This window comes from Epinephelus lanceolatus, chromosome 9, assembly GCF_041903045.1.
Source record: "Epinephelus lanceolatus isolate andai-2023 chromosome 9, ASM4190304v1, whole genome shotgun sequence".
Taxonomy (NCBI): Eukaryota; Metazoa; Chordata; class Actinopteri; order Perciformes; family Serranidae; genus Epinephelus; species Epinephelus lanceolatus.
The window spans coordinates 25946786-26068681 of record NC_135742.1 but is presented as its reverse complement, the minus strand read 5'-3'; the positions used below and the strand labels follow the sequence as shown (position 1 = coordinate 26068681).

Below are 121896 nucleotides of genomic sequence, written 5' to 3'. Positions count from 1 at the left end.
TCTGCTGTGTCCTCGGTCACCACATTATAAAGTTTGCAGATGACACGACTTTGGTCAGCCTGTTAGAGGAGTAAGATTAAGAACATGGCTCAGTCCTGAGTTTATTGACTGGTGTGAGGCATCACATCTTAATCTGAACACATGGAAGATGATCTTTGATTTTAGGGGCCATCCACCAGCCACTGCAGCTACGATTAGAGGAGAGGAGATTCAGGCGGTGCTGAAGTATAAGTACCTGGGATATTTCGTAGACCACAAGCTTTCCTGGGATCAATGTGCCGATGATGTTTATAGAAAGGGCCAACAGCGCATCTATTTTCTCAAAAAAAACTGAACTTTTTAAATACTGATTATAAAACTTTTATTCTATTTTACAAATCTTCAGTGAGAGCTTCTATATTATATTGCCAAACACAGAGATGCACAACAAGCATCTTATTAATTATTGAAAGGTTGTGATCATGGATTTTCGTGGTGTCTTGTTGTTCTGTGTATTAATTGTGCATACACCATGTTTATTATTTACTGTGCTGTACCACAAAGTGCCCCCTTGGGGACATTAAAGTTTTCTAAATCAAAGTCAGTTGTGTAATAAATCACAGTGAACACCATGTCTGCATTATTATTTACTGTCATTGTGACACTGTTGTTATATGTCAGTGCTGTTTTGCATTTGTGCAGGATGATTTGAAAATCTAAGAATGCTAATGTAACTTTGACAAACATACAGAGTTGATGTTCGCCGTGCTGGACTGACAAACTGCACACAAAGATCAACAGAAATCAGTGGCTGCCAAGGGAGAAGAACTTAAGCTTTGCATTAGTTCATGCAGGACAGGAAGTCATACTCCCCAGCTGTAACCAGCTGACAGCCAGCTGATTGGATCATCGCTTCTAATGAGTCACACACCAATCATAGCCCATTCTCACAACAAAACGGTCCATTTAAATATGGCCTCCTACTCACTGATACCTGCTACACCAGTGCTGTCACACACTGCTGCTGCTGCTGCTGCTGGCAAAGCTTTGCCTCTTCCACCCCACCCTCCACCTTCCTAATTCCTAAGATGGCTTAAAGGTGAAAAAGATATTTCATGTCTTGCTTTGGGCCTTTGCTTGTACACCCAGGGAGGTTTTCTGCATTGCGCTCCCTGTTTTTGGTTCAGCATGCTGTTTGTCTGATTCAGGGAGCATCTTAAGAGTGGAGCCGTCAGCACCAAGCATAACTGTATTTCCATTTGTTGCAATAAATGGTTACATCTATGGCGAGTGAAATACAGTATACTGGGATTTCTAAAACTATTTGGAAATGTTCAACATAAATGTAATCATCAATGTACGACCAGTCAGAGCTGAGGAGCCTCTGAAGCAGCTGTCAATCGTGTAAATCACTGCTTATAAACTGCGGGCAAACTGTCTAACTAGGCAGCGCTGATCAAATATAAATCAAAAATACTCTTACTGCCTATTTCAAATGTTTTCAGGAACAAATTAAAGTCTATAGATTTTGAGTGACTCACCAACTGGTGGCATTATTACATGAGGTCATAATATGTTACAAAATATGAAGGATAAATAATGTTTTTTGTTCAGGTGATTAGGGTTTATACTGTAGACATGCTAAAACTGTCCCTTGCATGTGTGTGTTGATTAAGAAAATGCAATTTGATAAAAGAGGTGTTTTACAGCATTAAAATAAAAACAGTTTGTTCTGTTGAAAATAGTTGAAATTACAAAGGCAGCATAAGGGTGTAATAAAGTACAGCAGACGTCTATCCTCTCTCCAGTGTCAGTGTCTTTTAATAAATTAGCTACATGATGGATTTTATGTTGACGCTTCTGAGGAGAAAAAAAGGAGCTGAAATATTTGACCATTTTTGGCCATTTATGTCGACTTTTACAAAGTGCAAAAATGCAGAGAATGCAGAAAGTGCTGAGAAAAGGTTGTCATTGGCGCACCTGCGCGCACGCACACACACACACACACACACACACACACACACACACACACACACACAGATATTTCCTGGGAGGTGACACTATTTTTTCCCCATCCTGAATTTTCAGGTTTCCTTTAAGGGAAAGAATTGGATATCACATTAACTGGCCTCTACTTCATGTTTTTTATACAGAACAATTCTTAATGCCGTTAATTTTAGAACAGAAAGAATGCTGTATTCTATTTAAAATGTTAAAGCCAATATTAAAGACAGGTATTGTTCACATTTATTTTCTTCAGCTAAAGCATTTTCCTTTCAGACAAGCAATCTTGATTTAATAACCAGGAAACATAACCAGTAGTTAATTGTGCCCCTGCAGTATTGTGGTGTTGTTATCCTACGTCTGTGAAGGTTTCCTCAGTTCGCGCCCAGACATAGCTGTAGGTTTTGGGGGGATGCAGGGAACACGTTCCCCTAAATATGTGGAATATGTGCATTTATCCCCCACAATAAAAACATTAAAGTAGCAGAGGTTTTTTATTTCGACAACATTACAGGCATTTACATGAACTGATGCAGAAAATGCACAAATTGGTGCACAAAAATTCAACAGAATTCAGGAAATTGTGTGTTTTATGCTCAAAATTTTGGGGTGGAGGACCCCCAGACCCTTCGTTTCATATCTGTACCCCTGCCCAACAATATCGACATGAAACCTACGCAGATGATCCCAGGAAAGGAAGTTAAAGAAGAACTTACCAGGTTGAAAGGGAGCACCTCACTGCCCTCTCTGGTCAACAGTTTCCAGTCTGTTGCTCTCAGCAGTGATGTCACACAGCACTAAGCAAGCGGTAACCTTCGTAACTGAGAAATGAAGCCAACACAGAAGAGCCAAAAACTGCAGTTCTTTGAATCGCCATTTGAAGCCAGCTCCAAAAGCCAGTTCAATCCCCATAGACACCCATGCTAAATTATATAAACATGTTGGTACAAAAACAGCATTGGTCTCTAAAACTAACTTCCCGCTTCATGACAGCTGTACAGGGGGTGCATTTTTATAATTCATCTACATTTTATTAAGGCTTAATGTTACACATAATTAGCAATAAGGGCAGGCTGCTTTGAGTGACAGGCTGTCTGCCTATAGTGCCCTCAGCCTCTTAGTCAGATCCACCCTTGTTTCTCCACAGCTCCACCCTCTTGCCCGAATATGGTCACTTCTGACTCCAAAAATACAAGATGGCGATGGCTGAAATGCCGAACTGGAGGCTTTTAAATGGGAGTCCACAAACCAATGGTTGACATTACTGTTGTAACGTCCATTATTTTTACAGTCTGAGGTGCTGAGACACCCTGAGGTAAACTTTTACATGTAGCAAGATGAGGAGTTAAAACCACTGGAGGGCAGCAGAAACATGATATTCATATTGTGAGTGTGACTGTTAATGTGTTACCCTCTGCCCAGGGAATTTCCTGTTACAATGAAGAAGCATAAAATGCCTCTGTCCATTAAATAACATCTGGGTGGGCTGGTTAGTAACACCACTTATTTTCAGGTTATTCGAATCCTAATAAATCTTCATGTAATCTGAAAATCTGCGAGAAACAAACACTTGAAATCTGATTTTCATTTTTAATTTCTGTCCCCTGTAATGAGACCCCTGTGGCTCAAAGCCTGGACGAGTGACCTTTTTTCCCTGACAGAAAGTCACAAATGAAAGTGACAGCACGTTAGCAAGAGGACTAAGAAAACAAATCAGACAAACCATCATAGAAAGAATGTCTCACTGCGCTGAAAGAGGCCACTCATTCTGAAAAAGGGGCAAATAGTAACAAGTAACACACTCTCACACACATACACACAAACACACAGATGGAGATGTGGCCGGGCGTCGGGCCAGATGCTCCGAGAGAAGGAAACTCACATTCTTGTGATGGGGAGTCATCAAGTATCAAGTTCCATAGACTCTGGCAGAGGCTGGAGAGCCCCCTCACCACCCACCACCCCATCACACACACACACACACACACACACACACACACACACACACACACACACACACACACACAGAGAGAAACAAACACATACATAGCCCTGTACTTTTTGTGTGTGCATGAGGGCAAGCTGGCTGCATGAAAACATTGAATTGCTGCCTTTTCTAATCTCGTCAGATCTGTTTCTGTAAAAATAAGGGCAGGAGTGTCTGATCCTGCGTGCAGCTTGGTCTTATTAGTTTGAATTTGTGCGAGTTTGTGTATCATCTATGAGAAAACCTCCTCAGTCTGTAGTGAAGAGGCTCTGTAGGTTTAATCCAGCGTGAGGTCAACAGGCCAAGTGATCATGGAGGAGAGGACAGACCTGTGCCAACCTGTTCTGACTTCTCCCCTCTGGGAGGCGCTGGAACACTGAACACCAACACAACCAGACACAAGAACAGTTTCTTTTCGCAGGCTGCCGCTCTGATTATCAGTTAAATCAGTGTGTCAGTAATCCTGTCATACCAAAAACCCACTGCTCCCATTATAGTTTATAATTTTATTGTACATATCATCTGTCACTGTCTTACCTTTATTTTTCCAGCCTTTTCCTCATTCCTGGCTGTGATGTCTATTTATGTGTTCATACACTGAAAGAAATGTACTTACACTTTGCATATGTAAACATACTTGGCGAATAAAGGTGATTCTAATAAGACACAGTTGTGTAATTTCTTATCTCTCCACTAGATGTCACTGCCAACCTACTCGTCTTTATCCCTTTGTCGTTCAAGTGGCTGTTTCATGTTAATAGGTCAGTGCTCTGGTTTTTCAAAACCTCTGTGCACAGTTAGATAACTCCAGTCATGTTAGTCCAATGACAGTTACATAACTAACATGTAAAGCTACTTTAACCATATCATTTGTGTCACAGAAACTTGGCATGCCATAAATAAATAAATACAGTTTAAACTGTTAGGTTTCAAGTTGCAAGTTCCTTTTTGTCATATGGAATCACAGAGGAACAGCTGTTGGCAATGAAAGCCTGAGAGCTCAGGTTCCCTCCAGTATTACATATGTATAAAAAGAAAATCATGCAAGTGAAAAACGGGACTCTAAACATGAGATAGTGCAGAAGTTCAGACACTGGAATAAAATATAGTATATATATATATGTAATATATTAAACAAAATAATGGTAATGCTCTATGAAACAGCATGATTTAAAGTGTAGTTTCCAGACATTTACCATAATTTGTCTTAACTTACATATAAAATATCAGTTCCTTCTGGTAATTAAATGCAGATACAGCAGAACAAGGCCGACATAAAAAGCAAGAGCAATAAGGCTAGGGTGGTGTTTAACATGCTCAGGAAGATCTGGAGTTCAAAACAGTAGGTGTTGCTGTATTGATCACAAAACACACAACTATCAGGCTGCAAACATTCATGAACACCTGCCTCAGGAAAATACATTTTAAGCAATGCAGACCTGTGGAAAAGAACAAACCAGGTTCCCGCTGACTGACAAATTCTAAGGAGAGAGTGGAGTTGGATTGGACACACCCTCAGAAAAACTGCCACAAACATCACCCGACAAGCCCTGAAATAGAAACCACAAGGAGCTAGGAAAAAAGGTCGACCCAAGAACAGCTGGAGAAGAGGTGTTCAGACCAAAATTTCTAGGAGTGGGCTCAGTTGGGGAGATCTAGTGAAATGGAGGACATTTGTCAGTGGCCTATCCTCCCCAGAGGAGCAAAGGGCTTAAGCCAAGAAGTCACAGCAGAACAAGAGAGTAACAATTGTTAATGTTAAAGGAAAATAGAAATCACTTACTGCAAGTATTTTAGTAAATACTGGGTTTATAAGGGATGTTTTAGAGGAAAGGAGAAAGAATATAAGTGCTCTCATATTAAGAGTCGGGATGGGGAATGTGGTGGTGTCTATCAGCTCAGCCTGGTGTCTGCCTGTCAGGAAGTTTGGGATCCAATCCCAGAGTGCGGTGTTAAGTCCAAGGTCTCTGAGCTTGATGACATGCTTGGAGGGCACAATATTTCAATTTGCCTGTATGCAAATTGAAGTGAGTTCAGCTAGGGTGGAAGGAGGTGATGAAGGACTTGACTAACTGCTCAAAGCGCTTCATGATGGTGGAGGTAAGTGCTACTGGGCTGTAGTTGGTAGACCACCTTTTTGAAAAAGTCTTTGGAGACATCTGCCAGTTGATCTGCACACACCTTAAGAGCTCAATCAGGGATGCAATCAGGTCCAGGCACCTTGCGTGGGATTTAATCTTTCTGAAGGATATGCACACATCTGCCCTAGATATTATCAGTGAGCAGGGGTCCCGGGCCTTTTGTTCTGTCTCAGCTGGGAGGTTGTTCTCAGAGTGTGCATAGACAGAGTTCAGTTCATCTGGGACAGATGCAGACATTACCTCAGCGGTGCTGCTTTTCCTTTTGTAGTCTGTGATAGCTCTCAGTCCAGACCACATGTTTCTGGTACTGGAGTCCTGGTAGTTTCATGTTGTCTCTGTATTGACTCTTAACACTGCTAACAAAGGGCATACCTGGTAATGTATTTGTAAGCATGGACCTCATTTATGGGCTACTGTAGAAACATGTTGCACCAGCATGTTTCTACAGTCCTGAGCTGAGGGGTAGGGGGTTAGGGGTTAGGGTTGGGGGGGTAGGGTTAGGGGGTTAACCCCTAGCTGACCCTGAGCTGAGAGAACTGTGAGAGAGTGAAGCAGATTTATGTGGCAGCTATGTAGGCTTTCATACTCATCAGCCCAGGTGAGTCTGCTCACTAATGACCTGCACTGCCAACCCACTACCTGAGAGGGGAGGAGAAAACACATGCAGGCCAATCAGAGCAGACGCACGGGAGGGGTCGTCACAGGTAAGCCAGACTTGTGATTTAGAAGAAGCTAACTGGAACTTCAGTGGGGAACAGTAAAGATTTAGAAGCTACAGAAATCTCCATGTCCACTCATTGGGATTTAGGATCAATCCCATCTATTGCTCACTACTAACTCATTTGTTTTGTACACATTGAACCAACAGTATTTCAGACAAAAGAGCGGTGCTCTGCCTGTTATAATTTACTTAATCTGTAACATCTCTATGAGCCTCAGGAAATAGGGGAGGGTATAATCTATACAATAAAATCCAATCTTCTTTCCTCTGAAGAAATACTGTAATGCATATGTAGCCCACTGCCAAGTACAGGATTCAATGTTAAAGATCAAGTATACAGCATTGTACATGGTTGCTTAGACATTTGCTGTCATTCCTCTTAAATCATTGATGGCACAAACGTGAATGTTCCAGAGGAAGGACTGGTAATATTACAAGCAGACGCAGATTTGGAAATGATTGTTATCGATATTGAAACTGAAATTGAATGAGATAATTGTTGCTATGTGTACCAGGGTTGGCTAGCATTTTCAAAGTCTATCTTGCACCAGAATGGAGATCAAAAACTTGCTTAAATACTACAACACTGCAAACTATACAGAATCACAGTTTACTCACAGCTCGTATCTTACACTTAATTCACATCACATAACCCGCATTTTATCTTACATCATGCGTTTAAAAATGACTTTATGTGCAACACCTTGCTGGCGTCACTCTCAGTCCCTCAGCCCAAATGCTGCTTGTGCCCATTCCAATGTGCAACAGGTGACGTCACATTTAAGATGCTGAACAAATTGGATTTAAAACAGTGTGGCTTATACTGACCACATTAACCTTTATAGTGAATACAGTATAAGTGCCCTTTGTCCAAAGTGCTATATCGTAGGCAACTGGACTTGCTTGAGGATGTTGCCTATGATACAGTACTTAGGATTACCATGACATGGATGACTGAGAGTCTTCACCAACAAGTGCCCTTTGTATTGTCACCATTATATGGAAAAGCAAACATTAAAGAATGATCAATATACTCTGTTCTTTCACTTCTTTCATCTCCCTCTAGCATATCTCACCTTGGCTTAAACTTACCTTGTTAGCACAGGGGCGTATCTTTTGTAGAAGTGTTAATCCACCACAATATTATCACTATTACATAAACAGTTTATCGTCATGATAACTACAAGCAACTCTAGATGAGCCATAGCTTAGCCTAATATTGGTTTGTGTGTCCTATGAACTGTCCAACACATGTGTAGAACAACCCTTTGGCTGTGACAGGTTTTGTGTTAACATGCCAAAATGACACATCTTAAGGTGTAGAAAATCTACCTGAAGTGTTGAAGCGTCAAATATTGTTGCATTGAAGTGTAAAAATATGGTGTGTTAATTTGACCAAATGCACTATAACACATTTAATGATGTCGAAACACAAAGTCTCACATACCATGCAGCAGTGCTAAAGCAGTGCTATATGACCGGTGTGACACCTTTGAATTTATGCCTTTAAGACAGAAGGACCGGTAAAACATGAGGGTTGAAGACCTTGTCCATTCAGTCACTGCCTCAAGCAAGAGGACTGACAGGTTGAACTTGCTGATGAACACGATGACATGATATGGTGACTCAACAGCTGCCATAAATGCCATGACCTACTTAAAGATTTAACTTCACCATATTTCTTTTAAGTGAAAGTGAAAAATGAAAGAGCTCACAGTATAAAGAGCTACATTTACGTGAAGTAATAGAAGTTGCACTGATATGATTGATTTGTTTTGTGCATGTAAAAAAAAATACAAGAATAACTTGAATATTACTATGAAATATTTTACACAATTGCAGGATCTGTTGAAAAGCAAACAACATTCTTCATTCCCCTTTTGAGTAGTTTGAAGAAATTGTTGTAAATCTCAGGCTACTCCGCTTCCTTCTTCAGTGATGAAGAGATGTCTGTGGTAGCAATCAATGTTGCTCATCTTCTCTCTAACTCTACTTTAATTGTGCTTAACGACTAAATAAATGCCAGAGGAACAAACATTCTCCTCTGTGCTCGCATTATCCATCTGTAAGTGTATGTGTGCGCATGTGTGTGTCTGCTGTTTATGATAATGTGACTTTGATATCATGTGATGATGGTAAAGTTTTTAGCGGAGCCACCTACGAGACATTTCCCTTTTAAACTCCTTATATGGGTTTATTTCAATAACTGTTGGAGGCTTACAGGGGTGAAATTATTTATTTATCTTGTGAGCCTTTCTGACCCCCAAAAGCTGAAACAATTCAATTCAAATCACAAATTTATTCACAATAACAGATGAAGAAATGGAACACCCCGATAAGCTTGAGAATAGGGGCCCAGACTTAAAGCAAATTGTATTTTAAAGAGTATTTTTTGGGGCTTTTGCCTTTATAATGGACAGGAGAGAGTGAAATGGGGGGGGATGACATGCAGCAAATGGTTGCGAGCAGGACTTACTCTTCCAAAGGCAAAGACATGTGTTGCTTTTTTTTACTGCTGTTATTTTTCACTGTTTTTCTTTTCGGCGCGCTAATGTTGTTTTTCTTGTAGGCACCTTGGACAGCTTAAGAAGACAAAGCAGCAGTGGTTTCCAGTGGATCTTCGTGCCAGTTCTGGTGAGGGTTTGTATAGCAGATTAGGCTGTTGTGGTGCTGTTGCACCATAGTAAGTAACTACTTTTGGTGTAGTGAGTTTCGTTGTAGCTATGGAGAAGAACTACAGGGGCACGGCCTACATATCAGTGGTTAATTGTAGACCGCAGTGACCCAAACTACGCCCTAAGTGCCAGTACTACCTGACATAGCTCGTCAATGGCTCGACCTACTGGAGCATCAACGTCTCTGGCTGTTCCTCCAGTCAGTTGTCTAGGTCCCAGCCTCTCCTTGTGCATATTAGACTCTACAAACAGGTATGCTGTTTTTTATTGTAGCTCTCGAAAGCCTAATTTTTACCTTTTAGCTTAGCAATGCTAATTTTACATTTACCTTAGGAAATGCTCATCAGCTGGCCAAGTCCACCTGACGTCACCACCAGCTGATTGGAGCTGCTGCTGCTTTGTCTCCTGCTTTTTCTCTTGCTTTGTCTCCAGCTGTGTCCAAGCTCTGTATTACTGTGTGCTTGCTTTGTGGCTCGGGCAGTAGTTAGTCTGCCTTGCAGTTTTGGCTACAGCCGGCTTGGCTGCGCAGTGGACTGCAGATGCCTGGATTTAATTCCCTTATTTAAATTGCGTGATTGTGTTGAGTTACTCCCTTATCTTTGTTTATTTTGTTAATAAATTTAGATCAGCCCCTTTAACTTTCCATTTAATTTCAATAGTTGGTTTTGATTAATTTGATTTCTTTGTGTAAATTAGATATGTGTTTGGGGCAAGTGTTTTTGTTACTTTACTTTGTTTATTCATCTCTTTGTTTCTGGGCGGTTTATTTGTTTAGATTGTTGTTGTCACCTGCCCATTTTTCCTCAGTTTGTATATTTTGTCTTATCAATCAATCAATCAATCAATCAATCAATTTTATTTATAAAGCCCAATATCACAAATCACAATTTGCCTCAGAGGGCTTTACAGCATATGACATCCCTCGGTCCTTAGGACCCTCACAGCGGATAAGGAAAAACTCCCCCCCAAAAAAACCTTTAACCTTAGGAAACCTTAGGAAGAGCAAGTGAGGAGGGATCCCTCTTCTAGGACGGACAGACATGCAATAGATGTCGTACAAAACAGATCAACATGATAAATTAACAGTAATCCGTATGACACAATAAGACAGAAAGAGAGACAGAGACAGAGAGAGATGCAGGACAGACGGTAATGACAATAGCTTACAACAACATTAATTAAAGTAATAATAGAATTCTAATTATGGCTATTGTGGTACAATATGTTGAAAGTATATATTAATATCTGATAGTGTACATGTGTGACAATAACCATATATGTATAATAACAGTAGAAGTATGACTTCTCCTCCGAGAACCGTCACCTTATCATGGTGGAGGAGTTTGAGTGCCCTAATGACCCTAGGAGCTGTGTTGTCGGGGGCATTTCACCCCTGGTAGGGTTTCCCATGGCAGATTGGTTCTGGGCGAAGGGTCAGACGAAGAATGGTTCAAAAGACCCTTCATGATGGAAAATAACAAGAGCTGGTGTACCTGGCCCGGAGGGTTACCGGGGCCCCGCCCTGAAGCCAGGCCTGGGGCTGGGGCCCATGGGTGAGCGCCTGGTGGCCGGGCCTTCACCCATCCCGAACCGGCTACAAAGGCTCGTCCCTCTGCAGGCCCACCCCCCGCAGAGGGATCCAGAAGGGTTCGGTGCAGTGTGGATCGGGCAGCAGACCAAGGCGGGGGCCTTGGCGGTCCGATCCTCGGCTACGGAAGTTGGCTCTTGGGACATGGAATGTCACCTCTCTGGCGGGGAAGGAGCCGGAGCTTGTGGAAGAAGTTGAGTGCTACCGGCTAGATATAGTCGGCCTCACCTCGACACATAGTTCAGGCTCTGGAACCCAAGTCCTTGAGAGGGGTTGGACTCTCTCCTTTGCTGGAGTTGCTCCGGGTGAGAGGCAGAGGGCTGGGGTGGGCTTTCTGATAGCCCCCAGACTCTCTGCCTGTACGTTGGGGTTCACCCCAGTAGACGAAAGGGTTGCGTCCCTGCGCCTTCGGGTCGGGTAATGGGTCCTGACTGTTGTCTGCGCTTATGCGCCGAACAGCAGTTCAGAGTACCCGCCCTTTTTGTTCTGCTGGGGGACTTCAACGCTCACGTGGGCAATGACAGCAGGACCTGGAGGGGCGTGATTGGGAGGAACGGCCTGCCCGATCTGAACCCGAGTAGTGTTCAGTTATTGAACTTCTGTGCGGATCGCAGTTTGGCCATAACTAACACCATGTTCAAGCATAAGGATGTCCATCGGTGCACGTGGCACCAGGACAGCCTAGGTCGCAGGTCAATGATTGACTTCGTAGTTGTATCATTTGACCTGCGACCATATGTCCTGGACACTCAGGTGAAGAGAGGAGCAGAGCTGTCAACTGATCACCACCTGGTGGTGAGTTGGATCAGGTGGCAGGGGAGGACGCTGCGCAGACCTGGCAGGCCCAAACGAGCAGTGAGGGTCTGCCGGGAACGCCTGGCGGAAGAACCTGTCAAGATGATCTTCAACTCCCACCTCTGGGAGAGCTTTGACCGCGTCCTGAGGGCGGAGGGGGACATTGACTCCGAATGGGCCTTGTTCCGCTCTGCCATTGTCGAGGTGGCTGTTGTGAGCTGTGGCCGCAAGGCCGCGGGGGCCAGTCGCGGCGGTAACCCCCAAACCCACTGGTGGACACCAGAGGTGAGGGGAGCCGTCAGGCTGAAGAAGGAGGCCTACAGGGCATTGTTGGTTTGTGGGTCTCCAGAAGCAGCTGACGGGTACCGGCGGACCAAGCAGAGCACAGCAGCGGCAGTCGCAGAAGCAAAAACTCAGGCATGGGAGGAGTTCGGTGAAGCCATGGAGAAAGACTATCAATCGGCTCCAAAGAGGTTCTGGCAAACCGTCCGGGACCTCAGGGGGGGAATGCGGAATGGATTGAGGAGGAGCAATGTGGTTTTCGTCCGGGACCCGGAACCGCGGACCAGATCTTTACCCTCGACAGGGTGCTGGAGGGGGCATGGGAGTTCACCCAACCAGTCCACATGTGTTTTGTGGATTTGGAGAAGGCTTACGACCGTGTCCCCAGGGGCATCCTGTGGGGGGTGCTCCGGGAGTATGGGGTTGGTGGCCTTTTGCTAAGGGCCATCCAGTCCCTGTACCGAAGGAGCACGAGTCTGGTTCGTGTGGCAGGCAGTAAGTCGGACCTGTTCCTGGTGAGGGTTGGACTCTGCCAGGGCTGCCCTTTGTCACCGGTTCTGTTCATAACTTTCATGGACAGAATTTCTTGGCGCAGCCGAGTGGTGGAGGGTGTCAGGTTCGGTGACGGGAGGATCTTGTCTCTGCTCTTTGTGGATGACGTGGTCCTCCTAGCTCCATCAAACAGTGACCTCCAGCTCTCGCTGGGACGGTTCGCAGCCGAGTGTGAAGCGGCTGGAATGAGAATCAGCACCTCCAAGTCTGAGGCCATAGTCCTCAGCCGGAAAAGGGTGGATTGCCCACTCCAGGTCGGGGGGGAGGTCCTGCCTCAGGTGGAGGAGTTTAAGTATCTCGGGATTTTGTTCACGAGTGGGGGTAGGATGGAGCGCCCGCATCACTGCTGATGCGGGCGCTTAACCGGTCCATTGTGGTGAAGAGGGAGCTTAGCCAGAAAGCAAAGCTCTCAATTTACCGGTAGATCTACGTTCCAACCCTCACCTACGGTCACGAGCTCTGGGTAGTGACCAAAAGAATGAGATCGCAAGTACAAGTGGCCGAAATGAGTTTGGCTGGCTGGGCTCAGCCTTAGAGATAGGGTGAGGAGCTCGGACATCCGGGAGGGACTCGGAGTAGAGCCGCTGCTCCTCCACATCGAGAGGAGCCAGGGCATGTCCAACTGGGAGGAGACCTTGGGGCCGCCCCAGGACACGCTGGAGGAATTACATCGCCCAGCTGGCCTGGGAACGCCTCGGGGTTCCCTCGGAAGAGCTGATGAAAGTGGCTGGGGAGAGGACTGTCTGGGCTTCTTTGCTGAGGCTGCTACCCCCACGACCCGGACCCGGATAAGCGGAGGACAATGAAGACGAAGACGAAGATGAAGTATGACTAATGATAACAGCAGGAGCAGGAGGCATCGGGCAGGACCACGGCAGCAGCAAAAGCACACACGTCACACTATCTAGGCGCCGCTGTGATATAAGTTAACCTGCGAGACAGTGGAGCACAAAGGCTACAGAAAAGAAGCTGAGATAGTGACATGCAGTACAGCCGAGTTAGCGAGATGCAGTAACAGGACATGAGTGTCAGCAAAAGAGAGAGAGAGAGAGAGAGAGAGAGAGAGAGAGAGAAGGAGAGAAGGTGCCTGGTGTATTATAGGAGGTCCCCCGGCAGACTAGGCCTAAGTCAGCCTAACTAGGGGCTGGTACAAGGCAAGCCTGAACTGGCCCTAACTATAAGCTTTATCAAAAAGGAAAGTCTTAAAGGGATAGTATGACATTTTGGCAAATTCGCCTATTGCCGTAATCCCTATAGTCATATGGGTAGGTATATTACCTTTAATTGTCAGTGCCTGCAGTTCTGAGATTGGTGGAGCAGAGCTGCCCGCTGAAATGGAGGTGAATGGTACAGCCCCTTCTCTCCCTCAAAACTTATCAAATACACCATCAAATGACTCCAAAACGCTCTTGTGGACAACTTGTAGCTTAGACATTCACCACACTATGAAATAATAATGTAAGTGAGTGAGTAAGAGTAAGAGTGATTTCAAACAGCGTATGTTTAGTGCAGTTACTCCCGTCATCAAAACAACAAGTTTGTTGAGAAGAAGCCAGAATTTACAGAGGAAGACTTACAGGTTTTGGAAGAAGAGAGAGCAAGAAGAGAGGTTGAGGCTGCCGAGCAACCAGGGGCTGAGGTGAGACCCAGAGCCAGTAGTGTAAATGTGGTGCTTACTGGCCACTTTATTAGGTACACCTGTGCAATATAAATATATAGTACGCCTCAAAATAATCACTGGAACACGGGGAGAACATGCTAACTCCACAGTCATAAATCACCACAACTCCTGAAGAAACATAAACATAAAATGCTCCCTAGCAGTCTGTTTATTCCCAACAATGAGAAGTAATGCCAGTCACTTCACTATATGCTCTGGGCAAGCACTTATCCATAACATAACCACAACAACATTTGCATTTTAGCCTTATTTACCATGCTTGGGTTGTAGGCTAATGTTACTCAACATGGAGGTAACGTTACAGCAGACAGATTGCTGAGCAAAATACACAACAATCACTTACCACGTCTGCTCGTTTAGTGATGCTGACAGATGGTATGGCAGTGTCTCTCAAGAAAGGAGTTTGAACTATTCCTGAGCTTCTGCGCTCCATCCTTTCAGCGTAGTCCTCCAGTAAAAAATGGCAGGAGCACACAAACATTTTCCGGACCATTTCCACAGGCGTGTTGGGGTCGATGTCCAGCACAAATAGCCATTGTTTCATCCTGTCCGTATTACTGGTTGGAACTACGTGAAACTTCACTTTGCTCCATGTCTTCGGCTTGTTACTGCAACCTTTTACAATGCATGTGTAAACCATGATTTACGAAAACACTTGTAAACTTTCCTCAAACCTTCTGGTGTGTCCAGCTGACGATACCGCAAATGGCTACAAGCAATAACTACGGCACTGTCTCAGCTGCGCACTGTGTCAGTCTGCCCAGTGGTTTACTCAAGAAAGTAGTTCCAAATATTTGCTTCATGTGTCGTAATGTTACTTAATTATACATTATTATTTCATAGCGTGGGGAATGCGCAAGCCATGTGTTTTCCACTAGAGCGTTTTGGAGTCATTTGATGGTGTATTTGATTAGTTTTGAGAGAGAGAAGGGGCTGTACCATTCACCTCCATTTCAGCAGGCAGCTCTGCTCCACTGATCTCAGAACTGCAGGCACTGACAATTAAAGGTAATGTACCTACCCATATGACTATAGGGATTATGGCAATAGGCGAATTTGCCAAAATGTCAAACTGTCCCTTTAAGTCTAGTCTTAAACGTGGAGACGGTGTCTGTCTCCCGGACCACAACAGGAAGATGATTCCACAGGAGAGGAGCCTGATAGCTGAAGGATCTGGCTCCTGATCTACTTTTGGAGACTTTTGGGACCACAAGTAACCCTGCATTCTCAGAGCGCAGTGTTCTGGTGGGATGATATGGCACTATGAGCTCTCTAAGATATGACAGAGCCTGACCATTTAAAGCTTTGTAAGTTAGGAGAAGGATTTTAAATTCAGTTCTGGATTTTACAGGGAGCCAGTGCAGAGAAGCTAAAACAGGAGAAATATTATCTTGTTTCTTAGTTCCTGTCAGTACACGTGCCGCTGCGTTCTGGATTAGCTGGGGAGTTTTCGAAGACTTATTAGAGCTACCTGATAATAGGGAGTTACAGTAATCCAGCCTAGAGATAACAAAAGTGTGGACCAATTTTTCTGCATCTTTTTGGGTCAGGATAGGCCTAATTCTCACAATATTACGCAGATGAAAAACACAGTCCGTGAGGTTTGTTTTCAATGGGAATTAAAAGACAAATCTTGGTCAAATATTACTCCGAGGTTTCTTACGGTAGTGCTAGAGGCCAGAGCAATGCCATCCAGAGAAAACTATATCATCAGATAAAGAGTCTCTGAGTTGTTTGGGGCCAAGAACAATAACTTCAGTTTTGTCTGAATTTAACATAAGGAAATTGGTGCTCATACAGTTTTTTATGTCTTTAAGGCATTTTTGAAGTTTAGTTAATTGATTAGTTTCTTCTGGCTTTGTCGATAAATACAATTGTGTATCATCCGCATAGCAATGGAAATTTACAGAATGATTTCTAATGATGTTACCTAAGGGAAGCATATATAGAGTGAATAGGATTGGTCCGAGCACAGAACCTTGTGGAACTCCAAAACAAACTTTAGTACGTAGAGATGTATCTCTGTAGCAGAATTTGATGGTCAATTGTGTCAAATGCCGCACTAAGATCTAATAAAACAAATACAGAGATGAGTCCTTTGTCTGAAGCAATCAGAAAATCATTTGTAATTTTAACTAGTGCTGTCTCAGTGCTATAATGCACTCTAAATCCTGACTGAAATTCCTCAGATAAATTATTATCATGGAGAAAATCACACAGCTGGTCTGCGACTACTTTCTCAAGGATCTTTGAAAGAAAGGGAAGATTAGATATTGGTCTATAATTGGCTAACACCTCTGGATCCAAGGTGGACTTTTTTAGAGGAGGTTTAATTATAGCTACCTTAAAGGACTGTGGTACATAGCCGGTTAATAAAGATATATTGATCATGTCTAATATGTGAGTGTTAACTCAAGGTAAGACTTCCTTAAGTAGCCTAGTTGGGATGGGGTCTAAGAGACACGTTGATGATTTAGATGAAGAAATCATTGGGGTCAATTCTTAAAGAGAAATTGGGGAGAAGCAATCTAAATATATATTAGGTCTTACAGCTGTGTTTGAGGGCAGATTGGTTCCGTTTGAGGGCAGGAGGTCATGAATTTTGCCTCTAATAGTTAGAATAATGTCATTAACAAAGCTCATAAAACCATTACTGCTAAGGGCTAAAGGAATGCAAAGCTCAATAGAGCTGTGACTCTCAGTCAGCCTGGCTACAGACCTGAAAAGAAACCTGGGGTTGTTCTTATTTTCTTCTATTAAAGCTGAGTAATAGTTTGCTCTGGCATTGCAGAGGTCTCTCTTATATGTTTTGAGACTTTGTTCCCAGACTAAGCGATATTCTTCCAGTTTGGTTAATCGCCAATTCCTTTCAAATTTCTGCGATATTTGTTATAATTTTCGGGTTTGAGAGTTGTACCAAGGAGCGAACTTTCTTTGCTTTGTTAACTTCTTTTTAAGAGGTGCTACAGAGTTGAGTGTTGTTCGCAGCAAGCCTGCGGCGCTATCAACAAGATAATCAGTTCGGGAGAGTTTAAAGTCGGTACGGGAAACCTCTGTTACTGAAGGACATGGTATTAAATTCAATGTCGATGGAATCTTTGCCTTAAATTTTGCGACAGCACTATCTGATAAACATCTAGTACAGTAACTGTTGCTGAGTGGCGTGTAATCAAGTAGAAAGAAATCAAAAGTTATTAAATAATGATCTGATAGTGTGGAAAGACTGTAAGGTTATGAATTTCAATTCCATACGTCAGAACTAGATTGAGGGTATGGTTAAAACAGTGAGTGGGTTTATGTACACCCTGACTGAAGCCAATGGAATCTAATAATGAGATAAACGCAGTAGCCAGGGAGTCATTATCAACGTCAACATGAATGTTAAAATCACCTACAATAATAACTTTATCTGATTTAAGAACTAAACTGGATAAAAACTCTGAGAATACAGATACAAATTCAGAATACGGGCCAGGAGCATGGTACACTATAACAAATAAAAATGGCTGCAAGGTTTTCCGGGTCGGATATAAAAGACTAAGAACAAGGCTTTCAAATGAATTATAATCTAGTTTAGGTTTAGGGCTGATTAACAGCCACTGCCTTGAGGAATGTGGGTATTATTATGACTGGGAGGAGTGGATTAATTTAGACTGACATATTCATCTTGACACAGCCAGGTTTCAGTGAGGCTGAGTAAATCAATATGATTATCTGATATTAATTTGTTTACTAACAATGCTTTAGATGTTAGAGAGCTGATATTTAACAGTCCACATTTAATTCTCCTGTTTTGTCTTTCTGTCACATAAGAGGTTTTAATTTTTATTAAGTTGTTATGCACAACTCCTCTTCGTTTAATTTTAGACTAGGTGGTTGGGGGACAGACACCGTTTGTAAAAAACTATGGGCGGGTAACTGCACTAGAAGCTCAGAGAAGCGTGTAAGACTGCGACTCTGATTCCTGGTCTCAACTCTGGTTTGTCAGGGTTTTGAATTACTACTACACATGGCCAGGTTTCTAGATATGTTCCATCCATAGTGGGATGAATGCCGTCTCTCCTAATCAGACCAGGTTTTCCCCAGAAAGTTTGCCAAAAAATTATTTTGGTAAAATAATTTCCGTTGTAACTCTGTTTAGTTTTATTCCCATTTTGGTTGCTGCAGGCCAGTGGTGGTGGTACTGGTGACCTGGGTAGTGGTATCCCTCCCTTCTGTGTGCTGTGTTTCCCCTGGGATCATAGGTGATTTCACAAATTATGTGTGTGTGACTGTCACATGTGCCTGGGTGATTTATATATACATATACGTATATATATATATATATATATATATATATAGTTTTTTCAAATATTTTTGTTTGTTGGATCCCCATCCCCTCACTAGCTCCTGTCCCACCAGTAGGCCTCAGCTCCTGACTAGGTTCCCTTCCCCCCTTCTGGTATGAATGGTGTTTTGTAGTTTTTAAAAAGAACATATATAACAGATCATTGTATTTGTAGACCCCCTACGCTCGCCACATTTTGTGTTGTTTTGTTTTGTTTTTCAAGAATAAGTCAAAATGTTGAGAATAAAAGCAAATGTTAAGCATAAAGTCGAATTGTTTAGAATAAACTACTAGCGTTAGCGCATATAGCTGCCTCTGCAAAATGCCAAAATGTGTATATGAACTGGTGATGTTATACTTTCCAATCAGTGTCATCATCAAGGAAATTATTTGTCTTTTAGCGCATTAACACAGTGTGGTAATAAGTACTAAGACTTTGAAGAGATTGTGCTGAAATTACATCTGTTCAGAAGTAAAACCACACAAACTTGGAAGAGGTGGCTGCATGAGTGCAAACTAAAATAGTTGGTGATGGACAGATGCTAGGATATCGATGGTTACAGCTGTGTGCAGTTGGAGAGGATAGGCTATGTTGTATCATTTCAAGTTGAAATGCAAAAAAACCAACCCTTCCTTAGAAATAAGTCTCAACTGACTTAACTGACTTAAACAGATCACCGTATTTGTGTAAAGCAAGAAGTTGCAGATTAAGCATGCTGTATGTTTGTTGTCATTTTAATTGTGTGTGAAGATCTGAGATGACACCCTTCATTATAGAATGATTTCACTGTGGTTTAGGAGAAACATTTGCTTCTTAGTGCTTCTCTCTGAGTACTGAAACAGTGATGACACAAAATCTACAGGACAGCTACATTGCTCTGGGTGTCAAAAGAGTTACATGTGACCAGCCCCAACATCACTGTGGCCTTAAAACATGTGCAGGTGTCATTCTTGACATACAGTACGCGTGTGTGTGTGTGTGTGTGTGTGTGTGTGTGTGTGTGTGTGTGTGTGTGTGTGTGTGTGTGCTTTAACCGTGTTGTTGTATCTATTTTTCAAGCATGATTGTCTTGATTTTGTCTTTCTGTTGTTGATCTGAACTTGAACAATCAGAAAATCTTTTTAGTAATTTATCATGATTTTGGTTTCTAATAACTACTTTTCAGATTAGTAGTTGTGCTTTTATGTTATGTTTGAGATAAATGTAAGGTAAAATGACATTTATTGAATAAATAAAAAGGCAAACAGATATTTTCCTTGATAAATATCGACAAACTAGCCTCTTTCACAGTAGACATATTGTGTAAGGTTGGTATAATGCCCCTTTAGAACTTAATTTCACCTGACCAAATTTTGACATCATTTCATCAGTGTAGGAGAAAGGGCAGAAATTTTGTTTGTGCCAAGAGACTTGGGTGTGTCAAAGATTATCACAGTGGTGTGTCAGTGATTCCTGTCAAGACTGAGAAGAGGAGGTGGGGTTTTCTCTGTAGTCTGCCACTATAAAGCCTTCCTCGTGGAAGTTTCTGTAGTTGGCAAGGGCTCGAGAGAAGCTGGCAACCCATGTAGCCGGTCTCTATTCTGGGACATATGCCTGGATCACCGTGCACAAAGGTAGGAGCACTTACTGCAGGTCAAAGTCTCTAAAGTTCAGTAGGACAGTAAAATGTGACTTAACTGAATGTTTGCCAGTTGATCGAATGAACTTATATTTAAAGAAGATTATAGGTGTGAGGTTATGTTAGGTATATCATTACCTATTCTGAGTGCATTGATTGTAATGGATGATTTATTAAAATTAAATCAAATCATTGACCATAGGTATCACCATAATATGCAGCAAATTAAACAACAATTAAAATTTCTTTGATACACAATAACATATTTTTATGACTCATAATAAGCAGTGATTAAGCCTTGACGTGTTGCAGAGAGACACCTTTTCTTCTTTCCCCTCAGGATATTCAGAAGAATATCAACGGCTCCACCTCTGCTGCTTCTCCTGTCACCTTCACAGTAAGTCAGTGCTCACAGTTTAGATGCACAGTGTGGGTTAGATGCCGTGTGCATTTTGACATTTGAATAGAATTCTTTCATTAATTTTTAACCATAACCGTGGCTGCAGGAGCTCCAACTCCTGATGGCGCACCCTGAGCTGCCGTCTGAGCAGGACAGCTCCCATGAGGAAAAGAAGGAGAAGGACCCTGTGCAGCCAGGGCCCACAAAGCTGAGGAGGGCCAGGGTTCGCTTCCTCAAGATAGTCTCCTACTTTGCTGGAGACATGGAAGTGTTTGCAAAATGGATGGAAAGTAAGTCAACTCTAATTGCTCACACCACGCAGCAGTTTACTGAAGATTACATTACTATAAAATAGCAGTATACCATACTAATGTTATTCTGATAACCACTGTACCCTTGGCCAATATATATTGAATCCCTACACCCTTTGTGGAAAAAACATAGGTAGATTAGAGTTTGTTTAACAGTGAGAGTGGGTCTTACAATGTCGCTGTCAAATTACTGACGTTGTGTACATCAGTTACTCCACCCTCTGTTACGTGACTGGTATAGATAGTTACTCAAGAGTGGATTTAAATGACAGACAAGCATGTAATGTATGGTATCTGTCAAAACAATTATGTTTCACTTACACACTCATGATAGGAACTTGAAAGTGTGCCTTATGCTACAGACTACAGAGTGTTTACTCAACTATTATGTATACTAGTATACTATGTTCCCAGTGAAGTACAGTTACTTTGTTCCAGTAGAAGAACCTGTTGTACATATAAGATAAAACGTCTGTGATGTCATTATTTTATACCTGAGAAAATTCACTTGGCATATGAAGCAGCTGTCAATGCTCTCTGTCTGCTCTCTCTCTCTCTCCGCTCTCCAGAGCAGTTTTTCTTGCTGCAGTTGCTGGACTGGGTTTTACGCGGAGCTGCTCAGGTGATGTTTGTCAACAACCCCCTGAGTGGCCTCATCATTTTTGCCGGCCTCATCCTGCAGAACTATTGGTGGGCTCTCAACGGCTTTGTGGGCACACTCTTTGCCACCATTTCTGCCCTCATCCTTCAACAGAGCAGGTTTGAGCAAAGTTATGCTGCAGATAATAATACACTAAATTAGATATTACTATATATAAAGAGGGTTGGATGTGAATTGAACACTCATTTACAGTACAACATACCTTCACACTAACACTAAATGTCTTTCAGGGGTGCAATAGCTGCAGGGCTGTATGGTTACAATGGCATCCTGGTGGGTCTGCTGATGGCTGTGTTCTCCAATGCAGGAAACTGGTACTGGTATCTCCTGCTGCCCAACATCTTCATGTCCATGATGTGGTAAGAAACTAAAATGACTAATGATAAAATGATACAGTAGATTCATATCAAATAGATGATTTAACCAAAACACGACATAAAAAGGCCAATAACAGATCAGTTTACTACAGTATGACCATATAAATGCCATGAGGTCTTAGCTCTGTATTTTCCTTTGTGCTTCTGTATCCAGAATTCATTAGCCTGAATCTCAGTTAATCATTGCTTAGACACTCAGCCATAAAGCAAATCAGTGATTTAATTATGTAAGTTAAAGTAATACTTCACCCTCCAAATGACCATTTATATATCAAATATTTAACTCCTGTTACCTTGAGTTCATAAAAACATTGGACAAAGACTCCAAAAACTGAAAATTCATAAAGTCATGAAGGATCACATTTACATGAGAACATCCATGAACAAACTCTCACAGAGCTCACGCAGTATAATCCAAGTCTCATTTACTCAGCTGTTTGCTCAGTACTTCCTAAACACATACTATTTAAAACACACTACACTACAAACAAGCAGCATGTGCGGGAAAATGTGTGCGTTTAAACACATGTGCTTGCCTAGGGGTAGCACTCATCATTGTATGAGACTGTTTAAGTGACAGTCTTTTTCAAATAGTAAGGAATTTTGTCAGTCTTTGGATTCTTTGTTCACCATTGAGGCATTTGAGAAATTTTCTTCATGAATTTAACAAGACACAGGATGAATAATTGATGTTCCAAAAAATGATTTTATGGTTGAAGTATTACTTTAGGTGAAGAAAACGTGTAGACAGTGGCACAGTCCTGCTCAAAATATGCAGAAGCAACTAGACTGTGATGGGGATTGAGATACAAACACTTATACTTCAGTAACTGTGCAAGTTAAATGTGGATTAAAGCTCATCCTGGTGATGTTGCATCCTTTGTTTCAGTCCAATTGTGTCCAGCGCCCTGGCATCTATCAACAGTCGCTGGGATCTGCCGGTGTTCACTCTGCCCTTCAACATCCTGGTGTGTCTCCACATGGTTGCCACCGGACACTTTAACCACCACTTCCCTCAAGTCCTCATTCAGCCTCGCTCAGAGCTGCCCAACATCACCTGGGCTGAAATCGACGTCGCCAAGGTCAGTGACAGACTAGTATTTGTTAATGTATGTTATATAATAAACTTCTCTGTGGGCTGGTACATTCTCTGTGAACACAGTGCATGTTAGGATCAGATGCTTTTACCTATCTTCTGTTGACATTTCAAAGTTATGTAATTTAGACGTCACAGATTCATCAGCTCATTAACAAAGGTTCCTTGCGCGGTATCTGATCGTCAATATTTGTAGGAGCAATGTGCAGTTACAAGGTTACACTACATCAGTGCCTACATAAGTTTACGTTTTACAGGTGCATCAAAGCTTCCAGGACTGTAAAATGACAATCAGTCACAGCCTCTACACACTCCCACAAGAGTTCAGCAAAGGAAGCACCTGACGGTTATAAATCAGGTTGTGGATCTACAGCTATGTAACCTTCCTCTCTCTGCCTCTTTAGCTGTTCATGTCGGTGCCTGTGGGAGTTGGTCAAGTCTACGGCTGTGACAACCCTTGGACAGGAGGAATCTTCATCATCTCACTCTTCATCTCCTCCCCTATCACCTGCGCTCATGCTGTCCTGGGATCTGCTGTGGGCATGGTTTCAGGTGAGAGGACCAGACCATACCTCTGCAGGGAGCCGGATGTAAAAGTCTGGCTGCCGCAATAAACAGCGCAACTTATTTTTGCTTCCTTGCATGCTTACAGAATGAATTCAAGCCACAGTCAATTTGTTCCAACTCCATAGATGGCCCCCAAAAATCCATTAAAGGTGTAAAATAACCAAGAGGGTCATTATTTATGAGGACAATCCAAACTTAAACTGACTGTGATGATGACTGTGATGTACTATTTTGTAGGCTTGGCTCTGGCAGCGCCTTTTGGAGACATTTACTTCGGCCTCTGGGGATACAATTGCGTGTTAGCCTGCATTGCCATCGGAGGAATGTTTTACGCTCTTACCTGGCAGGTGCACCTGCTGGCCATCACATGTGGTGAGTAGATGCCCAGGAGAACACTATCTACAAAAAGGAATCTAATCCAGACAGGACAATGGCATGACATGTAACATGTGCACCACTGGCATAGAGCGTCTAGAGATTTGTAATCTGTGGTCACACTTATCACAGCACTGGCATAAGAAGTCTCATGGTAGGCTATCTCTCTTCTTCTCCTCTGCAGCTTTTTTCTGTGCATACCTCGGCTCAGCCATTGCCAATATCATGTCTGCAGTAAGTATATATTTTCTATCACTCCAATAATTAAATCAACCCATAATGAACAAAAGTTATGAACAGCAACATGATGTCTTTTTCATCTGCAGTTTGGTCTGCCAGCTTGCACTTGGCCTTTCTGTCTCTCCGCCCTCACTTTCCTCCTCTTAACCACGGGGACCAAGAGGATCTTCAAGCTGCCGCTGGCCAAAGTCACCTACCCCGAGAAGAACCTGTGCTTCTACTGGAAGATGAAGAAGCAGGAGAAAAAGGACAAGGCTGAGAAAGAGAGGAAAGAGAAAGAGGAGCAGCAGAAAGCCATTGAAGAAGAGGTGATACTGAATGAGAAAGAGCAACTGAGGCTAGAGCTTGAGAGGATGGAGGAGGGGAGAGCAGCGAGTGAAGCATCAGAGGCTGGAAACAACAAAACTCGCGCTGAAGATGAGGCACCTGGTGTAGAACAGCAGGGAACTGAAGAAGAAATCAGACAAAATGAAATAATCCAAGTCACTATTGGTGAGAATGAGAGTTAGAATGTCTAATACTGCATTTCTGCAGAAAGAGAGAAAGAGAGAGGAAACATTAGTGGAACACAAATGTATGAAAATGTAAATAAGTGTATCTGTAAATAATCTTTCAGGGTATTTGTTGTGAAAAATATATAAGTGCAGCTGATGGTTTTTACTGGATACATTTGATGATATGTAGCATTTGTTTTCTCTATGGCATCTTGTTTATATATCAAATGAATATATTTTCAAATAAATTATTTTCTAATAATAAGTCTGGTCTATGTTTGTTTGTTCATTGTTCTCTAAAAGAACTTAATAAGTAGAATATAAAATATTCTTGCATCATCTGTTGGTGTGATCAGCTACCCCACTTGTCTGAAAAACACTTGTTATTCATCATTTAGTTATAGGGCACAGTCTTTTCTCCAACATGCAAAAGAAAGAAGAATTAAAAGCAAGAAATCAAAAAATCTTCAGACAATATACATACAACTTATTTTTTTCCGGTGCTATTATTATAGTGGAGTGTGTGTTTGGACCTAAGGAGGAATGGCTGGCTTTTAAATTAAATCAAATGTAGCCCAATGCAATTCAATGTGCTGACTAATTTCTGGAGAAATATTGTTTGTTGGCTGTAAACCAACCCCACAAGCTTCAGCACAGCAAGAAATGCAAAAACTGATCTATTTTAAGTACAGAGACCATTCTTAGGTGCTTCCAGACTCAAAAAGACTACTAAGGACCTAAAGCTAATTTGGGCTTTATAATATAAATGAGATTGGTTTCAGTCACATCGGTCCTGCATACCATCAATTTACTGTCACTTACTGCTAATGAACCCTACCCAAATTTGAACCAACCGAGTTATTGAAAAATGTGAATTGCTTACATGAAATTAAACTGCTTCTTAGCATTTTCCTGGTTCCACTGTTTCCTGCTTCCTGCAGGCGACTGACATCCATTTTTCTCTCCCGTAATTCTAGACAAGCTGTTTGTGTCAAAATCTTACTCTGAGCAGCAGAGGTCCCCTCTGGCTTTATTCAATTTGGTTTATTAGTCTGAAAATTCAGGAAATGCACTCATATGCTTTCTTGCTGATAGAGGGTTATGGGCCACGCTATTTTTAACTCAAGATGACGTGCACCTCCAGTAATCGCGCTTGCTGTTACCCTGTTACCAGTCTTTATGCTAAGCTAACTGGCTCTTAGCTCTAGCTCGATGTATTCTCACACAGTGGTTTGTAGGATATCTTACAAAAAGGTACATAAAGCGGTTTGTATAATATTCATTCACTCATTTCCCATAACCACTTAACCTGTTGGGCCATGGGGGGGCTGGAGCCTATCCAAGCTGACATTGGGCGAGAAAATAACCCAAAGTTGGTTTCACATGGGACATGAATACCGGTCTTCTTGGGCAAAGTCTTGTGTTTGCTTGACCTGTCCTCCAGCCCAACCTCCTTACACTGATATTTGCTTTTTATATAGCTTCCTTCTACACTCCCGTCAGTGCACTGGTTATGTGACCGCAGCCCTCCTGCTTACGTACTTAGATAGGACCCCTAATATTGGCCAGAACATTTGCATGACGGGGGCCAGGCTGTGGTGTGTCCTTAGTCACATATAGAGCTGTTCAGTTGTAATGCAGGTTTTTTTCTCAAGTGATTTCAATCAAGCTGTTCTGATGAAAAGAGGGAACCAGCAGAGCCTGTTCTTGGCATGTTTTATACAGTGGTTTTCTGTCAAGCTGCAACGTCTGGGGCTGAAAAACGAACTAAGTGTCAAAAACTGCAGTTCCTCAAATGGTCACCTGAGGCTGGCTCCAGGGGTGAGTGACTCCCCATAGACACCCTTGTTAAAATGCCCAACTTTACAGCAGTAACAAACACGTTTACAACCCGGTACTAATAAACACTTTTGTTCTCTATTGTTACCTTCAACATCCTTGAAACCTGTCCGTGGGTGATTTTCATAACTCACCTGCTTGCTATTATTAGACTTTTATTAGACAAAAAAAAAAAAAAAATCACAAAAAGATGGCAATGGCCATTATTTTATACAGTCTATGTTTTTAGTGCATGAAGGAACTCCCATAGGTGATGGTAGCATAAAGACTGGGTTTGAGTTGAGTTTGTATTTTAGATTGTGTTTTAGGCTGCTGTAGGTTTGGAGAGGTTCAATTTTGGGTTTGCTGTGCCACAGTTTTAGCCAATGAAATAAATAACACCCTCTAATGTGCAAGAATTTGTTGGTTGTCCTTCTTTAAACTTGTTGGAGCAGCAGGCTAAGGAACAGTTACTGTATGTTGTGATAATAACATTCAAATGTGGAGGTACAGTATATGTTGGACAACTCAACTTTCCAGTTTAAAGTGTTCTCCACCTTGTCTGGTAGTAAGAAAATCAAACAATGCTTGGAGTATGACCTTTTACTGATTTTAAAAGTCATGAAGTGAATAACATCCGTTTGGTTGAGTAAAATCAGGTCAGTAAATGTGACCTTAACTATACTGCTATGCTCTATTGAATGTACAGTGCATCTGTGCATTTATGCATTTTTGCGCAACGTGCCTGCAGCATTCCAGTGCTCAATGAAGCAAGTGGTTGCTGGTACATAGTTGCGTAGTTTACTCGGCCGATGTAATCTACAGTGATGTACATGCACCAGTGATCCTCAGATCACACGTGTTGTTCAGCATATTCAAGCTTTGATTGACAGACGGCAGAGGAACCACTGGCTGTTGATTCATCAGGCTAATGCAGGTATTGTGGGCTATTGTTGCCCCAAAATAAAATTGTTCTCAGTTGTGGCTCCTTTGAAAAGCAAAGGTTAGTATATCTAGTCAAACAAACATGAAAATGCATTTGCCTGCCTTTTTCTATGCTTCTTTGGCTTCTGTGTGTGTGAGTGTGTAAAGGTCACTATGAAGAAGATGTTGATTTATACATTGTGTTGACTCCTGAGCAATAGCACCAAAAGGCTACATGTCACTAAGAGTGAAACAAATAAACTGGTTTTTGCCAGATGGGAAAAGGCACTCCATAATTTGGCACACTTAGATCATATAGAAAACTGACCTTTTAGGAGGATGAAGATCTGAAAATTGATGAGTTAGATAAGAATGAACTTTTGAATTGGCTTTAGAGTAAGTCTTGAGATGCTCATGAATATTGCCCTCACTTAAATATATCATAAATAAAAACACAAATTTGAGAAATCTGTAGGTCATAAATAGCAAGAATCTAAAGTTTCTGAAATGGAGGACCAAATGAGGTGGATGGCTCTGATTGGGTTGCTATCCGAACAAAACTTTTCTGAAGGACCAAAATTTACAATATGAAAGACAGGGATAAATTACACTGTGATTTAAAGCAAGGAAACTATTTGTGGTACTTGAGGAAAGCCCAATCAGTGCGGCAAAATGCCGCCTACTTACTTTTGTTTATACAGAATGCGCCTTTTTCGGGGCAATGGTGGGTGTGAGCAAGTAACAAAACGTGTAGCTCAGCATGTGACGTAAACAGTGACGTGGGAGGGAAGCCGCTGCAATTGTCAACTGCAGAGGCATCAAAGGGCTGAAAGACCTGGCCTTCAAAGTCACATTTGTTGTAAGCAATGGCGTGTGTAGAGAATAATGTGCTGTAGATGTGTGGTTAAGTAATCAATCACCTCTTTCTCGAGCAGCCGTCATCGCTACAATTAGTTCCTTTCATCTTTGTTGGACGGCTTCAAGGAAGTCCTCATTGATAAGGATGTCTGAGCCCTTCAGGTTTCTATCTTTATCCAGAACAGAAGGTTTGTCCTTTAACCACAGAAACCTGACCACAGTGGGTCATGGCTTTTCTGACTATGAGTGCACTCCAGCACTCTTTTCAAATTACCCAGCTATAGTTTCCTCCTGACACCTTCAATTTACTCTGAACGGTGCAGAGTTCGTGAGGTGAGATTGGCGGAGAATGTCTGAAGGATTTGACACAAGTACTTTTATTTCTTTATATCTTATTATAAAAGTAATTTAAGACCATAATGATAATTGCATCAGGTTTAGTGGTTTAATACAAAAGTGCTTTCTGAAGCTGAATGGAAGACTGTCAAGCTTTAAAGAGTGTATATGTTATTCAGGGACCAATAAGCAGGTGAGACATAAAGTCAGAAAATTTTCTACAGCTGAATAGTTTGGACCTCAGGCCCATTAAATGGCTTTCACATTGACATCTCTCTATTCTCTATCCAGGCCACCATCAGCTAGTTTTGAGTTCGGGCTTTGTTTCTTGTTTCCACACATAACTCTTATAGTATCCGTTCACTGCAATCATTAACGATAACATTGATTAACACTTTTATGTTATTTCAGATCTTAGCTCATTTGAACTGGAGGGCAGCTAGAGCACAAATACAATTCTGCCCTTGTCATAGGTGCAAGCAGGGAGGGCTGGTCATCTCCAGCATTGCACTTCAGTTAACTCACACAGTTTGGAGTCACGAGACACTTTCAGTGGTGAAAATATGTAATCTTAACATTTCTAAAATCTCGCAGGGCCCTCTTCCTCCATCCAGGAATGTGAGGTATGAAGATAGGTTTAAGAGAAGATCAGATAACCAGGTGCAGCAGAACTACCCAGAAGCTTCCAGAAATCTGCCCAATGAATCGTTTTACAAAACCGCAAAGTCTTCCCTCTACCAACCTTCAGCCAACTTTTGCCAAGTTGCCGAAAACTGCAATTCTCTAAATAGCCACTTGAGGCTGACTCCAGAAGCCAGTCAGTCCCCATGTATAAATGCCGAACTTTACAGCAGGAATAAACATGTTTACAGCCTGGTACAAAAAAATGATTTTGGTCTGTATAGCTAATTTTCCCCTTCATGACAACGGTACAGGGTGAGTTTTTATATAACTCAACCATTTACATGTTATTAAGACTTAAAGTTACGCATAATTAAGGGTGGGCTGCTTTGAATGACAGGTTGTCTCCTGATAGTGTCCTCAGCCTCAGTCAGAGCCATCCCTTGCTTCTCCACAGTGCCAGCCTCTCACCCAAAATGGTCACTTCCGGCTCCAAAAAAAATGTAATGCCGACATCAAGGCTTCCAAACAGAAGTCCATAAAACCAATGGGTGATGTCACAGTAGCTGCTTCCGTTATTTATAAAGTCTATGGTGGGGCACTAGTGCTGGAGGGGGCGCCAAAACCGCCCAATATCATCATCATCGATCATAAGTATATCTATTGTATTACCTCTCCCAGTTTAGGCCCTCTCAGTAACTTAGGGCACCCAAATGGCCCCCAGCGGCCCTAAAGGTCAGCAAGTGCAACCACCATGAGGTGAACAAACAGTGACTAGGGACAGTTTTCTGTTGAATGTGTATCATGTCAATTCCATGATAACATCGTGATTTATAGCAGCATGGCATATTTTTAACCTCATGCAGCCTTACTGGGTCAGGGTTTTGTCTTCTCAGATGAATAGTAACTTAAGATAAGACCTATTGAGCAAGAGTTAATTCTAAAACACAAGTTTCAATATATTTTATATAGAGATGATGTGCAAATTGGATTCAAAGATGGTGAGAGAATAATATGATAATTAATTTGTGGTCTCGAGGCCTGTTTAAGTCTTTAAACCAAATTCTTTTATAACCAGATTGAGATATCATCTCCACCTCTAGGTGCATTTTTAGTGCCTAGACAGTCATATGACCACCAGCTATCATAACTTTATCATGATGTGGCACCTTTTCAACAAATAATATCCAGCCACTACCGTGACAGTGTTATAACAGTTGGTATTTTTTCACCTTATGAGTCTGTGTACGTGCATGCCCTCATGGCAAATGTGGTCATGGTGACCCCCATTGTAGCGGTAACTGCCTCAAGTATTTTTGCCATGTATTTAACTATTTGTCAGTGCGATAACATTGCAACTGTGCAGTCACGAAACTTTACAGCTTTGTAGTTGAGATCACAGTGAAGACGGCCACGTGCAAGGATAGGTGTGGTCCGAACAAGGGCACCGCAAATGGGAGTGTGAGGAGGGACTAGGAAGTAGGGAAGAGGCTGCACGTGCCTGGCCCAGATTTGCTTTGAGACGTGGATCGCTGTATCACAGCTGGGGTGATCCCATTGCAAGACGGTCTCTAGTTCAGTTTGCTTTGTGCAGCCTCACAAGAAAGTTCCCTGTTTTTTCACATGTACAGTATGAACTGAAGTGCCCACTGTTTAACCCTGTTTTAAACCACCTCGCTGTCTTTATTGGGAAACGCCGAGCTCCAGAGAGTCGGGGACAAGAACAGGTGGGCGGGCTGACAGGTGTCAGATCTGTACAGAGCACCAGAACAAAAACTCCTACACACCATGGAAATTATGATAATATCATCTGAAACACAAATTGCACTCTCAGTGGTTTCTGTGACATGAGAAATACTTTATAAACTACCAGGCCTCAAGTTACCCGAGGCCACTATTTCAACACAGACTGGTTGTTCACAGTCAGTCCCTTGCATCTACATCTGGTCATTTAGGGCAGAAGAGCTCCTTCGGATTGGCCAAATATATAGACGTGCAGTTCAAGCAGTCTTTTGCAATACCTTTATTGCACCAAAGCTAAGCCTATTTTATAGGCCTCTGCTTGAAAATTGCATACCCATAATGAAATGAATATATCTCTGTGTTATATATGAAGAGTAAATGAAGATGGCACACAGCACAAATAAAACATTTTGAGGTTCGCCTAAAAAAGAAAAGAAGCATTTTTAGGATGAGTATCCCTTTGGAATGATGCAGCTGCAGCTCTAAACCTCTATCAAATCATAGTACAATATGTGAACATTAACTCTGCGAAGGTTGATTCTGATAAAGTGAAGCAGAACAATATTAGAGAGGTTTTAGTACAGAAAATTCAGGCGAGCTCTCCAAAATTACATCATGTTTGCATGTGATTTTTGTCATGTACAATCCTATATCTTTCATTTTTTGTTTCTGTAAATCCCTACTGATGTTTAGGATATACACATACAACTGTGCGTTTAGTTTTTTCCCTCTATATCCCACTCCAAACTGACCAATACACACCTACTACATTTGAAACTGAGTTTCTATCCAGAGCTTTGGAGGCCCGTATCTCCCTGACAGCTTGGCCGATTTGAGTGATTGACACCTCGTTTGATTCCATAGAGCCAATAGAATGACGCTATACCCACCAAAATGAGATTGACAGCACTGTAAGCCAATCAGAGTCAGCAGAACACGTTGTGGGGCGATGTCAGCTGCTGTGAGTGGTCATTGTTATGCTTCCCCCCGGAACCTCCGGCCGTCAAGTTTTCCGCCCAGATTCATTTGAATAACGGACAACATCCGGTAAACGGGAATGAAGTGTGATTTAATGGCAGAATGTGCTTTTCTCATCAAAACAACAAGGTAAGAGAGATATTACAAATATATTTTGGCAAAAAGATTTCTTTTGTTGTTGTTCTTTGGCCTGTAGCTCTCTGATGCTTTGGGGTAGAGTGCTTTGGCGCATATGTGTGGAAACAGCGGAGTCTCAGCTTTCATTTGAGATGAACGGCGTGTGTTTTGAATCATGTGTGGTCGAGTTAGAGCCCGAAATATACCAAGTGGGTCGGGATATCGGTTCTGTATGCAGTTGGATTTGTTGTTGTTTATTTAGTTGTTGTTTGAGCTGTGTTTGGGGCATGTAAAAATGTTTTTTACAGCCTTGTAGCCCAGGTTCTGCTGTTTAATTTGATATGCAGCATTACTCAGTGCATTGTCACACTGTGTTTGCAAAGTCGCTCTCAAAGTCCCCCAGTTGGGGGACTTTTGGGCTTAATTAAACTGACGGTAAATTTTGTGCAGCCCTAGCTCATGCTGAACTGTAACAATATCATTCATACGAGTCCAGAGCCCACAGACGTACTGTAGACAGAGAGATGTGTGGTGGTGCAGCACAGTAACTATGCAGTGTCTGGTCAAATAGGTTACGTAGGTGAGGTTATGTAATGTGAGCCATGTTTGTCTAACATGTCAGTAACATGCAGGCTATTACAAAACCAAAGAGACTTAGCCAGTCTTATCAGACGACTGGCTGAAGGGCTGCCTTTGTAAAAGTGGTTAGACGGCCAGAGGGAAAAAACCTTTGCCTCCTGGGATCAGGAATGCAGTATCATTTCATAATGAGATGTCATCCTGTTACATAAGTGTAATGACAAAACCAGCAACTCTGAAATGGCACAAACAGCCAAACTCAGCTCTTTACCAATAAAGATAACCTAATCCCATCATAAAGCTTCACACCTAAGTACTTTAAACAAAACAACATCATTACTGAGGAGAATTCTTGACTGTTACACCCAAAATTGTACAGTGGTTTTAATCACAAGGGTCAAGGCTGTACCTCCAGTCACCAGAGTGGAACATACTCACTGAACATATCCTAACATCTCCAGCTGACTCTGCTGGCTTAAAACACTAAACACCTACAGACTAGTTCTCAACAAACGTAGAAACTGAAGCAGCCACATTTCTTTTCATGTTGCTGATATATAGCCACTATTTCACAGCAAAGGAGAAAAAAAAATGCTGAAAGAGAAAAATAGAGAAAAAGTCTGAAGAGTTGAGGATGAAGGAATGTGTTGTTGTGAACCCTAAACCCAAACACTTTGAATGGTGTGAAGACAAAACCAAAGTCTATGAAGAGGACACAAGGGAGTCCAGGTGATTAATAATACCTTTAGAAATACCACCTCAATGTAACTGTTTAAAATGCAAACATGTTTTCTCGGACAGGAAGCCTTCAGCAAATTCCAGCGAGTCACCCAGCTAACCTGCTGTTCACACTTCCTCATTCAAAACACAACAGCAGTGGATCACACAGATCAATCTGAGGCTGCAGAGGCAGATGATTGTGATCGTAACCAGCTCGGCTGATAATGTCAACTTGACATTTCCATTTTGCAGGGCTGCATAGTTTAAATGGTTGTTGTGCTTTTAACAAAGAATGTGACTGAATGTGGCCAACAGTGATTTGCAGATTGTTTGATTAATTGATAGAATAGGTGTGCAACTCTTGGCCCACTGCCCTATATGTATTTAGCATCTTCTTGGTGATCAGCAGTGTGTACGTGTCCAGACCAAGTTGGACTGATATGGCCTGATAGAACAACCTAATCTGCTTTGTAACATTTCTGTCCTTTATTCTCCTGTCCTAGAATATGGATGTGTGCATAAACATGAGCTCCAGCCCTCATGATGTTCTCTGCTACCTTTTCTTCATTATCATTTCCTGTTAGCCTAAACCTTGGGCCATCACAAGTTGATAACGAGCACCCCTAACTCGGGCTGTTTTGCCTCAGGGGGCCCAAAACCCCTTTTTGGGACATGCCATGCCATGCAAAATGATGTAAATGCAAATATTAGGGCAGTACGATGGCATGAATAGTCATACAAGTATGAAATTTGGGAAGGAGTATCCTGACACAAAGGGGAGAGAAGCAAATAAGATTCAGGAGGCATGCTGCCATTTCATTTCAAAATATCACACACAACATCCCCAAAAATACAAAAAGAAGGACTGTCCGTTTGACAAATTCTCATAAAAAATTCTCATTTTTTATCACTTTGTGTTTAATATCACTGCTTCACTTGTACATAGAAAAATTCCCAAGTTGATAAGCTTTAATTTGAGCCCAAGCTGACCTCTCTGTCTTGGAAATTACACTTGCTTCGGCCTAAATTTGTCACTATACCCCAAATCAGAAAAAACAGAAATCAGCATAATTAGCATTGATTAGCATAATCACCTTTATAAACTATATTTCAGCAATAATATGTACGGTATTGGAGTGGTTTGGGGGAGTTACTAAGGATGCTGAATCCATTTCTAACATTTTCAAAATTCAAAATAGCTGTTTAAACTAGATGTTTAGCCATATTTCAACTACCCAGGGGGCTGATTTTGATTAATGTGAAGTGGATTTAGTAGTATAGTTTATTCATTGTATAGTTTAGTATACTTTATTATACTTTCACTGATGTCCCAAAACCCCACATAACCCTACATGTTTTGCTGATCTCAATGTACACATGAAGATTGTACTTTGCAGATCACCTCATGTGTGATTGTTCTGATAATGTTGTTTACTGGTGTCTGCATTCTGTAACAAAAAAGATTTATATCAGCTGACAGACGTCAACACCGCCCAGATGTAAAAATATTGAGCAAAACGTAACTAAGTGCGTATGCACAAGTACTGCACTCAACTTCAGTTTCAAAATACTGGTAGTAGAGTTTTCATTTTTGGTGAGACTTTAAACTTTTAATCCAATGAATGTCAGACGGGACATTCTATATTTAATGTGTCTTGAGTTTTGGTTCAATGAATGTGTACAGAACTCTGCTTTTTATTACATAATATTTATCTGACATCCACAGTTGCGAGTTGCTTGGGATTTTTGTGCAGAAGATATGAAGCCTGGCTATAAGTTTGTTGAGTATTTTGATCTGATTTTAATGTTAAACAGACTTACACCAACATTATGACACCTCACAAGGCTTACAGACTTGAGGATATAAATAAAACAACAGAGCTCAATCCCTCTATACAAACCACTAACTGTATATTAAGTGTGTGTTAAGGGATTACATACAAATTTAAGATTGCAAATAGTTGGGACACTCAAACAAAAGTGGTTACTCGATTTAATCCATTTTTAATCTGATAATCATTCATTAAAATAAAATAAAATGAAATGAAAAAATATTTAGATATGATATTTTTTTTTCAAAAATAGCTCCAAAAAAGGTAATTAAAAAAAAAGAAAAAAAAAAACAGTGTCTCATCATGGCTCTGTACCCCAATGCTACAATGTGCTATGAATCCTAACAAATAAAAAATAATGTTGGGTCAAAAGTCCACAAAAAATACGGTTCATGGCCCCCATTCAGGGTAAAGTAACAGAAACCATTCAGTGCATGGATGGCATCTTCCTGCTCCAAACAAACAAAGACAATATATTGGGCCAGGTGTCTGTCAGAGCTCACACAGCATAGAGCTTATTCATTTATCATGGTTTGGACTTCTTTTATTTCAATACAAAGCCCACAATTGTCTTTATACCTTGTGCACTTCAGTTAACTGGCTAAGAAAGAAAGTATGAGGGTAAAAATACTGACGCTATGATGTCTTCCAGCTGTGTGGCCCTCGGCCAAAACAAGTCTGCAAGGCACAAAACAGATTTTCTAAAACATACAAATACACGCACATAGAGGGAACAGTTTGCCACAATGAACTTTGTTCAAATACACAAATACCTGCAATTGTTTAGCATGAAACTTCCCCTTTTATAACTACACTGAATGATTTATTGTCTTTTACAGACGTGAACTTAAGTGATGGTTTCAATTATGGCTTTGAGTCACTTAAAAAGATCATTCCCACAACACACACAAAGCAATCTACATCCACATTTTATGTCATATAACATCCAAACAAATGAAAACATGAATGGGAACCAGTGAGTTTTCGGAAGAGCTTGAAAGACCTCTGGTGGTAAAACTGAGAAGCATCATGTAAAAGGCGTTCCACTGTGCAAGCATCCTCGCAGTGGGTGTGATTTAAAGGTTTTGTAGTGTAGGAAATGTTGATGAAGAGTAGTGAATGATGAAGGAGATCATAGTAATGACAAAGCAGTTAACTGCACCTGTTGCTTAAAATATAAGATGTTTGCATTGCAAGAAGTGTACTTAAGAAGAACTGTAAGGTTAAAAGTAGAGGTGTGCTTTCATCAGATTTAACAGCTATCACATTTTTCATATCATTTGTATTAGTATGTGTATGTAGTGTTCTGACGGTGACTGTCTCCTAGCAGTAAGCAAGAGAAGATAAAATTGGAAAAATTGAAAATTGAAGTGTGAGTCTATGTGCTGTTTCATTTCCTCATTTTGGAGATCATCTATAGGTCACCTGTTAGTGTGTATGTGACAGACAAGACCAGTTCTTGACCGAAAGACACATGAGGAAGTGCAAGAGTTGATGTAATGGAAGATTTGTTTGTTGAAAGCACTCAGCTATACTGTAAAAATAGCTAACACTCCCTTGTTAGTTAGAAACTCTCCTGTACTGCTGTGTGCAGGCCAGAATACTCTCTCCAAGCCTGCTCAATGAAGAGGCGCTTGATTGAAGCTCAATGAGGAGGAAGAGTTATCAATCCTCTGCTTAGATTTTTCATTTTTAGTTCTAGGTTTTGCTCCAGAGGAAATTTGGGGGTCAATTAGTGACCCTGCTGGAGGTTTTACAGGCTCTTTTGTGCAACTTTATCTAAAGCACCTCCTTTTATTGCTGCAGGCTCACCAGCATGTAGAATCTGCCACACATTGTTTTGCATCATCTTTAGTTGTCTGTCATAGACACTTTTTTTACTGTTGTATTTTTAAAGTTTTATATTGCTTTAATGGGTTTGATTGAGGTGTGTATGGTGAACGCTGCAGCAGAAAGTGAGAATATTCATATTTAATATTAAGGTTAATGATAAAATAAATGAGTCAAAAAGAGGGCAGGATTTGATAAGTATTCAGTTCTTCCTGCTCCTTTTCAGACATGAAATACTTATATTGTTTACCAGATATGTTTGCTGGGTATTCTTGTTTTGTTTTGATACTTAAATATTTTTATCTCCATTTTTATTTCTATTTATTTTCACATTTGAAATAAAAACTAACGTATTCTCTTTGCATTTCAATAAAAGAAAAAAAGAAAATCCAACATCTTCATAAAACAACTTTTATTTATATCTTATTCACATAAAGAGCAACACAGTTTTAAAAGCATCTGCAGCATTTCATCCCAGTGCATAAACAAAAAAACATCTGATTGGGTTTTTACTGCACATGTGGTACTATCCTCTCACCACATCACTGACTCAACGACTTCATCTGAACCTGGTACCTGAATGACATCAGCAATTCTCATCTCTTAAAGCTTATTGCAACTGACTTCACATGAAACAGTTACTCTCTAACTAAAATATGTTGGAACATCAAAGTCCCAGAGTCTCAATAAAGCTGAATAATTCATCTCACTGCTGGCAGCTGGAAAAAGTTTTTCACCGTAAAATGGTACGATCCACAATTAGCCAGGGCGTAAAGCATTAGATGTGTATTTAAAGGCATAATCTCAAATGCCAAATTCTTGATGAATATTTGCACTGTCTGACTGAGTGGAACAAGTCAATGGCAATACTCCTGCTACCCTTAGACAGATTCAGACTCCCAGTTTGGAATACACAAGTCTCTGTGCTGGGATCCTTTACACTGCAACAATAATCCCTAACATTCACTGGTCTCCTTGCTCCCACTCCTCCTGGCAGTTACTTCAACCAACCAGTAGGGGTCGCCATTGCAGCAACAAACACATGAGCCTTTTAAAGGTTTCCCACCTGTGCACAGGGAAGAGGTAACAGTACCAGGGATTTAACCAATGTGTGTTGCATTTGAGACACTTTTGAGGACATAAATGAGACAAATAGACTTCCAAAGATGATAAAAAGCAAAGATGAAAGTCTCATGAAGATGCAAGGGATAAAAAGGAAATAAAATCTCCCATATTTACTCAATTCTCCTGAATATTTACGACAGTGATGGAGTGGATAAGTACGCAGTACCACATAAAATAAAGCTCGGGATGAGTGTACAACTGTATTCAAATAAAATCTTGGAAACATGTTTAGACACACTCAATAAATAGATGAGCTACCCCTCATTCTCAGGAGCAACATGACCGGGTAACATTGGAGTAACTTCTAAACCTTATGTGTTTTTATTTGGCTGACGAGCAGCTTACTGGACAGATTAGTCATGCCCAATATAAATGTTCTTCTTTACACTTTGTATCTTCAATATGCACATTAGCCCTTAAAACACAAACATTCGTCAGCAAACAACCTCCCTGGGGTGGTCTCAATCAAGAAATACAGTGAAAGTATTTGACCAAGACTCTCGGTCAATTCTACGTATACATTTCCTCTTTACATTCTATATACATGACACAAAGCAAATACTAAAATATTAAAAGTCAAGATGTTTAAAACAGTACATCCAAACTCGCAGGGGTAAATGCTGTAGGGTTGAGCATATTTACATTATAATTACAAGTTTACAAGCACACCGTGTTAAAGAATGAGCGTGTGCGGCGACTGCACTGCAGGCAGAAAGCTATCAGAAAGAAACCTGGTGATCGGAGCTAAACTGGGCTTATGGAGAAAGAAACATTTGGCTCCAGCGTGCACTGTCTGCTCTCAACTAAGACACATTGGTTGATTTAAACCTGCGCTGTTGTACAGTACGCCATCTACTGTACACAGTGGGAAGGTTTTTCAGTACATTCAATTGATGGCAACACAAGTTTGGTATTTTAAGCTATCCATCAATTACCCAACCCATCTTCTAGCCAAATCATGACAAACATAGCAAAGCTTCAGGTTGCATGAGTGTCTAAGTTTCATTACACGGCAATACAAGGTTAATTTAAAGAATAGTTCCTTTCTAGGATACCTGTGATTTCAAATTCTCATCACTGAGAAATCCCTGACAGCTGCATCAACATATATCCAAAGATTTGAGATAAAGTCCGGGACTGACTGACGAAACATACAAACACAGTAATGTTGACATTCTTCGTACTTGCTCTTGTTGAAGTGGCCGTTACACAGCTCGTACAGTTGACTGCTTGAGAGCAGGCTGAGCGAAAGGAGTGTGGGTGAAGAATGACTGTCTGCTCAGGCATGAGGTTTAGATGAGAGCCACAAAGGAGAGGTTTGGTCAACAGCATAAAGTGTGAGGAGTGTGTGTTTGCATCCGACTGCTTCCTGTCAGACACATGATCAGAGCCACCCTGAGCTAGCAAATACAACTCACAGGACCAATCTCAGAAGATCTAACGCCTTGTCCACCCAGGTAGAGCACAACCTCTGGCTGTGATTAGTACTCTGGCCTGGATAAAGGGAGTTAAGAGACACTGTCTTACTATAGTGCAAACGCTGCTGTTGTCTTGACGACACACCCCTGTTGCCTGTCAGTGGGGCAGAGACTGGATGGAGCGCCTGTATTACAGCCATTTTTGGAGTACGGCCAGGTTCCTGTCCATCCAGCGCTGGTTGAGCCTGATGGTTTCCAACGCTTCCTGCACGCTCCTCATCTGAGAGCCACGTTCATTCAGACTGGAGAAGAAACTCTGAACCTGCACAACACACACACATGCTGAGGTGTTAGCCAGGTCATTCGGCATAGGACATTAAAAGAATTCTGTAAACAGTCACCATCTCCCCACAAACAAGCGCACAGACCATCAAATACGCAGCAGAATTACATGTTATTCTATTAGAAAAAAAAAAGTCCTTTTGTATACCTCTGCCAACCAGTCAGGTTGCACTTAACGTCCACGTCTGTCCACACTCATATGTGGCCATGACAGTAGACAATGCTTCAAATGCGGATGTTGCTGCAAAGGAGCTACAAATTCTATAACATGGATGCCTCACACACATCCTCGACTTGAGCACAGAGGACCTAAACAATCAGCACAGTAATGTGTCACCAATTCAGTATCTGACCAAATGTCTCCCCTTCTGTTCCTGAGTTATGATGCTGAATAATGACCAAAAAAAAGTGTTTTTGCAGGACATTATGATATCACCGTGAAGGTAGCCTTTGACCTTTCAGATATAAAATGTCATCCCTTCATCATTTTATTGCATTAGACATGTCTTTGAAATCTCCTCAGAATTAGCGATTAGGGTATGAATATTAGAGTTATGGTCAAAAAGTTGTTTTTTTGAGGTCACAGTGACCTTGACCTTTGACGACCAAAACCTAATGAGGTTATTCTTGAGTTCAAGTGGACATTTGTGCCAAATTTGAGGAAGGCATAAAAACAAACATTAAAAAACCTACTTGATTGAGGTGTGCCTGTGTGGAGAACTGAGAGGTGGCAGACTTGATGATTGTCTGGATGGCAAAGGAGCCCACAGGGAACCTACAGCCAAAAACACAGATGTTGTTTCATTTTATCATTGTATGTGAAATAATTCTGAAATTCAATCTCAGCGATAACTTGTATTGAGCCGACAGGGACTACTTACTTCTCTATGAGGCGGTCCCAGTTCTCTTGTATGAAATCCCAGGCAAACAAGTAGCCGGTGAAGCCCTTACACACAGTGCTGATGACCAAAGGCAACTCCTGCGTCTGGATCATATACCCCCTCAGACCTGCATTCAGAATCCTAGAAGGATTGTAAAAGTGTTAAATGCTCACTTTCATACAGCATCAGAATAAACTGCCTCTCAGGCCATCTGTTCATCAGTGGTACATTACAAACATGTCTCAGGACGAACAAATTAAGAAAACAAAAAACTCAATACAGACAGAGTTATGACAAGGAAAAAATGTTTTTGTTTGTTGTCTGAAATACTGGTGATTTAGTAGCTGGAGCTCTCAACTGTAATCAAAGTAACTAAGATGAGTGTAACAATTTCTGCTGACTACTTACGAATATGTACAATACAATATTATCACGATAACGATGGCACCAAAGTACTGTAAATTAAATCCTACTACAAATATCAAATATTGGAGCCAAAGAAAACTTCTAAATTATGGTGGTATCTGTGTCTTTGTTTTCTGACTTAATTTTAGAAGCATTTCCTTTTTTACACACTGCCACATTTTGGTGCTAATTTAGAGGTCACTGAAAAACTTGATTCTGCACGACATGATTTGATACTTGACCCAAACCGGCAGGTTCAAGGGAAGGTATTGGGTTTTGGTCCGGAGCTTAAAGCAACACACACACACACACACACACACACACACACAAGCACTTACCATACTATACTGCGTGCATTCTGAGTGGATGCTAGGCCCCGCAGCATTTTACGCTTCTCTGCATCATAGGTGACACGCTGGTACCAGTCGAACAATGTCTCCCAGCCCTCTTGTGATTGAGCAGCCACGTTAAATACAACTTGCTGCAGATCGCCTGGGATCCTACCGAGAACATAAAAAGATACAAATCTATTTCAGGCTAAAAGTGCACCAAAATTAAGTTTACTGCCAATGGCTCAAATGTCATTTCAATTCAATCAAGTGCCATTCTCCCGTCCCTGTCTCTAAAGAGATGTTTGGGTTGCTCCTCTCACCTTGCTGTTGTTGTCAATGTGACCCAGAAAAGAAACTCAAAAATAAACTGTGTGCTATACGTACCGAAAGGTCCCATTGGACTCGACATACTGTTTGAACAGGGCCTTGGCATGCTGAATGCATTCTTTCTGATCCAGACTACAGGCTGTCTCTAGCAGGGCTGAGCGCAGCTCCTGTTTAGACACGCTCTCCTCCTCTGTCCATGTTTGGTTTTCAATCAGAGAACCAAACAGATGCAGAATATAGGTCTGTCATATGTAAGAAAAAACATGGATACATTAGCACACAGAAACTCTACACTCATTTAAACAGTTCACAAGAATTAATGAATTTTCACAGACTTTTGATGTCAGCTTGTATTGTAGAGATGCAACTAGGGCTGGACAACGTATTGATAATATATCGATACCATGACATGAGACTAGATAGCTTCTAAGATTATTGATATTGTGAATGTGTTGTCTTTTCCTGGTTTTAAAGGCTGAATTACAGTCAAGTGATATAATTTCCTGAACGTACCAGACTGTTCTAGCTGCTCTATTATTTACCTTTACCCACTTGGTCATTATTTCCACATGACTGATGATTATTTATCAAAACTGTTGCTGTATAAATATTTTGTCTAACAATAGTCAACCCTACAATATCATCACAATAATGATATTGAGGTACTCTGTAATGAAATAATGGCGGGCGCTTTAAATTTAAGGGCTTTTGAGTAAAGTTCAAGGTTGTGTTGGAAAATTTAAGAACTTAAAAGTTGCTTATTTTGTTGTAAGACATGTTTTTTATTATCAAAGGTTAATATTTACTGCTTAAAATCTATAGTCTTTATGTTACTGTTAAACACCTTAATTCCATATCCAAAGCATAGTGACAAATTTCAACTATATAAATTTAACACTTCATACTCCACACACTCATTAAAAAAACAAATCTTACAAACAGTTGAAGATTTTCAAGGCTTAATCTGAATGAGTTTCACAAGCATGGCTCAGGACATCTTTATTCACAAAACTTGTCATTTAGATGTCTGAAAGTGTGTATGTGTGTGTGTGTGTGTGTGTGTGTGTGTGCGTGTTTGCCTACTTTCATGCGGGGCAAAAGAAGGTGCTCTTGTCTCTTCTCGAGCAGCCGGTAGATACCATTGAGCTGTAACAAGGCCTCTGTCACAGGAGAAGTCTCAGTTTCTCTGGACATGTACTTCAACAGGTTGAGGACTTCATGGAAGGTCACACGTCCCAGTCTATTTCAAGAGTTTAGACAGTGAAGGAGCAAAAAGAAAGGTGGAGAATGAAAGCTTTTTAAAAGTTGAATACAGGAATTGGAAAACACTCCTCTACCTCAGTCTCTCCTGTCCCTGAATGCAACTCAAAGAACAACTATTTATATTGTCAGCTATACCTGGAGAGAGCAAAGATGTTGTGTATGAGCGAGGCACGGTCCTCGTGTGTGAGAACACTGACATCGTTGGACAAAGCATCTATGAGAGCAGCCCAGCCCTCATCTCCGTAGTGGACGACATAGAAGCCTGTGTTTCTGTAGTTCAACTTCAGCCACTTTACACTTTCTGGAACCTTAAGAGTGCCTGAAAACACACAGAATTTCACCATCTGACACAGTACTCCAGATTCGAGACTCCTGACTTGCTGAAAGTTACTGTTTTGTGTTTTACCTGACTTGGTCTTCAGAGTGAACATTTGTCTGCACTCAGGAGCCGAACTACAGCTGTCATTAACATACGTCACTGGAATATTCCACAAGCTAAAGAGAGTGCAGATTAAAGTTAGAGTGATGGGGTTGTATGACCTGTTTGTGTGTCTGTGTGTGTGTGGTAATGTAACCCACCTGGAAGTACGCATGGCGCTGTCAGATGTGAGCAGGAAGTGCTCCTGTGTGAGGGTCACCTCATCTCCATATCGGCTTACAGTGACCAATGGGAAGCCTTTCTGCGATGTCCATGAGCTCATCATCTCTGACACATTCTGGTGCTGCGTTGAGACTTTGACCTGACAATAGGAAGAGAAATCTGTTCAGTCAAATGCATGTTCAATGGTTTTTGTTTTTTTTTTTTAGATTTTTTTCTTCTGTGAAATATATGAAAATAATTGTGGCAGTGGTCTGAAATTCAGGTGAAACAGGTTTACCTTCAAGATTACAATTTCTATAAAACCAAACTCAAAGGGGAAACTAACAGAGGCAAAAATAAACAGGACATTTAGTTTTTATACCTTTATGATAGTAATTTTCTACCATCTGTATCTACAGTATTCTGTGCTTTGACTTCCCTTCAAAGGGGAGTGAGCAAAGAGATGGGATCAATAAGTTAGAACATAATCAACTGTTATCACAAGTCATTTGCTGCCTTTTATGTTGTTAATGCAGCTCCTGAGCCAGTTCTGAGTGATCACCCATTATAGAGTGCAATGCATCACACTCTGAAAACTACACCCATCAGAGGGGAAAACAACCTGCGCTACAATATGTAACTAAGGGCTAAAATTCAAACAAAAGGCCTGTACCTCACTGAAAACTTTAGACTCCAGCATGTCAAAGGATTATTTTAGCACCCTATGTCTACCAGAGAGCAAAAGGTACATAGATAAACCCAATATTGTCAGTCTATCTTGGAGAAATTATGCCACTGAAAGTCTAGAAGTGAAATGCTTTGTTATTTTAAACAATTTGATCAAATCATCAGGTAGTTTTCATTTAACCCAACAAATATAAAAAAAACAGGCATTCCACAGCTCATAATCATAGGCTGTAAAAATAATGGACGTAGCTACTGTGACATCATCTACTGCTTTGTGGACAGAAATGACAAAGAGGAACCTTCACAAAGTCAACAAAGAGCGTTTTCCCCTCCGTTGTGGACAGGACTTAATTGCACTCTGTCTCTATATGATAACAATGAAACCAGCAAAATGCATTTGATATATCAGGGAGAGTATATTTTAGCCACATGGCTGGCTGACAGATTACAAAGGAAGTTAAACGTTAACTGTAGCCTGAGTGATAAACTACTGTACTACTCTACTGTGCTGTCAATTGAGCCAAAAAACGAAAAAAGGCGCGCACACCTGTGTCAGGCTGTTCCAGAGGTCGTCAGTGTCTGTGTTTAATCCACTGAACTGTTTCAGGTACTGAATGATGCCCTTTCTAAACTGTTGTTCCCCTGGCAGAGAGGCGTTCAGCATCAGGAGAATGGACGCACCCTGGAAGACAGAGATACAAAGCATCAGTGATCATGTCCAGATCAAAAACAGAGCACTAACTGCAGTTACAACTGAGGTTCAGGTCCAGTAGAGGAATTTCTCACAGAGATGTAAGTCCAGTGAATTAGTGAACTCTGCAACTATGTATCTATGTATATATAAATTAGAAAAGTGTACCTTCTCGTAGGAGACAGAGTCAAACATCTCTTCCACCTGTTCTGGCTTATTAACCTCAGTCGACACAGCGTGGGAGGAGTTTAGTGCGTCTTTGTCCAAGGCTCTGAAGCGTACTGCTAGGTACAAATTACCCTGCAAACAAACACAAGATTTACTGCAAAAGGTACACAGTGAGGCACACAGCTTTATCTGCTGTAAAATATATGAGGCAGATGTGAACTTACAATGTCCAGCTTGGGCAACACTGTCTGCAGCGACATGTACTGCATGTAAGTGGCAAAGCCTTCGTTGAGCCACAGGTCATTCCACCAGCTCATTGTTACCAAGTTTCCAAACCACTACAACACAACATCAGAAACAGATCAGAAACTAGCTGTAGCAGATTCACTACATCTGCTGCTTTCACAATCACACAGGCAAACACAACTACCTGATGAGCGAGCTCATGCGCTATGACAGAGGCAACAACTTGTTTTTCCAGAGGAGAGGACTGTTTGCCCACCAGCAGGCTGGTCTCTCTGAAAGTGATGAGTCCCCAGTTCTCCATGGCTCCTGCCAGGAAGTCTGGGATGGCTACCAAGTCTAAGAAAAGAGAAAGGGAGCATATGCAGGTGTGTAAAGAAAGGAGCAAAGACAAAAATTCAGAGGTGGGAATAGTGTGCAAGTGTCTGTGTATACTCACCTAGTTTTTTGAGGGGGTAGTTAATTTCAAAGAAGTCGTTGTAGAACTCCAGCAGTTTGGAGGCTGTGTCCAACGCATAGTCTGTGTATTCCTTCTTCTCCGGCACAGAATACACAGACACCTAAAACACACAGATACAGGTAGTTTATCAACAAAAACACAAACTCAAAGAATATTAAATCAAAAACTTAATTGTACCACCTGCACTGAAAGCAAAAAGGAGTCAAAAGTTGGGTGAAACCTACCAGAGTTCCTGAGACATTTCTGCTGATTGGGGTGAAATCAGCCACAATGAAGGCCACCAAGTAAGTGCTCATGTTGACACTGGTCTTTTCAAACTCATCTTGTATGAGGCCATTGGTAAGTGGTATGCTTGTAGCCTGAAACACAAACCATAATGACAAGATTACAACCAACTAATAAATACGGCACCTCAAGCAAACACACAATACATGGTCTGTTAGCTTAATTGTACCCACGCTAAGACTTTACGAGTCACAGTAGGGACAGGAATGACCCACTGCTTCCTCAAGACAAGAAGTGATATAAAATACAGAGCGAGTGACATCACATACAGAAGTGTTGTACTATATATTGTGTCTATGACACACACGACGTAATTGTTCAGCTGTAGTTGATCTTGGGGTGCAGAGAATGAATTCTGTGCACATGACAAAGACAAAACAATTTTAGGTCATAAACCCAACATTTTGCCGGTGTCGTCACAATATTGGAATTAACAAGAACTTCAATACAATACCTACAAAAACATCAATATTTGATACCTATTTCAATACCACAGGGAAAACTGACATTGAGGGCATACAATTTAAAGTTTTTATTAAAAAATCAATATAACAAGGCTATAACTTGATGATGACATTTCTTTTCTTAAACTTTCATTGGATAAATAACACACCACCATATACATAAAAAAAAGTTTACTACATAAAAAAGTTAACTTTTTTTTAATCAGAACAGTGGGCTCTGTATTTGTATTTAGTCCCTCTAACATCCAACATCATGGCACTACTTTTTGTGCAGTCTGAACAAAGGAATTAAAGTTTCCCTCACATTTAAAAATAAAAATGCTTGCAGGATTCATTAAGTGAACAAATTAGGAAAATTAAAAAATCGTAAACAAATAAAAATCAGTAGTGTTTTTGAGAACTGATTCAGTATCACAGAGCATAACATCACAGTACCCAAGCGTATCAATATTTTCTTACACCCCTACATACTAAGCCCCTGGCACTGAGTGAATGTTTAGGAAGGAGGAAACAGTGACACAGACGTGCCATGGGACTTTCAAAATAAAGGTGTGTCACTTTGCATCGATTATACTGGATACTTTAAAGCTGAAACGGTTTAGCAATCCAAATCAATGTGTCATTGCATCCCTACTGTCCATTTACATTTTTGGTATTTTCAGAAAGAATCTTTTGTTTGTGCTAAAGCCATTTAGCACACTATGTGGTGTCTTTCATGCCATGTTGTAAAAATAACCAGGACTTAATCAATGTTACAGTACCTTAGGCATGTTGGAGAGAGTCATATAGTCTGGTTTTCTGTTGATTTTAATCAGGAAGGTGGCTTTGAAAGCTGGTTCATCAAAGCAAGGAAAGGCCTTCCTAGCTGATAGTGGCTCAAACTGGGTTGCAGCTAAGACCCTGGTGACAAGAGAGAGACGAGCATAATCATGCTGAAATAACAAATTAGATAAATGCTGTGAAATCCATAAAACAGCCTCCGATACCCGTTTTTAACTGTTCCGTTATTCTTAAAGCACTGTTCTGTTAGTGTCTGGTCATGAGTTGAGCCAAAGGTCATAAGATTAGCTGCGAAAGACACATGATCGTCTCTATAAAGGCTTTATATAAAGTCCTTATACTGCAGCACATCTTTCAGCTGTTGGGAAGCACTTACAGAACAGTAAGTTAGTCAAGTGTACCTTTTGTTTCCATTTTTATCAGTGTAAGAGCTGTTGTAGAAACCATCATAGGTGTGTGAGAGGTCAGCAAAGTAATCCAGGGTCAAAACACAGTGTTGGCCTGCCTTCAAATCCTTGGGGAACTGAACAGCTATCTGCTGTCTGGGTTTGTACTCCAGTACAGTAACGTCACTGTCCTTCCCATCACCCAGCTGGAAGAGAGGAAGTTTCAGTTAACAATGGCTATGGCTCAGGTTGGTGGTTCGATCTCCTGCCACTGCAATCCACATGCTGAAGCATCCTTGGCAATACACTATGTGCAATGACTAGAAAGGTGCTATATAATTGTTGTCTATTTACCATTAAAATAGCAGATAACAATTATTTTGTTCAGGCACAAAAGACATCTTTGCATAAAGTAATGTACATCTAGGTCATGACACAGAGCCATCTGCACACAAACCCCTTCCAATCCCACCTTGAAGGTAGCTTTGGTAATGTTGAGATTGTCACTGTGCAGGACAATGCGTGTGGTGTTGTGAAGCACAGACATGGTGATGACAGTGCGGCCGGTGAAGGTCATCTTGTCGAGGTCAGGATTCAGGGTGAGGTCATAATTAAGAGGGCGTATACTGCGAGGCAGCCGGAGCTGTGCCCATGGAAATGGTTCACCGTTTGTGGAGAGAGGGTAGACTGGCTCCATTGGAGCGGTCTTGTTGGTTTTAGGACAACCCGTCTGCAGAAGGACGGAAAGTTGGGGTCAGCCAGGGAAATGGATATGAGAGAAAACTTAAAGAGGGAAATAATCTGACAAAGATATCAACAGAAAGTCATGTTTAGTTTATTTACTTTATTATTTACTTTATTAATCCCCTGAGGGGAAATTCAATGTTTTTCACTCTTGCTTGTCATTAACACACAGGTCTGAAAGACACACATGCACAAACAGGACCTATACATGCACAAAGTGGAGAGATCTCAGAGTGAGGGGGCTGCCCTTTGGTCAGGCGCACCGAGCGGTTGGGGGGTTCGGTGCCTTGCTCAAGGGCACCTCGGCAGTGAACTGGCACCTCTCCAGCCACCAGTCCACGCTCCATATTTTGGTCCGGACGGGGACTCGAACAGGCGACCCTCCGGTTCCCAACCCAAGTCCCTATGGACTGAGCTACTGCCGCCCCAATCTAGCTATCAACACATTGTCACAAAACCTACCTAAACAGAACTTCTGAATGCTTTTCTTACCTTGGTGAAGGTGCATCCAGGTAAGAAGTACAGTACCATGGTCATAGAGGCCACTATCACCAGGAATAACACACATACAACCATGGTGCGGGCAGAGGGTCGTGAACATGACCTGAGACCAAAAAGAGTTTAACATTACTTACTCTAACTGTGAAAGAGATTTGAAATTTGAACACACCTTATAATAATCATTCTGTGCACTCAGTTATTATGCAGTGAGGCAAGGCTGCACAATTTGTACAAAAAAATATTCTGTCTAATAATGGGATGGCATTTCCTGCTTACTTTTACTGCTCTGGGGATTTCCTAAACAGTATGGTTGTTTCAGATGTTTTCTCCTTACATATTTATATTGTGATTAAAACTATATTTCATATTACACTGAGGTACACCAACTCTAAATTTTCGCATCTTACTTAACATGGCTTTGCTTCTTTACTCTGCAACTTTAACCACAATGTTTCCCACAGCACTTTGAAGGTAGCTGCAGTTTCAGGAAATATTTCTCTAAAAAATCTAAGAGAAAGCTGTTCACCTAAACCACCACAGCTTCTTTTATGATTCTATGTAAATCTGTCAGAGGTGAGGTCATAGAAGAAAAAGATTTTATTGGGTCCACAGAAATTACCCATGGTGCTGTGTTTGCTAGTGTGAGTTTATTGTTTCCATCTATAGTTACTGGCTCAGTGAGGCTTTACCATCTCAAAATAGTTTTTCCAAAAATAACACAAGTTCTTCAGTGTCTATTTCATATGGAAATTTTAGAAACGTAGCTAAACATATTCACCTAAATCCAACATTTGTACATGACCAGAGGCTTTGCATATGATAACACATTATTACTTATGCAGCACTGCTTTGAGACAAAGATGCCACAAGGCATACCTTGATTTTTTATGTCAACATACCGCACAGCTTCCCAAATGACGACCTCTTTTTTTGTGCGTTACCTGGGTGGAGCCTGCCTGGTGTACGGGGAAGAGCTGGATCTGTGAGCAGAGCTACGGTTCATGAAGGACATGCCCAGCAGACGAGCTGAAGACTCGCAATCCTCCTCATCCTCGTCCATGTCGTTCTCTCCAAGGCCTCGTACAAGCAGCCGTGAGCTACGAGGCTCATACACCACCTCATCTGGGTCAAGAGCAGGAAACGTCTGCAGAGAGCAAGTACAGTACACTCTGTTATCCTGAAGTTAAGCTGTGCAGTGTTTCCCATATAATGGTAATAACTGGATTGCCTTCTAAAATAAATTAATTAGCACAGGATAACATGTCATATGTGGAGGCTGCAAGGAGACTGAGAGCAGAGACAGCAATAATGGAAAATGATGACAGAGGGGGGCTGTCAACAAAGGGCACAGATGAAAGGTAAATCATAATGACTGTAGAGTGTTAGGGGTATTTTTTTTATTAGGATCACAGCTGATGCAGAAATAAAGATCTTAACCATAAGAGATGTGAATGGGCATTGAAATTAGCAGAGGGTTTGCTGGGTATCAAACAGTGAAGGAGGAAGGGGCTTGGGTTAAACAGGAAGCCATACACATGCCTTCTTATCCAAGACACATGTTGCCTTTTTATTTTTGAGCTTCTTTTCTAAAAGGTGTGGGTGTTTCTTTACTGCTCTGAACATGTCTTGAGCGTGCATCAAACATTTGTTTTTGATTTCTAAAAGCCTAAATATTTGAACACCATGTTAATCTCTTACTTAGGTTTGTCTGTTTTCTATGTAAAGCTTTTGTTTTGTGAGGAAAAAAGCACTGTAATTAAAGCGACTGGATAAAAAAATGTCAGTCCCCAGTCCCCATAAACTAAAGGTCTGTAAGACTTTGTTTATGGGGCTTTATGATACAGTATGTCTGTACCTGACAGAAGCTAAATGGGGAAAATGGGTCACTGTAGCTCTGAAGAGCAAGATACAGCGTCGTTCTCATGCTAAAATGAAGTTCCTATTTGTAATTCTCACAATTTTGACCACAGATAGCTGCGGTAGCTGCTGCTGACAGATCTAAAATAATATAGCAACCAAAGATGTATTGAGCTGAAAGCATGCAAATGATCATCACTGGCTACCCACAAGTGTCATCCTTTCTCAAATCAACTGATCGTTATTTATACCGCTGTGATCTGTTCACACTACCAAATTTACAGATGAAAGCACTTGTGCAGGGTGGTGCAAACATGCATTCAGAGATATGCAAATTACTGAGCAGGGCTGGTCCTTAAAATGAAGGTGTGCATTGCATGCATTTTGCAAGGTGACAGAAGAATACCGGAAATGCAGTGGAGTCTTTGGCCAAATCCACAACATCAGGCTCCTCTTCAAACATGCTGTTCTCAATCATGTTCCTCGGCAGGTTGGCTCGGTCTGCAACACACGAAGGAAGAGAAATCAGATAGAGGGTTCTCAAATAGAGGAAATGAGAGAGGTGCGACAGAGAGAGAAAGCAGAATAAGAACATTTATACATTGACACACACACACAGTACTTTATGTTAACATAAATGTTATTGTGGTATTTGGAGTTTCAGAGTTTTCTGCAGGAGAGTTACGGCAACAAGCCATTTTTTAAAACAAAGGTTTGTTGTTGTCACCTTGTGTGCAGGCATCATGAAACCTTGTATAATAAAGCTCTAACTGAGTTTCCTTAGCTTCCTGTTGGTAAACCTCCTACCGCATTTCCTTCCTGGTACTCTGACCTACACAGAATTGGTTCATCACTCTGGTGAGACAGACACTTTAAAGTACTGGTGTAGTGTTGTCACGATACCAAAATCTTTGTTTCGGTATCAATACCAATATGAATTTCGATACTTTTCGATACTCTTCAGTACTTTTCCTAAGGAAAAGTCCTTTTGGATACAAACCTTTAGAACAATAAATACTAGGGGTGTAACGGTACCAAAAAAAATCATGGTTCGGTGAGTACCTCGGTATGGACGTCACGGTTTGGTAACTTAAATGTTCCACCAAGTTTGTGTTGTCTCATTTTGTCTCCCTTTGCGAGGCAGACTTTCTCTTGTCTTTTTTCACGTGCGCCAGCTGCAGATGTTGATACAGGTGTTGTCATACACACCACTTGCGCAATCTGTGCTCCAATAGGAACAAGAAAGGTGTTTGTGTGCATAAATGAGTAAAATAAATTAACTAAATTAATGAATTGAATCAATTTCAAAGTACCGGTATTTTCCAAATGCAGTATAGTACCGTTTGGAATACTCTAGTACCGCGTACTATTTTAGTACCGGTATACCATGCAACACTATACTGGTGTATTGAAATCTGTTCAGACAGAAACTTCTGCATTTCCTTCACAGTTCATTCATTCAATTGAAAAAAAGAGAAAAAGTTTGCTCAAAAACAGAGGAAAGCAAATACATTGAATATTCATCATCTGGCCTTATCACATACTACTGCCGTTTCCACATTCTAACCTGCATATTCAGCACCATGACAAGAGTTATGCCTTGTCTCACAAAATCCATGTGATTTTGTGGCAGCTGGATTCTCCCCTCAGTAATTCTCAGTAATTCTTGAAACAATCAGAGGCATGTTCAACGTCCTTAACTTAATAATAACAAAAAACACTAAGCAATGCAAGTTTCCCGTTTTGCGTCACGTTCCATTCATGCTTTTACAGGCTTGGACAATGCATTTTCAGTCTCAGTTGGTGATGGATTGGACTGGAAAGCACAGACAGTAAACACTTAGTGAATAAGCAGTGTTCACACAGAAACAATGGCACCAAACAAAGGTGAGCTTCAGCTCCCCAAAAAGAAGACAAGAGTCCAGGAAATGCACAAGGTGAATTTAGTTCCTTGTCTGTCCTGTACAGTGTTTCTGATAACAACACTGTACGGGCTGTCACTGTGTCCCTGTCTCAACCACATTGCTGTGGTATGAATTTCTATTTATAGGCTAAGCACTAAGTAGTAGGTAATGTGTAATGTGCAGAGAAGGATATGATAAAAATATGACCCATGCAAAACCTATCAACCTATAATTGTTGTAATCTAATTGTTTTACGGTTAAATGTATTTCATATAAGCACAATGACATGTTCAGATGAGAGAGGTAGTTGATGTGATGATCATCATCTAGACTACAATAAGAACACACGGCAGGCAAATGCGAACAACCAACACCTCCTGTACTTTCATCAAGCTTGTTCAGGCTATGTAAATACAGCAGCAGAGCATGTACGTTGCTGACTGCGCTCTTCCTGTTTACTCAAAACATTTCTCAACCCTACCTTGGAGTGGCAAAAATACAGTTAAATATATGCGTGCAAGGTGGCAGGTTTGACAACTAATTCAAACAGACACACTACATAGATGCAAAGTACAGAGTCACAATACCATTGCAGTTTGCTTAAAAACATACAGAAAGGAAGCATCTGCTTCATAGATATCTGATCAAAGTGTGATTATGACATGTGACTTTGGGCATTTACTACAAAGACAGAAAAAACAGGAAGTCTAACTGTGATTTGGTGATTGACTCTTCCAGGCTGAGACCTACCTCGAATAAAATAACATCCACTGAGGTGAATATAGTGTGTGCACTGGGCCCTTTGTTTGTTTTAATAAAGCCATGGACACCCTGGGACCATAGCTGAGGTTATAAAGCAGCTGGCTGCTTGAGCTGAGCTGAGCTGAGGATGACTTATCAGCTCTGCACACCAAGACAAAACATAGCTATTATCAAACCACCAGGCTTCAACTGGGCAAACAGTGCTGCTGTGTTTTAACAGACAAGTGGCACACTATGTTTGAGGCAAGACAGACATTGTTTAAGCTGTTAGAAAGTTGTTATTGGCTTTGATCAGTTAAAATAATATCATATTATTACATGAATAAACAACAAGGTTTACAAACAGCCCATCCTGCGTTGTGCTTACAGTCATGTGCAGTAAAATGTTATCATGCCTCTGCAGGACCATCAACAGACTGACACTGATTAAGTTAGCTTCTGAGAATCCCCAACTGTAAAAAAGAAACCGGTCACGTAGAAAACACAAAGGCTTGTCTTGTGTAAAGTCAGACCCACCCCTCTAAACATGTGTCCTCGGGTGAATGTCACTCCTAGTGAGCTTTCTGCTAATGTCCCGTTAGTTATTAGCTGGCCTGCTGCTGTTAGCTTGCTGTTACTGAATATACCATCTCCCTTCCTTACCTGTACTGTTACTGTCAAATGGATCCATGGTGGGATATCTCAGACAGCTCCCCGCGTCCAAAACAAGGAAACACGTTCACGGCAGCTCAACAGACGTGATGTTTTTTTTAGCTGGCCACAACCCACCGCAGGCTATCAGACGCTCACAATAAATAGCAGCCTATCCTCACTGTTGTAACGTTAGCTACGTAGTAGCTAGCTTGGAACTAGCCAACTTCTGACAAATGTAACTGACTGAAAGACATTCAGTTAGCTAGCGTTAGCTAATTTCCATAACTTTATCGCCCATAGCTTTTCAGTTGACAAAAACATTAATGCGTCGGGGTTGTTTAAAAAATCAAACCGTGCACTAAAAATACGTAAAATCTTTCAAAAATTAAATCTTACTCTAACATGCTCGGTAAACTAACGAACGAGCAAATGCCACTTTCCTTCCTCCCCGACCAGTTGTTGACAACCTCCCATCAACCTACAATACAGGCATCCTATTGGATGTTACAGACAGGGGGCGGGGCCAGGACGTATGACGCGCACACTGACACACACACACACACACACACACACACACTCGTATAATATTTACTGTACTTGTGAGAACATTGTTTTTCCCTTGCATCATAAAATGGAGGTTAATCCTAACCCCAGCCGTAAAATACTTAACCTCAAACCTTACCCTAGCCTTAAACCATTTACTTTGAATCTACAACCACGTCTGAATCCTTATAGAAATGAGTTTAATGACGAAAACCAAGCAGATAATCGCACACTTTTAACTGCACTTGTGAGGACATTTCATTGTTTTATTTTCATTCTCAGGATGCCAACCCCAATGTTGCACGTCTAACTTCAAAACTAACCTATTCATAGTTCTTACCATACAGGTTTTACAATAACACCTAGTGTTAGCCCTAAACTAAAATGTTCATGTGATGAATACCAGGCACACACAATGATTGTACATAACACAAGGATATGTTTCAGTTACAACACACACAAAGGTGCCAAGAGGTACAATGAACACTTTTATTGTCTTTTTGGTAAAGCATCCAGTTACACAGCATTTAATCTCTCTTTCAATCTCTCTCTCACTCTCTCTCTTACACACACACACACCCACACACAAACACACACACACACACACAGCGCTTCTAACACACCACTACTGCTCAGCTGGCATTTCTACCAGTAACATTATTTAGTCTAACAAAAAGATTCCCTGAAAATTTACAAAACACACTTATTCATAAAAAAACAGTCAACTCTTTAATGGTGTCAAGCGCATTACAGTTAGACACATTAAACACACATACAACTTTAAAAACTGTCTTCCTCTGCTGTCTTTCACTTCATTTGCTCAATCAGCCAGTTTCTAAGAGGCTCTCGGTTCCTCTGAAACCAGCGCACATTTTTCTGCATGTTGTCCAGGGCAACCTGAGTAGCTCTCAGCTGAGATGCCTGCTCTTTGATGGACTCAAAGAACAACTGCACCTGAGAATCAAACACACATTTACAGAAACACAAAACCACATAAGTGAAAGACAACAATTAGAATTTCTGTTCGACTACAAATGCAGCTGCGAAACAGATTACGTTTCTCAGACACAGCCATCACCCTATTACCATCACTATCACTAATATAGGCAATGCCAGCCAAAACACCAATAGCATGTTGAAATATTGGTAATTTCTAAACTGCCTTATATATTACTTAAAGATATAAGAGGGCATTTACTTCAGTGAGTTCCTCTGGAGATGAAAACTGGCCCGTGGTGCCAATGATGATGTTTCGAATGCAAGATGAGCCCAACTGGAACCTGCAAAGCAGAAGGACAACAGCGAGGACAGTCACAGATTGATAATCTGCTGTCATAATTGTAGAGTCAACTACCCATTTTGTTGCTTGTGGTATAATCAGGTCATCACTAAATCGAAAACCTGTTCCACTTGTTATTAAATGGCATGGACGCCATTAAAAAGGCAGGTCTTACTGGTTTACACAGTGCTTTTGCATCCAGCTCACACCAGCTCCATGAGTACAAAACACTTTTACAGAGGCTATATATTGGGTAGGATATTATTGTTATGTTTTACAAGAGTAAGGAAAACTGCATTTTCATAGCATTTCATAGTTCACATGGGTTGACTTATTTTACTTATTTTGTCATTCACATTATCTCCATTGTGATGCACTTACTTTTGAACCAGTGTGTCCCAGTTCTTTTTGACAAAGTTCCAGGCAAGGTGATGTCCCCGCGGGTTCCTGGCCACCATCATTATGAGACTGGAGAGGTCCTGGGATCGAATCACCTTCCCTTCAAGACCTAAGTCCAGCAGTCTGCAGCATAAACACAAAATATAACCTGAAGACAACAGCAGATGAAGTGCTCATGTGGGTTGCAGTATCATGGTATCCAGGAAGGTGCTCTTTGGTCAGGAAGTGTAGTGCATCTTGAAAAAAACAAAATCCAAGGCAACTCTTCTCTGGCGCAAAAGTTAAAACGCCTTTATTAAATGGCTAGTTCATGATGAACATTAAAATCACCAACATGTTTCGGCCATGCTCACTGGCCTTCACTGGCCTGAAGAGTTGCCTTGGATTTTGTTTTTTCCAAGATACAAAATATAACCTGCTGTATTAATGCTACATTATCTGCCATCACTTTAAGAGCCTTCACTGACAGTTATTTAGCACATTTGGAACATAGAGAAAACGTTGGCTGCAGTACAGTGACACAATACCCAATATTTGCCACATGGTGGCAGCATTAACTCTGTGTAAAATGTAAGCGGGAGCTGATGTACCTGTGTAGTTTGTCTGTGTCTTTGCTGCAGGTCAAAGCAAACAGGATTTTGCTTTTTTGTGCCGCAGACATGGAGATGTTATATGCGCGTAAGAGTGAAGCCCAGCCATGGTCATCCTGAGCTCCGACTGAAAACACCGTCTCCACCACGTCAGTTGGCAAGCTAGAGGTGCACACAAGCAGAGACATGCACATTAAGACATGACAAAATATCAAATTGTATGGTCCAGCCAAGCTCAGGGAATAGCATGCTGTTTATGTGTTTGTTGACTGATCGTGATGTGTGTTTAAATATAATTTAGACGGACGTACTTGAGTGTGCCATTGGACTGAAGCCAGTCTTTGAAGCTCTGACGTGCCCTCTCCAGACAGGGAGGGTCATCCAGGTGACAAGCCAGTGACAGGAGCTCTGACCTCAGCCGTCGCTCCGACACAGAGCCGCTGTCACTCCACGTCTGCTGGTCAATGACCGCACGGAAGAATCGCAGGATGTACGTCTGCACACAGAGAAACGTCATCTCACATGAACTTAACTGCATGTCATACCGACATTGGCATCATCATCATACTAAATGAGCACTCTTGTCTTCTTACCCCCAGATTAGTGGTTATGTCAAATTCATTCCTTTTCTCAACCATCTGATAAAAGGCCTCCAGATAGCCCAGTCCTTGGAGGAGAGGCACAGTGTGTGTCTCCAGTTGCAGGTAACCAATCAGGTCCAAGGCTTTATTGAGCGGCAGATGACCTGCCCTTTAGAGACATACAAGAATATCTAAAAGGTTAGGTGCTATTTCAGGTGGGATTAATTATTAATTAATTAAAGCTGCTTTGTGTAACTACAGAAAAAAACTACCACTGCCTGTCTTCTTGTCTCACAGAAACACACAGAGATGCTTACGTGACCAATTGAAATGCGTTGTGTATCAAGTGAGTCCTGTCTTTGTAGCTCAGAGTAGTGTGGTTTTCCCTCAGTAGTTTTACCATCTCATCCCAACCACCGTCCTCGTAATGAACCACATAATAGCCCGTCATGTCAGTGTTTACTTTCACCCAGCTGACGTCCTCTCCAATATGTATGCTGTCTACATTAGACATAAAAAGAGGATGATAAACAATATAATGGCAAAGCAAAGGTGAAGATATGCATGAATTATACTTGACACAGTCTCTCTTCCCTGTTACCTGTTTGTGTTGTCATCAGGTGTCTGTGGATAGTGCTGGAAGCATCTGTCTTGTATGTCAGAGGGATATGCCAAAGGAAACTATACAAGAAAAGAGAGCATAATTTACAAAAAAAACCTCAAGTAACTTCAAATTAAAGGTAATAGTGGGTGTGTGTATGCAAAAGCAAAAGACAGAGTTCTGTTTTTTTCATTTGCTTAAACATATTTATCCATTCAGAAGTTAAACAGTTCACACACAGGCCTGAACTGAAAGTGGCTGGCCAAAATGGCACATTTTGTTCGCACAAAACATTAAAAACATGCAAACAAGCAAATATTTCCATCAAACAAAAGAACTTAATAGTAAAACAAAAAAATGCACAGGTGTATGCTCACCCCTGTTGCAGTGTGGACCAGAGAGGGTCAGAGGGCATCACTGTCCTCAGGAACCTGTCCTGTCTCAGCAGCAGATGGGGCCCTTTCCTTCTCACAGTTACCAGTGGAATACCTTTTTGCAGAGTCCAAGTGTTCATCATGGCTGTCAGATCCAGGTGTTCCCCTGCATACAGGTACTGTAGGAGAAAACACATGCAACCACACCACATCATGAAGTCAGAAAAAAATCTTAACACAATGTAAAATGTATGCAGTAAGAGGAAATGCATGACAAGAGGTCAGTTAGTGGATGTTTATATGTTTACTCACTGCATTCTTGGCGGCCTGGCCACTACTGTAACAGTGTTTTCCAGAGATGAAGTCCTCCTCAGAGCATGTCTGGAATACAACACAAACATTTTGCAAATCACATGTACCTTACATCACAAAGGCAGCTGTTCAATTAAATTCCTATTCAGTACAGATCAACTAACTTTGAGAGACTTTAACTTGCTTGAGATTGGTAATCCATCACAATGGGCACCACGTCTGCTTTAATTTTTGTCAGTGTTTTGTTATTGATGCATGGCAGGGCAGTGTATTCTTTTGAAATCACTTACAATTGAATTACTGACCAAAGATAACATAACTTTGATGTCAATAAAAGCAGACATGATGTTCATTTTGATTAATTACCTACTTTATGGAACCTTCAAGTCTCAGCAAATTGATTTATGCAAACTGATTTATCCAAAATTAAATAAATGGTAAGCTATGACTGTTTGGATTTAAAAAACAAAATCTAAAACACTACAGTATGCATTATGAAATGCTTAGCATAAATGGAATAAATACCAGATTTCTAATATATGGACTAAAACTTAAAGACATAAAATAATTATTAATTGATGCCACAGTGAATTTAAAATTGAATGTAATTTGTGTTTGTACATTGGCTAGGCTGTCCCACAGGTCCTGATTGTGTGCATTTCTGTAGCTGTATTTGCGGAGGTATCGTACTATCCCCTGCTGGAACACATCATCTGTCAGAAAGTGTCGCAGCATGTGCAGAACACATGCTCCCTGGTGGGAGAGAAAGAAAAGCTTTATTCAGTCAGTGAGCCATGACAAGTTTTGCTGCAGGTTGGTTTCAAAGCAGTTTTAACAGTGTTAGTCATAAAAGTGAAAAAGATATATTTTCCGTTACAATATTGTTATAGAGATCCATAGTTATGCAGTCACCAGTGTGTTTAGAGGCTGTTTTCCAATAATTTCAAACATGACCAGGCCAATCAGAAGAGGGTAACATAACTACCTTTTTTTTAAATTGACTATATTTGTTTTACATATCTCTGATTATGTAGGTAATACATTTCCACAGATAACATACTCATAATGAATTTCCATTTATAGTTAAGTAACCACTTGTGACTTATGCACAACATGTGTATGAGACTGAAAGCATACTTTATCGTAGGAGATTGTGTCAAACATCTGTTTGATCTGAGTGGGGTTCTCTGCTGGGTTGGATATTGGCCGAGAGGAGTTCAGTGAATCGTAACTGACTGCTGCAAAGCAGGTGTGCAGTAGATATTCCTCCTGCAGGATTGTGCACAGAACGGAATCAGAACAGTACTCTCTCCAAGGCTTCATATTAATATATGACTATCAATCAATGATGTTGATTCTCAGATTAAACAGAACACACACCACTTTGAGGTCAGGGTAGGTGGCCTCCACTGAAATGTACTCCATGTATCTAGCAAAGCCTTCATTCAGCCAGATGTCGTTCCACCACTCCATGGTTACCAAGTTACCAAACCACTGCAGGTAAGACACATATTGAATTTTAGCATTCTGCATTTACTATCTATGTAATGATTTTATAAATGAGCATCTGAGCTATTGAAACCAAACACACACTTAGACTCCTGCAGATAAAAAGTGACACTCACCTGATGGGCAAGCTCATGGCCAATCACCATAGTTACCCAGAGTTCATCAGAAATGGAGGATGTGAGGGGATCAAAGAGAAGGCTGGTCTCTCTATAAGTGGTCAGACCCCAGTTCTCCATCGCACCAGATTCAAAGTCTGGGATGGCTATCAGATCTGAGAGAGGGAAAATACAGGTCAGAGGACAGAATGTGACGGGGTAAAGAGGGGGAAATACCAGACAATATAAAGTAGTTACAGGAAAACGAACAAACCCTGTTTAGGTAGAGGATAGTGGATGTTGAAATACTCTTCGTAGAAGTCCAGCATTTTGACAGCAACCTCCAGGGCATAGTGGGTTTGCAGCCACTTCTCAGGGGCGGCATAAATGGACACCTACAGACACACAACAGTGCATGAAAAAACAACATGTCCTTGACACACACATACACACACACACACACACACACATTCAAATATTGCCATCGAGAAAACACTAACCTGCACCCCAGATGATGTTGTTGCACTGACAGATTTGAAGTCACAGATGACAAAAGCGAAAAGGTACGTGCTCATCTTGACACTTGTGTCAAACTGGTCCTCAAGCAGGCCGTCGTTTACTTCAACCGTCTTGACCTGATGTACACAAAAGGTTAATTGTAGCCATTTTTCACACACATCTAAATATGTGTGATAACTAGCATACATGCCGCACTCACTATAGGCATGTTGGACAGAGAAATGTACTCTGGCCTCCTCCTGATCCGTACAGAGAAGTTGGCTTTGAAGCTCGGCTCATCAAAACAGGGGAACGCCATCCGAGCACTCGTGGGCTCAAAGTGAGTTGAAGCTAAAGTTCTGAAAAGAGACGTCAGCAGATACTTTTTGTTTTGTAAAGAAATTAGAAATGTAGTTGGAACCACCCTGTGTGTTTAAGATATTTTACCAAGCTTAAAGTGAAACAGTCTATCCGGTCTAACCTGGTCTCTCCGGTGCTGGTTCTGTAGGTGCTCTTATAGAAGCCATAGAAACTGTCTGCAAGTTCTGCCCCAAACTCAATGTACAGAAAATACTTTTGCCCACTGCTGAGCACCCTTGGAGAGAAGATGCCAATCTGCTCATGAGAGGGATTATGAAGAACTGGAAGAACCTGGAACAGAAGAGATGGAAAGAAGTTGGTCCCACTGTTGACACTGACCAATTTTCTAATCTGTAATAATAACTGCTTAACATTATACAACTACCCGATCAGATAGATGAGCAAAGTTCTCATCCAATATCGTGGCTTGGGAAATCTGCAAATTTTTGCTGTGTAACACAACCCAGTTTGTATTGTTCTGGACGTCAATCTGGATCTGCACTGAGCCGGTGAAACTGAGACTTGTGAGGTTTGGGTGCAGGAGGAGACGGTAGTGCAGAGGAATGATGTACCTGAGATAAAGGAACACTTATTAAATCAATGAATTGAAGACAGGGGACGGCAATTTTCTTGTTAATTTCCTGAATGTTTAAAAACAACTGTGAAGGGCACCTTGGCAGGCGAAGACGACTCCAAGGAAAAGACAGATTGTCAGAACCCAAAGGAGACTGTTCTCCTGGGGGGTGAGGAGGGCTTGATGCCTGTTGTGACCTCTCGGTGGGCTGAGAACTCACCAGAGACACATGGAACAGAGACAGCACTAACAGCCTGAACAAGCCCATTGTAGAGGAAATGTCCTTCAACCACTGATTAAAAGTAAAACAAAGCCAACCGTGTGTCAGGCTGGCAGCTAGTATTGGAATTGGTCACATCTGAAACATGAGGAGCGATGAAGGACCACCTGATGTGAGTGCTGAATGCCTGCCGGGATGATCTGTTTAGATGTCACGCAACCATAACATGGCTAGATCAAAAATGCCAGGACCTTAAACCTGAAAGACAAGAAAGCAGAATTAAGAACACAAGACATGCATCTCTAAATGGAACATTTACATAGATATGTACTGGGAATGCAAGGATGTTGCAAGGATGCTCACGTTTGAATAGATGTATTCTCCTAACGGACATCACTACTGCCAAAAAGATGCTGGCTCTACGCTTGAAACCTCCTCATGCAGTTACAAACCTCAGTGGATTAACACATACATTGCTGTAATTAATACGGAGTCATAAGTGGCGAAAGTGCTATGGCAGACAAAATCAAGGAGTTGCTGTACACTTAAGCTGACCTTTGACCTTTTGGATACAAAATGCCATCACTTTATCATTATTTCCTATCAGATATTTGTATGATGTTTTGTCATAATTAGCATAATAATTCTTGAGTTATGGGTAAAAACACAAGGTCACAGCGCCCTTGATGTTTGACCCCCAAATTCTAATAAGTTCATCGTTGAGTCCACAGAGACGTTTGCTTTGAAGAAATTCCCTCAAGGCCTTTTTGAGATATCGTGGACACGAATATTGGATGGACACATGGATGTACAAACCAAAAACGTAAAGCTTCTGGCTACAGCTATCATCGGCATGGAGGCATAAAAAAGAAGTTTAAAAATGATTTGATGGCACTAAACACCAGCCCCTCTCCAAACAGGACATGCTTTGTCACATGACAACTGCCTACATGACCATTAATGAGGAACTCTCTTTGTTATTTTATTTTCTTAGTCACTGTGTATGATGTTTATTTAGATATAGTATGAGTACTTGTCATTGTTAAAGTACTGTCATTATTTGTTATATACATTATTTGTTTTACTGTTATTACATATTTGTTCTACATTATGTTGTGTGGGCTTCAGGAAGTGTAGTTGCTACCTTGGTAGTGGCTAATGGAGATCCAAATAACTAACAAAAGTAATACCACTGTTCTCTCTATGTTGTAGTAGAGTCTTATCCAAAATGTTCACATTTATTTTTGCCTCACCACTGATGTCTTCCTTCCTCTTGCCAGGTTTATGGTTGTGGTAATACTTTCAAAGGTCACTATATTCACTATGAAACCTGGACGTAACATTTACTACCACTGTTAAATTGTTATCCTACAAATAATTATTCTGCCACAAACCTATGAAGCTACAGCTTGCAGTGTAACAAACCTGTTTCTACATACAGGGTAAAGTGTTCATGTTTGGACATTGCAGGCATCCCATACTATTGTGCTCACAATTCTGTCGAGTGGTCAGTTCAATGTGGAACACGGAGCTTTAGTTTCAGGCCCCAACAACAACACACATCAGGCTGAAGGAGACTCAAACACGTGACAAACAGCCCACATGATTTTCCATATGGACAAAGCAGGATGAGGACACAGCTATAACTGTGAGGTGACAACAGCTGCAGAAGCATAACTGCAGTTCAAATCAGGCTGCACAGGCTGTAGTTGTGCTGTAACATACTGATAATGATCAATTATAATAGTTACAACTGACTCCTTGTAACTGAATGTGAAAGATGAAGTTATAGTTAATAAATGAATGCTCATCCTGCTATAGAGGTCATGTTTTAACAGAAATCAAATAGAAATTGTCAAAAAGGTTTACCTCGGTCATTTTAGCTTCATCATCCTTCCCTCCTGTTCCTGCTGTTTAGTTTCACTTTCTCTTTTCAGCTCCCGCCCACTGCTGAAGCATAAAGTATTACTGTGTGTGTGTGTGTGTGTGTGTGTGTGTGTGTGTGTGTGTGTGTGTGTGTGTACACGCAGGTGTACCCTACAACAGTACTGTCTACTGTTCTAGGTGTGTTGATATGATCAGTTTCTTACCTCAGAGCTAACAGCCATGTGCAGGTGTTCTCCAGTTATTCAAATGACTCCTCAGTTTTTGTCCTCTTTATAAATGCAAATAAAGTTCACACGCACACACACAGACAATATGTATGTGAGAGCTAAGAGCTAATACTGTCTCCCTACCTTTCTCTCTCTCTGCTTGTGTGCGTTTGGGGTTGTTTGTTTGTATGTGTGTGGTGTGGAGGGGCTGTGGGGGGGCTCATTGTTAGTATAAGGTCACAACAATGTGACATGTCAATCTCCCATAATGCAATGCTCCTGGCAAAGCCAAACAGCATGCCCCCATTCCACATGCTCACAAATACACAAAGTGCACAAACACACACACACACACACACACATACACACACACACACACAGTCGAGGCACTGAAGCTACTCCAACAAAGCAGACATGACTGAGCCAACCAGGGGACTATTTTACCTGCCTATCATCTATTTATGGACAGGTAAGAGCTTTAAATTTAGAATGTATGATTACCATAGGATTTATATTTATTTATTATATTTATATATTTATTTACAGTCAGAAATGAATCAATAGGCAAGAAAACTTAATATTTGATGCATGACTGCTGTATTTAAGTTTAATCAGTGGCTGTTGGAAGTCATGTGAATATAAAACTATTTATATTTTTATAGCCTAAAATTAAAAATTAGCCCCAAAGAGCTTGGAAATCTATAGAACATATAATAACCTCTATCCTATAGCAGCCAACAGAGAGGAGCACTGACTCCTCATGGATTTAAAACATCCAGATCAGAGGGATTAAACAAATGACTGACAGATTTGGAGTATTATCTGACAGTAATGTTAAATGCATGTAGGATTCAATTATTAAGTGTTACACACTAATATGTAACAGTGATATTTCAATGCCCATGTTTGAAATTTTGTCCTTATAAGCAGCAGCAAACATGCCATTTTTAAACAAAAAGCCTCATATCTACATCTATTATATACATTTTCTGTGCAACATTGCATTATTTCTTCTGTTGGATCGAGCTCTCTCTGCATCTTAATTTCTGTCTTCATGTTGACCTCCATCATCCTTCAGGAGGGGTGGAGGGTGATGTGCTGGCATCTCTGGCCCCTCCGGTCCACCTGTCAGGGGAGAGGCTGGGCTTGACCCTGCTGGTCTGTATGGTGAGTGACTTCAGGAGAGGACACCTAGAGGTCAGCTGGAGGTCAGCATCAGAAGGCCACGTGTCCAGATCGCCATACAGCATCGCTGTAAACAGGAAGCATCGTGGCAGCAGCGCAGTGGCGATCATCACGGTGGCGACCGGTGACTGGCCATCGTACAGCTGCTCTGTGAGTCACAGACGACGCCACAAAGTCACCAGGAGACACCACATCAGCTCATCAGGAGGTAGGACTTCAGCTGATCATAAATTTGGTTTCTGAACATTCTACTCAAAAATATGTTATGTTTTATTGTAGACTTTTATTGTATTTTCTGTCATTTCAGATCATAAAGACGAGATCTGTGATGAATATGAACAAACAGACGGTGCGTTGTAACTATTTGCAGACAATAAAAATAAAATCCCTCTCTGATTTATAAATGTTCCTTATGTTGGTCTGTGTGGTTTGGTCCCCAGATGTTGCTGTGTGGACAAACACAGTGGTTGTCCTGGTTATGAGGCTGCTGCTCATAAAGATTATCGTCTTCAACACTTTAATGACCACTTATGCTGTTATTAAGTGGTGAGTCTATGAGTCTGTGTGGCATCAGTGAGAAAATACCCAGGTTTTTGCTTCATGGTGTAGTACAACAGTGTGATGTTTTATCTAACATAAAATATATTGTATTTCATGCTGTCTATCCTCTCAGATGGCTGGAAATGGAGAGCTTGTGATGCACCGTGACCTTGAAAAGAAAACTAACCCAGAGATGGGAACTCTTTCTTGTCTGAAGTCTGCAAAGTGAGGATTTCTGCACTGCAAGAAGTTGAGTGTCCTTGAGGTTGGCTTTATGATAATGGTTTTACACTGATCTTAAGACTGGAATCTCATGCATTAAATGGGAAATTATCCACTGTCTTGATCATGGGAGCAGCAGGTTTCAAATGCTTGTCGCGCCTTTTCTCATTGACATCCCAGGTGTTGCCGACTGTGGCAGTTGAAAGCAGATTGTGTTTGTGAGGTCAAACCCAGTATCTGATCAAAACCAAACCTCAGACAGATGGGTTATTGCACATATCGTTACACGTGTGTGTGTGTGTGTGTGTGTGTGTGTGTGTTTGGAAGATATGTGTGTATTCTGACTCTAATCTTTAATCTTGAATTGCATGTTTTATTAAAATAAGTGTGGCGAAAACTTGGTTCAAGTTACAAATAATCATAATTTTACATTTTTACTTTCTTGCTTTTTTATATTCCTGTTAAATGTGACATGAATAAACGGGAAGTAAGCGTGGACTGTTTTGACTTTATTGTTTTTTTTTTTTTAAATAAAACACTTGCACAGTTTTTTCCTCCATGTTCTTTTTTTTTTTGAGCGCCTTGAGTAACACACTGACATAGCAACGGAGCACCACTAAGTGGCAGTACAATCACATCTGACATTTTTTTAAATTATTATCCAACAGCAAGAATATGGAGCTTAACTTCCTCTACAGGACACTACGTTCATAAATAAGTTAAGTATTTCAACACTGACCAGTCACTCTTCACCAAACTGACACTCACACATGATGTAAGGGATCACATTAACAAAAACTGAGATAAAGCTGATATGGCCAACTAAAAGGGGCATAATTATACACAATGTTACATCTGAAAAAGGCTCATAGTCTTGAGGGTTGACATGTCTCACACACTGCTGAAGCATATGTCTCAGCAGACAGCGTGGTAGGGTTTGCAGTGTTTTGTTTACACCCCAGTATCTTACACGTATCCCAGTAATGAACAGCTCGTCAACTCTGGCAGTAGGAGTAAAACAGTCTACAGTAGCAACTTTAAAAACAGGAGAGAGTGTGAGGAGGAGGAGGAGGAGGAGGAGGGTGCTGGTTTGGTGGTGAGTTATGATCTCCTTTGTACATTAAAACAATACATTATCTGTCTTAGGCTCAAATTAACACAACAAAGAATACAGAGAGCAACATACATGAGCCGGTATCGTCACAGCCTCTTGGCAAAAAGGTGGGAATACCTCTGACGTGATTCCCAAGGTGTGTTCACACCAAACACGAAGCAATTTTTTTGCGCAACATGATTTCATACTAGTTGATCCTTAAACTGTAACAGATGCCACTATGCATCCACACAAACTGAAATGTTTCAACTTGAGCAAAAAATGTGCATAAAATCACTAATCATGAAAGCCATAGGTGGATTATAACACAATGGGGCCCTTGGGCTGGATGCGTAAAAAGCCCACCCACCCCCATAAAAAAAATAAAAAGGACAGGGGTTGGAGAAAAGTGAGCAAAGCCATAGGACTACATGGTAAGTTCTGAAAATATGTATTTGTTACTTGATTACAGCAATCAGTTGTGTTTTTCTAAGACCTAAGTCAGCACCAATCTAAATGTTAGCGGCCTTCCCCAGTTAGTTAGCACAGCTGTTAGCATAGCTGGCACTCCAGTGGCTGTGTTTCCGCAAGTAATCTCAGGCACAAATTCACTTTGCGTTTGTTCTGAACACAACTTTAGAGGAAATAAAACAAATCCTAGCTTGTCAACAACTGTTAAAAAAAAAGAACTGACACACACACTCGCACATATTTGAAATCAGGATTGAGGAAAAACAACAAATTCATACAGCAACAAAACAGTGCTGATGGCATTTGCTGTGACAATATTAATAATACATTCAAAAGAGAACAACTCACATTGACTGACTTAAAATGAGACGCTGAGTCAAATCAGCTACTGGAAGAATGATGCATTTTAACACAAATGGCAGCTCCTTGTATTCAACAGACTTTTACTTTAAAAGAATTAAAAAAAAACAAATTGTAGATGATCCCCAAAACTTGAGCCATTGGAGATTTTGGTGGAGAACAGTAAGTGAGAGGAAGAAACACTGATGTGGATTTGTTGGAAAAAAAAACAAAAAAAAACCAACTAAATAAAGTGCTTCTGTTCAAACAAACATCCTCTGTCTGAGGTATTAAAGAAAAATCACATCAAATGACACAAAAAAACAAACTCTACGCCATTACACTGTGCACTGAAGACAAGCTATTTACAGTTTGGAGTGTATATCCACACACTCTATTTACCCACACAGGTACATTTGTGTCATTGTCAAATGTCTTATCCAAAGATGAAGACAGATTGTGAAAGCCATCATCACATCTCCTGTGTTATTCCCCAGAGGGCTGATTCTGCCAGGTCAGATGCAGTTAGTGTTGCCAGTATCTCCTGTGCCAAAAACGCTTGTTCCCAGTAACTATCCAACCTGCTGTTCCCTCTCTACATGAGAGAAATCAGTGCTCAGTATCAGTGCTCAGCAAAAAAACTCCACAAACTCTCTCTCTAGTGCACACACACACACAAGCCTCCCAGTCCCGCTCTCACATCAACGCCATGCTCAGAGCACATAACAGGAGCACAATCAGCCGTTTGATAGGCTGACAATCAGAGTGTGAGGTGGAGATGGCAGAGCTACGGGGGTAGATCCTCCATCTATCTCTGTGTGGGTGGAGACTCTCCATGTCTTTTTGGGCGCTGTACGCTGCCACTGTGAAGTTAGCATCCCCGGTGGTCAGGAGATCAAACACACATGAGTGGAAGTAAATGTCTTGCACCTCCAGCTGCTCCCTACAGCGGTCCTTCGCCCCCTCCACACTGAAAACCTGTGTGACACCGTAGGGGGATGCTTGTGTCTGTGAGGAGTAGCTGGGCCGTCGCAGCTGCTGCAGCTGTAGGCCAAGCGCGGGAGGGGAGAGGGGCAGGGGAAGGTGCCCCGCCTGGTCGATGCGTTCTCCTCCGGGGCAACCATTCAGACAGAGCTGCAGGTCCTGGGTGGCATCGTAGGCCTGAGCCAGCTCTTCCGGGATCCGCACTGCCAGGGTCAGGTAGCGGCCCAGCTGGCGAACAATTACAGTTACACCAATGTAGCCAGCGTGCAGCTCCACATGGCGCCCCGGGCTGCGCTCAGAGATCCACAGAGCCCGGACCTTCCCAGTTGCACCTTCTGCACCAGAGGAAATGTGGATGGGGTCTCCGCTGCTCACGGTTCCATCATCAAAGGCAGCAGGGAGGTTGTCTGTGACGGCCTGGTAGACCCTCTGGTCGGTACAACCCTCATAGGGCTTGAAGATGATTGTGATCTACAGAGAGGGAGAGAGTTTGGTAACATCAGGAAAGTTCAAGACATTTAAGTTTAAGTTCAAAGAAAAACAATGACTATTATACAGTTCACAGTCACAAAGTCAACTCACGAGATACAAAACAAACACAATTTTCATCAAGCAGATGAGTAGAGCTGAAACAATGAGTCAATATACTGCAGAGCCGCAACAATTAGTTGATTAATCGATTCATTAATTAAGAGAAACAGTCGAGGGTTTGAACAAAACACAAAATGAACCACTGCCACAAATTTTTGCATGTAAACTATTGATAAAAAATGTATGCAGTGTTTTTATGAATTGATACAGTAAAACATAATATTGTGATACTTAAGTGTATTGATATTTTCCTACACCCACATCAATTAATGGAGAAAAAATGACCGGATAAATTGAAATTGAAAATGATCAATGGTTGCAGGCCTGGAGATCAGGTAAATGGTCTTTCTCTCGCTCACACACACACACACACACTCACACAAACATACACATACAAATATTAACATTCACCCATTACACAGGTTGCTGACTCTCATCACGCTACATTTGAAAATGACTAAATGACTTTTTAACAAGTTGTAATTTGACACAGCTATGCAAACATGCTGACACACGCACACACGCACACACACACACACACACACACACACACACACACACACAAAAACACACAGGGCTCAGTGGTGAGTGGAAGCAGTGGTGGATACAGGGTGTGGTGTGAGCATTACGGTTAGCACTAGCATCATAGTTCCGGTGAATGGCTGCTTTGTTCACATGACAGCCGTGAGGAATGAGGCCTGGCAGGCCATTAAGCCTGGAGGACTGTTAATGTGCGTGTGGGAGTGTGTGCGTGTGAGAGTGAGAGAGAGAGTGTGTCCCTAATAATCGTGACTAATAACTTGCCCCACCTCTGACACAAGGTCAAACCTTCAGCTCCACGGTGTAGCAACACCACTATTTGCTTAATGTGTGTGTGTTTCTGTCAGCGTGTGCATGACTAAGTGTATGCATGGGTGTGTATGTGTTTTAATAATTAAAGCTATCGACTAAGCTAGAGAGGGCAGATCATCGGGGAAATATCAACAAAGCTTCTTTAACACCACAAAGATCACCTTGTGTGGCTCGCCATCCATTTGGTGCTGCGTGTTTGTGAGTGTGTCTTTTTGTCATAAAAGGGATAAGGACCCTTAACACACACAGTGCCTCAAGCTGAGTGCAAGGAGTGCCACTTATGAGACACACACACAAGTACTTGCAAACACATGCAAGTAAACAGTGGGTCCTTTCACACGTCTCACTCCATGTTATTAGAGGTCAGACTACACGCAGCCATTAACCAAGTTAGGTTTCCAGCACTGCTACAGTCACAAGAGATAGTCACAAGATCAGGCTGCTTGTCTGAGACTCACAGGTGTGAGTCTACGGGAGCGAGAGACACACAAAACGACATAGAAAGAGGCAGAGAAGTAGAGCAACTTCGAGGTCATTACAGAACATGCTTCTCTCACACACACACACATACACACACACAAATAAATTGGATTACACCAGCTGCTCTCACTTAAGGAACTCTTCCAGCCTTAACAGCAACAAATTAGACCCCAAAAGCCCATTTCCAGTGGCGGGGAAGATACTTAGATCCTTTACTTAAGTAAAAGTACCAGTAAAAGACCTGCATTGAAAATGTTACTTAAGTAACATATTAGTAGCATATAAGAATAGCAAGGAAAATGTATTAATGTATTAAAAATTAAAGTACTTAAAAAGGACTTAAACGACTCTCAGAATAGTTACCAGTTCCTATTCAAATCAATCGACTAATCGATTCATCTGCACTCTGTCCAAAAATCTGAATTTGTAATGTAACTAGTAACTCAAGTTATCAAATAACTGTAATCAAGTACTCAAGTAAAGTAAAAGTACCTGAAATGTGTCCTTAAGTACAGTATTTGATTAAATGTTAGTTACACCACTGCTCATTTCCCTCTGCTTCCCCTTTTATGAAAATTCTCTTCTCACCTTATTGGTTGCCGTGGCACTGGAGCCAGGTACCACCGGAACATTAGTGACCTGCACCGACAGATAGTCATTATCGATGAGAGGCCACGCCCCCTCCACCTTGCAAGTCTGGAAGCTGTCCTTAAACGTCCTCAGGTGTGGGTCCCCGAACAGCCCGCAAAACAGGTAGACAGGGTGAGAGTGGCCGTGGCCGTGAGTGTGGGAGTGCGTGTGTGCATGCGCGTGGGGGTGCGTGTGGGCGTGTTGGGTGCGACTGTGGTAGTTGCAGGGCTCATGCTGGACCTCGGGGCGCGTGGGGGACGTGGGCCCATCTCTGGAGCAATTCCTCTGGCTCATGAGATCGGAGATGCCCAACACGGCTGAATGGAAGACCAGGTTCCCCCGGCAGGACTTGGCTGTCCTCTGGGTGCAGGCCGAGTATGCGCGTAAAGCCTTGCAAAACTCAGTGTGAAAGCCATCCACCGCCGGCGTCAGGTGGGAGGTCAGGGAGACGAAGTCAGTGGTGCACTTCTGGATACGGCACTGAGGGGTGGCCACCTGGCACTGACCTTGAGAGAGATGCAGAAATATTGTTAGCAAAGTGATATCATTAAAAGAAGAGTTACAGTGACCAGCTCAAACAGCCTTAGAGATTATCACACATCTGTAAATGTGGGTTTGTGCTACACTGAGAGCTGAATTTAACTGGAGGCAAGATGTGCACACAGAACTGAGGTCACTTTGAAGTTAAATCCATAATGATACCAGTCAGTTACAATCCAACCTAATAAAACTGGACAAAGAACCACCTGCTGGTTAAAGTCTTGATTAATCAGTAGTGCCGCTTTGTGAGTTTAACACACCTGAAGGGTAATAAACCAAAGAGCAGCCAGATAGGAAAGATAAAATACTTCTTTCCCACAAGGAGTGAGATAATGCAGGGAGCACATAACACATACAGTGTTAAAGAGCAAGACAACACAAGGTTCTCTATGTAGACTAACACACCACCATTTTTGCTATGACTGTGTCAGAAAAGATTAAACTCTGTGGTCATTTTTAAAGGTTTTGTATTTGTGATCCAGTGTAACTTTAGCAGAGAAAATACACAAACCAAACTGTACCTTTATCGGCAGAGGTGTGTAGGCAAGTCACATGACTTGGACTTGAGCCAGACTGGAGTCACAAATTTGATGACTTAAGAGTCAACTCCACAAAATCAAAACAAGACTTGCAACTTAAGTTGGACTTTCACACACAGACTGTAACAATAATGGACGTGGCTACTGTGACGTCACCCACTGGTTTATGGACTTCTGTTCTGAAGCCATGAGTCTGGCATTATGGCCGTCGCCATCTTGTTTTTTTGGAACCAGAAGGGACCATATCTGGGCAAGAGGCCGGCACTGTGGAGGAGCGAGGAGTGGATCTGACTGAGAAGCAGAGTACACTATCGGCAGACAGCCTGTCACTTGACGCAGCCAATGCTTAATTATGCGTAAGTTTTAACCTTAATAAAGTATAAATGGGTGAGTTATCGAAATATTCACCCCCTTTACAGCTGTCGTGAAGGGGATATTAGCTATAGAGACCAAAACCTTTTTTTGTACCAGGCTGTAAACATGTTATTTCTGCTGTAAAGTTGGCCATTTTAACACGGGGGTTAATGGGGATTTACTGGTTTCTGGAGCCAGCCTCAAGTGGACATTAGAAGAACTGCAGTTTTTGGTACTTAATGTTGGCTTCATTTTTCATTGCTTACACACCAATGACTCGTGACTTTACTTGGACTTGAGCCTTTTGACTTGAAAACACTTGATACCTTCGAATGAGTCCAAAGATTACGAAGTATGTGATTTAAAAAGTGTGCCACGAAAGAATTAATTTCCCTTCATGTTTTGAATCAGCTAATTTTTTTGCTATTCATTCCCCGCAAGTCATCACTTAATTCCTCAGATCCACTTTGTTTGAACCAATCTGACAGCATCCAATCAAGTCACAGGAGAGAACCATGAAGAACCTATGTTATGTTACAGAGCGCCAGTTGGAAAACATCAAAGATAATTCATTCATGTACAAAAACTGTGTAGTGGTCAACAAAAAATGAACTGCAGTATGCAAAATGTGCGTGTTGAAAATTATAGATGGAGATGCAACAACTTCCAATTTTGTACGACATTTGAGGTTGCACGAAGAACTGTAAGTCTAATATTAACATAGTTAGCGAGCTAATGCTGAGCTAATATTAGCTTAACAGCTAGAGAACTTTTTAACAAATTTTCTTTAACAAATAAATATAAATTTTAAAAAGCAGTCATGATTTTTGTAAATTTAATGTATAATTACTCTGTTTATAAATGTCATTACATTTGGTGGAGAGCACACTGTGACTTGTTCAGGACTCGAAACTCTAAGTGTAAGACCTGGGACTTGCCCGTCTTGACTTGGGACTTGAGAGGAAAGATTTGACTTACTTGGGACTTAAAATATAAAAGTAATGCACACCATGAATTATGATGAGGTGATCACTGGCAGTAGACTCTATAGTAGAAAACAAGTGTCACACACTTCAAGAAGGCCCAAAGGCTGACATGTCATCAAAATAAAAGACACGCACATGGAGCCAGAGTGTGTGACGCTTACTTGAGACTTGTAAAAGAACGACTTGCTCCCACCGCTGTTCATTACATATAACTTTTATACTTACTGTCACTTTAATGTTTGTTTACAGCCATGAGCAAGCTGAAATAAGGAAATGCATCCAAAAGACTGATCATTCTGTCCCTGTATACCCGTCAGGAACAAATTTCTTGGTCGGAAATTGTCCCTGATGTTTTATCAGTTGCTATATTTCTGAATGTAACAAGGGTCAAACCAGCCTTTTATATCATAGATCATCAGAGAGAGAGAGAGAGAGAGAGAGGGAGTTAGAGCCAGAGAGAGATTAGAGACCAGACCTAATGCATCAGTCACAGCGTGCTCCTATTAGATTAGACCAGAGAGGCTCTGCAGTGTATGGGCAGCTGCACACACACACACACACACACACACACACACACACACACATGCACACAAACAGCTATCTCAGAAAGAATGCTTCTGTTAAACGCACACAGTCAGTGATCATCAGATGGTGGTATGATCTCCTAATGGCCAAGCAGAGAGCAGGGAGACCGTGGTGTGCACTGAAATCAGCAGATTCCCTTAATGTCACACCATCACTTCACAACCACTGACACACACAAGCAAACAGCACATTCCAGCTCTTCTTTGCACATTTATTTGATTTTGGGGCATGACGGAGTCGGGCACCACCATTTGGGGGCAGTAGTGCTCTGAGTTTTAGTAAACCAAGGTGCAGGTACGGACCCCCACTCACACCACGCTTCAGAATCTCTCTCCTGCCTGTTAAATACTGACACCAACCCACAGACACACACACACACATACACACACACACACACACACACACACACACACACACACACATACACAGGCTGCCTTCCGTGCCAACCACCACTGTACAGACGGTCTGAGTACTGAGGACACATTGTGTCTTTGACTGGCGCACCAACAGCCTCCCTCTTTCCCTCCTATCTGCCCTGCAGTACCTAAATACCCAATCTAATCAGAGTGGGTTTATTCTCTTTCGGAGGGGTATCAGAATCATGAGCTGCTCTAAAAACACACAAAAGCACTCATTCACTGACATTTTCCCAGCAGGGTGACGTAAAAGAGAAGAGAGACGACGCTGTAACTGAAGGACTCGGGTTCAAACCACTGACTTTTATAAAAGGTTAAAACCTCTCTGATGACAAGCATCTGCTGAAGTTTCACGCCCCTGCTGCAAAGAAAGTGGATTTTCATGTGCTAATTAACAATATTAAAGCACAATTTTCCATATTCTTGCTCCTCAAGGCTTCCAGTGATCTCCCTCTTTGTGAAGCTGTCCTCCTAAGCGTCCTTTCTAAGCACGCGCAGCTGTACTTTCAAAAGAAAATCCAATCTATGCATATAAATAAGCAATTTGTGGTACGTCGAGTCGATGTGATGAATACTGAATTGACTTGAAAATATAGTTAAGAAGAGAATAAAGAACTCCTCGTGTAAGGAGCTGAAGCCGTTCAACACGTCCAGAGCTTGGTTTGTTTCATCCCCTGGGGTGAGTATCTAATATAGACACAATAAAACAACCAGCAATGCCCACAGCACTCCTTCCATGTCCTACCACAATATTAACCACTCTTTTTCACTCCCAACCCCCCTCCCAGGTCTCATCTCGTCTTTTCTCTCAAGCCTCATCTGTTGTTAGATTTTTTTTTCCAGCTCAAATCATTTCCCTCCATCAGCACTCCTCTGATATTATATTCTGTTTTCAGCCCTCAGCCCTCTCAGTCTGATTCCCTGGCCGGCCTCTTTCCCCCGCATCCTGAGGCACCCTCTCCACCATCAGACAGAGGTCAAAAGATCCCCCAGCTGAATCTCTCCGGCTCAGTTTAGCGATTCTTTGTCTCCCCATCCAACAGCCTCCAACTTCTCTGATCTCCGGAGATCAGAAAAGGATCTACTGGGATCATCTCTCAGCCGAGGGAATGGCTTGTGAAGTGCTTATTGATCACCTTGTTGTGTGCACTCTCTCTCACACACACACACACACACACACACACACACACACACACACACACACACACTGAGCTCAAATCACACAAACAGCTCCTCCAAGCTTAGAGATACAAAGCTTTACAGGAGCTCACTACAGCGTGCACTCCTTCTCTCTCTCGACCAGACACTCAGGAGTGCGAGCAACAACTCAGACATTCCTGCCTCAACGTCTAAACAGACACACGAGGCTGACGGCCGAGGCGACAAAGAAATATGTCTAAATGCCTTCAAATGTACAAGTTATAATAAACAAAACAACAACACACTAAAATAATACACATTCTTTCCAGGTGACGCACGTGTAGCAGAAGGTGCCAAGAGGGTCTTTAATGTGAAGTGGGTCTTTCTGTTCCCACCAGGCTGCGTGCAGAGGCGGTTTTGTCCCGCTGCCTGAGCTGTGTTAAACTAATTACTGGAGGTGTGACTGCTCAACAGACAGCCGCCACAACAGCCGACCCCCTGCACACACAGCAACACACACAGACTCTGCCCCCCAAAAAAGCTGGTTCCTGGAAAGAGGACATTATACAGCTTTTTGCAGCATATGAATAATGCATCTGTGATGATGAATTTAAAACCAACAAGCAATGTTAGAAGATCATGACCTCCGCAGAGAAGGGATCATGCTATGTTTCAGTCTTGTTAACCTTTGGCTTTCAGTGAACAGACTTTTCTTTTGTTTAATTCTTTAGTTTTCCTCTTCTGTCCAGCATGCGGCACAGACTGTGAGGTTTAAGTTTTTAAGCATTTGGTGATTATTACAGGATGAACAAGCACAAATTCTGACACACTGATGTTCAGAGAAGCTTTTTCCTTTACATTGTGCAACTTTAATCACTTTAATACTATCTATTAGGATTCATTTTACTAATTTGCACCATGCAACTGAGCATTAACTGTGCTCCCCAATATGTTTAGTCAGATTTACAACACAGGACAGCCCTGATCTTAACTTTTCATGATCAGATTTACACTCGGATAGACTGTTTCAGGATTGCTCTGAGTAAAGGAGAGATAGTCACCCTCTCTTCCCTTCTCTTCCCCTCCTCCACGAGCTATTAAGGGGCAGACAGGAGAATGACGGCCCAGGAGAGAGGAGGAGAAACTCGATCCGTGCTCAGACTGCTGCACTGCCGCTGGAGAGAGAGCCATTGTCAGGCAACACTGCGCCCTACACAAGGATCGGCCACGCAATGATTACAAACAATTAATAACTAATAATTAACTATCTGATCGCGATGAACTGCAAATGACTGAAAATAAATGTTGTCACTGTGGTTGTAGTTTGTGCAGCGCGCAGCAATTAGTGCGAAATTGGATAACAAAGTGCGTGAAATCACAGATTAGTTGGGAGCGTGACCGAGAGGCACACTAGTTGTTGCAGTGTTGGAGTGTAGTTAGTTACCTATGTGAGCACCGCAGCAGAGAGCGATGATCAGCAGCAGCAGTGGCCGGAAGCGGCGCACCAGAGACGGGGAGGCGAGGCGCTCAGCCCCGCGGCAACAGCATCCGGCTCTGCCCATCCCCGTCCATGCAGGGCCAGGAGGGGAGAGTGGACAGACCTCCAGAGGGCGAGGAGGGGTGGTGTCCAGGCCTTCTCACTTCTTCTTTTTCTTCTTCTTCTTCTTCCTCTTCTTCCTCACTCTTCTCTCCTTCCTCTCCTCCTCGGGTGCGCAGGGGCATTAAAACACAGCTGCTCCGCGGAATGCAGGGCGGAGGGGGGTTGAAAGGCAAAGAGAGGAGGAAAACAAAGTGCAAGGAGAAGTCACTCCAACGACACTTTTACTTTCCCCCCTGTATAAATCCACACCCCCCACGTGATTTTAAGTGCGCTCCCTCCGCGGTTGGACTTTCGCCTTGATTGTGATCACTCTGTGCTCTCCGCTCTCGTCCCCAAACACGCACAATCACATCTCTCCTTTCCCCACCAGGCCGGGGTTTCTCCTCCACTCCTCCCCTTTCACTTTCTCCTCCTCCTCCTCTGCTCCTCCAACAAATCAATAGAGAATCAACCAAACCCTGCTGGCGGAAAACCCGCCTCCCACAACCCTCTCTCTCTCCCTCTCTCCCAGTCCACAAAATAATGAAGAGGTCGGAGATAAAAGTTGTAAAACGCTGGTAAGATGCCATTAAATCACTGTGTATACCGAGGAGAATAATGGGTTTCCGATGTAGTGCTGCCAAGGTAATTTATTTGGCAGAGTGAAAGCTGATCAAAACAAACCACAGCTTCCTAGAGATCACCAGATTTCTGAGTGCTCCTTTTTTTCTTTCCTATTCAGTAATAATTGTAGGCCTACCAATAATAATAATAATAATAATAATAATAATAATAATAATAATAATAATTCCTTTACCCGAACTACAGAAGGAAACATATCTAGCTGCCTGAGAAAGCAGCTGTGATAAACAAAAGGTTGCGGTGAGAACCAGCGGTTGATATGTAAATTCATTTTACGACCTGCAACAGTTTTTTTTTACAGTGGCATTAATTCAAAGACAGATACACACACACTGTCACGAATCATTTTCTTGGGAACTTGTTTGTCAGAGAGAAATAAATTACAGAATATCTACATCATCCAAAATACAGAACAATATAATCATGTTTTAAGAGAGTGAGTAGGTCAAAAACAAAGCGGAAAAAATATTTAAAAAGCAAAAAAAAAAAAAAAAAAAAAAAAATGGTACTGAAAACAAAGATGAATATTTAATATTAATCCCATACTCTTTACATATTTTAGCACCCATGATACTGTGTTGAATAAACATTAAATGCTTGACTTAACGAAATGAATGAATAGAATGAATTAGATATTATTCTATAATCTGCTTGATAATCTGAGAGTATTCTAAACAATAATAAAACTTAATATTTTGAAAATGGCTACCACTTATAAATAGTAAAAATCCTATATTGTAGTAGGCTATTTACTTACCAAGGCCTTCTTGTTTGTTCTTCTTGTTGGTTCTATATTTCTCTATATTCTCTCTATATGCAAAGGCAAGTCAGCACAACTTTATAGATTCAAGTTGAGCCAACTTTAACCTTTGTAAATAGTTGTCTCAACATGAATCCATGTGTTCATTCAGTAAGTATATTGCAAGGTTTTAACTGCACAATGCAATGTGTTGTCTCAACTTATTCTGATATAAAAAGTTGGTCCAACACTACAAAATGTATCAGCTCAACATTATTCAAGTTGCCTTTTTTCCAAAATCATATATCAAATATTATAAGGTCATCATTCTACCACCTGAGATATGTATCGAAAGTAAAAAAAAAAGATTCAGATCACAAACCGCTTCAGATACTGCGGTGCTCTATTCACTGGATTATCAAAATATTTAATAGAAATGCTTCAACTCAGCTCCTCTGTATATTACTGACCTGTTCATTGACTAAACCCCCCATCAGACCACTCAGATCTTCAGGCAGTATGTAATATTTTTTTCGGTTGTGACCAGAATAAGATCAGGAGCTTGTAAAGGTGCTTTAGATTACTGTGGACCTGCTTGCTGGAGTGCTTTAACTGATGAGCTGTAATCATCTATAAGAACTGTATCTACACTTAAAGCTTGTTTAAAAACCTTCCTGTTTTCTCAGACCTATGAACAGTTTTTAAACAGTGTGGGCGTGTATTAAGGTTATGGGAGTGTATTCATAGATGTTTCATTGTTATGTCATTGCATGGCATATACTTGATGATTTATATGTTCCTTTTTTAAAAATGTAAAGCATATTGGATTTCTGTTAAATGAAATGTGCTCTACAAATAAAGCTGTCATGCCTGTTATTCCAGAGCTGATCAGAAAACATGATTTATGATTGGCTGTATGGTGAGGAAGACTTTAAGCTTTTTTCTGTAATGCAATCCAGCATTATATGTACATATAAAACAGTTCTTACACTGTTTTCTGCAAAACAAACCAACACAACTATAAGAACTGCATTATTTTAGTGAAAATTAAACACATTTCTGTATTTATTTTAGAAGTCATAATGCAAATTTTGAGCTTGAAAAAAAAACTACAACCTGAGGAGTTTCTCTTGGCACTCGTCATAGCTTTTAATGCAGGACGAGTTCTTCTCACCGCTGTGATTTTAATCTGCTTCACGGAGCCTTTGATTTCTTTGATCCACTGACCAAATGAGCTGCAAATACTTTGTGGGAGAAATGTTATTAATTGGCTGGTATGTTCTCTATTGCACGGCTAACTCCATGTTTGATTTCTCGTTTTATGTTTTCTGATGAAACCCTGTAGGACATATAAACATCACACTTTTAACTTAATTCCAAATAATTATGTTGCACTTGGAAGGAGCTGCATACCAACTTTCCCTCTGTGGATTTCATAAGATAAGTTTGTTTCTCCGCTTACTTTATTGGGAAAAAAAAAAAGCCCACAATAGAGAACAGAAACAGAACACAATGTGAAAGGAGCAACTCTGTGACAGGAAGCAGTCCAAACATAACACACATGCAGTTCAAACTATAACAGCAGTATATCTGTACAGTTAAAAGAACAAAACTGCAGAAGGCACAAGGTGAGCCAACAATGTAAACACCCTCAAGAGATAATGACAAGACACTGCCAATAATGTAAAACAGCCTGTACCCTTGCTATCGCTATTGTTCCCTCCACCTACAGCTATAATTCATAAATGAATAACTTCACACCCACTTTCTGGAAGCTGTTGAAATGCATTTAAACTTTTTATTGCAAAGAAGTTGAACCTAATTCCAAACTGCCTTTTCTCCTCTCAAGGTTATATAGTTGGGCAGGCTTCAAAGAAAGCACCAACGCATCTACAATTGTAGATAATTTTTAATGTGCATATTTACAGTGTCTCTGCTCTTTTAATGCTCAGTTTGTATCCTGTCAAGAAAGTGTGTTGAAAGTGTGCATGTGTGTGTGCAGAGCTATAATCCTCTTCTGCAGTCTGCCAGAGTGTGCCACCCTGGCTTAACTTGTTTGCAAGTGTACAGTATGTGCATACTATATGTGTGTGTGAGTGTGTGTCTCCTTAACCGTGACTGCTATGCAGCAAACAGAGCTTCTCTGTGGCTTATATTTTATGTGCTGTGTGTCATAGCCGGATAGTTTCACCCTAACATGACTCAACCACAGTATGTACACTCACATCACTGCTGGCCATAAGTTTAGTCATGGCCACTCGTTCCCAGCTGATTGTGTCAGTAAAATAAACACACACAGTCACTATAAAGCTCATGAGGATTTGACAGTAAGTGTGGCCAGAGGAGATGATGTGTGCAACTCAAACAGGCTCTGATATTAGATTATATTAGCTTCCTGTTTGTGCCAGAAGCCTCTGATCTCACCACTGAGGAAGTCTGTGTGTGCCTGTGTGTCCGTGAGTCAGGAAATCTGGTCAGATGTTGAATTGTAGTGTATATATGTGTATTTGTACAGTGTGAATAAAGTTTGTACCTTAAGAGTAGGCCTTAAGGAAGTAAACAAACAGACAGGTGACATATTAAAGGAAAGTTTTGAAGGAAGTTTTACAGGGACAGTTCAACCAAAGTCAAAACCGAAGTCAAAAATACATATTTTTCCTCTTACTTGTAGTGTTATTTATCTGTCTAAATTGTTTTGGTGTGAGCTGCTGAGTGTTGGAGATATCAGCCAGATGTCTACCTCTCTAATGTAATGAAACTAGGTGGCACCCGGCTTGTGGTGTTCAAATCACCAAAAAATACAGCCATTCTTCAGGGCGCAATGTGTTTCAGATCTTTCGCCTTCACATCGCTGTAACACTCAGAGGGGGCATGACAATTCGTCAGTATTGACCTGGGATAAGAATGTGTTGTCAGAATTAAACAGTAATGTCTCTTTCTAGAAATTATGCCTCGCTCACTCAAGATAATCCAAAGATCTTGTTGTGAGCAGTTTCATGGATTAACTATTTGCTATATACCGAACTACACCATCACTGCGCAAAAAGGTGCATTTACTCATGGACGAGAGGCTCATGCTTGTGACAGCACAAGATGTCAACATCAAACATTGTAAAATACAATAAATTTGATCTCTCAATTGTAATGGAGTAAAAGTTACAATAAGGGAGATTTTGGACCAATGTGCTAAAATGGGGGCGACTGTGGCTCAATCGGAAGATCAGGAGTTTGATCCCCGGCTCCTCCAGTCCACATGTCGAAGTATCCTTGGCCAAGATACTGAATCCCAAATTGCTCCCGATGGCTGTTCCATAGGTTTGTGAGTGTGTGTGAATGGTTACTGAGTAGCAAGTGGCACCATGTATGGTAACCTCCACCACCAGTGTGTGACTGTGTGTGAATGAGTGAAAAAGCGCTACACAAGTGCAGTTCATTTACCATTTAAACAGCGCTTCCATGACTACATGATTTACAGTGATGGTCCGTAAATATCGAAGGATAGTTTTCAGGCCTCCAACCGAGGTCCAGAAATGTTGAAAATTTTGTCATCAAGGTGGCCCAACACCTTTCTAAGACATTTTATGCTTGTGTCTCCCTAATTTTCCACGTAGCTGTGTATCCTGTGCATCAAATAATGGGACAGAAATTAAACAACAATCAAAAAAAGTGTACTGATAGTTAAAACTAGCTCTCTGATTGACCTGCTGCCACGCCTCTGCAGGATGAAGCACACTAGGTGAACATTTCATTTATGCCAGCACCCCGAACACAGGTTGGGTAATTCAATTACATGCACGCATATGGTGCTATTCATCATGACTAATTTCATATTTCATTCCAATCACACATCTGCTTACACAGACACACACACAATGCTGGATAACGTATGACCCTATTCATGGAGTTTAATTCTACATTTCATACTAATTCATCTAATCAATTACACCGCAGCTGAGACCTGGGAGCAGAGGATACTGTAGCTAACTCACCCGCCCTCCACACACACACACACACACACACAAATCTCTGTGGAGCTGCTCTGCCTAGTCACACACGCATCCACACACCGTGCCTCGGGCACAAAGACAGTCTGTCTCTGAACATCCAGCTTGTCTTCACCTCCACACCTCTGCCTCCCCTCTCCACTTGTGCCTCTCTCCACCTCACCCTCACCCCATCTCCAAACAGCCTGTCACTCAACAAATGGCTCTAGCAGCACCATGTACACCTGTGTATGCATGTGTGAGTGTGTGTGTGCGCCAGAGTGTGTAAGTGTTGAGAGTTTTGCACTGTGGCAAACATGTCTGTCAGAAAGTTAAGGTGTTGCAATGAATGTCTACTTACCTGTCTAATACACACACACACACACACACACACACACACACACACAACACACACACACACACATACAAATACACACAGTAGTGGAAAAGGTACAAAATCTACTTCAGTAAATGAATATTAAAATACTTTGTGACATGTTAAAGTTCTGCAAGAAAACTTGCAGAACTTTGAGCAAAATTTAGTTAATATTAAAAAAGGTATTGTAGAATTAAGATTGTATTGTTTGATTATTGTAACTGATGCATTTCAGTGCAAGTAGCATTACACAAAAAAATAATTATGTACAAAATTGAGTCCTAAAAACTTTATTTTCTTACACCAACAATCAAAAAAGCTATTAGTGCAGTAAGACTGTTTCAAATTAACTTGTCAAAAGAACGGACTGTATCTTGGAACAAATGAGGAAAAGAAAATACTTGAAACAAATTGTTTTGCATTGAAAATAGGCTGAAAAATTCTTACTTAACTCCTGAGAAAATAAGTGCAGCTATTAAAAAGGGAGGAAAAAGTGCACTATATCCCTCTGAAGTTGTACTGGAGTAGAACTATAAAGTAGCATGAAATGGAAAATGAAGTACAAGTACCTACAAATTGTTCTTGCGTAAATGTACTTAGTTTCATTCCAACACTGCACACACACACTGTATCCAGTTCTTCTCTCTCACCTGCTCTCAGTGCCAGCCACCACAACAACACACACAAAAAATCCCACACACCCCATTCCTCACAAATGGCTGGAAAAGGTAAGCGAGGACTGCAGGTGTGTGTATGTGTGTGAGTGTGTTTATATTCCTGATGTGAGACGATAACATAAAAGATAAAATCCAGGTATCAAAGCCTCTTGTAATGCGAGTGGAAACCCAATCCCATAATAGCCTGTTTGATAGCTGTTTCTCTCCCCGGCCAAACTCATGTTGTGTTTCACTTGAGTTGCCCTTATCAGACCTCCTGTGTCTGCACATTCACTTCTCTGTTACAAAGACAGGAGGGAGACTGAGGCTGGTTTCAGGTGCAAGAAGTGTCAGAGTGGGAGAGCAAGACAGCGCTCATCTTGGGGTCAGTGAAGAGAAATGTAGCGTCATCACACATCAGTGGGAGAGGATCCAGAGAGGGAGATTATCACATTGATCCTTCTCTCCTTACACGCTTAGCCCCAGTCTTCTTTCCCCAGACCAGCCCGCTGATGTGCACTGATTGACTACTGACGTAAAACCAAAATACTATCATGATAATACAGTTAAAAATAGAAACAGAGAAGAGAAAATAGAACACATAATTATATAATGCTTTCTCTCCTTCCGCTTTTTTTCTGGAATCCATAGACTATGTAAAAATAACAGATGTCGCTGTAAACCACTGGTTTATGGACTCACAGTTTTGATAGTGGCATTTTTGGATGCACTATCTTGGATTTTTGGAGCCAGTAGTGACCAGATTTGGACAAGAGGGTGGAGCTGTGGGTTGGATCTGATAAAATGCAGTGACGCCTCGCAGCCCAGTCGCCAGAAGAAAATGTTGGCACTGTACGTTCCTGCAAATCACGAAAACGTTAGGAGGTGGACGGGATGATGGACGGTGAGACATCTAGGCAAGACGCCTGCCAGGCCACAGACCACTGTTCGAGACCAAGCAAGTCATCCCTGCCTTTTCAGCCACCAAACTTGGGTGTTTTTTAGAGACCAGTCACTATGTTTCCACCAGGGATAGTGGCAGGAAAAGTGGTTGTTTACTACAGAGACATTACTGTGTTACCAGCTGAGATCGTGCCACCAAACCCAAGTATTTTAAGCCAAACGTAATGTATCCCCAGTTTGCATGCTAACATTTTTTCTAGCAAATGGTCCTGTCACTAAAAGAGCCCACACCCTTAATTATGCATACCTTTAAACTAACTGGGTGAGTTATACAAAAATGTACCCTCCATACAAGTTGTCATGAAAGGGGAGATTAACTATAGATATCAAAACTGTTTTTTGTATCAAGCTGTAAAATTTTTCATTTCTGTTCTAAAGTTGGTCATTATAACATGGGCGCCTATGGACACCATATGATGAAGATGGTGAAATGGTGAAACCGGAATGAAATCTTCAGAGCGATCGTCAGAACTTCCGTCGCCGCAGTGGGCCCTTGGTCCTGGTGGTGCAGGATAATGCCTGGCCTCTTGTGGCCAGAATGTGTAGGTAGTTTCTGGATGACCAAGGCATTGATGCCATTGACTGCCCATTTGTTTCACTGACCTAAATCCAATTAAGTACCTATGGGATGTTATGTATAGCTGCATTTGCCAAGTACCACTACAGACTGTCCAGGAGCTCCAGGTCTGGGAGAAGACCCCCCAGGACACCATCCACCAACTCATCAGGAGCGTGCTTAGACATTGACGGGAGTGCATACAGGTACGCAGGGATCATACAAACTACTGTGTCACATTATAAGTTGCCATAATAAAATTCACACAAGTTGGAGCAGCCTGTGATTTCAGTTCTTTACTTTGATTTTCAGTGTGATTTTGAATCCAGCCCTCAGTGGGTTGATAATTTTGGTTTCCACTGACCGTTGTTACATCATTTTGGTCTCAACAAATTGTACAATGTACATCTGTAAAGATTTTCAACTTGACTAATTCGTTCATCAAGATCTGATGTGTGATTTAAATGTTCTGTATTTCATAAATTAAATAGACACATTACATACCTGTGTAGGAGGAAGAGGGCCAAGTCAGGGTCGGTTTTGAATCCTTTCAAATCCTGCAGTCATCTTGATTGTTGAATAACCAACCAAGGTTGACTCGTGTTTTCACCTGTGCTCTATCACTGTCTCTTTTATTATTTTTTCTCCTCCAGCCTATTTCTTTCCTTTTCTTTATCAGTATAACATAAACAATAAAATTCTCTACCAATAAAATCTCATCCGGCTTCCTTTTAACTGGCTAATGTGCTACTCATTGGGAAACTTTGCAGAGAAAATGTAAACATAGGCTCTTCTGGTCTGTGTTGATATAGAAATAGCCAGTCTTCTTGCTGATTGGTTTCAGAGACATCAGTATTAAACTGACATTGTTTCATGACCTGTTAAAAAAACTCCTAGCTCCTTTTAGACTCAACTTGTACAGAAGTATTGTTAAATTGTGGTATTACTACTTGTACTTGAGAAAAGGATATGAATGTCACCTGCTCCACAGGGACACTTTCCTGTTTTAGTGTGACAATGTATCAATCTTTGGGAGAGAGAGAACACATCGTGGTGTTGTAAAGTGAATTATTTGTCACAAAGGGTGTAACGAGTTGGGTATAAATAAATCTGAAACAAACAAACAAACATGACACATTTTGACAAATTTATACATTATTTTTCTACCAGCTCCTCATCGTCTTTGTCTTTACCCTCTCTTCTCTCCCTCTTCATTTCCCTCATCTATAATTTCATCCTTTGTAAAAACATCTGAAGCGCACACAGCTGCATCAGACAGCATGGTGACAACGAAGCTTCTGTTTTCTCCGGGCAAACACACACACACACGCACGCACACACACACAGCAGTAAGAAGGAAACAGCTGAAGGATGTAATAGGGCAGATGAGGATCATGGGGTTGCCGTTTGGTTTGGGTCAGGGTGAATGTTTGGCAGCTGTGAGACAAAGACGCGCTATTAAAACAGCTCCCTTTCCGCCTCCAGCTCGCTCTGCACTGAAACTTGTTTTGTCAGTCAATTTGCCAGCTCACAACGAGTCAAATAAGCAGCAGCCTTGTGATTCTTCCAATGCTCCTTTTGGGATAAAAGGCATCTTTTTGTTTATACATGAGTGCGTAACTTCCAAAAACTGGGACATTTTCAAGCCTGCACATCTGATCATGAAGGCAGCGGCGGTGATAATTGTTCATCTACTGTGACGCTGATTTCTATGCATTACTTTGATCACATTATACACACACACACACACACATACACATCTCCCTTTCATTTTTTTCTCTGTCTTACACACACACACACACAGATTTTACTTTGGTAATGTGCTGTGTATTCCACACATGCAAACACATGTACACACACACAGATATTTTGAGTCTTGCGGATACAGATGGTCAGCTTCCATCTCCTGCTGGGCCATCCACATCCTCCAGTGGTAAACACAAATCCTCTCAGCACACACACACACACACGCGCGGAAAGAAAAGGTATGGGCATCTATAAATCACTCACACTCCAGAGCCATATGCTCATACCTGTCTGTGAGAAGGAAGCCCAACACAGGTGAGCCGCTCACATTCCAGCAGCCCTAAACCTTGAAACCTGACAAGTACACAGATGGAGAGAGAGAGAGAGAGAGAGAGAGAGAAAGACAGAGAGAGAGAGAGAGAGCGCTCACTTTCTCTCTCTAGATCTTCCTCGAACTCACCAAGCGTAAAAATGTTTTTGTGAAATTTTGAGAGGGTTTTGTAGAAGTTACGGTACCACTCAGGTTTCTAATGCCCAAATTGAAAATGTGCATAAAAACAGGTGGATTGAAACACACGTATTGAGAGAGAGAGAGAGAGAGAGAGAGAGAGGGAGAGAGAGCTCACTGCCCCTCTATCTCTCTCTCTCTCCGACATCCAGCTGTGAGTGCCTCCCTCTCTTCTCCTCCCCCTCTCCTCCCCTCTCTTCCCCTTGGGATAGAGTGCTCACAGAGTGGCAGATGGGTGGAATGCATAATACATAGACTATTTGGGGGGCTGGGAGTGTGTGTGTGTGTGTGCGTGTGTGTAGTCAGTCCACGGGGAGTAGGCTGTGGAGTCATTATAGATCTAATGGTTGTGTTTTAGACGCTGCGCCGTGCCAATCTCATTTGAAGTGCAAAAGCCAAATGAGTGTGAAGCGTTTCATTACTCATGCTCTGTGTGTGCACGCTCCCCCTCGGTTCATGCGAGGCAACAGATCAGTGATGCAGTCACAACTTTCTAACTGACATGTGAGATGTATATGTATATATATGTGTGTGTGTGTGTGTGTGTGTGTGTGTGTGTTTTGAAGGGCGTTTAAGGTGGATGCCAGACTGAGGAGTGAATTTGAATCTTTTGTTCTCCACAGTCGTGGTTCTTCTGCCTCCCTGCTCATGTAGATGGACTTTATTTCCCTAATTACTGTGATTACAGCAAGATGAGGCCTATGTATCATAATGTTGTGTAATTAGCACTCAATTGTGAACTAACAAGGCCTCCTCAGGCATAGGTAATGGATTTTGGATAGACAAGCTGAGCTGAGGCATGACTAATACAGCATGGGCAGGTCTAATTAAAACCTCCTCTGTGGAAGAAGGTTCCTCCTCACACACGGCACAAGTTGGAGAAACAAAGCATCAGTCTCTCACAACAGTCGCTGTTGTGAGAGAAGTTTATCTAATCCACATCTTGAATAACAGCAAGGTCTCTCACGGACTATTTACTTCCTTGGGAGTTAATGGGGATATGTAAGATGTGTACCCAGAACAGATAAAGGAGGCTTGTTAGCTGATAGAGGCGAAATCCACCGCACTGAGAGAGGCAACGTCGGTTTAGGCAGACAAACAGCGAGGGGGGGGGGGGGGGGGGGGGGCGAAGAAAACAAGAAGGAGAAAACAGAGTGAGAGAACAATGAAGACAAGACAGAACAAGAGAGAGCTGGCAGGTAGCGGTTCTCTGGAGATTCATTAGGCTTGTCAGAAATGCTGGCTGTGAATATGCTTGCACAGCAAGCTCCTCGGTGGGCACACACAAACGCACACAAACATACACACACCAACACAGGTTGCCGCAGGTGTATAGAGCTCTCATCTGCTGACAGGTAGGGATGAAAGCGCGATAGGGACGGTGGGATTTGGAGTCACACTGTGAAAACAGCAGGCCGCGTCTCTCCAAATGGCTGCTGCGGGAATTAACATATCCTGACTGGCATTAAGTCCCGTGCTCTGTGGCACACAGCGTCTCAAGTGATGTGTGAAAAATTCATTTTGTGTAAATTTGAACTCGGTTTGATTCAGTTTTAAAATTCAATGAGTTATGGGGGGCTGTAAACACAGCAGCCTAGTTTTCCAGTGCTGTAAAACACTGTCACTCTGCCCTGTGACAGTTTGTGCAGGCATCTCTACAAGTACACTGGTTTAACTGGTCAACTACAAGGGTACATCATGATACAATATTATATTGATTCTGTGAATGATGACACAATATTTGCTGATATCACAAAGTCTGCAATGATACGATTTCCATTCAGTTCAGGGGCCTGTGATCAATAAAAGACAATATCAGTAAATATCCTCATTGTCTTTTTCTTGGCTTCTTCCCATTATCTGCATGGTGCTAGGCCATTAACACCATTTGAATGAATGGAAACTTCTAAACAAAGACATATCTGAAAGATGACAATGGTATCAATGTTTTCCCTTTGCATCGATGATACTGGCTCATTAATCACTAAATCAATACATCGATCTAGACTGATGCATTGTTACACCCCTAACAATTACCAGTGTAAATGTGCTCAACATCTTGTACTCAATATCGGTGCTTATTTTGTCATTTGTCCTGGTAAATAGGGCTTAAAATGCTGCAGAGTGAGTGTGTAATGAACTGAAACAGTAAGTAGCATATTATATCAAAAGTAAGCTGCTTGAACAGGAACCAACAAGAGACTCTCTCTGTCGTTCCATCACCCTGAATAAATCAGTGAGTGTATTATCATTGTTTGTTTAAGGTGAAATGCTTTAGGATGAAAAATGACTACCAGATGATGAAACGACCTGAAATGTATGATGCAATCTGTGCAAGTGGAAAAGCCCTTTGTGTGTATGCGTGCATGATTGCATGCATATGCATGTTCGTCTTGGCACGGGAGCACGGTGTGTCTGTGCTTTGGGCAATGTGTAAATCCCAGCGTTTAGGTGGGAGAGAGAATCACCGTCTGACTCCCCAGCTGTTCCTGCAGCCGTTTCTCGCCCACAAAGAAATGTTTACAGTACACACACACACACAAACATACGCACACACATGTAGACTTCCAGGCATGCAGACAAATGCTTACTGACAATGAATAGAGGTTTTTCTTTGCAGACAAGTGTCCAGTGAGTGAAGTGCCAGCCCCCAGATGCAGCCTCTCATCACACATAGGACCTCAGTGAGAGATGGAGAGAAACTCCACACCAGCAGCTGGAAGCTAGATGACTGTTCCATGTGTTCATGTCTCACTGGAGATCCATAAAGCCTGACCGACACAGCCTGGGACCCATCCTGTGTGTGTGTGTGTGTGTGTGTGTGTGTGTGTGTGTGTGTGTTTGAAAGAGAGAGACAGAGAGAGAGAGAAAGACAAAGCCAGAGAACCGCCTGTATGTATTCATCAATTCCAGGAAAGTATTATATTTCATCTACACCACACTGGCAGTATACACTACATAACATTTTATATCATTTGTGGCCCCTGTGTAAAGTCTCACCGCTAGTGGACACATAAAAATAGTCCCTCTCTCTTGGAAGACATTTTTTTCTCATACACATTTTGACTCGGTGTGACCGTATTTATTTTCATCTAATTTCTGTGGAAATGATCTGGCTGGTATACACTGCATCTCTTTCTCTTTCCGGGGGTCTCAGCTGCGGGCTCGGGATCATGGGACTATGTTTCCGTGACAACCAGACATCAACACCCAATGCTGACACTAAAAAAACAGACTGAATAATTTAGACAGATCCATTTTTAAACATCATGTCAATTTACATCACTGGCCACAGACACCCTGCTTGGCACCCTGCAGACAGGCCCACCCAAGCCGGGTGAAGGGCGGGGTGCAGCCTCCAAAACTCATTTAACAACAATCTGGCTGTTAGAGCCAGAAATGTCCTGGAACAACCACAGAAATTAAAGTAGCTGTATAATCTAGGTCAGTGTTCCCTCTTGAGATAAAATAAAACTCTCAGAAAGTTTTAAATTAATATTTGCATTATAAAAAATGAATTGTGTTACAGTAAAAACCCAAGCAGAATATGGAAAGGCAGGAATTAAATTATACAAATAACTGGCCAGCAGGGACAGTGTGGAACCGCATGTCATAAAATCTAATTTTATCTACCACAGCACTGAACTGAACTCAAAGTACTTGTTTGGTGTTTGTATCGCGAGGGATGAAAGCAGCCTAGTTTAATGGAAGTAGCATCATGATCAAAGTTCAAGAGACGTCATCCATCAGGACTAATTTTCACGTCTGATTTTCTCATTTAACTGTTTAAAAAAGACCACAGGAATTAGCACTGATGACTGACCATTTATCAGCATGAAGCATCAGTGCAACATGATAATGAGACGGTCTAATTAATTAAGACAAATTTGTAATGCAGGTTTTTTCAAGAAGTATAATTCTGGGCCAAGTGAGAGTTTAACAGCTGGAGTCAACCGCAGATCTAGTTTTATTTCATGTATTTTTTTTATAAAGCATGCTTAATTTGCAAATTTTCCACTGTTTCACCTCACATATAATTATCATTTGTTCCAGCTGAAATGACAAGCTAACATTTACAGTGCAACTTTCATCTCCCTCAGTTTTCTATAAAGCTTCAAAGTTCAGGTCTTTTCTGTGTTTTATGACAAGCCCGTGGAAGAACATATGCTACAATTATGTATATATGCACAAATTAAAAATAAAAAAACAAGACACAAAGCAAAAAAAGACATATGTGTTCACACGTCAAATGCACAGTTGCTACTGATGGCTTATTCAGATGGAACATCGCGCTGTGGATCAAATATTTACACACATGATTTATCCTGCTTTCCTCAAGGCCTGTGTGTTGAGAAATATTCAGACACCATTGTGTCTGCACATGTGTGTGCGCAGCTATGTGTGTGTGTGTGTGTGTGTGTGTATGTGCATGTAGGAGTGTGTGCGTGTGGTTTTTTTTACAAGCTCCTACTCACACCCACGCACACACACCCTTTCACCAGAGGGCTAAACGGAATAACGAAGCAGAGATGGTAAAAGGCCTCGCAGGTGTCTCCCTGCCGTGTCTCTTTGTCTCTCTCACTTAGTCTCATTTGAATAGTGTCTCATTATCCTCTCTGCCTTCTCTTCAGTTCTGCCTTCACACAATAGCTAAGCAAATTTTAGGCATTTTCTCTGGAATTATAGACACTAAATCAGCAAAAGTAGAGCCAAAATGTTCCTTTAAAGGGACAGTGTGTAAGATTTAGGGGATTTAGTGGCATCTAGCGGTGAGGATTGCAGATTACAACCAGCTGAAACTTGTTCAAGAGGTCTTTATCGGGAGCCAAATCAACAGAGGTGTCTTCCTCTCCAAAAGAAACAGAGCCGGTGATTAAAACTGGAAAGAATACTGAATAAGGCAGCTTCACATTACAAATCAGTGCTTCTTCAACATTGTTCGGTTGACTGCAGATGGGCCGCTAACTAATCTCCACACACCTTTTTTCTTTGATAATTAAAGATCCAGACGTTCAGGGGGGTTTACCAGGAACCGAATTATCTGCAGAGGTCTCTCCAAAACAAACGGACCGTTGATTTAAACTGGTAAAAATGCCAAATAAAGCAGTTTCATGTTATTTTTTTCCCCCAACATTCTTGTCATAAAAAGGCTGCTAACTTAGGTGGCTAATGCCAAAACGCAAAAGCGCAAATATCCCTACCTAGAGCCAGTGTTTTGTCCATTCTGGGGTACTGTAGGAATGTGGCGATGCAACGTGGCGATCTTCGTGGGGGCTCCCTGTTCCCTTTGTAGATATAAATGACTCATTCTAAGGTAATGAAAGTACAATTTTTATTTTCAGGTGATTATACACTAAAGCAGACTGTTCTCATAAACTGTTTGTGTGTTTTCCTATGAAAAGCAACGCACCCAAATTCGCACATATTTCACATATTTTCAAAGGCTGCAATCGCGCGACCAATGTGCTGAAAGGAATAAACAATGAAGTCTTGTATGGAGGCAGAGTGGGACTTTCCCTGGAGTCATGTATCTGATCTTTGAGTGAACTCTGAGTCACTTTAAGGTATGTCCTCGCCATGTTCTTGCCTAAACCTAACCTCCGTAATTCTACGTTAATTACATAACTGTTCATTAAGGACATAATGTCATTTGTAGGGCACCACTTTGTAGGATATCATACGAACTGTTATGCATGCATTTTTTGATGGATATCACACAAACCATTTCATGAGAATAAGTTGGCTTAAGGATACATAGTTATTATATTATATTTATGCAAATATGTCCCCATAATCGTACACACTGGACCTTTAAGCCTAGACGTGTAGCTCTGTACAAATTCAAAGTTTAGTCAGGCCCCCATGTAGTTTTATGGTCATACTGAGAGAAACACTGTTTAATATTTAATTCACATTGCATCTGTGCCAAAAACTGCAGTAACTAAATACAAAATATATATTCTTCCTGAGGACAGAGCTATTACCATTAACACAAAATGGAAAGAGTCTTTATGAGGCACCATTATCAGTGTACGTCCATTACATCAACAAAAACCTCAAGTCAGTACAGTTAAGAGAGCTTTAACTGTACTTTCCAGTTTCAATTTTACATTTTAATTCAGTGGATGATCAGAATTTACATAAAACAACCTTCCAGCTCTCTTTCTTTTCTTTCTTTCCCCTCTGACACAATATTTTGATTTTGACCTTATTTCGTGCTCTGGGATTTTGGGAGAAGAATCCTCCTGACACGCCCTGTCATCCCTTTACACACACACACACACACACACACACACACACACACACCCTCCTCTCACCCCACCAACCTTCAGGCAGTGCACCTGGGTACTACTCTTACACTTGCACACACAGATATACACAAATGTGTGCATCTACACATTCCCCCACACGAACATGCACACAATGCACAAGGACAAAAACACACAAATGCACACTCACACAAACTGTGTCCAGTCTCCAACAGCCAATCAGATTGTGTATCAAAATTTATCTCCTAACTGCCATCATCAGGAGGTCTCCCATTAGCTCTTGTAACAGCTACAACAGGATGACCACCTGGGAAATGACACACACACAGTGTGAAAACAACTGAGACACACACAGCGGGATTGATCTCCCTCAATGGTATTGATTAGTCTACCCCCAACTCAGACCAGAAGATACCAGCTGTGTCAAGCCATTTGCTTCCTGGAGCGCTCCATCTCCTGAAAATAATGACGCTGCGAGCCTCTCCTCTTAGAGAAATTCTGCCGGCTGCAAAAGGGCAGGAAGTCCACAGGGAAACAGTTACTACAGATGAAGGTTGCTCCAAGCCATTGGTTTTAACCCCTGCCCTGGTCCTACTGAATCTATGTGTGTGTGTGTGTGTGTGTGTGTGTGTGTGTTATATTGTGTGTAAATTGGGTTTATATGTCTCATTTGGTTGGTATGTGAGTGTATTTATGTTACATGATCAGCTAGTCTGTCAGTCAGAAAGCATCCCACATTGTCTGTTAAGGCCCAGACGCACAAAACCGTCATCAAAGACCTAGTGGCAACAAAGGCCGACTGTTGCATCAGCGCCCATCGCCTGTGTCTCGGCTAAAAGGTGGCACCTGAACTCACCGCAAAGACTACAGCCAATGGCCAACAAACACATATGTTCTGTGTCTGCGTGAGATGAAATAACTCTCCATACCAGCAGGCGGCGGAAGACCAACAGGAGGATTCAAGATGCTATTTAGCCAATTAGCACATTAAAAACAGAACCTGATAATGAAAGAACAAATGATATTTACAGTGCGCTAGCAAACAATGTCACAAACAATTACAGCCTGTTTCTGCTAAAGAGCTAAATGGCTAGAGAAAAATAATGTTAACTCATATAACAAGCGACTTTCAACTTGACTTAAGTTGCTTGTTTACTTTCTCTACTCCTGTTTCTCTTCTCTTGCACTCAGCTGACCTGCCAGTCAGAGTAATTTCCTTCACCAACGGACTCAGCTGTCTCCCACGTCGATTCAACTTGGTGAATCAGCCGGAAAAATGCCTCACAAGGACCGCCTAGTACCAACAGTGCAGGACAAGCCACCAAAACTAGGGCGACAAACAATCAGCGACGGCCCAACATTGACCAACGGTTGACTGTCAGCTTGGTGTGTCAGAGCCCTAAGTCCTTGCACGCAGCGTGTACACACACTCACACACACAGACATACAGTCACACACTCCAATGCATAGCCGGGGGAAACATCAAGGAGACTCTATTCAAATTATAATTTCACAGTATTTTATTCTCCAAGGACAGGACACTTATTTTACATTATTGATAAAAGCATTAATAAGTTTCTTTTCCGAAGCCACAAGCCAAAGACTCAGTATGATAATATCATGATGTAAGATTTACTAAGCTTAGCAAAGTTTAATAAGCTGCTCTATTTCAGTTGTTGCTTCCAGATAGTACTTTTATCACCATTCTGTCTGTACTTTGAAACAAAATCAGAGACTATCCATCTGAAACCTTTTGTTCTCTTCAGAATCTGTTTTAGTCTGAATGTTTGTGACACCACAGCTAAAATCAGGATAAAATGAAAAGACAAGAAAGTCCTTCAGAAGGAATCCCAAAGACTTAAATCCAGTGTTATTTCCTCACAGAAAAACAGTTGTGTCACTGCCAAAACCAAAGCAGTTGTGAATCATATCTGATGTTGCAGTTTTGAAAGATTTGCATTCAATTATGACACTAAAAAAAACCCAGCATCCCCGCTGTATAGGTGGATTATGAAACAATGGGCCCCTGGGCATATGCAAAAGGCCCCATCACCTTGCATCCATAGGAGCACAACACTTACTATGGTTGTTTAGTCTCTTTTTTCTTTTGGGTCTCTTTGTCGTTGTTACTCGTCTCTCTATGGTTTTATGTCTCTTTTTAGTTGTGTCCGTGGTTGTTTTGCAGCTTTTTGTAGTCATTTCGAGTCTCTTTGTAGCTCCTCTTTGTCATTTTGTGTCTCTTTGTGGTCATTTGGAGTCTCTTTATAGTTGGTTTGCATCTATTTGTAGTTGCTTCGTGTCTCTTTGTGAATGTTTTGCCAATTTTCGTAGCTGCTTTGAGTCTCTTTGTTTATGTTTCTTTGTGGCCATTTTGAGTCTCTTCCTGGTTGACACACTGAAATGTAAGTGATATTTTGCAGGTGAAGGCCAGGAGGGCCCCTGACACTTTGGGGTCCCTGAGCCTGTGGCCAGTAGTTTCATTCAATGATCCATCCATGCCTCTGTGATGGATGAGTAAAGGTATAAAAAGGAAATAAGGAGGCAAAATTCAGTGAAGTACTGCATGTAAGATACATGTTGGGCAGTAATACATTTGTTAATAAAGTTATTGCTTTTCTCAGTAACAAGTAGAGAAAGGGATTACAATTTGAAACACATAAATAGCATTACAGTTACAATACCGTGTAACGCCTCATTATTTCAGCATTTTCCGGGTTGGCTTGTTTAGTGTCAAGAGTTTATTGAAGGGTTAATATCAGTCTGGTCACAGTGTGTTCAGTAGAAAAACTGGACCGATAGGTCAGCCCCAGTCTCATGTATTAGCGTACATTTAAGTCACATAGAAAACCATCCATTTCTCTAAAAGCTGATTAACCAGTGATGTTTGAAAAACCCAGAAGGTCATTTTAAAACACTTACGATTGTTCTGAAGGTTTTTCCAGAATCCCTAGAGTCTTCTAACCATCTGCTGAATGATAAAAACGATTTTCAACCCATTTCCTAAGCTGCGCCTCAAGACAAAGATGGCAGTCCGCCAGCTACCTGGATGAAAAACAGAGTCGCAACTTGGGAACCAAGTTAAAAATCTTTTTATCGTGCAGCAGGCGGAATATTTTTTCATTCAGGTGGTTATAAGAGTCTTTGAGGATTAACAGCGGTAAGCACTAAAACAACCTGGGTTTCCAAACTCTGCCAGCTAAGTTAATAATCATTTAGAGAAAACCTCTGTGACCTGAATGTATGCGAATACCTTAGAGGCCCAAATTTGGGGCTGGGTATGGATTAGGCTGGCACAGGATGGTGGTGTGGGGTTGCATTTAGCTTCTATAGGAAGAGGAGAAACGCGACTCCCAGCAACTTTAAAGTTATTACATGTTGTTCGTTTTTAGCTAACTTGCAAACATTAGTCATTTGTAAGTCTACTTTCAGGGAGGTTCATTCAAAGTTTGAGGGTAAGTGAACCAAACCAAAGTTCACCTGCAAAATGTCACTAAAATGTTCATCTTCTAACTAGGAAGAGACTCAAAAGAACAACACAAAATTACCTCAAAGACACACAAATCAACAATAAAAGATGCAAAACCACCACAAAGTCTGTGTCTTGCTGCTGAGTAGCAGACGGGGTGGGGCCTTTTTCGCATATCTTTGCCCAGGGGCTCATTTCTCATAATCCACCCATGACTGAGGCTAATGTTAAGCTACATGTTAATGGTCCGTCAGTACCTCCTAAACGTTGGCTGCTGGTCAAACCATATTTTTCTATTTCTTTCTACATGTGTTAAATACAGAAGATGTGACCCTTGAGTGAGGAGGATTTGGAAAGGGACCTTTGATGGAACTGGCCTGGGTGATTCAAGTAATGTGTAGTGTGACTAATTACTTTTGCTATTGAGTAATTAATAGAGTAATCACTTGTATTTCACATCAGTTTTCTCGTCTTGAAAAAAATAAAAGTTTCTTCTAACTAACTTCTAGCAGCACAATTTGCTTTCCTCTGTATCCCTGCCTATAAAATATTCATTCTAGTAAAATACTTTAAATAACCCCGTGCATTGGAACTTAAACAGCAAAAAGCTGATGCCATGAGTCCGGGATATGTTTGGCAAATACTCTGCAGGACAGTAAGAACTTCCCTGCAGCTCCAGCTCCTGTGAACCAGCTTCAGTGTAAGGAGAAACTACATATAAACACATAAATTTCAGAGGGGAGCATGTACAGTAAATCTCATGTGGTCACCTGTGGCCTTGTGTGTGCTTGGTGAGCATAAATGACAATGCAGGAATCCATCTATCATGACATTGGTTGAAATTTAAGCATCTGAAAACATGTGAGTGTGAGAAAACTTTGGAAGGAAATGTATATGACAAACTAACACAAAAACATTAACGTGATTCTATAAGTGTCCTTGAATTGTCTGATGTTATATTGTTATGTGATGCTTCAAGTATTTGCACAATTTGCATAATTACAGTGCCCTCCAAAAGTATTGGAACAGTGAGGCCAATTCCTTTATTTTTGTTGTAGACTGAAAATATTTGGGTTTGACATCAAAAGATGAATATGGGACAAGAGATCAACATTTCAGCTTTTATTTCCAGGTATTTACATCTGGATCTGATACACAACTTAGAAGATAGCACCTTTTGTTTGAACCCACCCATTTTTCATGAGAGCAAAAGTATTGGAACATGTGACTGACAGGTGTGTTTTGCTGCCCAGGTGTCTCCCAATTACATTGATTATTCAAACAATAAATAGCACTGAATGTCTGAGCTCAGTTTCAGATTGAGTATGATAGGTTTTGCCTGTGCAGACTGCATTTAGAGGTGGAACCAACATGAAAACCAGAGAGCTGTCTATGGGTGAAAAAGAAGCAATTGTGAATCTGAGAGAAGATGGACAATCAATCAGAGCCATTGCACAAACATTGGCCATAGCCAGTACAACCATTTGGAATGTCCTGAAGAAGAAAGAAACCACTGGTGTACTAAGCGACAGACGTCGAACAGGTAGACCAAGGAAAACATCAGCAGTTGATGACAGAAACATTGTGAGAGCTGTAAAGAAAGACCCTAAAACAACTGTTAGTGACATCAGCAACAGCCTCCAGAGGGCAGGAGTGAAGGTATCACAATCTACTGTTCGCAGAAGACTTCATGAACAAAAGTACAGAGGCTACACCAGATGATGCAAACCACTCATTAGCAAGAAGAATAGGAAGGCCAGGCTGGAATTTGTCAAAAGGTACAGAGATGAGCCTCAAAAATTCTGGGAAAAAGTTTTATGGACTGATGAGACAAAGATTAACTTTTTCCAAAGTGATGGAAAGGCGAAAGTTTGGGGAAAGAAAGGATCTGCTCATGATCCCAAACATACAAGCTCATCTGTGAAACACGGTGGAGGTAATGTCATGGCTTGGGCTTGCATGGCTTCTTCTGGGACGGACTCTTTCATCTTCATTGATGATGTAACACATGATGGCAGCAGCAAAATCAACTCAGAAGTCTACAGAAACATTTTGTCTGCTAATTTAAAGAAAGATGCAGCCAAACTGATTGGGAGATCCTTCATCATGCAGCAAGATAACGACCCAAAACACACTGCCAAAACAACAAAGGAGTTCATCAGGGGCAAGAAGTGGAAGGTTTTAGACTGGCCAAGTCAGTCTCCAGACTTAAACCCAATAGAGCATGCATTTTACCTGCTGAAGAGGAGACTGAAGGGAGTAACTCCCCAAAACAAACAACAACTGAAAGAGGCTGCGGTGAAAGCCTGGAAAAGCATCACAAAAGAAGAATGCAAAAGTTTGGTGATGCCAGTGGGTCACAGGCTTGATGCAGTTATTGAAAGCAAAGGATTTGCAACTAAATATTAAGTCTCATTCACTTTAATCTATTTTAAGTTTATATGTTCCAATACTTTTGCTCACCTAAAAATTTTGTGTTCCATTACAAATAATGCTATCTTCTAAGTTGTGTATCAGATCCAGATGTAAATACATGGAAATAAAAGCTGAAATGTTGATCTCTTGTCTCATATTCATCTTTTGATGTCAAACCCAAATGTTTTCAGTCTACAACAAAAGTAAACGAATTGGACTCACTGTTCCAATACTTTTGGAGGGCACTGTATAACATGAAAGTGAAATTTAGGTTCAGGTGAGGCTTCCTGTCTGCCAACTCAGCTCTTCAAGCATCCACCCGATCTGACACACATCTGTTGTGATTTGAGACAGCCGTCCATCTCTCTCCTCTCCAACTCAAAACATCTCTCTCCTTCTCCGCACTCTCTCTCATTTTCTCCTGCCTATTTTCCCTCTATGCCCTCTCTGTATATTTGACAAGCTGGCACACTCAAAGGGCACTGTCAAAACGTCAAAACTTTATAAAATATAGATATAGAAAGAGATGTACAGAGGCTGAGGAGAAGGGGAAAGAAGATGAATGGGGGGAATATGAGAGATGTATGAAAAAAGGAGAGGAGACTGAGTGAGAGAGTGAGAAAAGAGATATGAGCTCTCTGTGGTAAAAGACAATAAAGTGTGAAAGGTTTTTCCTTTGTTTGATGTCCTCCCCTCGGGGGCTTTGTGACAGAGACCGCTGCAGAGCCCCAGTTAAAAGAGGAAAAATGACAGGAGCCATTTCTCTCTTTTTCTCTCTATGGCCCTTCAGGATGAGTGTTGTCTGTGTATGTGAGTGCGTGTGTGTCAGAGTGTGAGAGAGGAAGAGGGAGACAGATGCAGAAAGCAGGAGAGAGGGAGCCCTTGGGGTCTAATAAATCAGGCCTGCACTGAACGGGAGGGTCCTGGAGGATCTTGCGTGGGAAGACAGGTGTCCGCAGCATTCTGGGGCAGAGGTTATGGTCAGAGGCATCAGTCATCTCAAACAACACACGCAGACATAGGCAGAGCTGAAATTACCCAGAGACAAACCCCATTTCCTCCCCTTGTACTTCATTACCATGTCACAGCCCTGCGCTTCATATTTGGTTTCGTTTTAAATGTGAAATACTGCTGTGATCAAATAATGAGAAGGAATGGGAACGCGAGCCGCTTCTGTAAACAGTTTACCATTGATTATTCCGCCGCTTATTGTCTTTCATTGTGTTTCCCTTTCAGTTTACAAAAAAGCGAGGCTGGCACCTTAGCGCACACAGTAGCAGTGGCTCCACAACAACATTAGCATAATAATAATTCACAGGCTGGAGTTATGGAAATGAAATAAAATATTGTTCTTTTATTCTGCAGCACGCAGCAGAATTCCACTAAGACATCCAGTTATTATACATGACAAATATGAATTAAAGACACTGGAATGAAGGACTGTGAGTGCGACAGAAAAACGTACCTCTCTGCTGTTTGAGTGTGAATGACACAGTGTGTGTGTGCATAAGAGGTGTGTGTTTGTGTATGTATATGCGTTGTATGAGAAATGTGTGTTTGTAATGTACACAGGAGGTCCTGAGAAATGGGGAAGTGTATATTTGTTTCTGGGATAAAACCAGAGCAGTCAACTCTCCGTCATCTGTTCAAGCCATTTCTGAGTGTATGTGCGTGTGTGTGTGTGTGTGTGTGTGTGTGTGTGTGTACTTGTACTTGCGACATAGTGAGGACCATAAAATGCATTTTAGCATCAGAGTGAGGACATTTTGGCTGGTCCTCACTTCTTCAAAGGCTTGTTTGAGCGTAAAGATTTGGTTTTAAGGTTCAGGTTACGATTACATTTAGGTTAGGGTTAGGGTAAGGGTTAGGGTTAGGCATTTATTCGTGATGGTTACAGTTAGAGTAAGGGGCTACGGCAGGGAAACTCAACCTGCTTTGTCCTGGAGTCACTTTTGCAAAACAACAGGAGGCTAGGGGCTTGTTAATAAAAAACACATTAATAATATTTATTAGTATTCATAATAAATGAACTGCCTGTTTTCACCCTTTCAGTGTTTGCTGTCCTCACTCAACCTTGCCATGAGGCAAATCCAGTCACAGCAGCCCCGCATAGGTCAGGTGAATGCAGGGGCGGTGGTAGGCATATATTTTAGAGGGGATAGAGGGGACACATCCCTCTCAATATTTAAAACATTTGCATTTGTTCCCCCCAATAAAAACACGAAAGTAGCAGAGGACTTTTATTTTTACAAAATTGAAGACATTTTATTCATAAACTGATGCAAAAAAATCACCCAAATGCAGAAAATTAAGTTTTTGATGCCTACAATTTCCTGAGGGAGGACCCAAACCCCCAATGCTGAATCAAAACCAGTGCCCTTGTTTGTAGGATTTAAGGAAATTTTGGAGGTTTGCCCAGACTTCTGTTGGGAAATCTGAGAGATCCTCCCAGACGGCACTTTTTTATGCACTCTGGCACTGTTTTTACATTAAAGTACAAAACATAAACCCCGTGTGAATCAACTGATATTCAATGTAAGTTAGAAAATAGTCAGCGGGCCACCCGGCAACCTGTTACGGGCCAGATTTGGCCCACGGGACGTTGAGCATCCCTGGACTAAGGAATGCATTAAGGGCCTGAAACACCAAGCCAACGGTCAGCCGTCGGTCAAAGTTGGGCCACTGGTAAGTATCTTTCACCTTAGTCAGCATGGTGTGTCCCGCGCCATTGCCCCTCATTGACCCTGTCGGCTTTTTTTTTTTTTTTTTTTGGCTGATTCAGCACGTACAATCAGCGTCTGCGACAGCAGAGCCCATCTGTGAATGAACTTACTCATCAAAGGCAGTTCAGCTCAGTGCACAAGAGTAAAAATGAAGTGAAGAAGTGAATCAACAAACAAAAGTCAAGAGAATGTGAGACCAAATCAAACTTGATGAACGAGGTAAGATTATTTTTCTTTAACCACTGAGCTTTTTAGCAGAAATCTTTCGTGATGGTTTATGTTACTTTTATGTCTCACTTGTGCACGGTAAATATGCTCTGTTCTTTCAACATTTGATTGTGTTGTTAATGTGCTAACTGGCTAACTAGCATCATAACGGTCTTTCCGTTTCCATTTTTGAGTGACATTTACAGACTACTGCCGTCTGCTGGTGTGGACAGGTATTTCCTCTCACGCAGGTACAGTACACAGTGTATGAGCTGGTTGGTCATTGGCTGTAGTCTTAATGTTGTGATCGTGTGCACCTTTTTGCCGAGACATAGGTGACATGAGGTAACGCAGCAATCAGCTTTGGTCGCCGCTAGTTCTTTGATGACATGTCCATGTTTGGGCCTTTAAGGTTCAAGTTACATTTAGGGTTAGGTTAGGTTGAGGGTTGGGCATTTAGTTGTGATGGTTAAGGTTAGGGTAAGGGGCTAGGGAATGCATTATGTCAGTGAGGGTCCTCACAAAGATACAAGTACAACAGGATGTGTGTGTGTGTGTGTGTGTGTGTGTGTGTGTGTGTGTGTGTGTGTGTGTAAATGCCTTGGGGTTATGGTTAGGGGAATGTTGCGTGCCTCTCTTCTCCTTTCCACCCTCACAGATGCAGAAAATTGAAACTCCTTTATGCCGCAAATACACACAAACTTTACACACACAAATACACACATGCACACACGTGCAGACAGTCAAAAAGTGAAGGGTCCCGCAGAGTTCATAAGCTAGTGAATAATAAAAGCTCCACACTGGACCTGGCTGTCTGTCTGCTGTAAAAAATGGCCTGTCTGTGACATGAATATGATTTTTGCTGCGTGTGCGCAGCGTGTGCAAGTGTGTGTGTGTGTGTGTGTGAGTGTGCTCTCTATGGTAACTAGATGAATTATTCACTGTTTACTGATGAGGAAGCATTTAGGCTCCCAGGAGTGGTGCTCAGAAGCAGGCCTCACCTCTCTCCTCATGCCCTCTCTCCATTTTTATCATTCTCTTCTCCTCTTTCCCTCTTTCCCACTCGCCCCCCATCACAGTTTCATCATCTCTCTCCATTACTGGAGCTCTAACATCACGCCTTTGTGGGATGTCGGCGGCGCTGTTGTGAGAAACACGCTAGTTTAAGTGTTTCTTCCCCTTTAGCTCCAAATCTCTGCCTGTCTGATCCCCGCTGACCTAGTTGAGAAACAATGTTCTGATGGTAAAATCTCTGTTATGAAGAACACAGCAGGAATCCATTTGCATGCATTAAGTCAAGGGATGGGATTCAACTCTTCCTCTTTGGGGCTGCCTTAGCTGAATTAGCATCACTTCACTGACTAAACCCAGACATACAGATATACTCCACACAAGTGAGCACAAATCACTGGAAGCCAAGTTTAATCTTTCTCTTACACACCCAGCGTGCGCACACAAATGTACACACATATTCACATGGGCTAAAACACAGTTAATACACCCACTAATCAAGCTCCTATTACCAGGAGGAGGCTTTCACACATGGGGACCAAACTCCCTTCATCTAATTGGTCCGCTGAGAAAATCGCTAAGCTGTTCACATCTGCAGGGATACATACACACATATGTACGCACTCACACATGCACACACACACATGCGGTCACTATGAGCCAATCAGTGCAGAGCTCCTTGGGCAATGTGCACAGTTCCATCTTTTCCTTTATCCATCCCTTATCCCCTGGTTCATCCCTCGCTTTCAGCTTCATCGGTCCCATTACCACAGCCAGGGACCCCAATCCCTAGAACAGAACCCCAATACACACACACACACACACACACACACACACACATAGCACACTTAACCACAGCCCAGCTTGCACCATAACAAAACCAAAGGTCCAAGCTTTTTTAGCCTACTGGTATCTTTCTTGTGTTGTTTGTGGTGTTTTTGTATGTTCATGTGTGTGTGTGTGTGTGTGTGTGTGTATGTGTGTTTGGAGTTGGGAGGTTTCCCATCCGGAGCAGCCGTTGTGCTGCTTATTAAACAAAGCCTGTCTAAAGCTGTCCTAATCCTTTCCCATAGCTATCCCTGACTACACATATAGACACTCACACACACACACATTTCTGCACATTTACTGAAGTCCAGCGCTCAGCAACACATTCTGTCCTCTGTCAACCCCAGCAGATCGAGGGAGAAAGAAAGAGAGACGGAGGGCAAGGAAGACTTACACCCCCCGCACACACACGCACAAAGTACATAGTTTCTTTAGGGTCTGACAGCTAGTCGCCCATCTGGGACTGAAGATAACCCTCACTACCCACGAGTGTACACAGCAGTGTCTGTGTGTGAGTCGGATTATATGTGCTTTAGAACCTCCTGCACCCAGTAGCACCAAACTAGCACCCATCAGAGCTCTACCACCCAAAACTCTGCTTTATCTGATAAAATGGGTTTTTCTGAAGTGTAAATTCATCTCATAATGAAGGTAAAAGATACTTGCAGGCTTCTCTTGGATTTAATTCAAAGAATAATATGGCACATATTGCAGTGCTGATAGACAGGGGTGGATGAAGGATTGCCTTTGAACTCCCTATGCAAGAAGGAGTCCATCAAATCGTCTGCTGCAGCTCATTTTAGCTGTGTGTAACAGTTTTTGGGGATTGGTCAAATGGAAAACTTGGCTGGTAAGCCAAACACCAAAATAACACTATCAGTCTTTTTGAGATATGTGAACCTAAATCTGGCAGTCTTTAATAGGGACATAACACTTCGTAGCATACAAGAATAGTATACTGCCTGACAAGCCATCTACTTTCTGGCCTATAGACCGAATCATTGTGACACTGCGCTGACAAAAAATAATTTTTGGTGAGGCCAACTGACAACTGATGAATTACATCGCTAATTGAAATCAGCAAACTTATTTATTTCTGTTGTCATTTTCAGCTGTAACTATAAAGTTTAAAGACATATAGTTAAACATTATGGTCCAACCATTTCTGCTGTGCTTATTTTATGTACTTTGTTGCTTTGATAGCATCTTTGATAGGCTACGTTCACACTGCAAGCCTTGGTGCTAAGGTCAGATTTATCACTCAGATTTGACTTTATTGTTTTTTTGTTTTGTTTGCTTGCTGTTGTACAAAAAGTAAACATGGAGCCCACTGAAGTTTGACTTTCTGATTTCATGTATAAGTTGAAGTGCAGTGGAAGCGAGTGAATTCGTGAGCAGATGATAACAAGGATGAGGACTTTGGTACAGAGGTTTATGTGGATGCAAAGTCGGAGCCAGCCGTTATGGGATCGTGACATGAAAGGCTTTAATTTAACAGATTTCCAAAATTTAAGAATGTCAAGGGCTGCTTTTAGCCACATATTTCAGTGCCTTTTACAAGATTCTCGCAGTGAGACACTCTAAGTGTGAGTGCAGAATTGTGATAAATGTTGATTTAGAGTGACGTAAAAGTCGCAGGAATTCAAATGTGACTGTTCAGACTGAGGTTGCGTCACCAAAAATTTACATTTACAGTTTACCCACCTATCAGCCAAAAATCCATTTAAATATATAGGAAAGTACATCTTCTCCCTCCTCAGTAACCTACCCATCTATCTAGTTGTACACCCACCTCATCAAATGATGCAAAAAACAACAACAAAGTGGCCCAAATAAAAAAAAAAAAAAAGCAGATTTGCCAGCCACTTTGCCTGCAGTGTCAGCGTAGCCAATGGTTCATTTCATCTCAGCTGTGCCCCATATGTTGCTGCCTTGAATCAGCTTCAACAGAAGCTGCAATAGAACCATCCAGACCTGCTTTAGAAAAGCTGTCAGCCACATGGGGCCGCCTACAGTATTTTTCCTGTTTGAAAGGTGGGTGACAGCCAAACCAAAAGTTTTCCTGTGCAGGAAATAAATACACAGTTGTATATGTCTATTTTTATATTGAATTAAAAGAATATTAATGCATTATTTTATAGGCAATACAGCATAATGAAGCCATTTGTAACTATCTGTAAGACAGTCCTGAATTACATGTTTTGTTGCCAGCTACCTTCGTAAACTAAATGGTTAGGTTTGATATAAGACAATTTCTACATTGTGGTAACTTTAAAAAAGGTTGACTGAATGAGCTTGGTTTGAGCAATACATATAATACAGACCCTCTATGAGAGGACAGATTCTAGAAAATGACAGTCCTCCAACCATAGTTAAAAAGAAGCTTGATTATGATCTCCGAGGATGAAAAATGAAGCCAACGCAGCTCCAGGCTGGCTCCAAAGGTGAGTCAATTCCCATAGACTGGTGGTTCCCAACTGGTCTAGCCACCAGGTTCAGATTTCTCCTTGGTCATTAGTTCAAGGTCCACACAGTTTAACACATTCAGTGTCATGCCTGCATTTGGCCATGTCATCGAGCTAGTTTGTTGTCTCTGTTAAGTAGCTTTCCGCTAGTCACTCACCCTACAGAAAGAAGTGCTGGAAATTCACTATACTGAAAAATGAAGTATGTTTTTCACAAATTTGCATTTGCATGTCACTTGCAGCCCTCTCAGGATGGACCTGCAACCCACTTTTAGACCCCAACCCACCACTTGAGAGCCACTGCCACAGACATCCATGTCACAATGCCCAACTTTACAACAGAAATAAACATGTTTACAGTCTGTTACAAAAAAACAACAACACAGTTTTGGTGTCTTATTTCCCCCTTCATGACAACTGCACGGGGTGAATTTGTATATAACTCACCAGTTTGCATTTTATGAAGGTTTAAGTTCACACATAAATATGTATCTGGCAGTCTGCAGACAGTGTCCTCCAGTTTTCAGTCAGATCCACTGATTGCTCCTCCACAGCTCCAACATCTTGTCCAGATATAGTCAATTCTGGCTCCTGGTAGCTACATCCAATATTTTTATACAGTCTATGATTATGACAGCTGATTCAGGGTTGATTTGTTTTTAACATTGGCTCATGCAAGTTTCTGAAAATGGATTAATATACGCAGTAATGGGGTAAAATTCTCACATATATTACAGGGACTGGATGACTTTGTGGATAAATCAATCACAAATTCCTGTAGGGACTAACTTAATGGACAATTTTGGGTTTAATACATTTCAATGCCTGTCATGCCTCAACTGTTTTATTCTTATTCATATTGTTTCACCTTGACAGAGTACAGTCTGTGGACTGTCTGACGCCTGATAAGCGAGTTATATCTGACGTTACGTATAGCTGTGTTTGCTTTACTGTCAGCTGGTGTGTGTGTGTGTGTGTGTGTGTGAGTCAAATGCATGTGTGTAAAAAGGCTTGTGTGTTTGTGGCTCTGGTCACTAAATGTGTGAATGAGACTGGAAGTGTGTCTACATCTCTGTTTGTCCACAGCTGTTTGCTGTGTTATTTCCAGCTCTGGTTTGTGTGAGCACAGCACACTGTGACTTTGGTGATAATTGAAGCGCATATACCCACCCTCATGGAGGTGTGTGTGCACACGTGTGTGTGTGTGTGTGCGTGCGTGTGTGTGTGTGTGCAAAGGCAACAATGACCAACAGAGATAATTACCTAAAAATGCATCTGCACCCTCAAGTCATCACTTATGGAGATTACATCCTCGGACTATTTTCATGCATTAATACACACACACACACACACGCACACACACACACACGAACACACACAAAGGTAGAGGTGATTTGACTAGGGCTGTTTGAAGAGCTGCTTCAGACATACGCATGCCAAATAATTTCAATGCATCTCAATGAAGAGTCCTCAACATGGATGCAGCTGTGAAAGCCACACACACACATATTACACACGCACACACTCAAAGCTGTCTCTTCAATAAGTGTGTATTATGGGTGTGTCCAAGAAGAGCATGGCCACAAGCACCTCTTTGTTTCAAGACAAAGAGCGGGTCAAAAACATCATTAGTCTGGGGCTGCAGCATACACACACCCTCACACACATATACACACACACTGTTTTCCAGATGCTAATACTATTGCCAGTAGGGGTTCTGAGCCACAGTGAGGCAATCACGGAACACACAGTAGGAACAGCATCACTTCTCTCTGACACACCTGCACACACAGCGGCAGTAGCATTTTTACCCCCAAAAAGGGATATTGCATTTTTATAAAAGCGACAAAATAAAAAGCGGAGGCCAGGTAAGGGGGGAGAATAAAAGGGAGTGAGGTAAAATTGTATGCACATCTATTGTCCTGTTCATACAAAGCCACAAAAGGGAGTCCTCTCTGTAACCTTGTCCTCACAAGTCAAGGCATAAATCACTGTAAATTGTGTTTGTTCACACTAACCCAACCTTGGTATGGCGTGGAACCGTGTTGTCAGCACCTATGTACGCATAACCTCTCACATATACACACACACACACACACACACACACACACACACACACACAGTAGCCTGACCTCTCTCCTCCCTAAAGTCCTCTGAACTGACATCAGCTTCACATAAAGCTCTGACATCAGCTTTCAGAGGCCAGAATATCTAATAAAACCACTTTTGCGTCTTGTTGAAAACATTTAATAGAGCTCCTTTGCCTTAGCTGTTATTGATGCACTTGTAGCATCACCATATAAAACTCTCTTATATTCACACCCACTGTTCAAACTCTCCTCTCGGGCACTTTTCTTTATTCTGTCTTTCTCTCCCTCTCTGCATGACTGCATGGTGTAATCCTGGTCAGGCCAGAGGAATGTTCCGGTGTTGTTCTGGTGTCTGAGCCTGTATACACACACACACACACACACACACACACAGCGCACTGGGAAAGCAAAGGACAGCGGCCCCGACACATGCACACAAAGTGAGGTTGTGCTGCTATAAGCACCACAGAGCTGAGCGTCAGGGCCGAGTGGAAAACCACAGGAGAGGGGTGATGACAAAGAGATGTTACACCTCTCCGTTCCTCCTCCTCCTCCTCCTCCTCCTCCTCCCCAACTCGCCTCCCCTCCCCCATCGTTCATTCCCAGGCATCAAGGTCGGACCGTGTTACAAATGAAGCACTGCTCCACCCCTCTTCTATCTACCCTACACACACACAAACACACACACACACACACTGATGAACGCCCGCTGCCATAGCTCACATCGTGCTGTGACATCATTAATACGACATACTGTCCACGGTGACATCATTAATAAGAGCTGGGGTGCTGACTCTTCCTTAATGGCTCTCTAAATATGACAGGTCTGACATATTGTCCATGCGGTGGTCCTCCGCTTGTGTGTGTGTATGTGCGTGTGTGTGTGTGTGTGTGTGTGTGTGTGTGTGTGTGCGCAGAGAGGCCTGTGCATACACCGGTGCCTGATTTACTTTGCATGCTGCTGTTTGCAGGGTGCAAGCAAATGTCAGCCAGAGCAGGCTCCCTGTCTTTTTTAAGCAATTAGGGAAACAGTTTCTGTCCCACCCAGCGACACATCCTCACACACACAGACACAAACACAGACAGAAGCGCACACACACAGACACACAGGCCTGGTTTCCTGGTTGATGGCCTACACTGAGCAGAAGATGGATTCTGAATAATTAGGGAGATAATTGCCCAGGCGGGGGAGAGAGAGAAGATCAATGGCTGATCTTTGAGCAGGTATGTGTGTGTTCATCTGTGTGGGGAGGGGTGGAAGTTGGGAAGGCAAATATATGCGTTAACAGTTTTTATGCTCAGCTTAGGTGTTGCTGTTTTAGATGGTGGAAATGTCAAGTAGAGGCCAAAACGGCAGCAGTACACAAAACACAATAGACAATGAGGGACAGAGTTCTCTTGCCTTTGAGCCAGCAGCACAGGTAGTGACAGTGCTAAATCGACACAATGAGGTCCTGGTGCTCCTTAACGTTCAAGTTGGGGATGAGTTAAAACCTCCATATAGTAGGCACAGTAATGATTGTTATTGCGGTGTTATGCCATTGTTATTGTTTAGGAAGTCTTTGCCAAAAAGTTGGCTTGAACACACTGCAAAGACTACAGCCAACGACCAACTACCACACATTCTGCCCCTGCATGAAAGGAAATAACTCTCTGCACCAACAGGCAGTGGTAGTCTGTATTCATCATCAAAAAAAGGAAACTGGAAGACCGACAGGACGGATTCAAGATGCCAGTGAGCCACTTGGCACATTTATTACACAACTCGATGTTGAAAGAACAACATTTTATTTACAATGTGCTAATAAACAATAACATAACCATTTCTGCTGGAGAGCTTAGTGGCTAAAAATTAATCTTACGTAATATAACAAGTCTGTTTTGATCTCACTCCCTTTTGACTTTAGCTGTTAGTTCGCTCTCATCATATTCATGTCTCTTCTCGTGCACTGAGCTGAACTGCTCAGAGGGATTTCACTGACTGACACACTGCTGTCCCCAACATGCTGATTCGACCGAGAATCAGCTGAATCGTGTCAACGGTGTGGAGCACACCACAAAAATTAGCGCAACAGACACTTACAGAAAGCCCAGCAATGACAGAAGGCCAGCCATCGGCTTGGTGTGTAAGGACCCTTACGCTTGTCACCTCTTTTGCTTCCAGCACCATGCCTTTGTTTTTGAGTCTAAAAAAGCAAAGCCGGTGTAATGAAGGGTCTTTGTTGTTGCCCTGTAGCGAATCTCTGTGTAAAAATGGGGTTTAGTTATACAATAAAAAAAAAGCTCATAAACTCCAGCAGTGACCTATATACGAATAAAAATCAATAGAGTAAACATATATGGCAGTAAAACAATAGTCAGTGATGGTGGTGCCAAAGAAGTGAAAATGAAACGTGTTTTAAAGTAGTGTGCACATAAAAGGCAATGCTACAACGGAAGAGCATTTCATCCTGTGTCTTTGTTCAGCCTGACATCAGTAGAAACAGACTTCCTTGCCTTTGTTTGGCGGAGGGTAGAGATGGAATAGAAAAGAGAGAGATGCAGGTGGGAGGAGAGTGTGGCAGGTCAGACTGCACCTGCTAAGCAATGGATATATTGTCACGGCGAGGCTTCTTCTTCTTCCCCCTGTTCTGTCTGACACACACACAAATCTCTGACAAAAGCTTGATCAGAGCCCCCTGCTTCCTCTTAAACTTCTTCCAAATCTCTGTCTCTCTCACGCTCCCACTGCTCTCCTCCTCTCCCCTCCTTCCTGCCTCAGACAAAGGTGAGCACACGTCAGAGTGACAATCAGGCTGGAGCGTGCATATAATTAGCACACATATAGTCACACACACTGACATACATGATGAGTCGCCTACATCTCCCATGGCAGCTAAACAATGAGCCTCACTGACATTCATCTCCATCATATTTATCTCCTGCCAGGCTAGAAAAACGCGGCCGACCTGTTATCAGGGAGCCCTTTTCTTCTCATTTTCTCTGTGCCGTGCATTTACATTTCAGTCCTTTAGCACATGGCCCTATTCACAGTCCCTCCATTTAGAATCATTAATTTAGTATCTAGGCTACCAACAAAGGCAAACAACTGGGACAGCATCAGTGCCATCACTATTAATAGAAGTTTCTCTGCAGCGCTTATTCTAAAGAGTCATTATAATATGTGGATCGGACACAGAGGAAGGAGGAACCTAACGCAGGAGGATGAGAGGAAGGATAAGAGATATATTAAAGTCAGAAGGGGCAGCTGTGGGTGTAATGCTATACTAGATAGGAGATGGCAGGTCGAGGCCTGGACTCGTCAGACGCATCTCCATATGAAAGGAGCTCTGTGCCACTCTAAACACTACGTATGCATTTGTAATGCAGCTCAAACATAGGACTGGGAATTCATCCACCGCGACGTGTGAGTGTGTACGTGTTTAAGCAGGTGCTCCGAGGACAAATAGTAATCAATCTGAATTCAACTAGTCCTGTCTCCACCTGGCACACGACACGTCGGCCCGACATGAGCGCCATCCCTGAAAGGGACAGGTCATTTTTTTCGCACATCCATCGAGCCATGTCATGCAAATAACAAAAGAAACAGAGCTGTGATAACTAGGTGTCCACCCCTCTAATTACAGTTAAACTGATTTTAAAGCGGGGACGTTATGATGTCTAAATTAGCTTCTCGCAGCATGCCACCTTCCCTGTTTGAATGATAAAAGAGGAAAATCTCCAGCAGCGCAGGCCTGTCTGTCTTTGTGTCTCCCTGACTGTCGGTTGATCCATGATCTCACACTGGAACGGTGCAGCTTACAGTAAAGCTGGCAGCTGACTGACAGCTTAAGTCAAAAAACATGAAATATGTTATGTTTCAGCACCTCCCAACAGACGACACCCTGGGGAAGGATAGTTAACTTTAATGGTTTGTTTAGTTTGGAGAGGTCTGCGTGTGTATGTGTGTGTATGCATCTGTGTGTGTTTATTTTGAAGCGCGGGGGCATTAAAATTGCAACGGGGCTGTGTGGGCTGATGACTTCACGCTCAGTTAATTGGCCAACTTGGTTATTTCCGTGCAACATGTACTTCCACAGGCAGACCTGGATCTACCACATGCACATAAATAGAAACACACACCTGCTGACAGCCAAATCTAAATATACAGTCTGCTTTAGCCAGATGTCACTTTCTCCTTCCAAGTTTTAATGCCCAGACAGGTGAGTATGTGTGTACTGTTAAAAAAAAAGTTGGACAGAAACGCTGTCATGTAATCGTCAGGTGCTTAAATGACACGAAATCCCACTTTCTAGCCTGAAAAACACTTCTGTCTGCAGAAAATGACAAAAGAGTGAACAACCACCACCACCGCCACCAAATAGCTCCCTTCTAGCTTCAAAAAGTGTTTTATGGATACAAGCATCCTGCTGGGGAACTTTACTCATTCATCTCCAAAGGCATGTAGCGCATTTACTTTTCAGAGGCTTAAACATTTTCTGCAAAATGACATATCTGAGTTTTAAACAGCGCCAGCAGTTTTGCTGGAAACTCTATCAGACTTGATGGGGAAATAGCCTTTTCAGGAGAGTAATATAACGTGCATGAACGACTGTGTGCAACATAAAGCAAGAAAAAAAACAGTAACCGCACACAGTGACAGAAATGAGAAATAACACCATTATGTCTTCTCAGCAAAACACAGAGGGCCATAATGGAATAATCTGCTAAACACATTAACTCAACATTATACTGTCACAAGGTGGTTGATATGCTATTAACTACTACCACTATTACTGAACTGTAGGGGCAGTGTGATCATCAGTAGGGCTTCTGCTGCTGCAGACATAAAGTCCTCGAGAATTTACACACACACCGTACAGTTTATTAGCTGGTTGTGTTTTTGCCTTTTTCTGTCCGTAAACAGATCTGTCAGAACAACAGAACACAACAGACTGGTAAATCCAGTTATCCTCCATCCACAGAGGAAATGACCTGGACCAGGCCATCTGTGAGTGAAGTGTGTGTGTAACAGCCTGTGTGTGTGTGTGTGTGTGTGTGTGTGTGTGCGTGTGAGAGAGAAAGAGCAAAATGGGGTGGGGATAAAGCAAAAGGGAGAGAGTTTGCCACTGATGCTCATGTGTTATTCATGAGAGCGCAGAGAATTTGTGGAATAAAAGCTCTTTCAAACATTAAGCAAAAGAGAGGACAGCAAAGTAAGGAAGAGTAGGGTGGAAAAAAAGCAGCGAGGCTGAAAGTATGACTTCACTTGCCTTTTTGCTGTTTTATCTTCCTGCCTCCATCTTCTACCCTCTCTTTTGTTTCCATTCTGAGGCTGTCAGACGGAAGACAGCAATGTGAGGGGCTGAAAGACTCTCAGACAACCAGGGGAAGAGGAAAGAGGCAGGGGAAGAAAGGGAAGCAGACAGGGGAAGAATTTGAGGAGAGGAAGGGAAAGAAGAGGCGGCAAACTGGAGATGGACAAAGAGATTGAGGTGAGAGGACTGAAGGAATAAAGAGGAGGCTCGGGGAGGCAGATGGGCTAAATGAGGACAGTGTAATGTTCCAGGTGCCACATCTCAGGATGAAAACAGAGCAGGAGAGACATGTGGCTGTTGTCTCTCTGATCCACTGAGAGGCAGTCTGACTGACTGACTGACTGACATTTGAAAAACTGACTCTATTAGCCTTTGGGAGGCTTATGAATGGAGATAAACAAACAATTACACAATGTACAAACACAATGCATCGCAGTATGCAAATGCAATGAAAAATACATGCAAACAAGGCCGCGTCTAATTACAAACACTGTACTAATTACGTCCTGCGCTGATAGAGCAGTGGGGACTGATAGATCTGTTTCTACCTGTGCATTAATTAGAAATCTACTGCCCTTGTTTTCATGAAACATGGGGGGAATGATGCAGCATTTTTTGTAAATCATGCTTATTGCATAGCTTATCTTGTCCCCTCTTTTGAGCTGCTGTAATAAAAATGTGTAATTAATGAAACTCCCACTAGATTCCAGCAATTAATTTTCTTTCCCCCATAATGGAATTTTTAATTGCAGTGATTGGTCCCGAGTGGTTGCCGCAGGGCACATGTTCACAACAAATGTTCTTATTAAGTTTTTCCGAAAATGAAAACAATGATAAATGCAATCAAATGCACAATCACTGTCAAGCACTGATAAGGCCAAATAATGTCCTAATGCAACTTTCATTAAAGGGCAAACCTGCTGTTTTTTTACTCCTCAGAGTTTGTTTACAGGTCTCGGGGAGTACTAGCCTGTGTCCAGACCACTGAATCTGCCAGCTCCACCAAGTTTGAGTTGGCTGATTTGTCTGGCATCGTGACATTTAATGGTGGTTTTTCAGTTAAAATCAAAACCAGATAATCAGCACCACGGGCAGGACTAACACCATTGTCAAGCTGGTGTCAAGCTGTTTGCCAGAACCAAGAGACATTGCAAACAACTAATGGGGAGCGCTATAGACAAGATATACATAGCTATCAAGGCTGTTCTAAATCAGTATGTCCTTTCAATATCGTCTGAAATCATAGTTTGTTAAACTTCGCCCTGCTCCCCTCTTAAAACCCCAGCAACAGACTCAAAATGACGTCAGATTCAGGCAGATTAGCTGGTCTCTAGCGATCAAATCCCCCTCACCCATGAAAATCGCTCAGAGTTGAAGAAGTGTCGGACTGAAGATGGAAACACAGTGTAACAAGTTGACAATTCTTTCAGATATCAGGCAAGAGTACTGCATATGTGGAAAAAGTTGTATAAAGCTTTTTTTGTGGCTCCAGAGAGAGCTGTGTGAAATCTGATAAATCTGTGGGTGTAGAGTTTAAAAAGAACTGAGCTCACCAGACTTCTGTAGTCTACTCCTGGTCGCCACTTGGGGCTATAGCGCCCCGAGGCTACATTAGGCACGACTAGCATAACACACCTGAATCTCCAGCCGAACTGTCGGTGGTCAAGCATTGTTGGTTTTGATAGGAAAAAAGAATGTGCGGAATAAAAAAAGGTATTTCTGCTTCTGCTGCATAGATATTGATTCCTCTTTTAAAAAACAGTTCATCAGGGTCTGACAGTGTTACTGAGGAGTGCATTATTCTTCCAAGAAACTCCTCAAAGAACAACACAGTTTCAAGAAACATCATCTTCAAAGCACCTCACTGCCTTTTTAATCACCCAAACAGAACAACTAGTGTCTGTAACACTGAATGAGAGAACCTGTTTGCACAATGGTGGCAAATCAAGCAAACTGTTCTGCTTCAGGCTGTGTGCAAACCATTTTTCCATCTCACTACCACCGACATACTGAGTGCACTAAACCTGCGTCTGGAGTGCAGCGAGAGTGTGTCTGTGAGGTCAGTCCCATAAAAGTGTACCAGCAGGTGCCTGCTACAGTACATCACACAGAATTACGCATTCAATCAGACCTGCAGACACACACACAATAAATACACACAACACACATGCATGGTTGAGCTGATACATCCAGACGTCTGACTCCAGAGCTCATAGCTTCTAAGTGCTGCTGCTTGTTTCCTTAAATCACCTCTGAGGGAGAGAGACAGCGACACAGCGAGACAGCGAGACTTCACTCTCATTTCCCCTTTGGTCCCTTGAGTGTGTGATAATTCAGATCAAATAAAGTGTTGTGTTCGACGCAACGGGCACCATAACAGATATTTACACCATTCATAAAACCACAGAGGTAGAATGGATGAATGTAGGCGCTCCAGACTCACTCTCTCCAGATGTCTGTCTGATTAAGATGATACACTGTTATGCTTCTTGGTTCTGCCAGGGGGGTCTGGCGAGGACTTTACTACAAGCCCTCTGATTGGCTGGCCTCTGGGTGACCCAGAGCTGCTGGGAGTCTTGAGATGTCAGACAAGATTCTGAGGGGAGCTGCACGTGTAGTACCATGATGCTCTGAGGTTACAGTGTCTGGGTTGATGGTTTTTGGAGAGACTTTTGCACCCTGTTACAGATGGGGTAAAAAACTGGGTCAAGTGCCTTGCTGCCATTGTTGGTTGTGTGTCATTGTAAACAGGGTTGCTCAAATGACAAATGTGCATGTGCAGCTTTTTTCTCATCTCAGTGCTTCCAGGTGTATTAGCACTGATTTTTACACTTCCTGCTACTGTGAAACCAGCTGGAAGACCTGCTCTCAGCAGTCCAACATTACCTCACCTACATTTTAAACACATAAACATGCCCAGTGATCACACCATGTACCAGACTTTTTCAACAAAATCAAGCTGAACATTTTATTCTTAAAGGAATACTTCACCAACAAAATGAAACTTTGTATATCAGTAACTAGCCCCATGCTATTTTAAATTTGTGAAGAAAACATACATGTAAACAAAAATCCGAAATCTGAGATAATTCTTAAAGAACTGGAGTAAAAGGGGGCAGTATTTAACAACCGCAAACTAAATCAAAATATATGCTTACAAAGTCTAAAGGCCGGTCTCCCTCCGAAGTCATCAAAATCCAGCGCTTGGGCAGTGACTTGCAGCATCAGAAACCAACGAAAAAAAGGCGTCCAATAATGTCGCCATGATGTATGGCGCCCAGCGGTATCGGGGGGGGGGGGAGCTAAGGCGGCGAAAGTCCGACTGGGGTGGGCAGAAGGGGTGGTGGATGGGTCCAACAAACACCAACTTTCACCCGAGAGAGAAGTGCGCGTGCCTAGCCAGGTGCTTCTGTAGTTGAAGGGGAAAAAACATCAATTTGTGGTGTTGCACAGACATAGTGCATTTATTCTGAAAGAGACTGTATGTAAATGTTTAATTTCCTGTGAAAATTGAACTGTACTTTGAAAGAAGACAATGCATATAACAGGCAGAACTTGACACGGTGTCCCAGAACGTCAACAACCAATGCACCCAGGGTACCTTTCACGTCGTATTTGGACGTGGAAAGTCCATGACCAAACATCAATATGTGACGAGGTCGGAGTGAGAATGTCTTGAACTCTCACACAGCTCTGCAGTATAATCTAGGTCTCGATTATCATGTTGCATGCTCAGTACTTCCCAAACACATGCATATTTGCTAAAACCTCAATGTTTAAAAAATTAAAACAAACAATTATCCCGCCTTGTATTCCAAGAGTAAAACTGTCAGTGTGAATAATGTTCCATTGTGGTGAACACAACTAGTGCATGCACTCTTTGTTTCTCCTCTGTTGTTGTCATGTTGTGTGCACTAAGACAACACATGCATCACATATGTGCACCTCAGCTCACACCCTGACTAGTTTAATCATCAAGATAACCACAGTGATGGTTGAATGTAAGAAGGTAAGAGGCAGAGGCTGCAACAGAAAAGAAGGTTGAAGGAAATGCCTCAGCATCCAGACCCCCAGCACACAGACAGAGTTGACCGGCTCAGGGAAGACATATGCAGGCATTGCAGTGAAATCAATATTTTCAAGTCAAATCAGATTTTCAGTAGTAGTTAATGTTACATTTTCCAACTTTTATTGGTCATCATCAGCTGTTACTTCAACAGACTGATTATTACCCTCATAAATCATGACACACTGCTCTCCTCTATGTTAAAGTACATAAGCTGCTTTTAATAATAAAACATATCAGTACTGATATAGGCAATGCTGACCCTGTATTACCTGGTATCGGATCAAAACTAAATTTTGTGGTATTGCCCACCCCTGTTTTTAATAGTAAGGTGTGAAAATGCATGTGTTTGGGAAGTATTATGACTGGATAAGTGAAATTTGGATTATACTGCATAAATCTTACAAGAGTTTGTAAACAGGGGTTTTGATATAGTTTTGCTTTTGTTAGACTCGGCCTCCCTTTTATTCCAGTTCATTAGGAATTAGCTCCATTTCTGGATTCTTCGTTCACCAAAGAGGCGTGCGAGAAAAAAAGTATTCTTCATGAATTTAACTTATCACAGAGTGAGTAACTGATATACAAATGATACAAATGTGGGTAAAGTCTTCCTTTAATTTGTTCCTGCAAGGCAGATAGAGTCCACAACATTCTGTCTGACTGTTTTGTGTCAAATATTGACATGAAGCCTTTAAGTGCCTCAGCTGAACCAGAGGCCATCAGTAAATCAGAAGAGGCACATATATCACGGAATATCTGACAACACAGACACAAATGTCAGACGAGAGGAGCTGGCAGTGAATTTCAACAAACAGCTCCATTATTACTGCTTGGTCCCATTTTACAGCATCTGAGGAAGTGATGTGTGTGGGCGTACATGAATGATGGCCTGAGTAGGTAATGTGGCTCTTTGGGATAGAGCAAAGAGGACAGACTTTCATACCCTCACACAATCAGTTCAGTCATCCAGGAAAACAAAGAGACTCGTATTTAGGTCACTGAGCCAAAATACATACATAGTTAAGGACAGATATAGGAGAAGTGGTGGTAAAGATGCAATATCCCCAAAGCCCTTGGGGGATAATTACAATATAATGAAATGTAATTTTACATCTGTTTGCTCATTATTGTATGACAGTGGAGATGACCTGTGCATCATCCCCCTGTTTGTAGCTGCTGTTCTTAAACTGATCTCTGAAAAAAGTGGTGCAGTGAGCAATTATGGCAGCAGCAGTACAGTTGTAAAGGTCAGGCTGTTCTCATGCACTGTTCGTATCTATACCTACAAAACGTAATGCATCACAATTCGTATATATCTTGTGTAGCTGGAAAGGCTGCAATCAAGTGACCAATGCACTGACTGGAATAAAGGGGGAAGTAAAATTACAAGTCTGTGTAAGACGGCAGGTTGGGAAGGTGGATGGGTCAAACAACACGGGACTTTCCCCCAGGAGACAGGTGTACATGTCTTGTGTGAAACCAAGTGAACTTTGAGTTTCTTTTAAGGTATTTTATTACCACGTTTGTTTTTGTAAACCTGACCTATGTAACTTTACTTGTATAAACCAGTAACTTTATGTTAAGCACAGTACATAAGTTTAAGTTAAGTACGTAACACCATTCATGGTGCGCTAATTCATTAGATATCGTACAAACTGTTGTATGGCAATAAAGGTAGAAACAGGTATTTGGCATAACCACTAATGGCCCACACGACTGAACACAAGAGAAACCCTATAGTTGCCAGAAGAAAATGTTAGTATTGTAAGAGACATGACAGCACGATAATGCAGTGGCTGGCATTGTCGCCTCACAGTAAGAGGGTCCATGGCTCGAACCCGAAGTGGGGGGTTTGAACCTCAGGGTGGGGCACATTCACCCAGTGTCAACGTGGGTTTTCTCCAGCTGCTCTGACTTCCTACCACAGTCCAAAAGCTATGTAGGTTAAGTCAATCTGTGACTGTGTCAACCCCATGATAGCCTGGCAACTTGTCCAGGGTGTACCCTGCCTCTGGCCCAATGTCAGCTGGGATAGGTTCCAGCCCCCCGCGACCCCTAACAGGATGAGTGAATGTAAGAGACATTGGCAGCTTTTCCACCCATGATTGTGCCACCCAAACTGCATACTATCAGCCCAGACGTGATCTTTTTTTAACCATAACCAAGTGAAATTAATGCCTAAACATAACCACATGTGAACCACAGAGCTGCTGAGATGTAAGAAACATACAATTTCAAGTTACCCACGACATAATAATGTCATTTTACATATGGTTTGCAGAAATGTACAATGCCAACATTTATTTAGGCAGTTCTGCTGCTAACATAACAAACATGATTGAAAATGCAGAGAAACATTTTTGTTTGCACACATTATTCATCTTTAGAAAGTGCAATGCAAAAAACAACCCAGCAATGACCACTTATCACCACAAAACACATACTGCCGATCTCACACTCAGTTATGGTTCAACTGTGCTGCTGCCACAATGAACATTGTTGTTTGGTTCTGACACTGCAGTATTTTGAATGACAGATATTCTGACGGGACTGAAAAAATAATTATGAGAGTTTCCGCCTACAGAGATCTCACCACACTGACATCTGTTTTGAAGCCTAATATTAAATATAGCCCTTTTCTCCATCCATCTACAGGTAGACATCTCTATCTATGCACCGGCCCGTCCATCTGACAATCCATCTTAACATCCAAGCCGAATTCATCCATCCATACATCCACGTAAACATTCACATAATCCGTCCATCCATCCATCCAGGCAGTGAGCTGTCCTCCCCTGGGGGAGGCTCAGCTGCCTTCTGCAGCCCTCAGACATGTTTTAATGGTGAACTATATAGGCTCCTCTGGCTCT

General features: G+C 41.8%; 5 protein-coding genes across 8 annotated transcripts; 2 read left to right on the top strand and 3 right to left on the bottom strand.

The window, feature by feature from the left end:
• Positions 1–20218: 20218 nt before the first annotated feature.
• On the top strand, positions 20219–25075 carry slc14a2 (solute carrier family 14 member 2). The gene is made up of 10 exons (XM_033620291.2): positions 20219–20346; positions 20692–20748; positions 20858–21041; positions 21632–21821; positions 21954–22082; positions 22990–23182; positions 23601–23748; positions 24001–24135; positions 24323–24372; positions 24465–25075. Exons 1-10 carry the CDS (start codon positions 20323–20325, stop codon positions 24885–24887), a joined length of 1533 nt encoding a protein of 510 aa, XP_033476182.2. The 5' UTR covers positions 20219–20322; the 3' UTR covers positions 24888–25075.
• A 12550-nt stretch (positions 25076–37625) lies between these two features.
• On the bottom strand, positions 37626–54922 carry lnpep (leucyl/cystinyl aminopeptidase). Its single transcript, XM_033619236.2, has 22 exons — positions 54476–54922; positions 51574–51668; positions 50252–50454; positions 49302–49413; positions 48538–48795; positions 48081–48271; positions 47661–47799; positions 46375–46509; positions 46130–46250; positions 45878–46029; positions 45672–45785; positions 45448–45579; positions 45136–45270; positions 43901–44061; positions 43728–43816; positions 43457–43640; positions 43142–43298; positions 42116–42300; positions 41738–41899; positions 40995–41135; positions 40807–40888; positions 37626–40093 (listed from the first exon to the last, which is right to left on the bottom strand). The coding sequence occupies exons 1-22, from the start codon at positions 54501–54503 to the stop codon at positions 39962–39964; spliced, it is 3108 nt and encodes a 1035-aa protein (XP_033475127.1). The 5' UTR covers positions 54504–54922; the 3' UTR covers positions 37626–39961.
• A 562-nt stretch (positions 54923–55484) lies between these two features.
• On the bottom strand, positions 55485–64347 carry erap2 (endoplasmic reticulum aminopeptidase 2). 4 transcript variants are annotated; one of them, XM_078170763.1, is made up of 22 exons: positions 64271–64347; positions 62569–62659; positions 62280–62473; positions 61993–62179; positions 61729–61898; positions 61468–61606; positions 61250–61384; positions 61024–61144; positions 60771–60925; positions 60526–60639; positions 60283–60414; positions 59767–59898; positions 59146–59214; positions 58837–59012; positions 58460–58539; positions 58176–58359; positions 57871–58027; positions 57589–57773; positions 57278–57439; positions 56670–56810; positions 56208–56289; positions 55485–55963 (listed from the first exon to the last, which is right to left on the bottom strand). In XM_078170763.1, the coding sequence occupies exons 3-22, from the start codon at positions 62447–62449 to the stop codon at positions 55817–55819; spliced, it is 2838 nt and encodes a 945-aa protein (XP_078026889.1). In that variant the 5' UTR covers positions 62450–62473; positions 62569–62659; positions 64271–64347; the 3' UTR covers positions 55485–55816. The 4 variants fall into 4 exon arrangements, with proteins under 4 accessions (XP_078026889.1, XP_078026890.1, XP_033475128.2 ...); XM_078170764.1 differs by lacking the exon at positions 64271–64347 and adding an exon at positions 62765–62850; XM_033619237.2 differs by having other exon boundaries at positions 62280–62659.
• A 517-nt stretch (positions 64348–64864) lies between these two features.
• On the top strand, positions 64865–66811 carry LOC144464279 (uncharacterized). The gene is made up of 5 exons (XM_078170761.1): positions 64865–64963; positions 65573–65887; positions 65987–66028; positions 66120–66225; positions 66353–66811. Coding segments are annotated over exons 1-5 (519 nt in total). The 5' UTR covers positions 64865–64908; the 3' UTR covers positions 66354–66811.
• Positions 66812–66935: 124 nt separating this feature from the next.
• rgmb (repulsive guidance molecule BMP co-receptor b) lies at positions 66936–78434 on the bottom strand. The gene is made up of 3 exons (XM_033620388.2): positions 77886–78434; positions 71840–72387; positions 66936–69799 (listed from the first exon to the last, which is right to left on the bottom strand). Exons 1-3 carry the CDS (start codon positions 78001–78003, stop codon positions 69041–69043), a joined length of 1425 nt encoding a protein of 474 aa, XP_033476279.1. The 5' UTR covers positions 78004–78434; the 3' UTR covers positions 66936–69040.
• Positions 78435–121896: the final 43462 nt, after the last annotated feature.

Coding starts and splice junctions, on each gene's coding strand:
- LOC144464279 (XM_078170761.1), top strand. CDS start 64,909: ATGACTGAGCCAACCAGGGGACTATTTTACCTGCCTATCATCTATTTA. Junction 65,888..65,986: donor CCACATCAGCTCATCAGGAG/GTAGGACTTCAG, acceptor CTGTCATTTCAG/ATCATAAAGACGAGATCTGT. Junction 66,029..66,119: donor TGAATATGAACAAACAGACG/GTGCGTTGTAAC, acceptor TTTGGTCCCCAG/ATGTTGCTGTGTGGACAAAC.
- slc14a2 (XM_033620291.2), top strand. CDS start 20,323: ATGCCTGGATCACCGTGCACAAAG. Junction 20,347..20,691: donor CTGGATCACCGTGCACAAAG/GTAGGAGCACTT, acceptor CTTTCCCCTCAG/GATATTCAGAAGAATATCAA. Junction 21,042..21,631: donor GTTTGCAAAATGGATGGAAA/GTAAGTCAACTC, acceptor TCCGCTCTCCAG/AGCAGTTTTTCTTGCTGCAG.
- lnpep (XM_033619236.2), bottom strand. CDS start 54,503: ATGGATCCATTTGACAGTAACAGTACAG. Junction 46,251..46,374: donor GAAATGTCTCAGGAACTCTG/GTAGGTTTCACC, acceptor TGTGTGTTTTAG/GTGTCTGTGTATTCTGTGCC. Junction 44,062..45,135: donor TCTGGAACAGCCTGACACAG/GTGTGCGCGCCT, acceptor TCCTATTGTCAG/GTCAAAGTCTCAACGCAGCA.
- rgmb (XM_033620388.2), bottom strand. CDS start 78,003: ATGGGCAGAGCCGGATGCTGTTGCCGCGGGGCTGAGCGCCTCGCCTCC. Junction 72,388..77,885: donor CTGCTGCGGTGCTCACATAG/GTAACTAACTAC, acceptor ATCTCTCTCAAG/GTCAGTGCCAGGTGGCCACC. Junction 69,800..71,839: donor GTGCCACGGCAACCAATAAG/GTGAGAAGAGAA, acceptor CCCTCTCTGTAG/ATCACAATCATCTTCAAGCC.
- erap2 (XM_033619237.2), bottom strand. CDS start 62,449: ATGGGCTTGTTCAGGCTGTTAGTGCTGTCTCTGTTCCATGTGTCTCTG. Junction 61,145..61,249: donor CAACATCATCTGGGGTGCAG/GTTAGTGTTTTC, acceptor GTGTGTCTGTAG/GTGTCCATTTATGCCGCCCC. Junction 59,013..59,145: donor GCCAGGCCGCCAAGAATGCA/GTGAGTAAACAT, acceptor TTTCTCCTACAG/TACCTGTATGCAGGGGAACA.